Source organism: Glycine max, chromosome 2, assembly GCF_000004515.6.
Source record: "Glycine max cultivar Williams 82 chromosome 2, Glycine_max_v4.0, whole genome shotgun sequence".
NCBI classification, from domain to species: domain Eukaryota; kingdom Viridiplantae; phylum Streptophyta; class Magnoliopsida; order Fabales; family Fabaceae; genus Glycine; species Glycine max.
Window position 1 is genome coordinate 14,156,114 of NC_016089.4, and position 109,421 is coordinate 14,265,534.

The 109,421-nt window shown below is 31.7% G+C and overlaps 11 protein-coding genes, 1 long non-coding RNA gene and 3 other non-coding genes across 25 annotated transcripts in view; 8 read left to right on the forward strand and 7 right to left on the reverse strand.

The window, feature by feature from the left end:
• The window catches only part of LOC100803951 (LAG1 longevity assurance homolog 2), a 6,376-nt gene extending 4,848 nt beyond the window's left edge, over window positions 1–1,528 (forward strand). For all 4 annotated transcript variants that reach the window (XM_006574946.3, XM_006574945.4, XM_006574944.4 and 1 more), the window contains 3 exons: window positions 143–328; window positions 425–603; window positions 1,159–1,528. In XM_006574946.3, the coding sequence (XP_006575009.1) occupies window positions 143–328; window positions 425–603; window positions 1,159–1,175 (382 nt within the window). In that variant the 3' untranslated portion in view covers window positions 1,176–1,528. The remainder of the gene's footprint in view (window positions 1–142; window positions 329–424; window positions 604–1,158) is intronic.
• Window positions 1,529–9,730: 8,202 nt separating this feature from the next.
• On the forward strand, window positions 9,731–10,810 carry LOC100794381 (ethylene-responsive transcription factor ERF109; the record flags this gene model as incomplete). Its single annotated transcript, XM_003518791.5, has 1 exon — window positions 9,731–10,810. A coding segment is annotated over one exon (765 nt), but the record flags the coding sequence as incomplete, so codon positions are not given.
• Window positions 10,811–21,600: 10,790 nt separating this feature from the next.
• On the reverse strand, window positions 21,601–25,189 carry LOC100794907 (protein CYPRO4). Its single transcript, XM_003518792.4, has 2 exons — window positions 23,624–25,189; window positions 21,601–22,215 (listed from the first exon to the last, which is right to left on the reverse strand). The coding sequence occupies exons 1-2, from the start codon at window positions 25,145–25,147 to the stop codon at window positions 21,928–21,930; spliced, it is 1,812 nt and encodes a 603-aa protein (XP_003518840.1). The 5' UTR covers window positions 25,148–25,189; the 3' UTR covers window positions 21,601–21,927.
• Window positions 25,190–28,880: 3,691 nt separating this feature from the next.
• Window positions 28,881–32,523, forward strand: LOC100805010 (probable LRR receptor-like serine/threonine-protein kinase At1g51810). Its single transcript, XM_003520118.4, has 7 exons — window positions 28,881–28,992; window positions 29,656–30,202; window positions 30,675–31,138; window positions 31,487–31,622; window positions 31,812–31,883; window positions 31,986–32,054; window positions 32,448–32,523. The coding sequence occupies exons 1-7, from the start codon at window positions 28,881–28,883 to the stop codon at window positions 32,521–32,523; spliced, it is 1,476 nt and encodes a 491-aa protein (XP_003520166.2).
• A 6,921-nt stretch (window positions 32,524–39,444) lies between these two features.
• On the forward strand, window positions 39,445–40,225 carry LOC100499763 (uncharacterized). Its single transcript, NM_001248751.2, has one exon. The coding sequence runs from the start codon at window positions 39,465–39,467 to the stop codon at window positions 40,020–40,022; it is 558 nt and encodes a 185-aa protein (NP_001235680.1). The 5' UTR covers window positions 39,445–39,464; the 3' UTR covers window positions 40,023–40,225.
• Window positions 40,226–42,202: 1,977 nt separating this feature from the next.
• On the reverse strand, window positions 42,203–44,425 carry LOC100795965 (pentatricopeptide repeat-containing protein At2g15690, mitochondrial). Its single transcript, XM_003518794.5, has one exon. It carries the CDS (start codon window positions 44,161–44,163, stop codon window positions 42,388–42,390), a length of 1,776 nt encoding a protein of 591 aa, XP_003518842.1. The 5' UTR covers window positions 44,164–44,425; the 3' UTR covers window positions 42,203–42,387.
• Window positions 44,426–45,295: 870 nt separating this feature from the next.
• LOC100527585 (uncharacterized) lies at window positions 45,296–47,703 on the reverse strand. Of its 2 annotated transcripts, XM_041005910.1 has the most exons (5): window positions 47,593–47,703; window positions 46,993–47,199; window positions 46,654–46,725; window positions 46,334–46,546; window positions 45,296–45,591 (listed from the first exon to the last, which is right to left on the reverse strand). In XM_041005910.1, exons 1-5 carry the CDS (start codon window positions 47,609–47,611, stop codon window positions 45,515–45,517), a joined length of 588 nt encoding a protein of 195 aa, XP_040861844.1. In that variant the 5' UTR covers window positions 47,612–47,703; the 3' UTR covers window positions 45,296–45,514. The 2 variants fall into 2 exon arrangements, with proteins under 2 accessions (XP_040861844.1, NP_001238282.1); NM_001251353.2 differs by lacking the exon at window positions 47,593–47,703 and having other exon boundaries at window positions 45,392–45,591; window positions 46,993–47,287.
• Window positions 47,704–48,080: 377 nt separating this feature from the next.
• On the reverse strand, window positions 48,081–48,153 carry TRNAR-ACG (transfer RNA arginine (anticodon ACG)). Its single transcript has one exon. It is a non-coding gene; the product is annotated as a tRNA-Arg (tRNA).
• Window positions 48,089–51,358, forward strand: LOC106797825 (uncharacterized). Its single transcript, XR_001387109.3, has 3 exons — window positions 48,089–48,325; window positions 50,359–50,442; window positions 50,667–51,358. It is a non-coding gene; the product is annotated as an uncharacterized lncRNA (long non-coding RNA).
• On the reverse strand, window positions 48,166–48,246 carry TRNAL-AAG (transfer RNA leucine (anticodon AAG)). Its single transcript has one exon. It is a non-coding gene; the product is annotated as a tRNA-Leu (tRNA).
• Window positions 51,359–53,686: 2,328 nt separating the features above from the next.
• On the forward strand, window positions 53,687–55,010 carry LOC100796486 (uncharacterized). The gene is made up of 2 exons (XM_014771550.3): window positions 53,687–54,291; window positions 54,533–55,010. Exon 1 carries the CDS (start codon window positions 53,872–53,874, stop codon window positions 54,280–54,282), a length of 411 nt encoding a protein of 136 aa, XP_014627036.1. The 5' UTR covers window positions 53,687–53,871; the 3' UTR covers window positions 54,283–54,291; window positions 54,533–55,010.
• Window positions 55,011–58,615: 3,605 nt separating this feature from the next.
• Window positions 58,616–71,717, reverse strand: LOC100805552 (autophagy-related protein 2). 6 transcript variants are annotated; one of them, XM_006574952.4, is made up of 16 exons: window positions 71,272–71,717; window positions 69,142–70,217; window positions 68,413–68,561; window positions 67,999–68,171; window positions 64,661–67,837; window positions 64,446–64,558; window positions 63,813–64,029; window positions 63,365–63,478; window positions 62,192–62,299; window positions 61,979–62,111; window positions 60,495–60,694; window positions 60,023–60,219; window positions 59,826–59,901; window positions 59,647–59,749; window positions 59,223–59,329; window positions 58,616–58,891 (listed from the first exon to the last, which is right to left on the reverse strand). In XM_006574952.4, the coding sequence occupies exons 1-13, from the start codon at window positions 71,476–71,478 to the stop codon at window positions 59,832–59,834; spliced, it is 5,934 nt and encodes a 1,977-aa protein (XP_006575015.1). In that variant the 5' UTR covers window positions 71,479–71,717; the 3' UTR covers window positions 58,616–58,891; window positions 59,223–59,329; window positions 59,647–59,749; window positions 59,826–59,831. The 6 variants fall into 6 exon arrangements, with proteins under 6 accessions (XP_006575015.1, XP_006575013.1, XP_014622418.1 ...); XM_006574950.4 differs by having other exon boundaries at window positions 59,817–59,901; XM_014766932.3 differs by having other exon boundaries at window positions 59,647–59,779; window positions 59,817–59,901.
• A 13,174-nt stretch (window positions 71,718–84,891) lies between these two features.
• LOC100797559 (prostaglandin reductase-3) lies at window positions 84,892–96,274 on the forward strand. Its single transcript, XM_003518797.5, has 18 exons — window positions 84,892–85,082; window positions 85,795–85,968; window positions 86,326–86,507; window positions 86,698–86,803; window positions 88,032–88,108; window positions 88,507–88,594; window positions 89,889–90,075; window positions 90,252–90,378; window positions 91,638–91,718; window positions 91,820–91,921; window positions 92,106–92,201; window positions 92,369–92,443; window positions 93,118–93,237; window positions 94,299–94,427; window positions 94,895–94,972; window positions 95,499–95,585; window positions 95,730–95,816; window positions 95,895–96,274. The coding sequence occupies exons 1-18, from the start codon at window positions 85,028–85,030 to the stop codon at window positions 95,943–95,945; spliced, it is 1,902 nt and encodes a 633-aa protein (XP_003518845.1). The 5' UTR covers window positions 84,892–85,027; the 3' UTR covers window positions 95,946–96,274.
• A 3,257-nt stretch (window positions 96,275–99,531) lies between these two features.
• Window positions 99,532–99,603, forward strand: TRNAT-UGU (transfer RNA threonine (anticodon UGU)). Its single transcript has one exon. It is a non-coding gene; the product is annotated as a tRNA-Thr (tRNA).
• Window positions 99,604–101,873: 2,270 nt separating this feature from the next.
• LOC100798622 (uncharacterized) lies at window positions 101,874–106,180 on the reverse strand. Of its 2 annotated transcripts, none has more exons than NM_001255592.2 (7): window positions 105,829–106,180; window positions 104,062–104,119; window positions 103,810–103,890; window positions 103,660–103,695; window positions 103,273–103,512; window positions 103,050–103,191; window positions 101,874–102,963 (listed from the first exon to the last, which is right to left on the reverse strand). In NM_001255592.2, exons 1-7 carry the CDS (start codon window positions 106,017–106,019, stop codon window positions 102,473–102,475), a joined length of 1,239 nt encoding a protein of 412 aa, NP_001242521.2. In that variant the 5' UTR covers window positions 106,020–106,180; the 3' UTR covers window positions 101,874–102,472. The 2 variants fall into 2 exon arrangements, with proteins under 2 accessions (NP_001242521.2, XP_006574429.1); XM_006574366.4 differs by lacking the exon at window positions 105,829–106,180 and adding an exon at window positions 104,247–105,788 and having other exon boundaries at window positions 101,937–102,963.
• Window positions 106,181–109,421: the final 3,241 nt, after the last annotated feature.

The following is a 109,421-nucleotide window of genomic DNA, read 5'->3' on the forward strand; positions in this document are numbered from 1 at the left end:
TCTGCTTTCTTCTTTTGACTTCAACTTTTTTCAGGTTTTGCTATATCAGGTTGAGTGATTTAGATAATTGAAATTGCAAAACTGACAGTAACATCTTAGATAGAAATTATGAAGAGATAACTTACACATGCTGCATTTACAGTTTTTTTAGGGTTGGCTCCATAATTCTCGCCCTTCATGATGCAAGTGACGTATTCATGGAAGCTGCCAAGGTTTTCAAGTATTCTGGAAGGGAGTTTGGTGCAAGTGTGTGTTTTGGATTCTTTGCAGTTTCGTGGCTCATACTGCGGCTAATTTTCTTTCCTTTTTGGGTTATTAAAGCAACAAGGTTTGTCTTTTTTTAATTTTTATCATATTCATTTGACTTTGTTTTGAAAGGCACTTACTAATCATATTTTATTATAACTGTGTTTCCACTTTCCAGCATTGATCTTCAGCAGGTCTTAAACCTGTCAGAGGGCTTTCATATGTTTCTTTACTATGTTTTTAATACAATGCTCATAATGCTGCTCATCTTCCATATATACTGGTGGAAGCTCATTTGTGCGATGATCTTGAGGCAACTTAAAAATAGGGGAAAAGTTGGCGAGGATATAAGATCAGGTATGCAGATTTTATGAATACAGATTGAGTGTATTATTTGTATTCTATTATTCTTTTGTTTAGGAACCAGTCCACTGTTAGGACTTAGGATATGTTCCACTGAGTTTATTCATACTATATTGCACTGAATAGTACTCTATATTCTTTTTTCTGGAGAACACAATCTAAAAATGTTACTTTTATGTAGAATGTTGCAATTCCTGATCTTTACAGCTCTCTACCCAGAAGAAAATTTAACCTAGAGATATTATTGGCTTGTTTTAGATATTATAATGTGTGATCATGGATCAATAATGTTAGGGGTACAGGGTTGAATTTCTAGTTGCTGAATATTCCTATGTTATATCCCTCCTAGTTTATGCATGCTCATCACTCTTGTCTGAATCAACATATCGGATTAGTTAAATCATGATATTTTAATAGCGATGATTACTATGATACTATCACAACTGTATCTGGTTGTTGCACTCAATTTCCCGCATCTACAGATCTTTACTTTTGTCATCGTCTTGGGTAATACATGTACTTTATTTTAATCTGTGTATCTTTTTGCAGATTCTGACGATGATTGAATAGACGAAGAAGGGTTTTGTTGAGTTTTCTTTCTTCCTGCTGGTTGGTGGTAGCTCTGATAATACTGTTTTTGACTTGTCTATAGATTTCTAGGAGTGCAGTTGGTTAATACAACCAGTGGAGGAGATCTGAATTTTCGTTAGTTTCAAAATTTTCATTGATTACCGAGTAAAAAGAGAGTAGGAAACCGTCAAGCATATTTTGATTCTTGTATTTTTGCTGTATAAATGATAGGCATTCCTGTATAATTGTTTTTCTAAACAAACCCGTTTAGGTTAACTAGGGGTTGAATGAAAAGTGGCTTATAACAAATATGAAGGAGAAAGAAAAACTTACAGTCGTATTCTACTTTTGTAGTTGCGCTTTTGAGCAATAAGCCAGATTGGTGCATTGTACTGTTATTGACTGTGCATGTTTGGATTAACTTCGTTTTTTTTTTTTTTTTTGTCTTTTTTAGTTTTTGAAAACAAATGTTTTTTCTTTTAAGCTGAACCAAATATGCTATAAATTAACATGCCTTGCTTGTGGATGACAGTTTATGTGAATTGTGAAGATGCGGCTTTATTGGAAATTCCAGTTTATGAAACAAAAGTTCGGATTTTTTTTTCTTTTTTAAAAGCATTTTTTGGTACTAAATAAGATTTTACCAATCAAAGTGTTCTGCTAGCTAGAGAATCTTTTGTGTTGAATGCATATTTATTTACTTTAGTGTGGAATGTACCAAGAATGCACCAAATAAACAACCAATAACACTACAAAAAAAAAAAAGCAATTCTAAAAGCAACTAGGAATTTAATACCATGAATGAAAGCTCTTGTTACTTTCATTTCTTGATGTTTTATGTTCTCTTGTATTCATATTCATAATTGCTACTTCATTTATTTTAGAATTCTATTAAAACAGCTTCACTGTATTATACTATGCATGAAATTGATCTCCTTAGGATGCATTCCCTCGTCTATTCCTATTCCCTCGTGGGAATGATTTAGATTTTTAACCATCACTTGTTGCCACTAGTCGTATCCTCCCTGAAACGTCTCCACCGATTTTTTTTCGAGGGAAAAAGTTTGCACGGTTCTTTTAGTGTTAAAATATCACTCATTTTGAAATGGAGGCAGCATTTCTCCTTTCTAGTTTGCACTATACTAGACAATCTTTGTGGCATCTCTTTCTTCCATATAATTCTATATAGAAAAGAAAGTAATATAACAGGTTCAATTCCGGTGCTCATCTCATTTTTTTTCCAGTGGCACTCTACAGTCTCTACTTGACAATCTGGGCCTTTTTGGCAACTCCATAAGGGTGTTTGGCATGAATTTACTGGGTAATGTATTTGACGAGAGGATTTAAAAGGATCTTGTTTATGGAGTTGCTACTGGCCCCAATAAATTTTGTTATTGGCCTGTCATCAGTCAAATTTCAAAATTACATATCCCTATAATACACAATGAAATCACGATTTGGCTATACTAGAGGAGGTGCCAAAAGGTTGCACAACGGAATCACAATTAAAAGATAAGTTAAATTGTAACAAGTTTTGTCACTATCTGACATGAAATGCAAGACTATGTGAAGGGAGACTATGTGAAGGGATTAGAAGATGAGCTAACTTAAGAAAAGATAATTAATTTTGCCACTTACTGATATTATCTACCTACAAAACCTATTTTAATCTGATCTAAAGTATTGAACAACAATTGAGATTGAATTTTACATTGAATAATATTGAGGCAAACAATATTTTTTTATTAAACTTTCACTTGTTTTATTTTAACCAAATGTCTCATACTCAAGTTTTGAGCCCACATTTATATTAAATATTTAGAAAAAGAATTTTATCACTCGTAATAATTCTATCCGACTTAGATAAAATTGTTTCCAATGAAGAATAATTGTGGTTTAGACAAAAAAAAGGTTAAATTATTCATCTAGTCCCCATAATTTCACGATTCATACCTTTTTAGTCCCTATAGTTTAAAAGTGGATTTTTTAGTCCTTATAATTTACATTTTAATTCCCTTTTAGTCCTTATAATTTAAAAGTGGTCTTTTTAGTCCTTATAGTTTGTATTTTAATTCTCTTTTAGTCCCTATAGTTTGAAAGTGATCTTTTAGTTCCTGCAATTTGTATTTTAATTACCTTTTAATCCTTAATACAATATATATATATATATATATATATATATATATATATATATATATATATATATAATTAGTTATAAATTAGTTATAAATTATCAACTATCTCTTTATTACAAATTATCTTGTAATAAATTAGTTACAAATTACTTGTTAATATTTTTGTAGTTAATTGTAATTGATAATATTACTCATATTTTGATGGTAAGGACTAAAATGGAATTAAAATATAAAGTATAAGGAGTAAAAAAAACTATTTTCAAATTATAGGGACTAAAAGAGAATTAAAATATAAATTATAAGACTAAAAAAATCACTTTCAAACTATAAAGACTACAAGAGAATTAAAATGTAAACTACATAGACTAAAAAAATCACTTTCAAATTTAAAGACTAAGAAGATACGAATCGTGAAACTATAGGAACTAAATGAGTAATTAAAAAAAAAAAAAGAAATTTCACTCCACCGACCTCTTGAAAGCATCCAAATTTGGTGTCAAAGTGTGGATGAAACAAAATATGTGAATGTGACAATATGATTGAGATAAAATAGTCAATCTGGTCATTGAATGTGTATGACAATTTCAAGTTAATCTCTAAATGTTAATAAACTAAAAAAAATTCCCTAAAAAGCAGTTTTTTTTTCTTTCACATTTTCCTTCGTTTTATATAGGATCATGCATGTTATCATTGAAATGTAATTTAGTCCCTAAATACTAGGAGTGAACTGCATTTTAGTGACAACAAACGATGACTTATAAAAAATGAATGACTAATGTAAAAAATGAAAACTACTTTCAAAGATTTTATTTTAATTTATTTAAGTTTTGGGATTAACTTGAATCTGCTATACATTTATGTGGGACCAAATTTACCATTCAGCCGTTGATGATGGATGAATTACAGTGGTTTGGCATTGGAGATTTATTGCGACTTGGTCAGAGACTCAGAGTGATCCGGTTTGGCTTTGGTGCACAAAGCAGTGAAAACCTTGCAATTTCCTTAAATTGTTTTGCTAAAAGTGAGAGGTTTTATCGAGAAAAAATATAATATTTTTAATTACTTCATAAAAGTTTAAATAATCTAATTTAGTTAAAAATATTATAATTATCAATAAATTATATAGTTTTCTAAAAATATATTTAATTTTCCTGAAGTAATTTAAAATAATTATATAAAATACATTCTATTAATCTCTTTTTATGCAATTACTTCGTTTATCTCTAATTAAATAACATTTCTTGCATACTATAAAAATAAGTAAAGTGAACGAAAGGCAGTTTTGTTCTTTTGACTAATGGTTTTCTCTATTCTCGTGATAGAGTGTAATTTTTTTTTATACCACGTTTACTGTTTTTTTTTTTTTTTGAATAATTAAGAATAGCAATTTTGTGCTTCTTTCTGACTAGCAATTTTAATCTTATTTATTGTGAAAAAGAGAGTATAAAAAAAACAATTTATCACATTTATTGTTTATTGACTTCAAAATGTTGAATAACTAAGAATAATTTCTAAAAAAATAAAATAATACATAATTTGTAGAGAAATTTATAGAAAAAGTTTAAGATTATTTCCTCAACAAATTCTTATATAAGTTGCTAAAAAATATAAATTTACACAAGATTTTTTTCCCTTCTATTCTACTCAATTGCTTTTTTCTGTTTTTTTTCACAGATAATTATTGTCTTTTCTTTTTCATGCTAAAACTTTTTAAACTTATTTATGATTTTTCACTACTTTGTATCCAAATTTTCACCGAGCACTACGATGTACGATCAACCAAACACTTCACTATCCAAGGCTTGAGCCTTTAAAAAAAAAAAAAAAAGAAGAAGAAGAAGAAGAAAAGTTCAAGACTTGACCTAGCCCAAACTCTAGAAACATAACAAAGAAATCTGCGGAAAGCTGACAAAATTAAATAAAGGTTTGACCAAGTAAGAGAAATCCCATCTCAATGTCAATTAATTACATTTAGAAACGATTTTAACTATCGTCATATTTGATCTAAAATTAAATAAAAATTATATTTTACTTAAACGTTTCAAAAAATAAACATTAAGCCCCTAAAAATGAAGGAGAAGAGATGTAGTTGAGAGGAAATTAAAGAAAAAATAATGAGTAAAATATCGTCGTCCTTTCATTTGTTTTAAGTTTGTCTGATTTTTTTCTTGCCAAAAAGTACTCATTTTAATGAAAATATAAGTTTTTTTTAAAAATGTAAATACCTTTTCAAGTTTTTAAAAAATCTCAAACTTAAAAATAATTCTAAAAAATATCTAAAACAATTAAGTGTAGGAAAAATTAATATTTTTTTTATCAGCCAAGTTAATTTTAGTGTAGGGATAATAATGAGTAAGGATTAAGTAGGATATTAAAATTTACAATACTCATCCTTGTATCCACATTTAGAAAATAATATTCATACTCAGATTTATATTTGCATAAATAGTTATTTTTGTGTCCCTGAAAAATAAAAATATAAAATTTAGTTTTAAAAGTGTAAAAAGTACGACAAATATATTCTGTCATTAACTTCCATTTGTCACTGTTAATAAAGTCGCATACGTTGTACAGGAAGACAAATTTGTCATTAAAATGCTTGCCAACGTGAATTGTCAGCATAGGGACATATTTGTCATAATATTTTTTTTTTACTTTTCGTCTTCTGACTCTGCTGACAAATAAGTCCCTGAAAGATGAAAATACAAAATTTAATCCCTGAAAGTATAAAAAGTATGACAAATATATTCGGACGTTAATAATAGATTGTAACTTATTATTATTATGTGTTTATAATTTACTACTATTCGTTTAGTATTTATGCAATATATTTTTGAATTGTCTTTTAATATATATATATATTATTATTATTTTGATTTCTTCGTCAAATCTTAATTTTTACAATTAAAGAAACTTTATCTTATATTTTATAATTTTATCAAATTTCTACTAAATTTTTCACTTTTAATCTTTAAAATTATTCTATATCTCAATTCCAACTTAAATACTCTAATATTTAGATTGAAATTAATATGTCAAGTGTTTTGAATAAAAAAACACAACGAGCCGCATGACCAAATTTATTTATTTATTTATTTTTTTAAAAATTATATAATCAACTATTTTTTTATAAAAAAAGTCTCAAAATTTAAACTAGATAGAACTAAAGTGAAATTATAATAAGTCTTTTTCCTTAATCAATAAAATGTATATATATACCTTAGATATGAAAGAATACTGTGGATAAACCTTATGTGCTTTCACTCGAGACAACACTTATTATACATAATATGAATGAAATGAAAAACAATTACTAACAAATAAAGAACCCAAATAAATTTAAATAAAAAATACAATAATATTCAAACTAATACAGAGGTTAACTTAAAAAAAAAAAAAACTAGTTCAGAGGTTTATTACCCGCGGAGCGTAGAGTTGTATCTCTCGCTGATTTAGAAGCTGTAGTGACCTTGCATTCCATTTGACATATTATGAAATAGCACATAATAAAAATTAATAATTAATTGAAGAAACAAAAAATTCAAGAAATAAAAGACTTTTATTTTTTTAAATGATAACTCAATTGATTAAATTTTGTGAGACTTTTTATAAAAAAAATTCCACTTTAGTTTTATCTAGTTTAAATTTTGTGAGACTTTTTTTTAAAAAAAAAATAGTTGATTAAATTTTTTTTCAAAAATAAATAAATTTGATCTTGCAGTCAATTGTGTTTTTACTACTCAAAACTCTCGACATATTATTTTCAATCTAAATATAAGGTTACTTAAGTTGAAATTGGGATATGTAATCATTTTAAAGATTAAAAATGAGAAATTTAGTAGAAATTTGATAAAATTATAAGATATAAGATAAAGTCTTTTTTAATTGTAAAGATTAAGGTTTGACAAAGAAATCAAAATAATAAAAATATATATATTAAAAGGTAATTTAAAAAATATATTACATAAGTACTAAACAAATATGAACATTAAATTATAAATACATAATAATAATAATAATAATAATAATAATAATAATAATAATAATAATAATAGTAATAGTAATAATAATAATAATAATAATAATAATAATAATAATAATAATAATAATAATAATAATAATAATAATAATAATAATAATAATAATAATAATAATAATTTATTAACATTTGAATATATTTGTTGCATTTTTATATTTTCGGGGACTAAATTTTGTATTGTCATCTTTCAAGGATGCATCTGTAAAAAAAAAATATTATGACAGATATGCTCCTATGCTGACAATCCATGTTGGCCATCATTTCAATGATAAATTTGTCCTTCTGTGTCACGTAGGCAACTTTATTAACGGCGACAGACGAAAGTTAATGACAGGATATATTTGTCGCACTTTTTACATTTCAGAGACACATTTGTCAACGAATTACACATTGAGAAACAAAAGTAGTTATTCACTCTAAATAATATAATTGATATGTTTATCTTTATCCACTAAGTATTTGTATACATATCTAGACCTATTACCCGCATTAATTAAAGGACCTATGTTCAGAAGTTAGATATTGATTTTTAAAGGAGAAACTGGAAAGTGCAAATATTTTAATTTTAAGGAATTGTGTAATATTTATAAATATATTATGCAGTTATAAATAAGGTCGGAAAATATAATACTAATACTCACAAATTTTAAGTAATTACTCATATTAGAGCTTAACTCATTTGATTGGTATATATATCCTATATATTGTGAGGAGGATTTTTATAGGTATTCATTGAATATGGTTCTAAATTGTCATTCCTACTTTTTTTCTATCGGCAAATAAATAAATATTTCTAAAAATGGGATAGAAGAGTACTCTAACTCAGGTACAAAAAAGTTTTGGAGTAAATAAACTGAAATGGGCTCTATGACAAAAAAGTTTTGTCATCCTACTTTAGTCCTCTAAATTTTTTTTCTATTTTTTTCTTTTTTCTTTTTTAATTTTTGTTCCAATATTTTTCTCATTGACACTTCCAACTAAACAGAGTTGTCCTACGTAACATTGTTTTCTTGTTCTTCTTTGCACTTCTCTATTTTTCTTTTACCACACCCACTACAACAACAATTGGCTTGCTTCCTCAGCTCCAATGATGAACCATATATAACAATAACTGCATGACAAGGAAGCCCAGCACAAAGAAGCAACAAAAACAGTTTTTTGCTTGTGCACTTTAATTTTACCCAAAAATAAAAAATAATCGCACGTGAGAAGGAGAAGCCGAAACCCCTAGAAATTGCATGCATGGAGGAATTGTTTGCTCTCAAGATATGGTTTGAATTTGAAGAAGAAGCATTTCTTTAAAGATTAAGAGGTTTATTGAAAGACTTAAGTCCAATAATATACTTATTGTTTGAGGTTTATTATTTTATGATAAAGAAAATTATATATTTATCGGTGTAAAATAATTTTATATTATCATTCAATTAATTATATTTATTATTTTTTTTACTTTTACAGCAACTATCTTAATCTCAAAAATATAAAACTATCTCGATAATTTGTAGTTAAAAAAATTATTTTTATGATAAAGAAAATTATTTTTTTTACTTTTACAGCAACTATCTCGATAATTTGTAGTTAATAAAAATATAAAACTATTAAGTTAGATTGAAAATAGATTAAATTTAACTCAATCTGGACCAGTCCTAAAGAAAATACTTGAAATAATCTGGACCACTCCTGAAGAAAATAGTTGATGTCCCACCTGAAATGCTTTATACTTAATTTTATTTATATATATATATATATATATATATATATATATATATATATATATAAATAAAATTAAGTATATAAATGATTAGTCTGATAGAATGAATTAGATAGTAGAAATTTTAAGCGCACTGTCTTATAAAAAGGCCTTAAAGAAACTGCTTGAAATAATGTAATTTACTCTATTTTTATTGATTTTAAAATAATTCAAAATAAATTATTAAATAAAAAATATATATTATATTTAAAAAAAAATTAAACTAAACCACTATTTAATAATTTTCATTTTGAAAATACCAGAAATAGTTAAGAAATTGTAGAAGAAAAATTATAATTATTTATTGATTAGCAACTTATTTTTATTAATTAAAATATTTGTAATATAAATAACAATATTTACATGAAAATCCGCGTTGGTAGAAAGTGAATATTCAAAATTTGGAATAATAATAATAATAATAGGGATAGGAACAAAGTTTGACCTCCTTGATATTTTATCGAGCTGAGGAACAGGTCAAAGCCCTAAAGGCACTGAGAACTGCTTTGGTCTTTCTGAATCTCTCTATATATGTGACCGTCCAACAACATCTGTCACCCTTCTGTACTCATCTGAGCCACGTGATCAAATAACTCCAAACCCACTAAGCCCACCCCCCGTGTATGAACGGTGTGCACAGCTGGACCTTACTCTCCACGTCACCCCCAAACCCTATATAAACTAACTCCCACTCCCTCATCCTCAACTCATTTCCAAACTTTAACGCGCCAAATTACAATCACCATGTCCTCTTCCTCTTCCTCCTTCTTCCCCGCCCATATCACCACCGACCAAGAATTCTCCCTCATCGTTGCCGCCCTCACCAACGTCGTCTCCGGCTCTACCTCCAGCTCCTCCGTCCCTGAATTCCGCTTCCCGCACTCCTCCCCGCCTCTTTCTGCCGCCAGCCTTATGCCGCCACCCCTGCCTAGCATCCACACGTGTCGCGAGTGCAACATCGCAGGATGCCTGGGATGCAACTTTTTCCCCGAGGAACAAAGGAAGAAATACAGAGGAGTTAGGCAGAGGCCTTCGGGAAAGTGGGCCGCCGAGATTCGCGATCGTCATCGTTCGGCCCGGGTCTGGCTCGGTACATTCGAAACCGCCGAGGACGCCGCCCGGGCCTATGACAAGGCCTCGTTCGAGTTACGCGGCCCACGGGCCAAGCTCAATTTCCCCTTGGTCGACGAGTCGCTCACTCTCCAGCCGGAGATGGCTGCAACAGAAGAGCAGATTAACAACGAGGATAATCTCAATCAAGGCATGGGAATGGACTCGCACGAATTCTGGGACAGGATCAACGAAGCTGATTTTCATCCGTTCATGATGATGATGGATTTTACTGGAGATTCTTCAGACTCTGCTGCCACTGGGTACACTCTCAGTTCCTGAAATTGATATTCAATTAAACCAAATAATTAGTTTTGTTAATGTGCGTTTAACAATTGTACAACTCGGCTAAGCGTATTTGTTAAATTAGCATTTGCTAGCTCCACTGCAATACATTACACTACATGTATTTCTGTAATATCTTTCTTCCGCTAGGTTTTTTTCGTGAGGAAGTTGCTGCATAGTACAAATCAAGAGTTTTAATGTTTCATTTCACCACCCCAAGAGTATGCTATGTATAAAGATTAGCGTATTATTACTGTTATCAATAATAGCTAGTTTTAAGAGCAACTTATCACTAGTCACTTTCAATTTGTACATTTTTAGTATGATTTAGGATATTATGCTTGAATTGGTCATACTTGTCTTTATTATGTTTTTTGTTTAATAAAACTGCTCTAAAAGAGATTCTAATAACTTATGTTGGGTACATTGGAGCACAGTTAGTTAAGTGTTTGTTTTGGTGATGAGAAAATTTTGGGGGCAGAAGTTTGACGTGGACAGACCCCACAGTGTATCACCTGAGGATGTAGATGTCGTGTGTTGCGCATTGGGACAGTGATTCTCTTTACCAAGTCCTAAAGAAAAGTTACGATTAGTGTCCACGATGATTGTCACTTTTACAAGATGTAATTGAAGCACGTTTTCATTTTGTGATTTTGTCATGTGTTTAATTCTTCGCGTGCTGGTTTAGGAATGGGATTAATAAAATAAAAAGGGTATGAAGCCAAATAGAGAAAGATTAGAATAAAACGTTTGATTCCTTCCCATTACAAAAAGCTATTGACGTGTGAACATGAAAAAGGAGGGTAGTTAGCTGGTGGGGTGGGGTCTGGAACTTGTGTTAACTGATTTTTTTAATTCTTTGATCTTATACAATCTAATCGTTCAAATTCTTTCTTATAGTTTTTTTTTTAAAATTACGTTTGTGGTCAAATCGCACTGCTTAAATACTCGTTTCTAATACATAACGACATGACAGACTCGTGAAGTTTTGTGTTCTTTCTTACAGTGATGATAAAAATGTATTTTAATACATCATATACTTTATTTATACATATAATTTTTTTAAGATTTTTCTATCGCATATAAGAACATGAAGTTGTGTGCAATTTTTAAAAATATTCACAAAGAATGTAAATGTATATTTTTTCAATTATTTATTATATTTATAAAGAAAAAAACAAATAACAATAAGCTTTTTTTTATTTGATTGGAAAGAAAGTTAAATAGAAATGAGAAAAAATTTTATTTCTTAATTTCTTCTATTTTTTTTCTTCAATTCAAAAAATTTTAAACTTTTTCTTGTCTCTTATTTTAAATTCCTTCCAGCTAATTAAATGAAACCTAAGTAAGTGTTAATTGTGATTTGTTGTCCACCAAATTTTTTCCTTATTAAATATTTATGGTGAACTGATATGTAACTTTATTATGTATAAAAATGTAAGTAATTATAGTCATTTTTTCAAAGATGCAAATTAAAGAAGCAAATTATCCAAGATATTAAATGTATAAATAATATTTTACCTTCATGAAATATAGTTCCTTATTTATTAATTTTAGTTTAGTATTAAATAAAAAGTTATTTTTCATATAAATCATACTAAACATATGAGTCACGCTACGTATATCATATGATTTTTTATTGATAAAAGGGCCAAAAGGCCAAGAAGGGAAACAAAATTAACGTATGCAGTGGCTGCAGAATCAGCCGCCAAGGGTAGAGACAAAAATGTAGGAGGAAAATCAAATATTCTACATTCTGTTTTCTTGGTAGGGCCGTGAGTAGCTATCAGTAGAGGAATCATCTTCCTTGCAAATATACAGTGTTTATTAGCTCATTGCAAAGACTATTTTTTATTAATTAAGTAATTTCATACAGTGATTAATATATTAAAACTAAAATAAATTATTTGAATATTATGTGAGTTTAATTCTTGATAAAGATAATTATTAGTTAAACTCTACTTACTTTTAACTGAATTTTAAATTAGTTTGAATCTTTTTTTTCTAATAAATTAAAGGGTTTAAAAAAATTATTTATAGCTTAACTCTGTCTGTTCCTTTAGTCTCTTGAAATTTTATTTTAAGTATTTCAATTTAATTTTCGTTTTTAACATGTTAAAACCCAATATTAGGGCAAGGGGTAAAGAAAAACAAAAACGATAAAAAAAACTTTTTTTCAGCAAAGACGATAATTAAAGTTGCGAAAGAGTTATACTTCAAATGTCCTATTAATTTTTTCAAATGTTAAAGACATGAGATTAGGTATAACTGATATAGAGGGGAGGTAGTCATGAAATGAAATAGTTTTAAAAGGAATTTTAAAAAGCCTGCAAACATTAATTATCCTCCACCCTTTTTTATGAACAAAATCTTATTCATATAGTCATAATATTTATGTGAGACTAGATCATGTTAAATTATGCGAGATAATTAGTGGATTTCTCTCTCTCTCTCTAATAGGAGTATTACTAAATATGAACATGTGATAATGTTGTATTCCTGTCTAGTGCAAAGATCAGCACTACTAAAAAAAAGGCCTTCTACATCGATTCTAATGACCATTTTACATCGGTTATGACGCGTGGTAGTAGATCCTTGTCGTTGAATGACAACATCGGTTGAAGAACCGTCTTAGAATTGTGAACATTCTACATCGATTCTAAAGATACAAACGATGTAGAATTATCGGTTTTGCAGGTATAACCGATGTAGAATGTGGACATTCTACATCGTTTGCACTTTAGAACCGATGTAGAATGTGGACATTCTACATCGTTTATACCTTCAGAACCGATGTAGAATGTCCACATTCTACATCGTTTATACCTCCATAACCGATGTAGAATGTTGTTTTTTTATTTATTATTTTCCTGAAATTTTTGTGGCATCCTAGTTAGGTAATATCTCATATGAGACTTAATTTATAAACTCATGATAACAATAGCGTTTTTTAATAGTGTTTTTTAAATGTCCATAACATGATAACAATACCAATCAATCAGTACACAAACTAAGGATCTATTTATGTTAAATTTATTGATTTTTTAATTGTTTGTTTGAATAAACCACTATTTTGTACAACAATAATAAATCACTATTATTTAAAAACTGCCATAGATACAAAATAACTCCCATTTATTTAGTGATCCAATATAAAAATCTTCCCATTATTATCGAGAAAAAAACTTCCCATTAATAATTAATAATATATAAAAATTAAACTAAAAATACAATCTAGTTAAGAAGAATTTCTCAGTAAAGGGAAAAATTCAAAAAGCTAGAGTATATCTCGAGATATTCCTACACATGGCAAACAACTAGAGTATATCTAGAGTCCTAAAGGGAAATTCAAAAACTACAGCAAGTGATTTCACGTTTTGTTGTAATATTTTATATATATATATATATATATATATATATATATATATATTAAATATCAATTGAAAGAAGACTTTGTTTAGATAGGAATTGACAAAAACCAGCATTGTACAATCACTTAAGGCTAAGAGTGTCACCTGGAAAAAAACATACTAACATACTGCAGCAAAGTTTCTACAATCAGAAATTATAATGAAAGCTTTGTATGTGTATATATATATATATGAGCACAAGGATAATAAATAGATTGCAAAATGAGGATGAGAAAGCATATATGGCAGAACTTTGAGAGATCCAAGCAGGTATAATATGAACAAAGACCAAATAAAATAATAAATATAAAGAGTTGCAATATATGCTTGGCAACATTGTGTCATTATGACAATTGGCAATTAAATTAATTGATTATGTAAGACAAAAAAATAAGAAAAAGCAATTGATTCTTGGATTTACTAATGTGCCATGTGCGGGGGTATTCATATGTAAAGGCAAGTCTTGATTCTTCATGTAAGAAAGCCAAACCTCTAGCAATACCAAGGCAGATTTTGTGTCTTTTTGGCCAATCCAATTTTAATCGAGATTCTCCACTACCTTCGTAAAGTAAACAAAAATTAGCTAGATAACAATATCATTTAGTCATATATATGTTAAGATTGAAAACTAAGTCATATCAAAAGCAATCAAATTAATTGATTATGTAAGACAATTATTTACCAAATAAAGCTTGTGCAAGGCTATTGTTTTCCATATATTTGTATACTAACAACAATTGATCTCCTTCAACGCAACAACCATAGAGTTTAACAAGACAAGCGTGCTGCAAGGCTGAAATCAAGCCTATCTCATTTATAAACTCACGATTTCCTTGCTTTGACCTAGATGAAAGCATCTTGACATCTATTATCGTGCCATTTGATAAAATGCCCTGCATTTGCAAAATGTTATATAATTTTTATGAATTTCTAAATTATTTAATGATTCATCTACACAATTACCATAGATCATTCACAATAATTATAAGGTGTTATATGTAATATCTTGTAGGATACCTTATAAACAGGACCAAAGCCTCCTTCTCCAATCTTGTTGGAAATATCAAAGTTGTTAGTTGCAACTTTGATTTGGTGCATAGTAAATAAATTCGTTTGCAGATTTAAATCCTTTAACTCTGACAATAGAATAAAACCGAATGAGATGTCTTATGTATCTTGAGAAAATCTTTTGTCATTGATAGTCTTGAAAAAATATACATTATTTTAGTTACCAAAAAATATACTAAGTTGGAATAAAAAAATTATCCATTTTTTCTTTTATCTTTGATATCCTAAGTAGATGACACAGATAAAGATTTAAAAAAAAAACTGAATTATCAAAATTTAATAGAAAGCTAGAATTAAAGGAGAACTAACTAGTAAAATTAAACGTATTTTTATAGTTGGTTACTTTATTCTAGATCATCATCACCTTTTGCTAATGAATTTCTTTTCCTAATATAAATTCTCCAACTACAACCCCTGCAGACGTGCTGCCACCTGTAGAATCTGTTTCAGCATTGCACAAGAGCAATTAGTGTCATTTGGTACTTCAAATGTAAAATTAGAAGAATAAACTCAAAGAGACAAATCAACTAACCACGAGTGACAGATATAGCTAATATAAGAGGACCATATATTGATTTATATGGGATAGCATTTGTCCCTTTCCTAGCCCAATAAAAGCGAATCTCTAAAGAGTTATTATTCACATAAGCAGGAAATGGTATTTTAATTTCCTTTCCAACTCCTCCTGCTTCATATGCAATATTGAAATCCTTCCATACCAGTTTTATCTGCAATATTTCAAATCCAAACCCAAATGGCTTTTCACTTTTATAAATGGTAAAGAAAAGAAGACAAGCAAATATATTTCAAATCCAGTTTTCTCATTAGTCAGCACGCACAAGCATAAGAAATCCAGATAATTAAGTTAATAAAAAAATGGTAAAGAAAAGAAGACAAGCAAATATATATCTCAGCAAGAATAGTCTGGAAAGCATATATATTATTATATTGGTATGCTTACAAATACCACGAGAACCATACTTATGACTAGGCATAGGCAGAGGATAAGTAATTGTTATTGTTGTTGTGCACTGATGCATGTAATGCCATTGGTTACAATAATATGGCACCATTTGAAGAGGGTGTTTTCGAGAGGGACGAGGTTTCTGTTCTGCATGAAGACGTAGTAAGGGTAGAGGTTGAGCATTAAGGGGGAATTTGTTTGAGAGAGGAAATGGATAAGAGGGCGAATGAAGGTTTCTAGGGTTTGGTTGAAGAAGGCTTGGGAGGGAGGGAAGGGGTTGAGGATGACGGAGGCGGAGTGAGGGGTGGAAACAAAGACGTCGTTATGGATATTGGAATAGACGAGGGCGGCGTGGAGGGAGCGGAGGGCGGGGAGGAGGAGGGGAGGGTGGAGAGGACCTCGTCGCCGAGGGAGACGGCGGCGACGTTTCTGCGGATCCAGGAGGTGGCAGTGGTGTTGGAGGAGGCGATGGCGAGGAGCTGGTTGTTGGGGACGCTGATGGTGACGTGGATGTGGGTACCCGACAGGGCGCGGAGGATGTCGGGGTTGGGGTCGTAGAGGCGGATGTGGGTGATCTTCTGGTGCATGAGGAAGTTGACCAGGTGCGACATCGAAGCCATTGACCGCCATTGGCATGCTGTGGAGTTCTCTCGAAGCCAAGAGACTTTTGGTTTTTCCCTAAAACGAGAAGCGCAATAGATGGAGCTTAGAAGCAAGGACAAAATTGTGTAGGCCCGAAAAATAAAAATTTTATTTTATTATTTAATTTGAAATCAAAGACGGTCATGAGTAAAAAACGCCCTCGTAACTGTAAATACATTTATATCAACGACGTTTTTTATATAACCGTTTTTAAAAAATTCCATTTAATTTCAATAATGTCACCGCTTATTTTTCTACCTCAGTTTTTAAAAACCGCCTTAAATTTAATGACGTTGAAAGGTGTTTTTTCAGTAGTGCAGGCGTAAAAAAAAACTAATAAATTGTTAATATAAAAATTGAATCTCTTACAAATCTTATTGTTTATTAGATAAATATATTTTTATTTTTAAGTTTTCAAAATATTAGTTTTATTTTTTTAATTAGTATTTTTTATAAAATATATAACAGAATATAACATATATACTAAAAAGATAAATATATATAATGGCATGTGCTACTAACTACTAAGAAAAAAAAATCCAGTGAGAGTAGTTAAACAAATAAATCTATTCCATTTTAGATAGTTTCTTTTAGATTTTTTTTTTATCATTTACAAGAATTTTCCTTATAGAAGTACATTGTATAATGTGATTTTGAATAATAGGGTTAGTATAATATATACAAAGTGTCAACATAATATATTTCCAACAATTGAAGTTATAGTGCCTGGGGTATAAAATAAAAAAGAAGAATAAAGATATTGATTTTATTTTTATCAAATGCTAATAGTTATTTTTTTTTTAAAAAAAATCATGACTTTTTCTTCCTTTGATTCTCCCTTCTCCATGTGATATTTCTAAATAAAGATATTGGTATAATATTTTTAGAAAAATTTCAGACAATATCATAATAATATACTATTATTATTAAAATAAATTCTAATCACGTCAAATTTAGAAGTTTTTTTTAAATTGATTTAAATATCTTTTTCATACATGAAAAATACGTTATTTTTAAATTACTACTACAGATTCATTTTTGGTCAATTACGTACCTGAAATTTTTTTTATGTTTCAATGTAGGACCTATTGTTAGTCTCATTTTATTAAGTGATGATGTGACGGATGAAATATCACATCATCAATGCCACGTCATTTTTTATTATTTAAAAAAATTGAATTCTCCTTCTTCTCCTTCTCCAACCAAAAACAACCCCGCGCCACCAATGTCGTCCAACCCAGCGAAAGCCACGACACAATGCACTCCAAGTGTTACTACACGGCACCTCACGTGCGTTGTAGTTGATCTTGAAATTCTCCATGCAAACTGTGCCCATGAGAAACTTGGTTACTCCTTGCGATAAGGGGCAAAGAGTGCTTGGGCCGAAGGAACCTAAAACGATTTCATTGTAGTAGAGTTTGAAGTTTTGTGTTTCAAGCAATACAACATCGTTCATGTCACAGAGGACGATTACTAAGTTAAAGGGGGACCCGTCGCCATGCGTGATCAGTGCAAGTGAGGAGGGGTTTGGAGCTCTTCTAGGAAGCCAGAGTTACAATTTGGGCAGAGGAGAACGACATTGTTTTGTGGAACCCTAACAATGTGGTTGTAGCAATAGCACCAGAATGATGAAGGTGTGGATCTAGGGTTGGGTCAGTGTATATCCACTTTCTGATGTGCAATCAGCTACCCTAGTGTGAGGGTTGGATGACAAGGATGGTTTTTGCGAGAGAAGAGAAAAAAAGAGAATTAGATTTTTTAAATAATTTAAATAATAAAAATGATATATTATTAATATATTAGTGATTAAATTTAAAGATATGATATTTTATTTGACATGTCATCACTTAACAGAAAAAAATTAACGATAAATATTATATTAATATAATTTTTTTAAGTGCATAATTAACTAAAAGTGAAATTCAAATAATAATATAAAAATAACTTATTTTTTTGCAAATAAAAAACACATTTAAACCTAAAAAAATTGATAATAATAGTTGACAAACAAATGTCAAATTCGCTGAAACCGGTATGGTCTTATTGATTTAGTTACAGTTTTAACGCTACTTTGACGTCCACGGAAAGGACATCTTTATTATTACGCCACACTCATTACGTCATTGTTTATCCAAAAACAAAAGTATGATTACGTCATGCTCAATCAGTACTCAGCAGCGCTGTGATACGGATAGTTGACAAAATGGACAACGGAATATCGCCTCCATCTTCCTTCCTATGGATATGGTTTCTTTAGGAAATAAATCATTAAATCCAAAGGAAAAAAGCGAAACAAAAAGAAAAGGACAAATTTATTAAGTTCACTAAAAATAAAATAAAATAATTAAAAAAAATTTAAAACACAAATTATTTATATATTAATAATATAAAACAATTTTACACAAACATCTCATAACAATATACTAACATCCTGATAATTATTAATTTTTATAATAATTATTATTAGAAGATACATTAATAATAATTTTTAATTAAATGATAATATAAAAAAATTACAATAACAATACATACATATACATGACTATTAAACTTTATAAAATAACGTAAACAATACTAACAAAATAATGAGATATCCATTTCAAAAAAATCAAGAGATATGAAAAAACAAAAATAATTTATCTTTTTACGTACAAAAATTGCATTTTTTTTTTTATCAAAGTGGGTCCATTAAATAACGAACATTTAAAGGCTGTGGTCCAAAACAATGATATATCGAAGACAAAAATGATTCATGGTCAAATTTTTAATGGGGTTCATAGTATCGAGGAATGAATTGCATTGAAAATTCTCAAATTTTTATATGATATCAAGTCGACAAACTGCCTTCCATAAAAAATGATATTTGCGTCGCTGAATATGCCATGTCCTTGTGTATCAGAAAAGAGTATTCATGGACCCAAAAAAACGAATGGATTATTTGCTAATCCCTACGAATTAGTGTGTTTGGATAGAGAATTTTAACTGAGAAAAATAATTTATTAAAGAATTTGAGAATTTGAATTTCCGTAATCTAGAATTTATTGTTTGGATGTTTTTTTTGTAAAGAATTTAAATTTTTGGAATTTTAAACAACTAAAAATGTGGAATTTTAATTTTCTCCTAAAATGTGAGAATTTGAAATTATTTTCTTATAAAAGGATCTTCTAAAACATTCGCGTATTTCCTTACTAACTTCATCATCTCTTCTACCTAAAAATTCCCGAAATCCTTAAAATGTTAAAAATTCTCGAATTTAATTTTTTTTATCCAAACATAAAATTTTGAAAATAAAAAAATTTTAATTGAAGTATTTAAAATTTTTAGAATTTAAAATTTCTCGAAATTTTAAATTTTCTCATCCAAACACACTCAAAGGAAATTGTTATTCTCACTATCAAAACATTTGAAATCACTCAGTTACGCTTAGTTTTATTTCCCCACACTCCTCCCCTTCCCCTCTCTTATAGTCTGAACAATAGAAACCAAAGTGGATGGAAAAAAAATGAAATGAACAATTAAATTTTGTGAAACCCATAATTTTTTACTCTAATTTCACTTTTCCCCCTTTCTATCAATATAAAAATATGAGTTTCACATGATTTTATTATTTATTTCATTATTTTTCATCATCTTTCACCTCTACAAAAAGATGATTTGTTCAACTACTCTTCCCACCCCAACTTTTCATTTTCATTTTCTCACCCCAAAAAACTCCACCGCCCGCGTCACTTTATGCGTCGTCTAAGCATCACCACTTCGTGCCACCCCAAAAAGTATCCCATGGCAAAGTTGTTTTGTAATCATCCTCAATTGCTTTTTGTACTGTCCAGGACCCACAAAACTTACGTGAGATCCTATATGACACTTATAGACGCGTGCCAACCCTTCACATCAGTCCTGCTACAAAAACCTGAACGCTTGACCCTTAGCAGCTGGGCTTCTCAATAAACATGTTATCTCTAACCTAACTAATATTCAAATATATTTGAATATTTTATCTATTGACAGGTATTCAATGATTTATAACGTCACATTATTTACAAGGTACGATTATCTTTTACCTTTTATCTATAAGCAAATATTTATCTCTAAGCTCTCGACTATTATATTATCTATAAGCCGAGAATTATCTACAAGGCTACAACAGTCCCTATAAACAAAGATTAACACCCTCGCTCAGCTACTATAAATACAGGTTCCATTAAACTCATTTACATGATTTGCTCACACACTCAGCACATAGCAACAAGTCTATGCCTCTATCTCTTTCGCTCATACGAGCTCCATTATAACATATATTTGCTTTTTTTCTTAACTCATATTCTTACTTGAGCATCAGGCTCCTTTATTTTACAAGTCCCCTTCTTGTCAAAGACAACTCTCCAAGCCGACGTGTGAAGTTTGGGACCCCACTCAACCAAGTCAACCCTAATGTTTCATGATTTTGGATTTTGATAAGAATACTTTCAAAGGCTGGTTTTGGGTTTGTGTCAAACTTCATTTTCATATTTTCTTTTTTGATTAGTGGAATGGTTTCGCAATTATGTGTATGGGGTGTTTAATTTTGATGTTTTTAGATTGAGACTATTATAAATGTTAGTATATTTTAGTCTTAATACTTTAATATTTACTGTTTGATAATATTATAAATATTGATATATTTTAGTATAATAAATTTTAACTTAAAAAAGAATGAGAAAAATTTCAATTATATATATAAATATATATTATTTAGGCTCATGGATGAGTCTCTTTATCCTAAACAAAAGTAACTTTTTTTAATTTTAAACATTTATAACAAGAATTTATTAAAAAAATATCTTAATTCAATAGAATTATATTTTTTCTAACGGGCCCAAAATCTTATTAAAAAATAGAATAGAATTATATATAATTTATTTTAATAATCTAAAATAAACAAAAGAATATTAAAATAAGTTAAAAAATGTTACGAGAACTATAAATCATCATTTTTAAAAACTAAAATAAAGTCCTTATGTCCGTAATATGCACAATACTGAATCAACCATAATCCTTTTATTGCGATCAAAAGAGAAGGAAAAAAGTAAAAACTACAACGGTGGAATTGCCTGCCTCTTCTTCATAAGCAATTAATCCCTTTTTTATTATTATTTGTAATAAAAAAAGGACAATTCAGTCTGCAAACCCAAACTTGTAATCATAAAGAGAAAGAAAATACATCCAGGGCAACCTAAAACTCACTGTACAGAAAAATAACAGCACCTCAGACTTGAATACAAGCAAATACATTGTTCAAACTTCAAAGACACTCCTAACACTAGAAATAAATTTGAAACCTTTAAAGAAAAAATGTAAACAAAGGTTTAACCATGTCGCTTTCCAGACAGGCTGATGGAGCTGACTTTCATAGGAGTAGCCACCACCAACGGAGCTTCTGGAGAATCACTAACCGCAAATTTGTCGTGCATAAACCGTGATTCTACAATTGACTCATCCTTCAACACTATCTTATAACAGTAACAGCTCTTCAGCCCTTCTTGATTCCTGTAACATTCATGTGCACTGTTCTTCACCCGCTGAAAATCCCATATCACACTAAACTTGCCCACAGTCGCAACGAGGTGGCGTTCTTGTTTACCATTCTCAGTGACCTGAAAGACAAAAACACAGGTCAGATACTTGCAGGTTGCTGCAAGGTAATGGACTCGGTAAACTACTAATTATCATCAGTTTACATATATTTTCTAATTCGTATCACATGCAAGTATGTAACATTGAATAAACAAGGAATTCTATCTTGAGAAGCATACGCACTATCCATACATATAGTTCACCCACCAAATCCATAGCCCAATTAAAAAAAAGCTTGTAAGCATACCACCTGATGTAGCAAACTTTGAACCATAACTCATTTTTTCTACCTGCCTAAAGCTACATCTTACAATCTACCCCATGGTAATCCCATACTTGTTTGCACCCCTCACATTATTCTTGAATCCCTTTCGTGAAATTTTTTAAATATCCTCCCACTACTTAATGCTACCCATTATTGTTTATCAACCTATCATTTTTTCAATCTGCTACTTGAACGTTTTGCTCCACCAGATCAATTTCATAATAATGCCATCTATGCTCTGACATGGATCACACAACCTCTATACTATTATTATCTTCAACAAAATCTCTGCACTTTCACCCCCAGTTTCATACTTAGGATAGAAATACTCAAAACAGTAAATAATCAGTAATTTACTTTGATTAAAAACGAATGAGTTGTTTTCATCAGCATCTAAATACAGAGTATCCAACTTTATACATAAAAAAATAAAATAAAGATGAGTCCTAAAACCCAAAAGTAGGTGCCCCAAAACAATGGAAATATTCAAAAAAGACATGCTAGTTTATGCAATAATTGTAAACTATGTAGTTGATTTAAACTATTTGTTAATAATTTCCATAGATCAAACATTATAGAAAAAGTTTGTTTCAATATATTTGCGGAAGCGTTATTACTTTACACCACCAACAACTAAGGTTTTCCCATGAGTTTGTCTACAAGAATCATATAATGCCATAATATTCTATTGTAAATCATATGATATCTATAAACAAATTATTAACCTCTATAAATCCTTTTTAATGGTTTATACTATAGTTTTTCTCAATCTTCCTCTACCTCTCTAGAGATTTGACTACCCTCTCTGTCTCTTCTCTAATCTAATCTCCTTACCAAGTCTTCTCCACACATGTCCAACCACCTAATGCAAGATTCTACCATTTTTCCCATAATAAATGTTCTCCTTATTACTTTTTCTCCAATCATTCATCCCTAATCATACCTCGGGACGTGTAAATATTCTTCCATTTTTTTTGTAAAGGGATATGCCAAAAAATCTAGGTTCACCAAGATCATCAATCAAAGACAATTAAAAGCACAGTAGTGTGAAGAGATTAACAAAATTGACATATACAAGTAGCTGCATGGATAAGTATCAAGAATTAAAATCATAATGGACATACAACAAGTCAACAACAACAACAATGGCGAATCAAACTTACCCACGAAAAATGGCCACTGTGAAACTTATTGTTCGCACCAGCCAAATGCGAATCCAGAGGAGTCAGCTTCAAGAGCCTCGGAGCAGGTATCCTGTTCCCCATTCTCCCACTAAACCCGGTCTTCGTCATCCCATCTTTATCCGTAAACAAGGTGCAAATGAGCACCAAGTAAGTATCCGTGGTACCAAGCACCCACTTGCCATCATAGGTAACATCAACACTAGTAATCGGCGAACAGAGACCGGGAAACGCCGTCTTCGCCATCCTCATCGAGGTCTTCGAGTACAACCTTATCTTCCCATCAAGAGACCCCACGACAATGGACCCATCACCGGTGGTCGCAAAGGACTGAAAGTTAGACCCTGCGGAAAACTGATGTCCCTGGCTCCAATGCAAAACAGGCGAAGAACTCGCCGTGGCAATGTTCTGAACAATTCCCTTTCTATCCCTCATGTCCCATTGACACAACCGGTTATCATCCAGCCCCAAAAACGTTGACTCCGAAGGGTCCAACTGCGACCCTTTGGTGTCATTGGTGATATCCCTCATTGTTAAGTCAACTCCGTCTTTTCCAAACTTCCACTCCGTAACAATCTTCCCCGTTTCAATGTCGAGCTGGTGAAGCTTCGAAGCGTGGGGCTTTCCGTCTTTTAAGGGACTCATCAGCATCATGTTCGTTTCCGCACGCATCAACAAAGCCTTGTTCGGCGTGGCGTCACCGCCGGCGAACTTCACGGCGACGCCCTTGCCGTGGATCCCGCGGTTGAAGTTGCGGTACACGTGGACGCCGGCGTCGTTCACCATGAAACTATTATCCAACGCGCCTAGGGTTAGGGTTTGGACCCCACCGTTCGCGGCCTCTTCGAATTCCTCCATTAGGTCGTCTCTCCGCCGCGAAGGCGACGGATCTGCGGCGAAGGCGTCCTCCCAGACGGAATCGTCGGCGGCTTCCGGCTTCACCCAGCCGATGAACTCTTTACCGAAGATTTTGACCTTGTTTTCTTCCGTGCATTCGATTCCATACACGTTCTCGAAGACGCAGTTTTGAAATTCAGTGACGAATCGGCGGTAGGTGTCGTCGGAGGGGAATTTGAGGGCCCAGACGCCGTCGGCTACGAAATCAACGCGGCGCTGGTCGCCGAACATCTTCAATTGCATTTCGGAGGAAACCCTAGCGCGGACCTTGGAACCTACAGTGAGGAACCAAACGGCGTCGTTTTCGTCGTCTGAGTCTTTGAGAAAGGCGTAGGAGGTGCGTTTGTCGGAGAGGATCCACTTAGCGTTGGGAGTGGTGGCGCCGATGTGGAGGTAGAGCTTAACAGCGTTTTGGGGAAGTGATTTTGAGGAGGAGGAAGAGGGCGTTTGGTATTTGAGTTTTAAGGCTTTGAGTTTCGCATCCAAGTCATCGAGCTCGGTGGAGTGGGTTTTGGCGTGTTCGTAGTGCTCTGTTTCTTCTTCTTCGTGTTCGTAGTCGGAATCTGAGTCGGTGACTTCGAGGCCCTCGCGGCTCGGAGAAGTGCCCATGGAAAATGGAATTTTTGAATTGAATTTGGTGGGGATTGGGTTTGAGATTAACGGTTTTATATCGGAGCTAAGAGGAGCTTTTGGTGTTGAGGTTGAGTGCCTTGCTTGGGAGCTAAGCAAGGAGCCAAGAGTTTATTTAAAAAAGTAATGAATTTTATTTGCATGGATGGCTTTTCAGTATTGGGTTTGCGTTTGATACCCGCCGCCAGGGTGTAGCATTGGTGTTTGCTTACTGGCCTGAGTCGCAATTGAACGGACACCAACGTGAAAGGACATTCAGCATGGAAAATGTTGGATGATGGTAAGACATGATTGAAGTGATGGGTGGAGTGTATAGATTCTTCTATTTCTTAAATGCAATGAAGACTGTATTTCGACTGTGATACCACCAACTTTCTTTGCGTCAGCCTCTCTTTTTTTCAAGAAACATTATCTTTCTTGCTTTTATGTTTATGTTGTCTCATACTTTGTGTTGTAGTGAAATCGCCGGAGCTCCAAACATACATGAAATTGTTTTTATATGCATGTTCATGTAGGGCTTGTTAGATGGGTTGAGATTATTTTTGGACATCTCAAAATTGATCTGTAGTATGGTTCAAGATGTATTAATTAATTTAACCGTTTGCTCATTTGAGTGAAAAAGAGTAAATAAATTAATACTAAAATAATATGGAGCTCACACTTTTATCATTTATTTTAATTTAAATTTTTTTATCTCAATTCATTTTTATTTTTATTCTTTTTGTTCTATCGAATATATCCTAAGATGTAACTTTTTTTTTTGTAAAATACACTAATTTAAGGTGTAGTTCGAAATGTATAATCTTATTATATTTATTTAAAATATTGGAGGTTTTCAATAAATGTAAGTAAGATTGTAATATCCCCATGATTTGAGCTTTGTGGGAGTCATTCCAAAACATGTTGCTACCCAATTTGGAAAAAAAAAAACTACATGAAATCTAAATCACAATAAACATTAAACATAATTTAAGAAATTTAAATGGTAGAAGCATAACTATATTATCTAGCTCATCAATAATTGTAACTTTTTGAGACATCTAGCAAAGGTTCAATAGCATTCATAGGTCAATTGAAATCCAACACATTATGCCAGTAGGACACGTGTATCAAAATTTGTTCTATAAAATGTGTGTTGTGTGATTGATGAGTTAAAGAAGTTTCTCTTTCTCATGACTTTTTGGAGTATTTAGAAGAGACACAATGAAAAGTTATGGGAGGTTAAGGGGGAACCATGTTCAAAGGTGCTTATGAAAAGTTATGCGTGGTTAGCCACTAAAGGTCACATGCCTTATATCAATAACAAAGATCAAGGTATAATGTATATTGTCTTGGCAGCCTCACCAGTAAAGTACAACAAGTGCAATAATATAGATGTTGCATTCTTCATCTCACATCATAAAACAAGATTTGAAATGTGTTTAACAAAAGAAAAAAGGTGGGTGGGGTGGAATTCTCATTTTCTAAATCAGTTTGGACAATTTCAATTTTGCTGGTCCATCTCAAGGGAGTGATTGCTTTACTTTAAGGCCAATACTCCGGTGGACCACTAAAACATGTGGTCTAAAAGGGATTTTTCTTGCCATCAAGGGTTGTTTTTCGGATTATTTTATTTCTTATATAAACAGACAATGACTTTATTATCCTTTATTAAAAATTGAAAACCTAAATCAAGGTTGTCACCAACACTGTTGGAAAGGGCGGCACTCTGTTGCCAGATTCTGACCACCGCACACGGCGGCGATCCCTTTTCCCCTCCTCTCTCATATCTAAAGTTCTCCAGAATTCCCTTAAAGCTTCCTGCTTGTCTTTTATCGTCAGTGGTGGCTACCACCCATGGCTGAACAACGGTGGTGTGCCACTCCTCATCACATCGTCATGGTGATATGCTACAACGGCTATGCCACTGCATGCATGTTTCCCTTTCACCATTGGGTAACTCTCTCTGCTTCCCTTATCCACCCAATCTCCAAGTCTTCTTCCTTTGTTGAGTAACCTTTCTTTCCTCTTTTATAGGCAGGCTCAACAAAATGCCCTTTCACTTCCCTTAAGCAGATATGATCTTGCATTAACACCCTCACAAATTACTCCACAATCAACGGATGCCGGCCACTATTCGGCGACATCATTTACGAGAAATTGTATATAAACATATTTTTACGTAATGTAATGTACTTAATTAATTAATTGATACATAATAATTAAAAATATTTTAATTGCTAAAATTACTAAAGGGAAAATGAGTAAATTAATCTATGCCAATAAAAGTTTAGTTATTTAATAATATTGAAAAAAACTGGTATAAAATGTTACGGGTCACACATCTTAACCGTCTAATATTATACTAATATATCCAGTGGATAGTAATACGCGGTGTAAAATGAACTAGATTTTTCACTGGTCCACTATAGAATCTTCCTTACTTTAAAGTAAACTTTGAGTTAGACTACAAGGTTATGGTTAAGAGATCTCGTCGTTATTCTCGATGAATGCAAGGATTTGCTTTCTTTAAATACAAACTTTAAGCTTCACTATGTATAAAAAAAACTTTAAACTTCAGTTTATTAAGATATAAGTCAATATAGTTACTCACTCTTTAGCAAGAACATTTTGCTATGGAAACTTCTACTGCTTGAATAATTTTAATAAATTATTTGTTTTTGTTTATTTTTTATATTTATTACAATGTTTATCTTTAAAATATGTAATATGATCCTTTTATGTTAATTTTTTTTACTCAAGTTAATTTTCTTAAAATTTTATGGTAATTTATTACTTAGTGTGTAGTATAAAAATATAGAATTAATTAATGGGTATCAGTTTAATCATAGCTCAATTACATTTGAACCTATAAATCATAAATTAATATTTTTATTGGTTCAATATGATTAATATGATTTTAAAAACATGATTTTTACCAAAGTAATATTTTTTCACGCGTCTTAATATTTCTTAATGTCACAATATATAATTTCATGCGTGTCTTAATATTTGTCTCTCAAGTCTCAACTTGTAACTTAATTTATTTGCTTAAATAAATATTTTTATGTCATTTTACCCATTGTACAATCCAAAATATTTATGTTAATTATTAATTAGAAGAGGGTACTCTACAAAGTTTATCTCAAATAACAAAAACAGAATGAGATTTTGAATTTTTAAGGGTGATTTAGTTGGTCTCCTGTATAAATGAAAACAAGACACGTTTTTTGTTCTTTTTTCATGTTTACGTTTGGCAGGATGTCCCGAGAGGATTGCTGAAAAAGACACAATCTCTAAGGATTTAATCACCAAAAAAATTATAACAAATATTTCGATCTTGAACTTTCATTGTCTGAACAGAAATACAAGAGAAGCATGTCAAGGACGACTCACTTATATATTAACAGAGAATGTTTTGTTTGTACAATTACGAACATAGATAGTATAAATTAGCAAAATAATATTATAAAAATATTGTATTCCAAGAATATTTAATACTATAACTCTATTCAACCAAAGAAACTATTTTCCTGTTAATACCAACTAACGCCAATGTCGCTTAATAAATTACAGAGTGGATGGACATATGACCAACTCAAGCCATGACTATTACTATCTTTCAGGAGAGCCTCGGAGGTGTCAACCCTTGTGAATGTGGAACCAGGCCATGCCATGATCTCTTTCTCTTCTGTTTTCAACAAAAACCACCAAAAAAAGCTTCCCAAATCGCATGCTCTCAGGTGGGGCAGTGGCTTTTGACAGTATGAGCCCCTCCGTCTTCCTCCTGTGGATTATCACTATTTCTCTCCTCGCCCACTCTGCCCTAGCTTCAATCCCTCTAGGTACAAATTATATTGATACTCAAATTAAGCACCCCTATAAGATAATGAATTTGCATTCACTATGTACATATATTAATTTGCTAAGGTTTTTTCTTTCTTTCTTTCTTTCGATGCTTGCATCTAATATGTACACATGCAATTTAATACCTCTTTCCAGTTTATTTTATTGCACACATAAATGTATGAGGAAAATAACCATAGACATTAAATCCTATTTAACATTTATTAGTGAGGGAGAGTGAGAGGAGAAAAAAGTTTAGACACGACAAATGATATGATATGATAATCAGAAGAAAAAAAATGTTAATGAAATATTGACGTCTGGATATCATTACTCAATGCATGTTATTATATAAATCATTCAAGGCTTCAAAATTACAGCATAGTCATGGTTTTGTTGTGATTTTTAATATTGACAAAATTTAAAGGCGGATGCAATTACGATTGTGATTGTGTTACAGCCGCATAAACTCCATAAACCTTTGACATTACAACCGAAATCGGCCGTGAACTATTTTTTAAGTCCTTATCTATAAATGCATAAAAATTTTGTAACATGAAGATTATATATATTATGTATAATGGTGACAATGAAAGTTGGAAGCGATGTCCTCATGCATGCTCTACCCTAACCATGGAGAATTTACGAATGCATGCATGCAGGGTATTTTTTAGACTGTGGGGGCACCAAAGAGGTAACAATAGACAATAATCTCACATACATTCCTGATGGAAGCTACATCAAGGTGGGCAAAACCACCACCATCAGCAAGCCAGACTTGTTGCCAATACTCTCCACATTGCGTTACTTTCCCGACATGTGGGCTAAAAAATATTGCTATTCATTGCCCGTCATCAAAGGAAGCAAATACCTTGTGAAGACAATGTACTACTATGGAGGTTTTGATGGAAGGAATAAGCAGCCTCCGGTGTTTGATCAAATCGTTGAAGGGACAAGATGGAGCGTTGTGAACACCACAGAGGACTATGCTAAAGGTCTTAGTTCTTACTATGATATTGTTGTGGTGCCACCGGGGAAGACTTTGAGCGTGTGCTTGGCAAGGAATGCACACACGGGTGGTGCAAGCCCCTTCATTTCGGCCTTGGAGGTGAAGATGTTGGATGCTTCTTTCTATAATCCTATTGACTTTAACAAATATGCCCTTCTAACCGTTGCCAGGAATACCTTCGGAGGTGAAGATATCATTAGGTAATTGAATGTTTCAGCTTTTTATTTTCTCTTTTAGAGTATTAATTGGTTTTAATTAATTTTAGAGCATGTGGTAAAATAATTTATTTTTATATATATATGGAGTATAGGGAATGTAACTCTTATTAGCATAAGAAGTAATAACAACAAATATAAATTAGTATACGATATTTAACCAGTCAAGGACGAAAAACAGGTTGTTTGAATAATAAGAAAAAATGTTTTGAATTATGAAAAAATATTATTTAAAACGTTTTAAGGATGAAAAATAAAATAAATATATTTTAAAATAATTAAAACAAAAAAGAATTATAGAGACAAAAAAAAAATTAAGCTATAAAAATATTTTATCCTGTAAATTTATATTCTATTTATTCTCTATGTGTGTTTACATAAATGGTATAGGAAATGCAGAATTAAATAGGTATGGTGAGAGTTCTGATCATTATAAGATGTTTATTTGTGGACCTAGTTTTCCAGATGACAAATTCAACAGGATGTGGCAACCATACAAGGACCAGAATCCTGTTGTGGAAAGCAATTCAAATGTGACTTCTTCAGACTTTTGGAATCAACCTCCAGTGAAAGCATTCAGTTCTGCAGTTACAACAAGTAGGGGGAAGACTCTTGAGATTCAGTGGCCTTCTATGTCCCTTCCCAGCACCTACTACTACATTTCCCTCTATTTTCAGGACAACAGACATCCAAGCCCTTACAGCTGGAGAGTTTTTAACGTTTCTATCAATGGCCACACCTTCTATTCCAGCCTCAATGCCACAACTAATGGTGTCACTGTTTATGCTACAAAATGGCCGCTCTCAGGGAAGACCAAAATTACGTTGACCCCTGGTAGTGGAATACCTGTTGGACCACTGATCAATGCCGGGGAAATTTATCAAGTTCTACCTCTTGGTGGTCGAACTCATACTAGAGATGGTAACTCACTAATCTCACTATTTTTGCAATGTCTTTGACTAAGATCATGTTTTAAAAAAGTTTGTTATAAGCATTTTGAGAAGAAAATAAAAAGATAAAATGAATTGAATACAATTTTGCCTAAGTTAAAATCAATTTAGGTACTTAATTTTTATAGAAATTCTTTTGTTTAATTTCTCTAAACTCTATAACGCATAAATTGATTTTCATTTATAAGAGAAGTTCAATTTTTTTTTTTAATTTCTTTTCCTATAAATACTTAATTATGGAGAAATTTATGCCAACATAACCTATATTACAATCATGAAGCTAGTTGTCGAATAATTTAGTTGTTATGGTTATCCTCAGTAATTGCAATGGAAGATTTGGCAAGAAGCATTCAGAATCCACCTGTTGATTGGCATGGCGATCCTTGCCTACCTAAGGGAAATTCTTGGACTGGGGTTACATGCTCTAATGGTTTCCATGCACGAGTCACAATAGTGTAAGTTCACTAATAGGTTACAAAAATAATAATTAAATTCCACTGAAATCTTCTTAATTTATACTGTTCATTGGACTTTCATAAGTAAATGAGAGTGGAAAAATGCATCTAGTAACAGTTGTCATCTTCTTGTACCTTTCATATGTTTAATGGTGGATTCACATGTTTTTTTTTTTTGTAAATGTGAAGGAATTTGACAAATGCCGGGGTGTCAGGGTCACTTCCTCCAACTCTTGGCCATCTAAGTGCATTAGAGCATCTGTATGGAATGTTGCCCTTTTACTTCAAATATTCCAATCCAAGTGATTTTTTTTCTTCTAACAACTGAATCATGTCACTTTTTGAATATTTGCTTATATATAGGTGGCTTGGGGAAAATAAACTCTCAGGCAACATCCCTGATTTGAGTGGACTGAAGGAGTTAGAAACTTTGTATGTGACCCAAAAAGATGCATTATTCTTAAGACTTGTTTGGGTTTTAATTTTTCTAGAAATATTTATATGAGAAGAAAAATAAAATAAAAAAAATATGAAATGAGTTTTATTTTAGAATAAATTGGTTAAAATTAATTCTTTATTAGTTAATATGTCAAAATTGTCTTATATAATTTCTTTAAAAGATAAGAAAACATATACAAATAAGTTAATGAAGACTTAATTTTAACTTATAAAAAAAATTATTTAATTTTTTTCTTTTTATTTTCTTCTCTTCTAGAAGTGTTTTTACATAAACTTATCTAAACATACCCTTGATTTCTAAGGTTTCTTAAATTGTCCAATCTAATTAACTTGATCGAACTCCCTTTTTTCTTTGTTAAATTTAAGGCATTTGGAGAAGAACAACTTTGAAGGACCACTTCCTCCGTCAATAAAGAAACTCCCAAAATTACGTGATATGTAAGATTTTACTATTTCAGAAAATCACTAAAATGTTTTTCTTTTTTCTCTCTATGATGCCTTAGCTAACTTGTGTGTGCACTGTGACAAATGGTGACTGTAAAACCAGTGATTCAGATTTTGAGAATAAGCCTCCAAACACTAATCAAAATGAATAGAAGTGAAAGTAGTACAAGTAAGCGCAACACTATACTTTTGTACCTATGCTAATTATAACTAACATTAATAGAGCTCCTTTGAAAATTCAGAAATTACTAACTATAATTGTGTGTTTTCGATTTCAAGGTGGTTCTAGAGATTCATCAGTGATAAAGAGCACAAGGCCATTACAAATTTGGTAGGTTTTGTATGTGACTGGAGAGACTTTAATACAATTATAGTGTATGATAGGATGAGAGGTAATTAAGTGTAGGGGTGGGTAAACAGACTTAGGTCCTTGAACTAGCCCGTGGGGCTCGCAGTCCGCGCGGGTAACAGATCAATTTTTTTAAATGATCTATGGTTATGTCATATTTTTTGGTCCATCCGGCTTAATCCATAGACTATGCGGGTTTGGCCCATGGGGTCTGCGGGTTGCCCGCATTAGAATTTTATTGCTTCAAATATGAAATTTTGTTGTTGGAAATGTTTAAGTTTCATATTTTAGATTTATTGTTTGGATTTTCTTTTGTTAAGACATTATTTATTTTATTAATGCAATTGACTAATTGTTAAGATTTTATTTACATTTGTATTGAACTTAATTTGATTGCGTTGTATTTTTATTGAAATTGAAATTCTTTTAAAACTAAGTCCGTGGACCAGTCCATTCCACGGGGCGAAGACGAACCAATTTATTTGGTCCGTGTAAGAATGTGGGGCGAGCTGACCCGATCCGTTGTCAATGTGAGCTTATGTTCGGACGGGCCAGTTTGCTTACCCACCCCTATTTTAGTGACACCTAATATCAATCCCATTATTTCTTTATCGCCTTGGAATTATGACTGTATGCTTTTGCTGCAAATATTAGACGCATATGTGTATTTACACCATGATATATTGAGTAAATATGTGATAGAATATGATTGAAAGAATTAATCTATGGTTAATGAAGTGGACCCTTACACTTTAGCCATGGCTGCTTATATAGCTCTTAACTTCATTTTGCACTCCCCTATTCAGCAAATAACTTTTGAAATCCTAGGACGTTGTTTCTTATGTTTACTCTATCTTCCACGATCTTCTTCTTGTGTTGTTTTACCTAGGTGATGAGGTAGCAATCACGAGTTTTACATTCTAGTAGTTACCACAAGTTCACAATGAAACACTGCGAGGGTCGTTGTTTTGTTTTTCTCACCTGGTAAAAGGCTCTGAAATGTAAGTACTTGATTTTATTTTTTTTATCCTAAACTTATGTTATTATTATCATCAATTAAGTCTCCAGACTAGGAATCAAAATAAAAAAAGAAATTATTTTAAAAAATTTATTTGAATTTTTCTTAATTTTGAGAACAACGAGAGTACATGTTATTATACTTTAGATAAATCAGATATTTCTAATTATATAATTTTATACCACTAATTAATTTGAATATATTTATAAAATATAATAAAAAAATTATAAATTTATAAAAATAACACATTATAATTTTATGAAAATATAAAAAAAGAGAAATATATTTTAATATTTTTCTTTATTATCCAGCCACCGGCCACATTATCTTGATATCTCTGATATTTTGTTTTCTCATTATAAATGTGGTTGTATCTTGGCCTTGTTTTCCATGTTGACGTTTAACTCAAGGGCATGATAATAGCAGAGACTAGAAAATTGACGTAGCCATAAAATCTGTTTATATGTAAATAGAATACTCTGCTTCGGTGCTTCACTCTTCTGCAAACCATTACCACCACTACCAAACTCCAATCTATATTACGCACAGTGCACACACATTAAATATTTAATAATAATTCCCCTCACATTTTCCCAGAAAAATAAGAATTCCAATCTTGTCCTTTGGGTTCATTTTTTTATGCGAATGTTCGCTACCAATGCCACGAGCAACCTCTTCTTCCCCTGCAGCCCTTCGTCCTTCCGGTGCCGCGCCGCCGCCGGAGACCTCTCCGCGGGCCCCTCCTTCATCCAGTCCGTCGCCGGCGGTCTAAGAATTGGCCAGTTCCCCGACGGCGCAGGACTCGCCGTGGAAGGACGGCGCGGCGGCGGCGGAAACGAACCAATAAGGGTGAAGAAATGGTCTCGGAAGAATGAGAGTTACTTGGATAACGACGCCGAGCCTCTTCCCCTTCCAATGACGTATCCCGATTCCTCGCCCGTTTCGCAAGAAGAGATTGATAAGCGCCTCCAATGCGATCCCCAAATTCAGGTTTTAGCCTCTACTGATTACTTGTTTGCATAGTGAGGTAGTTGTATTTGAGTAATTTAATTAGTTCACATGCTACGTTTTTTTCCCTCTTTCTATTTTTGAAATGTGTGGCTTGAATTGTAGGATTGTAAAGAGGTGGTGTATGAATGGACTGGGAAGTGCCGTAGTTGCCAAGGATCGGGATATGTGAGCTACTATGGCAAGAGAGGGAAACCGGTTACCTGCAAATGCATTCCTTGCATGGGAATTGGTAATGCATTTTGTGATAACTTGTGTTCATATTCATTGGGCTAAAACTTGTGTTGGATGAGGGGGTAGGGGGGGTTTAATCATGAGATTGTGAATCTTTTTTATTTTTATTTTTATGAACATGTGTTGAGTGTCATGTTATGACCTTTAAATATCGTAGCTACATAAATGTGTTTGCCCTTACGCTTGCGAACATATGTATTATATATGTGACACTAACTTATTTAGAGGATGAGTGTTCTCCTGTAGGTTCATTTTGTCATGACAACGACCTATTTTGAGAATTTTCCCGTTATTCTTTTGTTTGTTTTTTAGAAATTGGATCCATCTGACTCTCCCAACTACACACAATGGCTGGAACTTTGTGCAGTGGGCCACTCTTTTAGTGAGACAAGGTTTGGTTGTTGTTGTTTAGTATTTAGCTGAAAATGTGTGTGTCTGCAGAGGAGCAGGGGGAGGATTGTAGTGAAATTTGGCTTTGCTTTATGTGCTATTTGGGTTCAATTTTTTTTTATGAAATGTTTAGGTTAGACATATCTAATTTACCCCCTTCTAGAGGGCTAACTGCTATTCTTTTAGCAAGACACCAGATAAAAAAAAAAACTGTTTCTGAACTGTTAGGCATTCTTGATGTTTTTAAAGTAAAACCCTTTATCTCCTTGTAATTGTTGAAGATTTGACATCAACTAATGATATGATCAAATTAACGTATATAGGTGGGGGGCAACCTCCCCCCCCCCCCAAAAAAAAGGTTTTGTGTAAGTTAGGCCAAACCCAAATTTTAGGATAGCTTTAGAGCCTATCGCTTGCTGTTGGGCCTATTTGGGCACTTGTTATTCGGCTGTTATCTGATCACTTGTAGATGTTCAGTCCTACAAATTTTACACTCGAGATGTCCAGTCCTCGGCGTGAGGGGTGTGTGTTGGAGATTCCACATCGACTAGTCATATGGTCAAATTAAAGTTGTATATAAGTAGGGAGCAACCCTTATCTTAAAAGCCCATTTTGTGGGGTTGATTTAGGTCCAAACCCAAATTATAAAAGTAATAATCTCTGTGTCTCCTATTTTTCGTTAGCACCTTTACTATATTCTTGAATTCTGAATAAGCCAACTTTTTGGCTCCTAAGTTTGCTCAATTAGCTTCCTTAGTTCATGAATAATTTTAATTTTTATGCATCAACTTTGATTCTTGTAATCAAAATTACTTTCTTCCTTTGTCTGCAATATATCATCTCTTTTTCCCTTTGGCCTTTGGTAAAAGATAGCAGCACTATTGCACTTGCACACATATGGAAGTTTACTTTTAATGTTGAAACTGTCAATGCATTGTTTATACTTTATGTGTGTAATATATATTTAGCGATTCAACAAATATACAATTAGATGATTTTGTCTTATAATGTATATATCATTTTATTTTCAGGCATATTTGTTTGTATATAAAATCTTGAGTTGTGATCAAAAGCTATTTAGGCGTAATTATGTGATGTTATAATCATCCTATTAGAGCAAATATGATTGATAATTGTAGCTATCATATGGTCACTAATCTATTTGCTTGATTATCATTCAGTCACGATTCATGAACTTCAATTTTTTTCTATCTGTAAAGGTCTTGTTTTTGCATTACTAATTGTTGAGTGGCATGACTTTTTGGTAAATTTAGTTTTCTACCATCTTAACTGTTTCAGCATAGAAGAGGGTAGAAGAGTGATAGCTAAAACTTGAGAAAACTACTGGCTGATTGGGTTTTCCCCAAGGATCTCTAGCAGTTCTTGTGTGTTAATTTAGAAGATTTGGCACCAGCAGAGATGCTACAAGGCTTTGACACTGCTCAATTGGCAATTACCTGACGTATCTAGTTGGAAAGAAATGCTAGAACCTCTATTGGGTGTTAGTTACCTCAAGTTTATTTGGGATCCAATCAGTTCACCTTGTTTCTTTTTAGTGTTCTGCTACTGGTCTTCTTTGGGGGGCAGGGTTGTCTTTTTAGAATAGAGAGATTGACTTGTTGTATTACATGTTTCTTGTTCTTAGTTCTTTTTCTAACCTCTAATTTTTGTTATAATTGTTGAGGATTTCTTGTCCTTTCGCTTTTGTACCTCTCTTTTCTCTTTTAATAAATTCTTTTATATAATTTTTTTTTACATGATATAATTTTATCTCTCAAATATGTATCTGAAATATAATTCCAGTGAACTGTGTACATGCTAAATTAGCGCACATCTATAGACTAACAGTTTTCCTGCTTCTGATTTTTTTAATTTTTTTTTCATTCAAGGCACCTTTATTTAATATATTGCGTGGCTATAGCCATGCTCCATTCATCTCATCTGATTTGTGACTTCGGGCAAAGTTATTCTGTCCATAGTTATCAATAGATCCCTGATAACAGTGCAGAGCTGCTGACCCCAAAAGTACTGTATCAGAATGAGTGTTATACTGAAAATAATGAAAAAGTATGCAATTTATACTTTACACATATAAGTGCTAAAAAATCAAAGGTCACCCAAAATTAAGAACATATTATCATTAATAATCAAAACTCGTGGCCTGACACAATCACTGTCAATCGAAGGCATAATTAACAAGCCAATAACAACAAGGAGAGAATGAGGCTGAGGTGCTGTGTTTGGTTGTTGTAATTGAGATGATGGCTTGTTAACCACAGCAACCATAATGGTGGCAACTTGTTTGCTACTTGCCCACTATTCAGGCTGCTATCGTCTCTTGATAATAATGGAATGCGATGTCACTTTTAAATTGCTATGGTGCACCATTAACTATAATTTTTCCATTTTATAGATTTGAAGTCTTAGATTATATTAGAAAGTTTGCTATTCCTCAAAGTTAGCCATTCTAATGTAGAACGTTTCCACTTAATTTCCATTGAGCTTTTTCCCAACTTCTCTGTATGGTGAAAAAAATATTGCTTGATAATTGGGAGGATGTTTCTCTGTTACTTTTAGTTGTTATGCAATATGAATTAGGATTCCTGTCTCATTGTCATGAATTACAGCATCTAATTTTATTACTTCCAACACAAGAGTTTCATAGATTTTGTTCCACCCATCATCACAAAGAAAGATTTCAAGGGATACCTAAAAATAGTGCCCTTGCTTTTCTAGTTTCCTTTTGCCTGTAGTTAGCTTGAATCATAAATTCCTTTATCATATACTGTTAATTTCAGTCTTGTATTTTTTTTAATGCATCAGAAGTGTTTGTATATCCTACATGGCGTAGTTACTGAATTATACCAAGTGAACACTTATGTACGGTCTTCTGCTGTTTAGGATGTTCCCTGTTCCCTTTTGGTTTATACTATGGTGAAACGTGTGATTTGTGTAGTTGATGATAGAGATTTTGTTGCAATTTGAAGTTGTATTTTAGCTAGGAATTTAATGTGTGCGTTGTATCCCTCCCTTCCCTGTAGTGGGTATACCTTTCTTGAATGGATACGTTCTTAGGTTCCTTGTACTATTGAATATATACCACATTAGCTATTATAACAATACAAAGCAATAGATTTGTCTTGCTTCGGGGCCATCTTAGAATTTCTTTTATATAAGTGGGTTATCCCTTGTTTTAAGTGTTTTTTTCCTTAGATGTATACTTTCTGCTTTAGTACTAAACCTTTTCCTAATAGTGACACACGGACTTAATGGATATGCATGACGTTTCTATCAAAAACATTCCTGAGTGACCTTAATTCCATGTCCACTTTCTGAAATTCCATACGTTCTTTTTATCTTCACTTTTGTCCACTGTTATTTTCAATAGTGTCAAGTTGGAGTAATTTGCCTAGTGTCTGTTTTGCAGGTTACGTGCAGAAGATAACAGCTCGCAAGGATATTGATGTAATGGAGGATTTGGAGAATGGAAAACCACCATGATGGTTGATGGTTCTCTCAGACCCCCTCAGTCTTAGATTCTTGTTTTATTTCATTTCAACACCTCGAGAATTTGGACTTTATTTATCTTGATGAGTTAAATATATATTCTACCATAAATAGTTCCTCAAAATATTACGTAAAGGAACATTGTTACGATTAGATTTGGTAAACAATGTACCCACTAGAATACTGACTTGATTAAAAAAAATCCCCCCAAAGGAAGATAGGAAAACACACTTGTATCTTTTGGAAAGAATATATTCTTTTCCATAAACTATGCTTATCTTTTGGTACACACCATTCTTTTCATACCTTGCATTTTTGTTTAGCATCTTAAGTTTCGTACTGATGAGGGGCATGTCACCACCTCTTCAATTTCTCGCTAATATAAAAGGCCATATCATGTTTTCATGTCAAATGAAATCCATCGCAGCATAAAATGTCAAATACAAGTTTGCTTGATTTCCAATACAGCCTCTCAAGGAAAAAATACTTGAGGAAGCCATCACGTCTGTTCTCATGGGACCGGCAGAACTCGGGGCCGAAGAATGTATTTCCTCAGCCTAAGGCTGATGAGATGAAGCAGGTGTTTGACAAGTTTGATTCCAATAAAGATGGGAAAATTTCTCAACAGGAGTACAAAGCCACCATGAAGGCTCTAGGCATGGGGGACTCGGTTCATGAAGTGCCGAATATTTTCAGGGTGGTTGATTTGAATGGAGATGGATTCATCAACTTCAAGGAATTTATGGAAGCTCAGAGCAAGGGTGGCGGGGTTAGGATGATGGATATACAGAGTGCATTTCGGACATTTGATAAGAATGGCGACGGTAGAATAAGTGCTGAAGAAGTTAAAGAAATGCTGGGAAAGCTGGGAGAAAGGTGCAGCATTGAGGACAGTCGGCGAATGGTGAGAGCTGTAGACACTGATGGAGACGGCATGGTTGACATGGACGAGTTCACAACCATGATGACACAGTCCCTGAGGCATGTTTGAATGTTTATGGCTATCATGTTTATTGAGGTTGTATTTAGGGTCATCTCAATGAAAGCTATCTCTGTTGTATTTAGATTTGTGCATGTGTTTAATAAACTGGATTTTAAAATCAGTGGAACAATACAACTGTACTGTTAAAACGGACAACTCTATTGCTTGTAATGAATAATAATACTAATAATATAAAAACTTTATTGTGCTTCAATTTTTGTCTCATTACTTAAAATTTGTCGAGAATCACGTCTGAGGAGCCAAGCCTTAGCATCTGCTTGGTAAGTGTGATTTAAGATGATGGGCGCAGACGAAAATAGGTTTTCATGTTTGCTGAATGTGAATTAGAGCGGAGTTAAAGTTGAAATCAGTGGGACTCATGTTTTTTCACCTTTTATTTCAACTTTATTTCTCTTTTTTCAAAGTATTTATCTTTTATTTTCATATACCTTGTTTATTTTTCTCCTCACTACCAAACAAAGCATTAATCCTTTGCTAGAAAAGATGAATTTGAGATTATCAATGTAAAGAAGTAAACACATCTTTTTTGGACTAATTACTTGAGTAAATTAGGATAAGGTTTGCCAATCAAAGAAAAAGATTACTTAGGACATGTTTGTATCTACGTTTAGTCCAACTGAACGCCAATTCAAGGCCCCTCCTTCCTTCTTTGTTTTTATATAGGAAAGTGAGAAACTTCAGTTTAACGTGATTGAAACGGTTTTTCAAACACACTCTTAGGTGCTAGATATTTATAGAAGTTTATTTTTCCTTCTTTGTTCTTACATAGGTAAGTGGGAAAGTTTTGTTCAGCGCGTGGTTGAAACAGTTTTTCAAACACATTCTTAGGTGTTGGAGATTTATAGAAGTTTTTTTATTCTTAGGAATTAAATTTAAGTATAAAAAATTTACATTAACTTATACATACTGTTTAACTAACTAAATAAGACATCCTTCACAGAAGTTCAATTTGACCCTCCTAGTGAAATGGAAATGGAGAATGCTAGTTGAGATAGTCCCTTTGGAACCTGATCTTGATAGCAAAATATGGGAAATAGAATCTAGGGAAAGGGGGAGATATTTTCAGAAAGGGCCTACATGATAGAGAGGTCTAAGGAAGCTAGAAGAGAGTGATGCAAGCAAATTGGTTATAAAAGACAGTTGGTATAAAATTAGGAAATGGGAGCGGTATAGCTTTCTAGCATAAAAATTCGGTAGAAATGGGAGCTTTAAATAAATCTTTCAGTAGACTATTCCAAATTTCAGCATGTAAGGAGGAAATAGTAGATGGTATGGGAACATGGACAAATAGAGTTTGGGAGTGACTATTTCATTGGAGAAGAGGATTATTTCAATGGGAAAAGGATTTAGAAAATAAGTTTTTTAACATCATCGGTAGTGTTGGAGAACATTCAAATGAATCAATTGCTTACGAAGGCATATTCATCAAGAAAATACATTGTCTAGTCATCATACAATCTGCTCCAACAAATTAGAGTACAAGTCGGCAAGAAGCTTTTTAACAGTTTATAAACCTCCTTTGCACCTCAGAAAATTGCAGCTTTCGGTTGGGGGGTAATACTTAAAATTCCCAAAAAACGCAATTTACAAAGAAGCGGAATAGTGTTTAAAAGTGATCTACTACTGGGACACAAAAAAAGTGATATTCCTATTAAACAAGTTTAAAATGAAGTCAAGGTAATAATTAACAATAAAAACGGGAAAATTATAAAATACTTGAAAATCATGACTTGATATTGAATTCGTTGATTCTCCGCATACATCATGACTTAGATTCTAGTAAGTTTATATTTCATCCTCTCCACCACGTGGAAAAATCTGACTTGCCATTTATTTTTTGCCCAAATAAAATAAGTTCAGTAGCGCTATTACGTAATGCAACCAGCAACCAGTGGCAGCTGTTTTAATAGCATACCAGTTGCTGTAGAGTACAATTCCAAATCAGTGGTCACTGCTCAGAATCACATACTCATGTGCCTAAAAGAATTCCCCCCCCCCCCCAATTACACCGTCTTCAAGTATGAAGATTGAAGATATCCTTGTAAACATCTTTTCAAACTTCAAACAATCTAAAGTGTTATGTTGCTGGAACCAAAAAACCAATATACAAAGACCATGTAAGAGAAAATTTTAATGGGATCACAAGTAATAACCCTGAGTCGTAGAGAGAGAGAAAAAATAAGTGAATATCTGAACAAGAAGCAAATACATTCTAAATATTGCATACTACATATTTCATCTCCTGTCGTAGTAGTATTAAAGCTTCTACGCACATTTGTTTTCCCGGTACAAGGGGATGCCGGGTAGAAAATGATATGTCCATGCTACTGTATGATTTCAAGTAATGATTCTTTCACCAGTAATCCCCACAAGAGCATTTTCCATCCTTGAAATGATGAAACCTTTTGTTATCTCTGACAATCAATTCCCTCCCTACAATCCTGGACATGATCTTGATGGCATTGTGACAGTCACCACAGACACGAAGGTTCTTGATGATTCTAAGAGGTGTTCTTGGTGGAGTACTAATAAGACCATAGGCAATTGCTAGACGTTCACTGTGGTAAAGCAAGGCTTGCTCTTTTGCTTCCTGATCAATGTCATGAAGAACATATCTTGTGTCAGGAACATACCCTGTTTCTTTCATCCCACTCAAGGCCTTCAACTTTTCATCATCCTTGTAAAGAGTAGGATTCTTATATTCAATAATTCTGTTCCTGCCATCAAGCATGTTTATTGCAGTATACTTCTTCGGAGGCGGCGTGGGGATCTTATTGGCAACAGCTTTTGATGGGTCAAGACTAACAATCAACTCTTCAGTATAGTCTTCAAGATCAACATCTCCATGAACGCGAGCATAATGCTTCAGTTTCTCCCATACTGCTACCGTGGGCTCGAATGGCAACTGGTCAATAAACTCCTCAGCTTCCTTGAGGTATGCAGATTGTCCAAGAACATCCAAAAGCCCCATGTAGTGCTCCACCCCAGGCTCAATTCCATACTTGCTTTTCATAGACTCAAAATGAAGGAAAGCATCCTCCACATCCTCTGCACTGGCACAAGCCGACAACACCGCAAGCAAAGTCTCTGAAGTGATCTCCAAACCAAGCTCATTCATCTGCTCAAACAACTGCAAGGCATCATCCCCATTGGTGTTATAAGCGTAGCCCCGCAACATCAAATGCCAAGAGCCCATATCCCTGTTGGGCATATGATCGAACACCCTGCGTGCATCAGTCATGCTTTTGCAATTCCCATACATTTCAATCACCTTGTTGTTCAGAGTGAGATCACTCCTAAAAGTGGATTGTAGAAAGTGGTCATGGGCCTTCTTAGCATCCTCAAGGGACTTAGATTGCCCACACAAGTCAAACAGAAGGTCAAAGCAACCAGCATCAGCTTTGACCCCTTTGTCCATCAATTCAATTGCCTCTTTAACTTTCCCCTCTTTGCACAAACGTGTCAAATCAGTAATTGAAGGAGGTAGTGGATGAGGAGGAGGAGGAGGAGCAGGGTGGGTTTGCGCTTGAATAGAAGCTTGATTGTTGTTCAACTGATTATTAGGGTTTTGGAACTGGTTAGAGTTTGGGAACCCCTGAGACCTAGGGTTCCATTGGTTGGGGGCAGCAGGGTTTTGATTGTTCCATCGATTTGGGGTAGTGGGTGGGCGAAAGTTTGGATTTTGAGAAGTGGGTGTTTGAAAATTGTGATTTTGAGGTGGTGGGGGTTGAGGGTTCCACTGATTATTATGGTTTCCGCCATGTTCTAGAAATGGACGAGGAACATTGTGTTGACGAGGTTGATGGTTATGGTGATGAGGAAATTGATTGGAAGGGGGAGGAGGGTTGGGGGGGTGATGGGTCTGTGGGTTGAAATGTTGAGGTTGTTGATGTTGATGTTGTTGCTGCCATTGTTGTTGAGCTTGAAAGTGTGAGGGATCAGAGGGTGGTTGGTGTTGGTTTTGTTGGGAAGGGAATCTTTGATACTCGTGTGGGAGTGCAGAGGTGGATAGAGAATTCGTAGTGAGGGTTTGGGTGAAGTGGTTGCCATGGAGAAGGTGTGTTCGAAGCTTGAAGGAGGAAGAGAGCATAGTGGTTCGCGCACGCTGAATCGATGTGAACGTCGCCATTTCTGAGTGAAACAGTGGCAGAAGGAAGCAACTAGGGTCTAGGGAGGACACTTCTGTATTTTTATTCGAAGGAGGACGACAAGTGATTGATTGGGTTCCTCGTTTTGTTTTTGGGCCATGGGCTCTTATTTTGGGTCAAGATCATGGATCATTACATGTTTTATGTATTTGTTTTCTTTTAGGATAAAAAAAACAGATAAAAAACATTTCTATTATTTTTTTGTTTAATTTAGGACATCCTTGACCCAAAGCCCCCAATTTTATGCATAAATTTGGTAGAATATGAGTCATTCAATTCCACTCAGTTGAGCTAATCAACAGTCTCTAGACATCAGGAGTTTCTTTTGATAGGACTACCCACCAAGTCAACAAGAAAACGATATCTAAGATTTCAACCACTTGTATTAATTCACATTGGCTTTTGGATTAAACTTATATATGATTAAATACATCTTTTTTTTTACATAAAAATAAAAATCCTAAGATATATTCGTGTAAACAAAATTATTTATCACTTCTTAAGCGTACAAAATTTAAACTTAGTTCTTGTATATAGTCCAATCTAGAATTAAACCTACATTTATTTATTTAATAAGCCAAATAAACATTAATTAAATTTAAATAAATTACAAATAATCAACTTATTTATATAGTTAAGCTTGTGTATAATCAAAGTTTGTATATATTAATATTATATTTGAGTACGACACTATCTAGTCTCAATGGAGTTGACCAATGCAAGTTGATCCAAATGATAAAGTTTAGTTCCTCTATAGAAGAGTGTTGAGTTAGAGTTCAGTGAACCGAAAAATAGATGGTGAGAGAGCTTTACTCTTCACATGATAGGCTATAAACCGATAAGAATGACACACACAAAAGATAACAATAAGAATTTGTTGGTTTTGTTATAAATGTTAGTTGAGGGATTTAAATTTGTGACATCTTCTCCCTCCATTCTTCCTTCAGCCTTCCTCAACCAGCATACTAACTTTATATCTTCTTAGCAATTCAACTTAACATCGTCCTATTGAGTATGCCCAATTCTTTGACCTTTGAGGGTAAAATAATTTCTGGATTACGAACAGACTTATAAGACTGAAATTTGAGATTGGAACTTGAATGGATGTCCAAGTAAAAGATAAGGCCTGATAACTGCGGATTCGATAATTTTAGACAAATGTGCATTTCTCTTGAATAATAAAAACACTCAAACCAAATCCTGATAAAAAAAACTCAAACCAAGCATCAAACAGATTATATACACCACAAGGAGTTGAAATTAACAGCACCAATTAACCAACAGCTCCATCTCAAGGTAGTGACCAAAAGGATCCTAAAGAGGTTTCACTTTTCATCTTGTCATAGATTGTGACATTACTGGTGATACTATAGCTCCTTGTCTTTGTCTTTCCATGTTGGCTTCCCACCCTATATTTCAATTTATTACCCAACAAGTCAGTTTCATATACATTTAAAAGAGAAAGGAAATGAGTGCTCATAAATAATCTGCAATCATCAAAGTAAAACCACAAGGTGAAATTTTATATGCTCCATTTGTCAACCCTTTATATCTGTAGTTTGATGCAGCTAGTGCTTCTTTTTAAAATTATCATAATCTCTTATAGTAGGTGTAACCGCAAAATGCCAAGTTACTGAGTCTTTTTTGGTTAAAATATTGATGGTCCTTAATATATTCCGGTTACAAGAGGCTTAATAAAAGCAATAAATTACTCTAGTCAAAGTAAGAAAACTCGAAAGATTAATTCTAATCAGGGGAAAAAAAAGTCAATGACAGAAAAAAGAACATTAATTTTGCATCCCTCCAATCAGATTTAATGAAAGTATAGTACCTTAAGTGTTTTTCATTTTGTTCTCGAATTAAAATTGGAGGTGAAATTTTGTCCCAATGAAAATTCATATAATAGATCAAGCTCATTATAGTAGTAATTTTAAACAGCACTTAATTATAAGACAAAGATTCAAAGGCATTATTTAGCCAGCAAACCCATATGATGTCTGACAATTCACTAGATTCTCATCCTCAATACTTCAAAAACAAAGTTTTGGAAAGATATATGGAAATCAGATAGAGGTCCTGAAATTGATGTATATGTGTGTGTGGTGTGTGTGTGTTTCAATCATAATTCACAAGTTAAAAAGGTGTTATTACCTATGCTCAAGTCAAATCCACGGTTTTTAAGCTCTCTATACTCCTGACATAGAGCACATGTTTCACAGCAGAAATGAACTAAACAATCCATACATGGAGCCTCTGGTAAGTCATATTGTGCCCTCAGTTTGGACCTATAATAGCAAGAATACAAGCATGAAAGCCCGCTAAGAGCCAGTAGCGTCCCATAAATAGCCCCAGCATAAGTGCAAGCTGCATAAATGAAACAAAAAGAAAAGAAAAATTAGCAATAGATATAACCTTAGTCATAAATATATTGTATTCATATATGCAATGTTTAATAAAAATTAAAAACTTACTTGTATTGCCTTTATCTACTATCTCTGCTATCAATCCAAATGTAACACAGGGGCAGAAGCAAGTGACCAAACCTTAGAAAATAAACAACCGTAGTATGTCAATTGCTTGATGTTTATACTATTGAGAAACGATAAAGGATAAAGCATAAATACAATTCTATAGGTGTTTTTAGTGTTTTTTCTCTAATCAGAATTGGAGTTGCATCTCGGTAATCTGCAAAATAAATGTTTGTACTATTTGAGATGTAATTCCAATTCTGATTGGAGAACAGGACCAAAGCACTTGTAGAACTGTAAGTTTTATCTGAAGATGAATTCACATAATTCATGGGTTCTTACAGTTTCCAGGATCCTCAGTACAATGGCACAAATTGGTTGACCATCGATTTGTCCTGATCACAGGGCCCCTTACACTAACACTGGTGCTGATGTATGGAGGAGCATAGGATGGAATTTGTGGAGTGCCATAATTTGGAGGCACCACAACTGGTAGAACATAACCTGGATGTCTATGATGAGCTGCGTATACCTCTTCATGTTCATCTACTGCAGGATACATTTTGCTGGTACTTTAGCAAATTAGCTCGAATTAAATTACTGTTACTGTAATGAGTAATGACCCTTTAACCATGCCAAAGTTTTCTGCCTATCTTAGTGTATATATATATATATATATATATATATATATATATATATATATATATATATATATATATATATAGATGGAACTTAATTTAAAGAGGGCACCCCACATTTTAATTACTAGCTAGTTGGTTAGGCCATAGTTTTTCAGTCTGATTATTTTAATAATCAGAAGTTGCAAAGAAAAGTACTAGTTAGTAATAAGTATTTGAATATCAGCATAAATAATTGGAATATGTCCAACGACCATTGATTTAAGAGAAACAAGTGTAGATTAAGATAAGATCATTACATTACCATGTTCCTTCTTTAGCATTTAGGAAGGTTGGTGTTTCCTCGAAAATCTTACTGCAAAAGGATAGGAAGAGAAGGCAATTTGTGAAAACATTACATTATACATGTGTTGACTTGGACACGGTCAAGGAACATCCCAATTTCCCATCATATTAATTTAAATTCAAATGTGACTCCAGAATAATTTATTATTTGCAATGATGCAAGCTGAAAAATCATGAACCAATAATTACTTGGCCAGACAAGGATAGCCGTGGTAAAATAAATAACAAGTCAATGTGAATCAGTTTCAAGTAGGAACTTTCTCACAAGGATTGGATATTATATGTAAATACAAACAAGTTATTTAACAACCTAAATCTTATAATATCTTCAACAACTGAAGGTTGTAAATATATAATGTTTTCTGTTCAACGCAATAAAAATTATAATATTTTGAACGTGTAGAAGCAATCTTCTGTATAAAAAAATAATATTAAAATAAAGGGAAGCGACTCCACTGGGGATCGAACCCAGAATCTCTGGTTCCGTAGACCAGCGCCTTATCCATTGGGCCATGGAGTCACAAAGTTTTGGTGTTGAGAGTGGGATTTGAACCCACGCCCTTTCGGACCAGAACCTTAATCTGGCGCCTTAGACCAACTCGGCCATCTCAACTTGATGCTGTATTTTGCACCCAAATTTTACAAGTAATTATCTGTGACTAAATAATAACTTTGGCGAGGCAGTGTCAGAGGTACTATTATATTTATTGAATAATCTTTTGGTTATGCATGATTTTTTATTTCTACCCTCTGAAATCTTAGCTTTCAATTTCATTTGCAGTTTCTTGAGATACCATTATATAACGCTTTTACGTTCATAGGTTTCTACATCTTCTGCCATTCTTGCATCCGGTGTCCCTATCCTTAAGAAATATACAGTTCGGTAGTATTAAGCTTGGAATATTTTATATATTAAATGCAGTTGTAGTCATACAGTTAGAAAAACATTTTTTCGTTATAGAAAAAATAATTTTCCTTCCTAGGATAACATTTTCCTGTCATTTACTCTTCTTTTTTTTGTAGAAACTCTAAGACATGATTTTCCTCCAAAAGTTGATAAAGTTTAGAAATAAAAGTTTCTTTAAGAGATGTTGAACCTATCCAAGTGTCTTCCAAGAATTTTTTAAGTTCCTCATTTTTCATTTGCCTAGCCATATTTTTTGAAAACCATCGAGGAGCAAATCTTGATTCGCCTTCCACTTTGCATAAATATTGCCACTACACTAAAGAAAAATTATCATCCCCCTATCACTTGTAACCACCCTTTTTAATTCACCATCCACCATATGTGAATTTGACAATTTTATATCAAATTGCCTAATTACCATGAAGACAATGTCATTCATTTCCACTTTGCAAGGTTAAACAAAAATTGAGTTTGAAAAGACTGAGCTCCATTTTTCTTACCTACTCCTTCAGTTTTTAGACCATAACTATCAAAGAAATATTATTACCATTCATCTTATACTTTGGCTAGTGCATGTTTCAGTGTTATGCTTCAACTTTTTCCTTTTGTTTTCTTGCCTTCTTGAGTGAGATTGAGAAATTGCTTCTTATTTTTGTCTGTTATTTAATTAATGAGTTGGGGTGATTAAGGTGGTCTATACCCATCAATTTGATCTTGTTTTCGGCCATTGTTAAGCTCACTTTGGCCCATATAAGTAAATAAAGTAAACATCTGCTGATAAAAAAATAAAAAATAAAGTAAACATCTTGGTTCAATTAATGTTACCGTCGAGTATCCACTATCCAAAGTTCCAAACCCAACCCAATGACTTTTATGACTCAAGAACCTTTTTAACAGTACTCCAAAGTTTGTATAGACACAAAGTACTGCATCATGACAAAAATTCACTAATAACAAATACTGTGAATCAAGGGATTTAACAACTTAGAGACATCTCCCACACATCAACATCGTCACTCGCACAGGAACACCATCTTGGCTCAATAAGAACTTTGTAAGAACTTATTAATTAAGCCTAAAAAACTTCATCATCTTTTGCATATACTAACTTAAACGTCAAACTTCTTGGAAGTGATCACATCAGAACTTAACCCGTGGAGATGATTCTAGATTCTACCATGAATATTTCTAAGCTTGGGCTGGTGATGAATAGAGCATATCTTTTCTTTTCACTTTGTTGCTTAGTTATAGCGTAATTTAATAACGCATACTTAGTCATGGGCATTGATGTGATTATCTTAAGCAAAGACGTGAGGAAATTTCCCTAACCATCCACTTTAAAGTCATTGTTGGTAACCGAGGTTGATTATTCATTGATAATTAAGTTGGCAAAAAGTCATAAAGATGAGTTAACTAGGTTGTTCATTTTCTCGCCAACCTAGTGGAGGCTAGCTATAAAGTATTTATCTTTTAAATGTTGAGATTCTCGAATGTCTCGAGAAAATGGGACTGGATTCTCTTCTTATTAAGAGTGACCTTCATTATGAAGCCATGATCACTTGTGCTAGCTAGGGTTGCAACAACTTCAAACATATATCAGTTCATCACACGACAATAATATTAACCCAAAGAAAAGAAAAGAATTGAAAAAAGCTTCCTCAGTGATCAAGAAAATGAGGTAGATATAAATTTGAGAAATGATAGTCAATTAGATGAATTGAACCTGAAGTACAATTTTTTCATATAATTTTCTATCACTAGTAACGTTGTTCAATCGAGTTCTAGCTAATTAACGGCACTGTTTATCATTGGTTACAGTTTTTGTCATGTTATGTGTGATGATAGATTCAACACCAGTGCTATCGAGGTGTGTTTGTGTTCACATTATGTTCATAAAAAAAGGTATGTCGTGCTATGATATGCTGGTATCACTTTCTTTTATGTTTATCAAACATGATCTGAGTTGGATATGTTCTGTTCTTGTCAGGTAAATCATTTTTATATTTCCATTGCCTAAGTTGTTATAGACTAAATCACTAAACTCATAAATTAAGAAACGGAAAGCAATTAATCACATTTCACAGAATTAAACAAAGTAAATAAAAGCTTACAACTCCCTTTTGCAGGACAATCCAAAGAGAATACTGTGTTACGTTTTGAGCAAGATTCATGCATGCCATGCTGCCACACAAAAAATAAAATAGAGGGTTTCTGGATCTGACATAGTAAAATGAGCCTCGAGCATTGAGTGTTTGTATATGATATTGGATATTACATTATAATAATATGAACTAAAGCATCATTGATTGGATGATACTAGAATAGAAAAAATAAGTACTAAAAGCATCATTTATTGGATTACAAGAGACAAGTTTTGTTAACAAAATAGGAGACCAAAAGGGGGACAAGCTCTTAGGCCTATCTTTTCTTCCAGCAACCTAGCTATATGTGGTGAATTTCATTAATCTTGTGCTAAGTACTAACAACAATATACGGTGTGGGATGAGACCATTTGTCCTAAGTTGAATTGCCAAGTAATTAATATATTAAACTCTATTAGTCTCCACAATGAGGGTGGGGATAAGAAACACGTGAAGGTCAATAGTTCAACTGAAAGATTCTTGGCCGTATGAATGAATTATTAGTCTTGGCATTACTTAATTTGTATGTATACTTTGTTTCCTTCTTGTGCTTACAACTACCTTTTTCCAATATTTGACAAAAGAAGAGAAGAATATAATACAGACATGCTAATTTTGTGCTAAGTAATCTGACTTGACTCACATGCATGGATTTCAAAGACTGATCATCTACTATTTGTTTACTTGTTTTACTCCAATCGAAGATAAAGAAAAAGAGATTTAACACTCACACATCTTCCTCAATTAATTGAACTATATCTCATTCATAGTAATACTTTACGTATGTAAACATTGTCTTGTTGTGGTCTTTCTATATATAAATATCTAAATGTTTTGTTTTGTATGTATAGTAAAGATTGTTAATTTTTTAAATAATTATTTTTAAAATTATGTTTAAATTAATATAAAATAAATTATACTAACAATATATGATTGGTGAAAAATTCTTGAACGAAATTTTGACATGCTTTGCATAGCACTTGTTACAGGGATTCATCAGCTTGATCGATAAGTACTCGTTCATTCTCCATCAAGTGCATAAATTAAGTCATAATGGTACGTTCCATTTTGGAGTACTGGATGTGTAAGTAGAAGAAAGAGGGAGATATAAAGGAAAAAGATAAGAAAGTAGCCGTTAAAGTCATGTGATAGGAAAGGAAAAGTTTAAGAGATAGAAAAATATGATATGTGAAGAAAATGAAAAAAAAAAAAAGTGAGTCTGCAAATATAATTATTAGCAAATAAGTTTTGAAGATAATAATTAAATCAGGGCTCTCTTCTGGTTACAATAGTCAAAATCATCCGCAAATAATGTCGTTATCCTTTTTGCCATTTGTGTATGTTGCTGGATAAAATTAAATTTAAAATAATATAAAATGTATATGTTAAATTATACTTTTAAAATTTGATTAGAGAAATATTGTCATAAAAAATAAAATATAACATAAAATGAAAAACATGCTTAAAATGAGAAAATGGTTTATTTATAAGTAGATACGAATTGTCAAAGGCAAAGTGTAAGAAATTATTTAAAACATATAGTAAAAAAATATTTAAAGCATAAATCTTTTATTTGAAAAAAAATATTTATTATATTTAAAAAAATATTATTCAATATTTATCTTTTTCAGTAATTAAAACTATTTAAATTATGTATTTCATTTTCTTTAATTTAATCACTAAATACAAAAGATAAATTTTTTTATTAAATTAAGTTATTTAGCTAATATTCTGTCAAAAAATTAAAATAAATTAATTAATTTATACAAATGTTTTTTCTCTTTTTACATTTTCAATAATTAAACTTAAAATTGCATATCTATTTGTTGTCAAAATTATTTTTTTAGTTTCACCTAATTATTTTTTATAATATAATACTGGAACACAATTAATTTTCAATTTGAACAACAATGTAGTACTATTTGTTATCAAAATTATATATCTATTTGTAGTAATAAGTATGTTTTTTTTTTTTGCAATCCATTTGATTTGTTTATACTTCTATGTAATATTTATAAATATATAGTTTATTTAAATTTCATTTTTTTACTTGTTTCATTTAAAAAATCCATTCAATAAAATAATTCAACCTCAATTAAATATTTTAAGATTTAAAAATTATATCATCATATATATACTATATAGAACTTATTTTCAACATATATATATATATATATATATATATATATATATATATATATATATAAATTTTGACACATAAAATTAAAATTCACTATTAATTGAACTTTCAAATTTTCAATATTGTAATAAAATGTATATAAATTATTTTAGGAATTCTCTTGCATTTTTTTAAGGCTCATAATAATGTATTGCATATACTTTTTTGTTATTTTATTATTTTATTTATGAATATTTTTGTAAAATTATTTCTAAAAATAAGGATTGGAAGTATAAGTGAAATGGATAATGTGGTGAAAATAAATAGATAATATATTTAAGAGATAAAAAATAAAATATAATAAATAATGATATTGTAAATCTAAGAAGTATGAACCATATAATTAAAAAAATGTCATAATTCTTATTTGATGGCAAAGTTAAAATTCACATTAATCATAAGATTTATGTAATGGTGTAAGACACTATTGTGTTTATATGTGGGTAAATATTTATTTAATGAGAAAATTCTTATTGATTTTCACCATGTACAAAAGAAAATTTGAATTAGCGCTATAATCAAACACATAACCACAATAAATCTTTGAGCCAATAAATTAAAAGACGCATAGTCTCTGAGTCAGAAAAAAAAAAATCACATTACAAAAGGCTAAACAAATTCAATTACTACCACTAAAATGTTATACAGATAAAGGCAAACATTTTATAAACATATTTTGCTGCAATTGGTCAATATAGTATATATGATTTGGCAAAAGTGTACACTCATATTCACGGTGCGGAATTGCCTTAGGCCACAGCTAAACACTTAAAGGTGAAGACCCGCATTCCTAGCATAACAAGACAACTCTAAACAACATGTTATGTCCACTAAGCACACACATAGTAGAATCCCCATCATTATATATAAAAGGGCAAACATCTGCATGTGGAAACTAACCCTTCAGACTGAACGAAACACAGAAGATATAATATAAAGTTAATTTACTCACATGAACACTGTCCATGCTCTATAATCACCAACTTCACTAGTAGTGCATGAGCTTCAACCATGGACCCTAGAATCTCCTTCTCCTATGATTTCGTGGTTTCCCAACAAGCAATCAAGCATGAAAACATATACAGAGAAGATCCTGTCTCTTCGGATTTCGAATTCTCTGTCAAGAACAATTCTATGATATCAGCAGATGAAGTCTTCTTTCAGGGTATGTTGTTGCCTCTCAAGAGTGATTGCTCCAATAAGAAGGTGACTTTGAGGGATGAGTTGCTTGTGAATGATGATCACTATGAAGAGGAGTTACCAAGATTGCCAAAGAGTTCAAGCCGGTGGAAGGAGCGATTAGGCCTCAGGAAAGGTTCATCTAAGAAAGATAAGAATAAGAACAATGAGGGGTTTCAGCAGACTAGAGTTGCTGGTGAAAAAGGGTTTAGCTCAGGACAAGGAGACAAGACTGTTAGCTAAGACAACATGGTAAGATATCAATTACTATCCACATCTCTTCTCATTTTTTATTTATTTATTTTATTTTTATCTGTTACTTAGTAGCAACTTCCCATTTATACATTCAACCTTATTTGTTGGAAAGTCTTACATTGTTAACTTTAATTTTTGAGATGCAACTTATATATCTGTTGATTAATATTACTTGATGTCAATTGATTGATTTTAAGATGAAATCTAACATTATTAAATCATTTTCTTATCATCACAGGGAACTGTTTCATGAAGGTGTGGTGTAATTGTAGGAGCAAGTGAACTCTATAGAAGCAGGATTCATTTCTCAAGGAGAGGGGATGGCATATTCTACTAATATCTATATAAAGACATTAATTGTTAGGATTTTGGGCGCCGACTTCCTTTTCAACTGTTAAGTTAAATTTAACCTAAGTTATGTTCCCCACCTTTGTATTCTAAAGACATTACGTAGTAGCAGTAGTAGTAGTCCCTTCAGCATTTTGATCTTTGTACAAAAATTTGCAGTTGAAGAACTTCCATGAGTCTTGAGTATTTTTCTTTGTGTAGTACATCAGGTAGTCGTGGCTCTTATTGTTTGATATATAGTGAGTTGGTAGTTGTTATTAGTCCTTGTAGGTTGTCAAGCATCTTCTTCCCTTGTACTACTCTCTAAGCATTTTCAATTCTCAAATATATTATTGGCTTTAATTTGATATTATCTAAGCAAGTTTCTTCCTGTGTACGTTACATTTTCTCTTTGGGGGTAGCGGGGATAAAGATAAATGATGTACTTAAGAGAAAAAGTAAAGTCTGAAATATTCACTCGGAATAAAAAGCCTAACCATGGAAAGCTTGTAGTAATTGTGTTTAAAAATAAACAAATAAAAAATACCTTGTACTAATATTTGCTGCGGATGGAAAAAAAACAGAAACTAAAGGATTCCCCATAAATTTTTAATGTCCCATTTCTCCTTCAGTTCGTAACTTTTGTTCGCACAAACAAAGAATAAGAAATTTGATTATAGTAATTTGAACACAATTATATATACAAGGTTTCTTTTTTTGTTTTCTAGTATAATTAGATAAATACCAACATATTGCATATATATATATAGAAAAATGAATAACAAGTATTGATCTAGATTGATTTCATTGGGTTAAGTTGACAATAATCTCCTTGATATATTTATAGACCAAGTGTTCTTTGACCCAGATAAACATCTCATATTATCTCAGACCGACATAATTAATAACATGATTCAAGACTTCTAAACCTCCTATGGGGTTCAATATTATCTTACTCATCGGAGCAAAAGCTAAATATCACCCGATCTTAGATTCTCTGTCCCTATAAAATTTTGAAGTTTGAACCACTATAAGTAGCTGAGATATGATAAAGACATTTGGGCGAGATAGACATCGCTCGAAGGATCTTGGCGAATTGCTGAGAATAAACAAGTATGTTTAAGATATTTAATTTATTATGTAATCAATTTTATTTTATTTTTTTTTCATATTTATTGTTTGATTAAATAATTAATTTAACAAGATGTTTAATTAAAATTGAAAACTTGTTATCATCATAAAAATTATGATAATGAAAAATAAGTCTTTTATATTTTTAATATAAGATTATCTTCAACAAGATATTTTAACTAGTTTTTAATTTTTTTACTACCTGAAAAACTTATTTAACTACTCGGTAAATAATTTTTTTAGTAGTTTCTTGTGTCTTAAAAAAAGCTAATTTATAACTTTTAACTTTTTATATTTTCTTTTACTTTTATCCTCGATATATTTATTTATTTTCTTTGTTACTTTTTTAAAAATAAATCATATTATTTGTCATTTTACACTTTTTAGTTACTTCAATAACTAGTTTTACCTAACACTTCTAATTTAATAAATTAATTTTTCAGCTACTAGATTCTAACTATTAACTAATTTTGTCAAACATAACCTAAATTATTTTTTATCAAGATTATTATGAATATAGGACATCATTAATTTACTAATGTAGATTATGCCCATGTAGATTGATTTGACTCAATTGAGAAATCTTAATGTTAACATTTATCTTAAACTAAGAAATTTTCTAAAAGAAATATAGTAGTTTGATTCTTTGACATGATATTATCATAGTAATTAATGAGTTATTTATTATATTTTAATTTTGTGACACCTAATACCTTAAAGCACTAGTTGAATGGACATCAAATATAGTTAAATATTTGTAAAATTAATGATTAATCAAGAAGAAATACATTAATTCTTGGTAATAAATTTCTTTTAAAAAAACCTTGATAATGAATTTAATTTCTATGATAAAATTAAGACTTTGGCTAAAGAAATTAAATTAATGAAGAAATGAATTTTTGATATGATCCTAATCAATTCATGTTATTTTTACAGATAGTCATTTAGTTGATTATCTTGAAATTAAAATTACAAAAATAGGAAGAAAAAAGAGGGATAAAAGAAGACGAGAAAGCAACACAAAGCTTTAAATTAACAATAGTACAATATTATATTAATGGTGCAAAACATAATTACAAGAGAATTAAAACAACAAAACAATATAAATTAGCAAATAAATGAAAAGGGAAAAAAATAGGTTAAACAAAAGTTCAAAATGAAAATAGTAAGATGAAAGAGTGGCATGGGCACCACACTCATTGAAAAATGATAAGTAAGTAAAGAATCACCGCAAAAGTAGGCATGTCAAGTATACCTGTTCCCACAGGAATTAACCCAAACTTGTCCTGACTTTGATGGGAAAAAATCGAGTTGATCGGAGTTACAATCAGATTTGGGTTTGTCCCGATAGAGAAAGTCAGGTTTAGGGATGGGATCGAGTATGTTGATCCCCACTCCTGTCCTCGCCGCACTGTTATTTTAATATAATAAATATTTTAAATTACTATTATAACCTTACAATTTTAATGGATTAATGCTTGTTTTATATATGAAATTATTGTTTTTCTTATAATTGTATGCAATTTTTACTTAATTTCACATTGAGCTCAAAAACTAAATGAGAGCAAGCAATTTTTACTTGATTTGTTGTTAAGCACTTGAAACTTCAACATTGATAAACAAAATGTCATGAACACTATTTCTTTAAGCTATCCAAAAATAAATGAAATCAAACAATTTTTACTTGAAATTTTAATTTAGCATATTGTTATAGATTTAGTCCAATTACAAAAAATAAATTGTACTATTTTTTCCCCATTTTTATGAATAAAAAATAAGATAGGATCAAGGACGAGACAGGGCGAGAATGGGTCTAATTTTTGGACTTTGATGGGGATCGAGGGCGGGGACTGGGAGGACTTGGGGATTCGAGGATGGAGGTGGGGAGACTAAACCCGCCTTCATCCCTCTCCATTGCTATACCTATGTAAAAACATGAAAATCTTTGATAAAATTAAGAGGTTCTAGTTGGATAATCTCCAAAGAGGATTCAATGCTTTACTCGCACTCTAACAAGAGTAATTTCTCAATATTATTCAACTTGTCAAATGAGAGAGATTGTATATCTATTTATAGTGTTTATTCCAAGGTATTACTCACACAAGGAGACTAACCCTAATTATAAAGCAAAGAGCTAATCCTAATTTAAAGAAAAATTAGCAAAGGACCAAATTACAATGTAAACTAAAAAGAAATTTAATAGATGATTAAAACTTGGACACCTAATTAGCATCTTTTATAGGTCAAATATGTCAAGCAACTCATTTACTACAATTAAATTATAGATCAAAAAATACTTTAATAAAATAAAAGAAAATTGATATTTGCAACCTTTTTATCATTAAATACATGTTTTCTCCTTTTTTTTTCAATGAGTTTTCCTAAATACCATTCAAATTTTATTCCTCTTTCTCAAATTTCTCTATCTCATTTTTTCCTTAAAAAGTTATTCTCCGCTATCCTTCCTCTTCCACTTCCTCTATCACCCACTCTATACGTTAGGCCTTTTTCATGTGCACCATCTTTAGCTCTTCTTCTCCCACTTTAGGTCTAGAGCTTGTCTGTGATCAAGTGAAGACGCTCCTTAAGTCTCTTTACTCTTCTTATCGTAGCTTCTCCTTGCTTAATTCACAGGTTCATCCCCTTATTTTTTACCTTCTTAGGTCTTATCAATCCAATTCAGGGATACTAATGTCTTCCTTTTTTTATTGATCGGTGACAATGTTTTATTTTTAAATAAAATGATATAATATTTATAAAAATAAATTAAGAATAAAACGTTTTTTTTTTCTAATTTATCAGTTTACTTCTTTTATTTTAGAAATCAACTAGAGAATACTTATTAAAAATGAAAAACTTATCATCCTCCCCCAATTTTCCTTTATAACTTGACTTTCAAACATATGCTTCAGAAGCCAAATCCGCACTTACACACCATATAAATAAATCAGTATCCTGTCTTACTAATATCACACTTCCAAACAAAGAATAAGTTCACCAAAGGACTCCTTCAGTACACGCCTCTCTAGCAAAAACATGATTTTCGTTGTAAGGAATTTGAAACCAAAGTTCAATTGAGGCCTTCTAGTATCGTCAGGAGCCAACAAGAAATAATAGAAATCTGATACTCATAGTGTACCTATCCAGCATAAAATATTCACGGTAAAAAAATCAATTAATTTACATTAATCAGAAATTATCAATAAATAAGTATTTATTTACTGTTATTACATGGGAAAAACATTCCCAGCAATCATTGGCAACATATAGTTACCACATCATTGAGAGAACTATATTATCAACAGTTCTGGTACTGAACACAGTAAAATTAAAAGATTGGACATTGCTGAGTATTAAGCACGATACACTATTTACAACAAATAAAGACAATATACAAGAATATCAAGGTTTTCAAAGAATGATATTATATTATGTACATCTAACTACACCAATGGGGTCATCATACTTACAATGACATCCGTTTGAATAAGAATATGATTAACAAGCACCACCCATATTTACAGTTACTCTGAATCTGGTAGAAAAGAATCAGCTGACTGGTTCTGTTGCTGTACATCTGCAGCCAAAGCACATATTCAGAAGTGGGAAACGAGACACAGATAACACTATTATGCATAAGACAGAGAAGTCACAGATGCTCAGACGATTCTATTACCTAAAAGTACTATTTCCAAAAACAAAGTTCAGGAATCAATTGTTATTGTCAAAAGGTATCTCATCCATTTTAATGAGAAAAGCATAAATGTTAGTTTGATAGCACCTATCAAATCATTACGAGATGACATTCAAAATTAATAAGCCAAAGATTCTTTTATATGCAATTAACTTCAATATTTTTTCTTATCTTCTATTAACAAAGGAGGCCTAACTCACATGATACGCGGGAGACTGCCCAGCAAATTAAAAAAAAAAGCTCTTCTGAATCTGCTTGGTCAGGGAAGCAAGAGAATCAACTATTCAATCCTCACATAATAATCTGCAGAGTTAAAAACAAAATCTTAAAATTCTAATGTCATTTTAGTACAAACACAGTAATATCTCACCAATGGCACCATTAATCAGTCTTCTTCCCAGGGTTGTGTTGGACAATATTTCTCCATAGACTCCTTTTTACGTTCGGGATCAAGGCTGAAAAGGGGGAGGGAGAAAAACACTGGTTATATCTAGTTTTGGAAAGAAGAAGTTGGTGAGCAAGAAATTGCTGACTGAGAAAAGAATCATTTAAAATCAAGTGAGCTTTATCACAGACCTATTTCTGAATCCAAGAAGAGCATAGTGTACAGCACTTGCACAAGCCGAAGCAGGGGCTATGGCAGCAGCAGGAACTGCTCGAACAGCAGCAGCCAAGGCAGGTCCTGCACCTGAACCTCGCTGGAATTTTTTCAAGGGGTTCTGAACTAACACGGCAGCAGATTTTCCCAAGCCATCACTAAGACTCTCATAAGCCTGTAAAATCAAGAAAAATAACCTTAACATAGTCAAGGAAAAAATTACAGAACAAAATGAACTTCTGTTATCGTCCAAGCATCCATGTTCCTTATTTACAAGGGAATGAGTAATTAATCTAAGCATACATTATGTGATGCAAGCAATTTATCCAGATTAGATTGTGTTTATTTACAGAGGGCATGCTTTTTTTCTGTCCTTTCATGTAACAGTAACACATGTTTAAGAAGTTGACATAAAGCAACATATCATTCTCAATATCTTTGACATTTCACCTGTTGAATTCCTTCTTGAGCATCTTTAGGTTGATTAGATCGAACATCTGTTTTCGATTTGTCTTTTACAGGCAGAGGAACTGGAGAGGGTATGCTTGCAAGAATTTCTGCTTGGAGCAGAATGTCATGGGCTCCAGCAGCTAGATGAACTCCAAGTCCAACAGCTTCAAGAGAAATGCTTCGAAGAAATGCCATCGTACCTATTTTTAAACATTAGAATATAAACCAATCCAGAGTAGAGCAAATTAACATTAGAATTTAGTGGTCCAGAAAATAACGCAAACAATTCTATAATCATTCAAAAGGATTTAAAAAACTGAATTTAGTAATGGAAGCTTCAGAAGTGCCAACAAAAGGAACCACAAAAATGAATTTGTATGAGTTGTCGCAACTAGAAACTACTAATTTACGAATGAAAAGCTTCTGTACCAGTCAATATAGGGCCTAACATGCCCTGCAACCCCAAAGCAGACATTTAGAGGGTATTTTGCGGAATATTATTTAAGAATAGAAGGGATTCTTAAGTAAAAATATTTATAGTTTAGCAACAACCAATCAACTAGTTAACAATGTGTAAAGAGTGGTTTGGTAACCACTTATTATCTTAATAATAAAAAAAAAAACTCAAACTTTAAACTTCTTAAAATGTAAATCAAAACCTGTTTTTGATATAACCTAAGCAATTAGGAAATCCTTCTGCAATTTAAAAATGTCCACCACAATTTTATAAATAAATAACAAATATGTAAATTAGCCATAGTTAAACAACAAACTCGAAAGAATCAATTAATCCCTAAGAATATCAAATTAGATTCAGTGATAACAGAAGTCTGTCGTACACAAATGAAGATAACAGTTTCATCAGGAAGTAAGTGATCTGCTAAGACTATCAAATTAGGATATTGTCAATCAGACTTAAGTGTTGTTAGGATCCAATTGCAAGGTATAGGCCTTGAGTCCCACATTAAATGTATGGTTTCTAGTATGGGATTCATAAGGCCTTGGGCCCTCCAACTACAATGGTTAGCTTGTGGTATGGTTCTCCCAAGTTTATTATCAATTGGTACCAGAGTTCACCATGTCTCTCAATTGCAATCGAGCAGCACAGGTGGTGACACCAGGCATTGCTGTGTTCACTTGGGATTATAGTCAAATGGCCAGTACACAACCAGACCACATGGGCTTTGGGGCTGCAAAGTGTGATGGGATGTTAGGATCCGATTGCAAGATGTGAGATTGGAGTCCCACATTGGAACTATGGATTTTAGTGTGGGGTTTTTTAAAACTTTGGGCTCTCCAACTACAGCAGCTAGCTTTTATGGTGTGGTTCTTGGGACTGAATTTCGAAAATGTTACATTACCAACAGATATCTCACATAAATATTTTGATAAAGTTCTACTGCTGTAGCTTACTTTTTATTAGCTGGTACATAGCCAAATTATACAGGTAAAACAGCAGAGAAATATCTATCAATCTAACCTACCTCTCTGCACACCCTTGAGCACTCTCCGCTCCTTTTTGTAGCTCTGTACTGGTGATGAAACCAGCTTAGCAGCACCAGCCCCAACTGCAATCAATGACCGTACTGTAGGAAGCCCCCGCAGTATTTTATGAATCTACAAATTGAAAATTATATATGAAGAGAGCTAAAAAGTAATCCTGACATCTCCAAGGAATATAAACCAAGTTAGCAGACCTGATTTTGAGATATATCTTCCAACCACTCCCCTACAGTAGTTTCACAAACACTGGCCCAACCATAGATGCCAGAAGCATGAACATGTTTCAGGTTAAGCTCAACCCCCTGGGACAACATACAAACATATTATCATAGAATTCAATTAACATGTTCCAACTCCCAAGAACCAATTTTTATATTTATGCTTCACCTTTAATAGAGTTTGAGAAACTCTGGTTTCTCATTGATCAGAAAAATGAAAAAGCAAGTTACAAAGAATAGAGTCATCTCTATATATAGAGAGACTTGAAGTCTAACTGTAAACTAGCCCTGTTTGTTACAAACTTTTTTTTTTTGAAATGCAAAGATAATTTATATTAATAATAAGAAGTACCAGAGGTACTACAAGATATAAAGGGAAGGGATCCTATACGAGCAGGAACAAAAACAAACAACAAACAACATGCCCCAACCCTGCCCTACAGTGAAAACATTAATTAAATAAAGACTAGAGGCATTGCTGAAGACCAACACTGGAAAGGAACCTTGAAGTCCCTTTCCCATCCCCTCAACCAAGTCCACATGAGGAAAAGAGATGAATCAGCCAGCTTACAAACTAACTCTAGTTAGAGCTATAACTAACTATCAGTTAACTGACAGCTCAAAGATAATAGAAAACAAAATACACAAAGTAAAAACACTTGGTGGAGTAAGTATACTCTAATAACCTTTAGCAACAAATGATTTATTTTCACATTATTGGAAATAAAAAGGGTCAGCAATGCTAGTTATATGATTTTCAGAGTACACAACCAGGAGTGCCGATGCGACAGCATATAAAATCCTTATATCTGAGTAGACATGCACAACAAGATCAGTTTAAAAGAGAATGGTTTATTTAAACAATGTTTTGATATGGACAAATATAAGGAAACAGAGTTGTCCTGTAAATTACTTGTAAAAAACAATACCTATCTGCCACTTATACTCACCCCAATAAAATAGCAAAAATTGATGTTATACTCTTTACAACACTGAGCCATCAGGTGATAATATGGGTAATTTAGAAAACAAAAGTAAGAAAGCAAAGTACAACCCGGGCCTATAAAGCTGGGATGGACTCATTTTTTTATCTAAACTTAATCAACAATAAGAAAGAAATTAAATCGAAAGTTGAAGAGAAAATTTTACCTTCCAAGGGACAAGATTTACAAGTTCTACATACTTTCCATGACTTAATGCTGCTAGATCTACACGATTGGGACTGTAATCCACCCGAACATTAATAGGCCATATATCTAGCTTCTGAAACCAAAGTTAAAATATGAATATATTAATATGACCAGCTAGATGAAAAGCTTATCAAATTAACATGCCTTAAATAGAGTTTAAGGTGAGTATTAGATCGCAAGTGTTTCTTCAACTTAATTCTCACCAAAACACAATTACGATATAGATGGGAGCAACATTTCAATTGAATATAACACTTCTTCAGCTAAGTGTAGAAACTGGATTGATTGGTATAATAATTGGGTTTTCCATATTTCTTTACATCATGTTGCAGTACAGAACACTGTACAGTCCAAAAATATAACAAAACAAGAAATTATAAAGTTAATCATTATAGAACACAACTTACCTGGAAATAGGGAAGCAGTGCCTCTGGTGCAATTGAATGAAATGCAAGATCTTTATTTTTCTGAGTCGTCTCAGGCAATGATTTTGAACCCTCCAAATCTTGACAACTATTAGGAAACTGATCCTTCAATGTGTTTTTTCTCCCAAAGAAATTAACAAGAAAATCAAGCTGGCTTTGATGTAGGTGTAACAGCATAGGTAAAATAGCAACATTTAACCTGAAAAGAAGAAAGAAAAGCATGTAATGTATGAGGAACGTCATACTTCATTTTTCCTATATATTATTTTAAAAGTTTTAGGGAATGCTGTCATCAACTGAACTTTAGTTCTGAAGAAAGACCAGGATATCTAATATCTCCATGTATATAACAACATAAATAAATAGATAGCCACGAAAATTGTAATTAACAATGTAACTGCCATGTAAAACTATGAGGAACCTGGCAATCACAAGTCATCACCATGATACTATATTTTAGCCAAAAAGACTTAGTTGCCTAGCTATAAGGACTACAACTACTTGAAGAAAGTTGAAGCAATTCCCAAACCAGTCTGCCTATTTTCAGTCACAACTAATGATAAGGTTTGCAAAGGGATAGATTATACCATCACCAATGGTATTATATCGCTTTACCTGTACTCCTCAAGGGGAGTAAGAGGATCTGGTCTCACTGCCTCCAAGTCCAATTTAAATGCTCTCGAATAAGATTCCCTAGGATGGCCTTTTGAGTGATAATATCCTAATACCTTTCAATTCAAAAACAGAAATATCAAAATCTAGAACTTGTAAGTTTAAAGATGTTTGATGTAAAGCCGTGTAATTTAAAGCAACTAAACTTTCAAAATTACCAGTTTCCAAGGTGCATCTTGGCTTCTGTCATACAGAAAAAAATCTTGAACAGAGACAGACATCTTAGATACACGTAGCCCACCAACTGGAAATACATCATACTGAAATTTCATCCCAGACAATGCAAGTTCCAAGCAAACGGATGTGTCTCTCCCAGAATGCGGTCCACTTTTCTCTGAGTCAAGCCAGTCAGAACCCCCATACATTCTCCATCTTATATCAATTTTCTTAAGAATTACACGTCCACAAGTCTCACCATATGATGAACTACCATCAGATGAAAGCATGCCATGATGATCTACAACCTTTAATGGTCCAGCTTGTTTGCTTTCCTCTGAAATGTGGTTTTCTAATACTTTTAGAGAGGTGCCTCCATACCATCCACCACTTCCTCTTTCAATCTCTCTATGTTCCACATTCCTCAGTTTGTGTCTAGAAAGCTCATCAGAATGTATACCTAAAGATAGCTCCGACAGAGGGCGTAAGTCAGACAAACAATAGCTTTCTATAATCTCTGGAAAGCAACCTTCTTGCAGATATGAAGTGTGACTACCTTCTGGTCCTATCACAGACACTGACTCAGTCAAAGTCAATTCATGAGAGAGAACTTCAGGCTCATCCAAATTCATCTGACCAACCTCAATTAAGCTTCCATCAAGTGGCATGCAAAACCCTGATTCAAAAGGATAAGATTGGTGCGCATTATTGTTATTTACCTGAAATGCATCTTCACATATTTCATCCATCAAGCCAGCTATACTAGATCCATCGGTTGAAAATGTTTGAGCGGAGTACTGTTTAGAAGTTGCAGACATCGAATCAAATCTGAGATTCTTATTTTCATTTTTAAATTCATTCCTTTGCTGTGCCTGTTGAACATTATCCCACCTATTCTGCAAATGCACAATAGATTCCTCCACATCAGGTGCAAATAATTGCTGAAGTTGAGCAGCCAAACGAATCAGAGTAGCAGTTGTATCGTAGCAAGTTTCCACAGAAAGGTGAGATTTAGATAATTCCAGTTCCCAAAGAAGACCACTAGCACAGTTTGTTTTCAAAATAGCCTCCATAAAAGCCTCCTGAGCAACTTTAAAGTAACCAGTCTTTTGAAGATGTTCAACACTATAAATGCCAGACAAAGAATTCAGTTCTGACATTAAATGAAGAAGAAGCCCCAGGTCATGCACTCTGATTTGGAAAACACTTCCAACTGTATCTTTCGAAGATGAATTTGAAAGAGTTAAGCTGGATGCAGCCAACAAACATGAAACGCATTGTTCACTCGTATCTTTTTTGATAGAAGAACAGCCAGACTCTGAATTAAGTTCACTCTGAACTACAAGATTCTTCATATAAGGCTCATAGCTCAAAGCAATATCAATCAAGCAGAGAACAAAATAAGTCGTGTAAGAGATATTCTGTTCCTTCTTTGGCATACTAGTATCACCTGCATCTTTGGTATTAGAAGCAGACAAGCTGAAAAAGGATAATATTGCATCAAACCAATCCAAACGACCACCTACAGCTAAAACCGTACCACAACTGACAGTTACAGATGTAATACTATGGGAAATCTCTGGGTCAGAGAGACAAATGACATCGGAACCAGCACATTTAGAAGATAATGCATTAGAACCTCCTCCATCACCTCGCTTCACAGAGGAGTTGCTACAAGTAATCAGAAGAAACTCATGATCAGGAACTCCGGTGACAAACCCCCACAACTTGCCTTCACCATGAGTTAATCGGAAAAAACTCACAGCCTTAACACCACCAGTATTAGTGACAGACAGCAACTCAAACTTTTGAACCTTCAGCCTGAATTGATTCCACATTCCAGGAATTTCACTCTTGATTGAACTTTTGATACTCGCAGATGTATCCCTACTAATAAGAATTTCTAGAGAATCACATTCCAAAAATACTGATGATTGTGAGACAGAAGATTCCTTCTCAATATTGGCTTCCTTAGAAGTCACACATGCCAATGCATTCAGCATCTGATGTAGAATGTGATGTATGCCTTTATATTTTGAATCATTCACATTAATCACAACTTGAGATAGATGGACATGCATGAGAAATGATGAGCTTAGAATCATCTCTTGTTGAGTTTGAGATTTCCAATCTTCCATATCTTTCACTGTTGATGCAGATGCAAACTCATACCCCCTTCCTCCAATATCATCTTTGCCCCTTGTTTGCTCTGAATTGGCAAATAATCTGGCTTTCTTAGCAATCCAAGGACCAGTCACTTGACCCCCCTGCCAAACAACACGAACAACAGAGAAACATCCACTTCTATGAAAAATAGAAAAGAAGCAGCTAGCAGAAAATTTCTCATTCTGCACATCATAGGAAGTGATTCTACCATTCTCATTACTTGATGTGATCAAGTAGATGTCAAGATCATAGAAACTCAATTGAAAAGATTGAGCAGCTACTGAAGGAAACCTTTTCTTCGAACTTGCATTTGAAGTTTGACTATAATCTGGAGTGCAACCCTTGTTCAAAGGTGACAATGAAGTAAAATCAAGAGCAATGAACTGTTCCCAGGAAAATGAATTTTTATGATCCCTATCCCTTCCAAAAGGAAAACACAGTATCACTCTTGCATTAGAAATTGATATATCACCATGCAAGCATTCTGTTGTGGAGAAAGATGTCACACAGGGACCAGAACCTTCCTTCATATCACTCTGAGATGATCCACACTTATAATCTGAGACTTCAGACAGAATTTCCTTTACTTTATTATGCATTTCAAGTGATTTTTCAACTTCCTTTATGAGATTCAAGAGAACATTTATTACTGAAAAGATTACCCAGAAAATAAATGGGGGCAAGTTCAGTGAGAATGATGTCATCCCTTTCTGACAACCATCTGATGAACTTGATTGCGTTGAACATTTGCAATTTGTGACACCAAAAGTTCTGAACAATGTAACTTTCAACAAGCAATCATTATTTCCAAATGGAAAATCTGTTGCAACTGGCCCAATTAATGAATGTGAATCTACATTGTAAGAGGTAGATGAAGGGAGAGCATCAAGGACCTTAGCTTGTAGGTGTTGAACCAAAGCACTTTGATTTTTAGCATCAATTCCAATGTTCAAGAAATTAGCAACTTCTACATGCTTCACCTTTCCATTAAGAGTCATACCTTGAGGGCATACCTAATGGGTTTACAATGCATTTAGAGTTAGAGTGGAGGAATTTATTCAAAAACAAGTATGAGAAAGTAGATATAGGTAGATAGGCATCACAATGCAAGCATGAAGCCATGGGTAAAGAGAATGCAAGGGGGTTTGGGAGAAAGCATAGAAGCAAAATTTACCTGCAAAGCAATAACAATGTCATTGCACTCTGCACCAAGATAATCAATTTGTAATCCAACCTTGTGACCGATTTCAGGGTCAGAAAAATTATTCTGTTCATCAACGCAGAAGGACAAAACAACAGATATTCCAGCAAAAGTAGCCCTGAGATTGGTTTCCATATGTTGCTGTTCTGTTTATTAATATCATAAACAACATTAGTAACAGACAAACAATCAAAAGGAAACAGTATATATTTTGTATGCTTATTTGTTCAGCACAAACATTAGAAAAAGTAGTCTCCCTGTATACAGACATGAAAAGATGCACTATGCAAGAGTGAACAGTACATATAAAGTTTGAACTAAACACAAGATATAAAGTTTCCATAACAAATTAACAACTAAAAATAATAGCTTTGAGAAGTCAAGTACCAGATGGAATATGCAAAGATCCAGAAGCAAGGCTGGATGCAGCAGTAATAGCACTATAAACTGAATATGTCCAATTCCACATTCCACTGCTCCCTAAAGCTGATTGAGAATTTCTCATTCCATCAAAACATTCAAAAAACTGGTCCACACTGCAGGAATTTCCATAACATATCAACAGATTCAGAGTCAATAAATGTAGGGAAGACCTATAAACTGCTAATAATACATAGTTGATTTAGCTATAATGTACATAATAGCTATCCTAAGGAAATGATATGTGTTAACATTGCGTACATTAAGTAAAATTGCACAACATACACAAATTATAAAGTTTACCTGAGAGTAATCATAAAGTTTCATTGATAATACAGTGAACACAAATTAATTTATACTACCATGTTAAAGTTTTTAGACTCATCTGTAACACATACATCCAGTAAACTAGAAAATTTTCAAAGTTTTCAAATTGAGTGTTTCTTTTTCTCTTTGGGAGGGGAAGATCAATTTTAATCAGAAAGTAGCATAGGAAATTTTACTATTCAACAACATGGAGCAAAAGGGAAAATTTTAATTATTAGATTGTCAGGTGAAGTGAATTGGCCAAACTCAATAAGATTTTCAGAATTGTGATCTGTCAAGGTCTCCAGAGAGACTGCCAATAGCAATTTATTTCAATTAAATGCTTCTCTAACAATGATAACATTTAAAAGGAGAAAAAGAAGGACCTACCTTGCCCCAAAATCAGGTTCTTGAATACCATCTTTAGGATTTATATGAGTAGACAATGGCACCCAATTGGATATAAGATGAGCCGCAGGAAGTAAATCTTCAGCAAGGGTTTCAGGTTGGGTTAAAGAAGTGTAATCAGCTGTCAAACTACCATTAGCAGTCATCATCTCACTGGGAGCATTGGTAATAGAAACTGAAGTTGATGAATGACAGAACAATGTAGAATTCAATTGGGCAGATCCTCTTGAGTTGTGATTTGTGCAACCTTTTCCACCCTTATTCAGATTCTTAAGAGTTTCCCATGACTGCAATAGCCATCTAATAGTGCTAGGTTGAAACTTTAACACTATGGGATCAACACAAACATCAGCATCCACCTTGCAAACGTCCAAAGAACCATTTTTCCAAGGAATACTTAATTTAATATTTCCACTAAATCCACCTTGGTTCCCAGTCATGATTGGACATGTTGCTATATTTGACCCCAAAACAGGTTCACCACATCCTGCTCCTGATTCATGTTGAAAGTATACATCTTCATTATCTATTTTGAGAAGCTCAATAACTGCTCCACGAAATTTTACAAAGTTTGTTAGCCGGCTTATACCAAGGACATCAACATTTGAATTGGCATCTTCAGACAGACTAGTTCCACATTGTATTTCAGAAATCTGAAGAACTAAGGAATGACGACAATGTGTTTTATTTTCTTCATTATCTAAGGATGGATCAAATGCAACAATTATATTTGTTATTGTAACATGGAAGCTTGTGAGCAACCACTTTATCATCTTTGCAATAGTTTTAACACCTTCATGAACATCCATTGAAGTTGACTTCTGAGCATCATCTAATACTTCATGCTCAGTCCTCATTGAGCTTTTGAGGTGTTGATTGTCACTATCATCCAAGCCACAAGTTTCACCTTCACTAGTTGACATTTTATCTGTGCATGGAGAAACTACTATTTCAAGTCCATTCACTTCAACCTCACAACCTTTACCACTCCAAGGCATTTTAATCAACAGGTAGCCAATTGAACCTTCTTTAACCATTAAGGATGATGTCTTGCCAAACTGTTAAACATTAGCAGAGGAAAGCAATAAGCTAATGAAAAAAATAAAACAATTACTCTGAGAACACCTTCCAATTCTATAAAAATAATCTTAAGTTTTCATTGTGATAAAACTTCCAACCCTACATAAAAAATAAAACAATTACTCTTGATGGTTTTCAGCTGAGAAAACCTTCCAATTCTATAAAATAATCTTAGAGTTTACATTGTGATGAAACTTCCGACCCTACATGAAGAATTCACACTATTCCTACAACTAGCACTATTTGATGTACTTAGGCTCTATTTGGAAGAGCTTATGCACAACTTATTTTGACTTAACATATAAAACAAGCACCTGTGTATGTGTTTGGGAAAACTTATGACAATAGCTTATGATATGTCCATAAGCTATTTTCAACTTATTTCAATAAGTTCTCTAGGATAGCTAAAGCAGCTTATAGATTGTATAAAAACAATTTAACCCTATTTCCCCTTCAAATATAAAAACAAACTCATACATAAGTACTTTTATATAAGTAACTATTAATAAGACCTTAATTAAGTTATTTATCCAAACGGGTTCTTAGTCCTTATGACATGCGTGAGGAGCATATCAAGTGACAGCACTATCAGGAAACCACTCTTTGATCCACGAAGCCTGCCTTGACCCTGGCGAGCCCCCCTAAGACCCAACTCACCAAATCTTATATTTATCAACAAAAAGAACCAAACTTGAAAATTCAATCTCTCACCTAGCTGACCAAAATTTGAAGTTACACAAGCCCACATGACTTTACATCCTAACCTTAACCATACATACACGCATACACGATCAACGATAAGAATTTTATCAACTAACTTAAGTTTAGTCGTGGACCGCCTCCTTGGGCATTGATAACACAATATTGCCTACTTTAATTCCATCATTCACATCCCAACACCTTTTTTCTTTCATTACTATCAACCTATGCATGCATACATACCTCACTCAAATCATCAATATTAACACCACCAATGCCTAGTCCTAGGAATTTTCCCAAAATTGAGGAACAGAAAGAAAAAAAAAATAGAACCTTTGAGTTGACGAAGTCGACGTTGAGCGCGAGATCGGAGAGCTGAATAGTGCCCTGCGAGAGTTGAACGTCGAGCTGGTCGAGGTCGATTTCGCCTAGGATGAACTGGCCCAGTTTCTTCTTGAGGAAGAACTTGCAAACCCTCTTGAGGGCCCACCGCGAGAACGTGGCCTCCGCTGATTTCGCAAAGTTCCGCCATTGAAACATGGTTTGGTTGAATGAATGAATAATTGAATTGGGCGCGAAATTAGGGTTTGCGGTGAGAATCAGGCAGAGAAAACAGAGGAGATGTTTTGGGGTGGTGGCGGCGACGGCGACGGCGACGACGACGAACCATAAAAAAGCTCCATACGATAGGCACGCAACCACGAAACTGTAGGATGAATAGGAACGATGGTTTTAAATTGGAAAAAACAAAACAAAGGAGAATATATTTCTACCTTCTACTTTTTCGTCTTTTCCTACCCTTTTCCCCTCGTCTTCTTTCTGTTTTTCCCCCCTCTTCAATGCAATCTTTACTTTATCCTTTTTCAAATTTAGTGCCAAATATTAAAATCAGTTCAAGAATTTAATTTTTACTCTATCCTTTTCGAACTTAGTGTCAAATACTACTAGTAGTATTAATTAAAGGATTTAATAAATAAATCTAGCAAAAAAAATTAAATTAGACGCGGCAACAAGGGTCTCAAATGATAATTGAAGCATTAATAAAATAAACAAATATATCCAAAAATTAATTACTTTAATAAAACAACCAAAATAATTAATTCAAATATCATGATGATTTTTTATCATTGCTATGCTAAAATTAATTATTTTAAAATTTAAAATACTAATTATGTTTGTGACAAACTAGCTGAAGGATAAATTGAGTTAGGTTGCAAAAATAAAAGATAAAAATGAAATTTTTAAAAGATAGAAAAATCAAAACAAATTTTACCAAAAAGATAAATGACCAAACATATATTTTAGGCAATAATAAATAAGCCAAAAGTTAATAAATAATTATAAATCAAAACTACATTAACAATATTAATTGTTGTAATTTTTTATAAAAAAAAAATTGTTTATATTTTCATTCAATTATAATAATATAAGTTTGTTGATTTTTATTCTGTCAAAAGAAATTATTGATTTTTATAATAATTATTTTAAAAATTATTTTAAATTGATTTACAATTTAGATTTTTTTTCACGTTGATTTATTCTTGATATTAGAAGCATATTTAAATTTTGAAGATAAAAGTGATTTACGGTATTCAGTTACGAATTGTTAAACAATTCAAATGATATTAATCTAAATTGTTCAGATGATAAGTTATGTTAAACAATTCAAACTATTCGGTGTCTAAATCAACGTAAAAAAAATCTATAATTCAAACAATTGGGTTTTTTCAAAGAGACTCACCTCAATAGAAGAAATTCTTGCCAAGGCTCAATTCCCAAGTACATCCAGAAGCAGACCAATGTTCATCACACAACACCAGATGGGTTCATAATATTTAACTTCAATGCTTCCCCACAAATTTGAATTCTTAATTATCAATCTAGGCTCTAAATTATTTTTAAAATTTTGATTAATTTGATTTCTAATTTATTTTAAAAATTAAATTAAATTATTTAAAATAATTTAAGAAACAAATCTATAATTAAGTCAAGTTTTGATCCTCCTATTACTGTTGCAGCAGAGTTGTCCCTTCCACAACCAGTGTCTGTATGAACCATATTGTCAAAGGCTATTCAAGATAAGTCATATTAGGCAGAGCTAGTAGTGAGGGATTGTGCTTCATTCACATCAATGTGGAGGCAATACTCCACTCAGTTTCACCAAATGCACTTGGTTACTAATAGATTAATTTGTGTTTTTTTAATTCAGTTTTAAATTCAATGCATTTATTTAAGATATTATAAAAATAATTTAATTAATTAAAATATAAAAAAATGTATACAAAATTTAAGATTGAATCAAAATTATAAATTTCTTAAAATAAGAAAATCAAAATTACGAGAGAAAAGAAAAAAGAATTCAAGATTACAGATTAAAAATCATAGGAAAATCAAAATTAGAACTTCTGTATTAATCAAACAACAAATAATAATTATCTAATAAATTTTAAAATATTAAATAATATTTAAAATTATTAATTAATAAGTAATTAAAATATTTAATCTATGAACTAACACTATTAACCCATTGATTTAACTTGTTTATGCCATACGTTGTATTTGTTTCAAGAAATTAAAAAGATTTCCAAAAAAAAGTAAACATAAGAATATCGCATTTCTTGTTTAGTACAATATTTGAATAAAGTATTCATATTTTTTCGTGTTTCTTGTTCTCATAGTGAAAGGTGGATATCTTCTTATGTTTCTATAAGAATGGAAATTAAATACTTAGTTATTTCCACTTATTTCTTTCACTTTTTTATTTTTCAATCATTTAATTAATAAATTTTTATTTTTCTCTAAAATTACAAAAAACAAACAAACATATTTATGAAAATAATATTCCTAAATGTAATTATTTATGAAAATATAATTCTTAAAAATACATATTATTCTTTAAAACAAACACAAGTTAGAGAATCTCCGATGTTATCAAAAATTTAAATAACCACACCAACAAAATCCACCACAATTGGTAGATGTTTTGATTTTTAAGTATGCTAATAGGGATTCATTTTTCTATTTGTGTGTTTGGAGAAAACTTATTTTTTTATAACATGAAAAAAAAAATGCTAAAAGAAATAAAATTCACTTTCTTGATTTGTATATTCCAAGAGTTGGTTTTATAACTTCCAGTTATTGAAATATTGTGCTTTTAGCAAAAAAAGAAAGAAAAAATAAATATCAACATTTTATCTTATATTAAAACAATTTAAGTGGTCACCATAATATAACAATATTTTTATGCATAATATAACAATATTTTTTTTTGTTGGCATATAACATAATATTTGAGCACGAATAAATTTGTTTTAATTTTAAAAAAGTTAAAAAAAAACTCATACTTTTATAATTTTTTATTTGTATTTAATTTTTGTTTCAAATTAAAATATTAATTGAACAAAATATAAATATTACTGATTCTGTTTGATATAATAATAATAAAAATATATATATTTGTAAGTAACTGTATCTTATAAGTATTTGTAGTATAAAGTTTACTTTTGGGAAATCCTCCATACTATATAAACTTGTTCCAAGTCCGAATGATTCAGAATTTCATAAATGATGGAGATCATATTTACAACATAGAGAAACTAATCAAGTAGCTTATTGTTCAATTAATTTTGTTCGGACCCTTGGTATCAGTTTAGAGCTTTTTCTCTAAATGAAACTGTTATCACTTTTTCGCCGGATTTCTAGTGTTTTGTGGGTTTTTTTTCCTCAGTCAATCACAAAATAAAATATAAACTTATTCCAATAACAAAAATTAATATATTATTATATTGTTAAACTTAAACATGCTTTTATAATTAATTTTTGTTAGAATCAATTTGCTTAGGCACAGTTATGTAAAGTGAAAAGAAAAAAATAAAATAAAATATAAAAAATATAAGTGTCATGTTATTTTATTGTTTATTTTTATTTTTTACGTGTGTCTTTCTCTCTGGAAGGAACATAGTCTTGGTTGGTTGATTAAGTAGACAATTGGCCATATAGTCACATCAGGTGATAAGATACAACTCTATACAATCTGTATAACACGAAAAACACACCGTTGAAAATAATAGTTTGTTCTTTTTTTCCGAAACATGCTAGGAACGCGTGAGGATTGTTATCTCAAAAATTTCGTCAGTTTCCTCCCTCGTATGTTTGGAATGGATCTGCTGCAGTTTGAAAAGAGAACTGCAGTCAGCAAGCAGATTATACAATTTTCTCTCTTCTTTAAAATTAATTATTTGGATGATGAAAGTTTTTAAGAAGAAAAAAATAACGAGTAAAAATTGGATAAGTTTTAAGTTGTTTGAATTGAGAGTAATAGAAAAAGAATAAAAGAAAAATGAGTGGATTTTTTTTCCTAGGTTCTATCCTAAAAAAAAAGTTAATATTAGATTAAAGTGCAATTTTATTTTTTCTAATTTTTTAAATTCATGATTTTGGTCTCTTTAGATTTTAATTGTAACATTTATTTACTCTAATCTTATAAATTGGTGATTTTGTTTCTCATAATAGATTATTAACAAATAATTTTAATTAATTGAATTAGTAAGTTTATTATAAATTAATCAAAATCATTAATTATTAAAAAATTGAATAAAGAAATTATTAATTATAATTTTTCACAACACTATATTCTTTCTCTTTTTCGTAAATACATCTTCTACCTTCATTGTCGCACCTAAAGACAGTAACATTACATTAAAATTAATACTCTTTTATTAAAAAAATTTAATGATTAATAATTTTTATTTAATTTATAATTAATTTAAAACTCTAATAATCATAATTATTAATTAATAATCTATCGGGGGACCAAATGTTATAATTAAAAATTAAAAAAACTAAAATCATGAATTTAAAAACGTAAGGGATCAAAATTATAATTAAGCCTTAATATTAAACATGTTTATCTTTAATAACATATTACATATTTATACTATAGAAAACAAAAATGTAAATATGTTATTTATGTAAACGTATTTTCATTTAAATTTTAAATGAATTTATTATATTTTTTCATAAATTCTCTTCATTTTAGGAGTGTTTTTGTTAGACGTGTTTTTCAATTTTACTAATATGATACCCGTGTGTACAGTAATATCGTTGCCTATGCGTTAGAGAGAACATGTGAGAGATGAAAAAAAGGATATAATGAATATTTAAGGTTTAAAAAGAAAAAGTAGGGTGTACTTATAAAAAAAATTGGGTGCAATTAGCAAGTTTCTGTAATCCATCTATTGTTATTGTTAGTAATTAGTAATTTAGTATTATTAGTAATAAAAGAACAATCACTTGCCACATGTAGTTTTCTCGCTTTTTTTTGGCAATATTTTATTCTTCGGCTGGGTTCCTTGCTATGCTTGCATTGTTCTTCAACTTCAAATTCAAATTCATAGATAACAACTTTATTTTCAAATTCAAATTTCAAAATTTTCAATTTGAACTTCTCCTCTATGTTTCTCTCTTTCTTTCTTTTTTTCCCTTTTTAACAGTTTTATTTTTCTGACATGTTTGATGTAATGTTTTGCGCCATGTATTGTTTTGCCTCTGTTTTTGAATTCTACGATTTAGGGATTGTTTGTATAATTTTGAATTTATTTTGGTTTCAATGAGGTATTTTATGAGAAAATTGAAAAAGGTGAAGAAGAGCAACAAACCAAATGCTTGCTATCAACGAGGTACGATATCATCTTTTGAAGTATATTTCCTGTTTATTAATGTCGAGGTTGCTTTATGATTTCCTTATTTAGTGTTTTTTTATGTCTGCCAAATGACGACTATAATGCCTAGAAAGTTGTTTTAGTTTTTTTGAGAAGTGAAGCTCATGACCTTTTAGAATTTGTCATCTGGTTATGGCTATCATGATGATGCATTTTTATTCTATTAATCCTTACAATAACTGGTTTCAATTTTTTGTATTAGGAAACAAGCATAGTGACCTTCTGTAATAAGGTTGGAAATGTTTTGAGGCAGAGTGTGCAGCACAAAAACACATGTTTCATCCATGCTTAATTACATTCGTTGCATGTCTTCAAACAAGCTTTTCATTGGAGGTATTCACTTTTGTTGGAAAAATAGGTGTGGATACAAACCACACACTTGGTCACCAGTTTTCTTATGGTTTTATTATTTTGGACTTTGCTATTCCAGGCCTTCCATATGGAGTTGATGATCAATCTCTTAAGGATGTATTTTCTGGCTTTGGAGATGTGGTTGATGATAAATTTGGCTTACTTTCATTGTTGTCACATGGTGTCCAATTTTAGCCACCTGTCAACCTCACTTTACCATATGTTCTTCAGTTTCCTTTGATGTCATTATAATTTTGCCATGACATTATAATCATAGCAAGCATAGCATTTGTATTTCATTGCTAAATAACTATAATTGTTTTTTGTGTTGGTGTATTCAATGGAAAATTTATTGGTTTCATATTGACAAAATTGGAATAAACATAAACATGTGGCCGATGAGATTTCATGCCTGCATTAAAATAGTGAATTGTTAAAACAATGAATTGCATCAAGCAATCACAAGTTTGAGTAAAGCTAATTTAACATACCACAATCTCCTCTATGTTAAAATAGTTGCAAGGTGGTTGAGAGATGTGTTTTTTTAATCGCAGGATGTGTAGTTGTGTACAAAAGAAATGATAATTTGATAGGGTCTTGATTCTTGACGATGCAACTAACAGTGAATTGTTTGAATATTTGTTTTGTGGTTTGTTAAATTAGCTTTTTGTTAATTGCATGATGTTCGTGATAGGGCCTTATTTTATTATAGGCTTCTGCAATACAACGTATTAGTGGCAAAGAGTGTGGTTAACTCTCCAAAGCAAACATTTTCAGTATTTGCTAATACTCAGAGCAATGAAATCAAATCTTGCATATTTGATGAATTTAACAGTTTGTCTGGTGTATACCAAAAGGTAACTAATCTACTCGCTTCCTTCCCAATGGCTTTAATGAAACAAATTATTTTTGAGTTTGGACTAATTTCAAGTATTTTGCACCATTTCTAATTTGAAGTACAAAGCAAATACGTGAGTAACAGTGAATTGTTTGAATATTTGCTTTGTGGTATGTTAAATTAGTTTTTTGTTAATTGCAAGGATGTTTGTGATAGGGCCTTAGTTTATTACAGGCTTCTCCAATACAACGTATTGGTGGCAAAGAGTGTGGTTAACCCTCAAAAGCAAGCAATTTTAGTATTTACTGATACTCATAGCAATGAAATCAAATATCACATATTTGATGAATTTAACAGTTTGTCTATCGTATACCAAAAGGTAACTAATCTTCTCACTTCCTTCCCAGTGGCTTTAATGAAACAAATTATTCATTGAGTTTGGACTAATTTGAAGTACTTTGCACCATTTCTAATTTGAAGTACAAAGCAAATACGCGATAACTAACAATGAAATGTTGTTCTTAGTATATTGTAATTTTGTTTTTCAGAAGAATTTTTTTTTGCTTATATTGTTCTCTATTTCATTCTTCTTTTGCATCTAAAACTTGTGTTCACAAAGTTAATCCAACCACACACATGGTAGTAATTCAATAATGTCGATACTCATTTATGAGGTGGTTTTTTTGTTTAAAAAATGAGTAAAGCTTGAGAGCAATTTCTAATACTCTTCTAATTTTTTATACTCTTCTATGCCTTTAGGCAATCAAATTACTACTTTGGTTGTATTAATAATCTTTTATCATTTGAAGAGAATTATATTTTATCATTTGAAAAGGTTACTTTGAAGTTTATTAGTGTTGGTGAAGAGATACTCCTCATTGTATTTGAATCTATTCATGTAAGTTGAGTTTTCCATGTATCAGCTTTTGAGCAAGGATTTGAAACTAATCATGCTTATCTAAATTTTCAAATCAGACAAGGTACGAAAGTTGCTTGTTGAAGCATTATTGGGAGGATTGCAGGGAAATAGGTATTTTGCTTATTTCAAAGTCTCTATATAAAATTTAGTTCCTTTAAAATTGTGGAATATGAAATATTTTTAATTTATGAATTTCAGGCTTGTTACACAAATAAAACATATTTTTAATCTATCTATGAACTCCTGGTCTATTTTATATTTACATTAATGGATTTTCAAAGACTTTTTAACAACTCATGGTCTATTTTAAAACCTGTTACTTTCTATCCTTTTTGTAATGTAGTGGTTCTATTTATATTAACTGTCATTTGTGTATTTGTGTAGTATTGTCCAATGCTCTATTTTATCTAGATAATGATATACGAGTCTTTCTGCATTTTGTTTGAATGATAGGAGGAGTTTTTATTTGTTTTGGACTGATTTATGGGTTACAAGTTATGTGTTTGATATAATGCCCAAATGAACTTTGAAATGTTTTAGCTGATATAATGCCTAAGTTTATTATAAAACATGAACTTTGAAAAAGAAAATTGCACATGGTTAGCTCAATCAAATAATTTTTTTTCTCAACCTTTCAGATGATTGACTTTCATTTACAATGCATCATTGCATGCTTGCTGATTAAGGGGAAAATTGCAGACCTAGGCCCCTAGGACTGAACCCTTCAATATGATATTGTTGAAGTAAGGAGATATCCATGTTTTAAGCAAGAAGATGGTGAAATTTAATATGCCTTTTATATTATTTATATTATATGTTTTACTGTGTGTCTGTTGCTATTGAGCCTAAAAAATCATCATGGATTGTGTTATGAGTGCTCAAGCAATTCTAAGATACATGTGTGTCTAAGTTAAGATGATTTGATGGTAGTTATTATTTATTATATTTCAGTTTTATAGTTTAAAAACTAACATTTGACTATTTAAAATTAATTGTGTTGTCCCTTGTGATTTTGGTTGATGTATATTTAGTGGTGGGTTAGACTTTCATGCCTATAAACTTTTAACACTACCAAATCATGGTCCAATTATACTGAAATTGCCCAAATCATAATGTATAGATATCACTATACATATTTTCCCAATGAATCTTCTTCAAACATGGAGATTCATATGTAAAACTATCACGACTTTTTCATTTAAGAAACGTACTCTCTGAAGATAGTCCAATGAATATTTTAGATGAAGTGTACATTGTTGAAAACTATGCAGTTTTCTCATGGACATGGTTAAAGATTGAAAATGGGATTGTCATGGACATGGTTATGTGTAGGCTGAGGTTGAAGGGTGTTTCCTCATGTTTTCTTCTTTAATGTCTTTTTGTCTACAAATGAGTTTTATATTCCTATGACCATTTCACTAATGTTAGTTAATGCTTGTGCATTCCAGCTTTTCATAACTATCACTGTTAATGAACCTGCTCCTGGTCTGGAGGCTATCTTTAGTTTCAAGTTCCTGACCAAAGGTCTGGAAAGGTAAGATAGTCAACCATTTTGCATAACAAGCTTGGAAGTAATTTGTATTGTTTGTTTTATGTAACAGGTGGAAGTTCACTACTTGCATGACTATGCTGGAATAGTGATGGTTGACTGCAAACCCAATTGTCAACTTCTATGGTGTTATAGGAACTAATGTTCTTGCTCTTGGTGTTGATCTTTCTAAAGTTATCGGAGCCATTAAACAGTTGCAAATAAATTTGCTATAGGTAGGATAAAAGAATGTTGTTAAGATTATTCTTTTGTGTTTGAATGAAATAGGGATTCACTGTGTTTATTATTAGTGTTTTTATCTCTTGTAACATTGAAATTTTCTTTTGAACTATGTTTAAGAATACCCTATATAGTAGTTATAAAAAAAAAAGAATACCTTTATAGTGATCGGGATTGCAATTGTTCTAAAATTAAGTACTATTCTAAATTGATACTTCTGTTGTTAAGTATTAATTACAAAAATATAAAATATTTAAGAATTATATATTATTGTTTTATAATATTTTTAGGAGATTAAAATAATATTTAAATAAAATTCAATGTCAAATTTTCAAAATATATAAATAACTAATAATCTAAGGAATGAAACCATCAAATGCAGAGGACCCCGACTATGAAAATCCAAACAAAGAAATCATGAGAGTGTTAATGAAAGAGAGAGATATATTACGAAAATAATCCTTGGTATAAGATTTTCTCAAACTATAGAGTTGTGTGGGAAAATTGAGTGTCAAATTCTACTCAATTTTTTTTATAATTTTTTTGTTTGAATTCAATCAAACCATAAATTAAATCGTACAATTACAATTGAGATTTAGAGACTAAAATTGTACAATTAAGTCATTAATTTAACAAAAATAAAATATTTTCAAATTATCAAAAGTAAGTTTTAATGTTAGGAATTTTTTCACGGAGGACAATGAGTTGACAAAGGTAGAAAAAGTGGTGAAGTGATGAAAAGATTTGGAATCTAAAAAGAAGAGAGTACATGGAGTTATAAAACTCATTTGTAGCGTCGCTGCCAAGTAGCAAAAAAATACTTTCTTTTATTTTTTATAATAATAATAATATTCGAAATATTTTATTTGTTATTCATAAAAAACACATGGACATGGAGTTAAAAAATAGAACAGAAGATTACCAGAGTTATAGCGCGCTGTTCTAGGAAAAAAATTGAACAATCAATTTTTTTCTATATTATTTTGATGTTTAATATATAAAAGTCATTCTAAAACATGCATAAAGATGAATGCAATCCATTCTTATGCGATGATTCATTGTACTTTTATAAAATTCATATTTTATTTATTCTAAAAATTTATATTGTCTACTAAAGTTTAGAGTAACAGTTAATTATAATATAGATGATCTAAGATTATAATTTTATGACATTCAATTTGATTACATTTAAAATTAGACAAAAAATATGTAAAAATATGTTGTTACAAAACAATAATCATTTTTAGTTGGCTAGATGGAGATTAGACAAGTACATACAAAGTTGTGGATGGATACAAAAAAATTATTGTGGTCGAGTATAAGAGACGGAGGATGAATACGATATTGGGAAGCAAGAATGACAACTAACCTACAATCTGGTAGTGTTTCTTTGTCATGCTTATTATAATCACCATTTATATAGTTAAAAACATTATATATAAATATAAAATTAAATACTTTTTTAAAATTCTTTGGGTTTAATTTTTTTTTTCTAAATTAAAAAAAAATACTTTGATTTGTTCTATGTTTTTATTAAATCATTGCCAAGTTGAAGCTCCAAATGAGTATTGTAATTGTTCTTCAATATATTTGTCATGAATCTATTTCAATATATTAACAGTTTTAGATTTTTATTTCATATTTTAGTCTTTTGTAAATAATATACAAACAATATATCTAATGACAATAACCTCAATAAAATTAAATATGTATTTCTTATTTATAAAATTTTAAAACATGAATAACCATGAATCGAAACTAAATAAACAGTGTTGTTTTATAAAATATATTATATATTCCAATCATATTAGTTTTGGTTCTCATTAGATAAGTTGTACACGGTTATAGTTATATTATGCAAGTATCTATGGTAACTATTATTGTTATTAATTTTCATTTTCTCTCTTCTATATTTATTTATTATCGATGTCAGAAAATTAGGGATAGGATGGAGACCATGTTAGGGAACAAGTACAAGGAATATCATACAATCTCGGGATGGGTTCTCCATTGTCATGCTTATCTTAACCATCATTTATATATTTTTTTTAAAATTAATTATATATAAACATAAGATTAAATACTTTTTAATTTTTTTGGTTTAATTTTGTTTTCTAAAATTTAAAAAATACTTTGATTTGTTCTCATGTTTTTATTAAAACATTTATCATATGACATTGCCAAGCTGATACTCCAAATTAGTCTTGTAATTGTTCTTCAATATATTTATCATGCATGCATTTCAATATATTAGTAATTTTAGATTTTTACTTCATAATTTACTTTTTTATAAATAATATACTAACAACATATTTAAGAACAATAACCTCAATAAAATTAAATATGTATTTTATTATTTATAAAATTTTAAAATATAAATAACTACGAATATCATCGAAGCTAAATAGATAGTGTTATTTTATAAAATATATTATATATTTCAATCATATTAATTTTAGTTTTCATTAAATAGTTTTTCGACGGATCTATAATAACTATTATTGTTATTAATATTTATTTTTTCTCTTTTATGTCTGTTTATTATCGTTGTCTAGAAGGAAATGGAGGGAGACAATGTTAGGAAACAACAACAAAAAATAACATACAATCTCGTGATATCCTATTGTCATGTTTATCTTTACCCTCACTTATACATTTTTTCAAAAATAATTATATATAAACATAAAATTAAATATTTTTTTTTTATTTTTTCTTCTATTTTTTGGGGTTTAATTGTGTTTTCTAAACTTTTTAAAAAATACTTTATTTTGTTCTCATGTTTTTATTAAATTATTTATTATATGACATTGCGAAACTAAAGCATCAAATTAGTCTTACAATTATTCTTCAATATATTTATCATGAATGCATTTCAACATCTTAACAATTTTAGATTTTTTTTCATAGTTTAGTCTTTTATAAATAATATACTAACAACATATTTAATAACATTAATCTCAACAAAATTAAATATGTGTTTTATTGTTTATTAAATTTTAAAGCAAGAATAATCATGTATATCATCGAAATTAATTAGACAATGTTATTGTATAAAATATAATATATATTTTAATCATATTAGTTTTAGTTATCATTTAATAAGTTTTACACGGTTACCATTTAATATATATATCTACATTATACGTTTAATTTTACCGCTTACTTATTTAGTAACAATGACGATTCAAGGAAGACAAAAAATATAATTTTAAGAAATTCAAATAAATGAAATTTTAGAAAAAGGTATAAGTGTATCCTAATTAAATGTGAACTAAAAAAGAAAATTAGAATATTACATAATATTATAACTATATAGTCTACTTATATATTATAAATTGTATTTTTTAACTTATCCGTGCGAATCCACGGGTCACTTGCTAGTAAGAATACTAAATAACATTGTGTTAGACAAATGTCGGTAAATAAAAGAGGCTATTAAAATAATTTGTAGTGTACATTGTTTTATTAAATAGAAGAAAGATAATTTGTAGTGTACATTGTTTTATTAAATAGAAGAAGAAGATTATAAATAGAAGATTATATAGTACAGGAGTAGATACGCTCGTTCCCCACCTCCCACGTGCAACACAACTGTGAGTTGTGAGTTTTGACCTCGTGGTTTTGTTTGTTCACATTGTCAAGAAAATACTGCCAAACTGCAGCGAACATATCGAAGAAAATTTAAAAAATTATCCTAAGACCGACAAACACAGTTCCATTTATTTATGTTTTGTGCTGAAGAATATCCAATTTAATTAAATTAGTAAAATAATACCTAAATATTTTTTTTGTTAATAGTATGTTTGAATAGAAAATTTTGAGTTAATAAAAATTATTTTTAAATATTGTACGCCAAAATAATTTTTGTGGGTATTAAATTCAAAGAAATATGATAAAAATTAAATTACTTTGCCCTAAACAAAAAATTGAAATACACAAATTTGAATTACTTTCTCTAAGCAAAATTATAATGAAATATATTAAAATTCGGGTAAGATACGAAGATATATTAGTAACATTTTTCATAAAAAAATACTAGTATGTTTTAATGTTTAGTTTCTCTACACTATCAGGAGGAATAGTTCTAGAGTAGTAACTAATCAGAAATGTGGAGGTAAGAATAAAGCAATTGATATAAAAAATAATAATAATAAAGTATTATTACAGTAAAAAGGTAAGAGAGAAATTTATATACAACTATTTTTTTTAATTATATAAGACAATCTTTTTTAAATCAAATAATATTATTATAAAAGTATAATTATTTAACCCAATTATATATTTAAAAATTAAATTCAAAACAACTAATTAAAGTAAAATATCTTCGGCTTCATATCAATTTATCCATATGCTTGATGTTTACTGTATTTTTTTATTACTTAATCTTGGGGATATATATCACGTTTTGCATCACCAATCTTGTTCTTATCATTTTGGGACGGCACCTGCACAGAAGAAGAAGAAGAAGAAGAAGAAGAAGAAGAACGATAGTAATGGAAATCAAGCCCGGTTTGTCAGCACTCGTTACCGGTGGTGCCTCTGGAATCGGTAACTCCCTCTTTTCCTTAACGCCATTCATATTCGTATCTAAAAATATCATACTCTTCCGTTTGACTTTGCAATTATCCGATTTCAAATATTCAAAAACAAGTTTCAGTTGACTTTAGGAACCGATTCAACTAAACTAGCTATGCTATGCAGATTTTTGCCACTGAAATTAATTAACATAAGAGCAATGTTGTGTTGTTTGTTTACACGCTCTTTCGAATTGAAGATCCGATTCCTTCACTCTTTGAGATTTTGTCGTGGAAGCGCTTTGTTCATTTGTGCCGTTTCGAAATGAATCCGTAGTTTAATTGGGAAGAAAAGAGATAGCAAACTACAGAGCACGTGTTCAAACTACTGTTAGTAATTGAATTAACACTATTTGCATAAGCTTTTCTGTAAGTACTTATGAGAGAAGCAAATAAGAAAAAAAAATGAAACAAACTCCTCCTATATAAGCTAAAATTAGCTTATGCATAAGCATAAGTTAAAATCAACTTTTGGAGAAGTTAAAATCATTTAGTTCTGACATCTGAGGCTTTAACTATGATAAGCTTTGGTCACAGGCAAGTGAAAGAATGATAACATGCCATGTGATTTGATACATCTGCTTCCAAAATATATGCTTGATGAAACTTGGTTTAGATCGCGTGATTCACTTGTTTATACTATTATTGCGTGTGATGTGACTCTTTTTTTTTTTTTTTTTTTACAGGCAAAGGTCTTGCACTAGCTCTTGCAGAGAAGGGTGTATTTATCACGATCGTGGATTTCTCTGAAGAAAAGGGAAGACAAGCTGCAATCCTCGTCGAGAAAATTAACTCCAATTTTCATTCTAAGTTAGGATTTCCGTCTGCCATATTTGTGAAATGTGATGTGAGTAATGCAAGTAAGTGAGCTATTGTCTAGTAGCAAGACTTTCATCAGGCTTCCCCGTGCTAGATGTTGGAATTGCCTCCTTATGGGCTCTATTTAATGTCCTTACCAAACCTTCTTGTGTTCTTCTTCAATGCAAATATATTAATATAGTGAAGTAACACCACTTAACACGAAAATACATAGTTATAGAGATTCACATGGTAGAAGGCATGTGATAAAGTTTCATAATCTGTAAAATGAATGTGTGTTCCAAGTTCCAACTATCATGAAGTAGCATAATGTATACATGTAAATGTCATAACGAATGCACTTGCTGTTTTGGTTGTCTTTAGTTTCCACAAATATATTAATTCTTGGTCACTGACAGGGGATCTAGCTGCTGCATTTGAAAAGCATTTTTTGACATATGGAGGACTAGACATTTGTATTAACAGTGCGGGGATTAGTAGTTCTGTACCATTCCGTGATGATCAAACGGATGGCACCCGAACATGGAGATACACTGTTAATGTGAATTTCACTGCTGTTATTGATTCCACTCGCCTTGCGGTAAGCTCAAAACATGACCTAGTTTATTGAATATCATTTAACTAAATATTTACTTAATGCTGCCATAAGAAAGTTGCTGCATAATCACATTATTGATCACATACATAATTTCCCCACATGCTGTTTATATGAAAAAAAAGAGGTTAAAACCATTGGTTATTGTTGACATTCATTATCTTCATTTTAATAGATTAAAATCATGGAAGCTTCCAAAAGGCCTGGTGTGATTATCAACTTGGGTTCTGCTTCTGGTCTTTATCCAATGGTGGCTGACCCAATTTACAGTGGCTCTAAAGGTTTGTCATATACCAGCTTTTATTAGGGTATACTCCTTGAAACTTTTTTCTGAATTAAAAAAATTAAATTTGCCACACAAAAGAGCATAAAGACCTATTCAATTCAACTTAAGTGAAGCTGTTAAAATGAGCATACGTGTGGATGACCATTGGGCTTGAAGTGTGGATCAAGCAACAGCCTCACTGTTACCTTGCTCTAAAATTTAAAACTGCTATTCACAGAGCTGATTTACAGAAACCCTGTTTTTGTGACATAATAATGCTAAACAAAGCTTTTATGTACACTGTCTATTTATTGCGATTTTCCAAAATTTCTGTATTTCTGGCAAGATTAAAAATTTATTTGCGAGAATGGGGTTTGCTATCATCAAAATCAGAAATCTTGTGATTATCTTATGATCCTCCGAGTTGCACCTCCTCTTTCTTTTTTTCCCCCCTAATAAAACTTCTTGTGGATCCAAAAAAACAAAAAAGAAAAAAGATTCACTAAAATTGGCATCTCTTTCTTGTGGATTAACATATATTTTAAAAACTTTTAATCAACAACAACAATAGCCTTATTCCACTACGTGAGGTCGACTACATGGATCACATGATGATATTCGACTTAGTTAAAGATAAAATCTTCAAAGATATTATTTCCCATGATATCCATCTTAACAACTTCCTCCAAATGTCCTTCTTTGTCTCCTCTCTCCCTTTTCCTAGGACTAAAAACGGTGCAATCTACTCTCCTTGTTGGTGCTTCGTTGGCCTTTTTTTTATATACGAGTCCAAACCACCTTAACTGATTTTATGTCATCTTTTCTTCATTCCATACCATTATCTCTTTGTATTCATTCATTTTGAATCCCATCCTTTCTTGTGTGGCCACACATTCATCTTAGCATTCTCATTTATGATGCTTTCACATTTTTCTCTTCTTGTCCCTTTAAAGCCCAACATTCACTACCATAGTGTATAAAATTTTGTGATCATAAATAACTCCCGAACCCCGACACCTTTCTCCATTTTAACCATTTGACTTTGAAAAACTTTTAATAATAATCAAATTACTGAGAAGAAAGCTTTTAACTGAAAAGTTGTTTCCAAGGACAAAAAAAGATAAAACAAATAATTTTAGCTTTTCAGTGAGAGTTATATGATAGTATTCATATCTCCCTCTCTAGAATTTGCTTAAGTTACTATTCTGCTTCCTAAATGTTATCATGTTACTATACTTATGCAGGTGGTGTTGTTATGTTTTCTAGATCACTTCGTCTATACAAACGTCAAGGAATTCGAGTCAATGTGCTTTGCCCTGAGGTAAGATCTGTATTCGAAGCATGAGTATTCTTGGTTATATTATTAATCTTCAATCTGTGGAACTATTAAATACTCTGTTGAAATTGACCAGAACTTCTTAGACAAATTTCCCTTATGCGCTGAAATTGATTGCTACTTCTATGTTTTCTTTGTTAAATCATGAATGTGTTTTTTCTTTTTTTTTTGTTTGAGACCCTGGTATTCAAAAGCTACTTTGGGTCCCAACTAATGTTAGTCGAGTTGAGTGGATTCACTTTCCCAATGCTTTTTTTTTCCGGTTATTGGAACCTAGCTCCTTGTTTCTGGAACCTACATGCATTGAATGTTTTTTGATTTCAAATCAACATTTCTTGTAATGGTTTGTTACAAAGTACTATAATGCCAAAAGTTTGGTGCAGTTTGTTGAAACTGAGATGGGAAATAAGATTGATCCCAAGATCATCAATTTGAGTGGGGGCTTTGTACCTATGGAAATGGTGGTGAAAGGTAAGTCTATAAATTTTTTTGTTCTCTCATTTAGCTTGGCCAAAAAGTGGTTGGTAGGCATGCCTGTAATTTGTAGATTACTAAATCATAAATTTGTAAAGGTTTGCTTTATATTCTAAATATTGCTAAAGTTTTGGGGGCTGGTTGATTAGTTTTCCGTTACCCCCTATTGCATTGCATGGACATCTCCTAAAATAATTTAACATGCTTAAGTGTATCATTTCTATTAAAAATAGCTGGAAAGCATTTCCATTACCCCATATTCTAGCTTCATCCTAGTGTCAAACTCTATGAAAAAGATAAGGCTAGTATAAGTTGTAGCCAATATAAGCCACCAATATTGTCAAAATGATCATTGTCAAGTCAAGAAGAAAAGTCACCACTGATATATGATTTTCAGCAACAAAGGATGGATTTCGTCATTTTCACTCTCCCTTCCAATGCCATAATGGCACTGGAAAAGCAATAATATCTCAATGGGTAGATTGAAAAGAAGAAGATTTATCAAGAACCTAAAAATGCTAGAAGCACAAACAACACAATAAGATGAGCCAAAGACTCAAACATAGAAACAAAGCATGTCAAATAGATCAAGAGATGACTATATGCAAAGCAGCTAAACACTTGTTAGGAGTTGTGCAAATGGAGGCTGGGCATCATCGAATTGGCCATGGTGAGGTGAGTGTTGGAGAGAGGACTTTGTGGGCTTTTGCTTGCATGGAAAAGCTAAATTGCTGAATGGAGCATCAGAGCATGGTAGTGCATTGAAACTTATGTTGTGGTGCAGCTTCAGAATCTATTTGGCAATTCACTGATGATCATATAGTGGTGATTTCTCTTCCCATCAATGATCATTACTGATTATGATTAGTTGAGATGTAGTTTCACTAGTTTGGCCCCGTCTCTAGTCCCAAATGTAGTCTATCACCTGTCTTTGCTTTAAGCTTACTAGGATTTAACTTGGGGGAGAACAATATCTCATATCATCATTATTTTATATTAAAATGTTTTACGCGGATGATTTCTTAAGAGTGATTTCCATATTTCGTTATAATTCATTATCAATTTCCTTGTTTGATTAGGATTAGAGACTTGTAAAAATATTAACAGGGTTTGATGCTATATATTTTGTATCTATTTACATCCTAGTTTCTTGGTTGATTTGTGCTGTTAATAACATTATGTTTGTAATTCATACACGTTATGAGAAAATCGATTGAGTTAGTAATAGTGATTGGTCAATGTTTCTAATGTACACATGAAGTTTGATATGAAAGTATTTCAACCTCTCAAGGTGCTTTTGAGCTCATTATGGATGAAAGTAAAGCTGGTCATTGTCTGTGGATTACAAATCGTCAGGGCATGGAGTACTGGCCCTCTCCATCTGAAGAAGCAAAGTACTTGATACGTTCCTCTCGTTTCAGGAGAAGATCCGATTTCAAAGCTCCATTAATTAAAATTCCTGAGAGTTTTGAGAAAATGTGTGTATTCGAACTCTATCTCTCTTGTTATAATATATACATGCCTTTCGAAGATATTTATTTTCTATTTCCATAGTGTTAGAAAGCGCACATTTATACCTTCAGATTGGCATATCTATCGACTATTTCTTCTCACAATTTTATTAATTTAAAGATACGTTATTTACTGTTTGCAGAGTTGTTCACACCTTGACTCACAACTTTCGGAATGCTACCAGCATAGTGAGAACACCTCTGAGATTACCTGTCAAACCAAAACATGTTCTTGTTAAGATAATTTTTGCTGGTGTCAATGCTAGTGATGTAAGTTATATCTTTCTGAATTCTGAGAGGACTTGTGCATGCATATTGTTGAGTTTTTTGTCATTTCTCTCTCAAACATGTCCAATCCTTAGCTTCATGACAGATAGCCTCAATTGTGGCAAAAAGATACAGCCTTCATTGTTGAACTAATTGCCTAGAAGAATTATGCATTAGCTCAACAAGTGCATGTTCAAATCAGAAACTGCATGGCTTATTGTAAAATACATACTAATGTAATAGCTTGTGGCTTTTCTGTATATCTAGAATAAGACACTACACTAATTTGGAATTACATCCTTAAAACAAGGCACTATGTGTTTATTGTTCAAGTATGTTACAACTCTTGAACTTAGATTTATGCTAGTAGGTGTTGTATGAGTAGCAAAATAAAAAGTTTTTTTCATCTCCTTCAACCTAAGATCCTAGGCTTACCATACCTTAGCCTTCTAGAGAATTTAATATTTTCTAGTAATGTATTTTCAATTTGATTCTTCAAAGTCTAGTATCCTAGTTGAGGCACTAACTTTTTATTTATCTCGGTTTGGTCCGATTGTGCACATCCATGGTGTAAATAAACTTTATGAATACTGAACTGAATTCTCATGGAAGGATCTAGAGAAACTCTAAAACACACAAGGATTCAGTTGATAAACGTATCTTTTGGGAACCATAATATTATTTTTATAGAATATATGATAAAATGTTAATAAATGGTAAAAATCTGATAAGCCAAATTTTTTTTACTGTTCTATTTTTCACATTTATAACTTCCTGCAAGAGCATGTCTGTTCAAAAGTTGTTTTATGAAAAAAAAGAGGGCAGAGTTAAACCAAATAGATGTATTCTGAGAGAGACACAGATTTGTTTGGTCCAGGGGACCCTATGATTGATAAGTTCTCTTAGGCTTTGATAATTTTGATTTGTAACTTAAGCATGACAGGAGAAATGGGGTAAAAAAAGGTGGTATGTGTCTCTGTGATGAACATTATTGATTTATCATGTCTGATGAGTGTGATCCTGGATAAAACATGTGGAGTCTCATAATATCAGATCCTCTTGTTTTAATCTATACAACTATACATGTCTGATTTCAATGACTTTGAAAAACCCAAAGTATCTATGTTGTGTAATATTACATCTTTTTGTGCAATACAAAGCTTCTCTCCACTCACAGTCTTTCAAGTGCTATATCCTTTCATCATCTAGAACATGTGTTTTCATCTATAATCAATAATTCTAACAAGAATGAATAATGATAGGTAAATTTTAGCTCAGGCCGCTATTTTGGTGGCAACAACAATGATGTTGTTTCTCGTCTTCCATTTGATGCAGGATTTGAGGTATAGATATATCCCATGTGTAGATATCTTGATATGAAGCCCACCACTTTATGCAATAGACCCTTACTTACATGTACATTTTTTTAATGTTTATATTTTAGGCTGTAGGGATAATTGCAGCAGTTGGGGATTCTGTCACTGACTTGAAAGTTGGTATGCCTTGTGCATTCATGACTTTTGGAGGCTACGCTGAATTCTTAATGGTGGGCAGTGCTTAAGATAATGTTTTATATTTTTCCTTTCATATTAATGACTTAATTATTGGAGTTTCCATGTACCACTTATTTAGAAAACCATGTGTTTGGTTATTAAGTTGATCTGATAATGATACTGTGATGATATTTATTATGATGTAAGTTATTGAAGCTGTCTTGTTACTTGGGATAGATTCCTTCAAAACATGCTCTTCCGGTGCCTAGACCAGATCCTGAAGTTGTTGCCATGCTTACATCGGGATTGACTGCCTCAATTGCTCTAGAAAAGGTTGACTAATATAATGTTGTCTCCTTGCTTCAGATGTATCCTTATTTCTTAGTATTTATTATACTCATCTTTGATATCAATGTAAATCAAGCCTTTTTTTTATTATCTTCTGTGAATCTTCCACTGGCTTGTCTTGATCAAAGTTTCCTTTTTTGTACACTCAAAAGGCAGGACAGATGGAATCTGGAAAAGTGGTCCTTGTTACTGCTGCGGCAGGAGGAACGGGGCAATTTGCTGTTCAGGTACTTCATAAATCCCATGCCACTTTTCTCAACCATATGAGCTTGTGTATATGTTTCCAGGAACTATTTGTTGTAACAAATTGATTGTTTCTTGATATTCTGTAGTTGTAGGCTGAACCTGGGAAAACTAACCAATATTTTACAAAAAAATAAAAAATCAGCAGAATTTGTATCTTTTACTATTTTTTTCACACTTTCTTTATTGATGGACATTTATCATCATACTATTTTATTCTCTCCTTTTTTCCAAGCATTAGTTGTTCTTGAGATCACACAAAGAACTCTTGTATATATTTCCTTGATTCCTTAAGACCAAAGATAACTGGCCACTATTTTAAGACAAAGATTGCTTGTTCTTTTTCCATTTCTTATTAAATGCTTGGAGATGAGGTCCTATTCTATGAAACAAAGAAAGACAAAAGAAAGTAGTCAAGATAGACTATCTCTTGACTTAAAACAGTGGACTTCACAGGTGGAGTGTAGTAGGAAAGTATTACTTTGTGTAAAAGAAGCGGTTGAAAAATAAATAAACACAAAAATTTAGAAAGCTTGCTCAAATCTATTAATAGATAACTTGGTGGGTACTTCAATCTTGATTTTGTAGTGTAAAATTTATGCAATTTCTCTGCAAAAAAGTTTCTTTGCCCGGCCTATTAATTTGGATTATTGCGCAGCTAGCAAAATTAGCAGGAAATACAGTGGTTGCAACTTGTGGAGGTGGGGCAAAAGCCAAGCTTCTGAAAGATTTGGGAGTTAACAGAGTCATAGACTATCATAGTGAAGATGTAAAAACTGTATGTTTTTTAAATCCTGATTCTTTTTAGAGTTCTTTCAACCATAACTGCTTTTATTGAAACAGTTAGGTTAAAAAAATCATTATAACCTAATTAACCATTCAGATGGTTGACGTGTCCTTTGATGTAAATATTTCTTTCACTGACAGTTGGCTCCTTCGTATTAATTCTCTTTTTTATTGTGTGTTAAGATATTCAATATTTTTAGCATATTAGGATATACATATATGTATAAGGTTAGACCCTAAAAATGCGCATTCAATGAAATCAACACAATTACATTATGCCATTCGTGTGTTTTCAGGTCCTTTATATATTTAGCTAATTGAAATGCCCAGCAAGTTGCTGTTTAGTTTCTAACAAACGATCCTAATTCTATTCAAACTGCTTATATTATCTCTTCTATTTTGTTGAATGAATTTTCAGACTTAGTTTCCAGAATGTCCCTGATATTATTGACTATTGAGTTGAGTATTGATACCCCTCAATTTCTGTTCCTTTTATAGTCCTTTTTTATCATACACTAGCAACAACCCAGTGAGCCTAAAATATAAAAAGAAAATCCTTGAATTCCAGAAAAAAAAATATTTACCTTTTGTTGAATAATAGGAAAGTAGAAATTCATCTTTAACCCGTGTTGGAAGAAATGTCACAAGTCACAACACCTCTGTTGAGCAATTTGCATGATGGAATACCTATAAACTCTCTTTAAACAAATGTGCTCTATCAAACAGGCACAAGTTACAGTATCATCATATTACATTTGCTGACAAAAGCTGTGAAACTCACTTGACATAGACTTACTGGTTCTAATTGCCAAAAAACAATAATTCATAACTGAAAGGATAGAATATTAGTGGAGAAGTCCTTTACATACCAAAGACCAATAAAACACCACATCTTAAATCTTTAATGAATATCAAATGTTCAAATCATGGCTCCAATTTTAGTGAAAATTGGCATCTTACTTTGTTGATTCTGTTTGGGTTCTTGTCTTTATTGGAACAAATTATGTAAATTGATTCGTACCAACATGATAATTTTTGTACTTAATTCTTCAGGTTCTAAGGGAAGAGTTCCCCAAAGGTATTGACATCATCTATGAGTCTGTTGGCGGTGACATGTTAAACTTGTGCTTGAATGCTTTGGCTGTTCATGGACGACTCATTGTTATTGGCATGATTTCTCAGGTTTTTCTTTTTTTCTTCTCATGCTACATTTTTCCTCCACAGCACTTGTGAAAGTTTCATTGCATCTATAACATACTGTGCTATACTCCTTTTATCTGAGGTAGTACCGACTCATCTAGGGATTCTAAATTCATGTTATACCTTGGATTTTATCCTCATTTAAGTGTAGTGAAAATTAGATTTTAATTATTGTGGTATTCACTATCAAATCCACTAAGTTATATGGAACGTGGGATTCTGTAGCCCGTCTCTGATGTCTGGAATGAAATTTGGATTTTAACTAGTTATATTACCATAATATAGAATTATTTTTGTTGTTAGATTCCCTTTCCCATTTATTTGTGAAGTCTGTTAGAAGAGTGTATGACACTGGATTAGAAATTGCAGTAAGCTGTTTCTGACCTCTTAAGGAATCTATTGTTAATGAACAATATTGATATCGTATTTTTTATTTTCATTCATTCCAGTATCAAGGAGAGAAGGGTTGGACGCCATCAAAATACCCTGGACTATTGGAGAAGCTCTTAGCAAAGAGCCAAACAGTGGTATGTAGCAATATGATGAAGTTATGCACTAGTGGGCAGCCACTACTTTTTTATTTTTTCAGATTTCTTGATTCTTATTTCATTGTCATTTAATCTTGTGATTTGGGGAGCTTAAAATATCCATCTCATTCTGGAGTGAAACATTTTCAGGGTAGGAAAGTTTAACTTTTAAACCTCAATCCTGTCATATCATGCAGTGATGAAATGTTGGAAGGACAAATACTAGTTCTTTTTAAATTATCTATCTACTGTCTGGCCCATTATTTGTATTTGATTTCTGTATTAACCTACAGTAAAGACACCATAAACGAAGTGCAGAAATTTTGGACATAAAAACCTGTAGTTTACTAATTTCTAACCAAAATATTTATAATTTTGGACAAGTGGGTATGGTCAACTTATAAACCACTTGTTAAATTGTTTCTAAGTGAACTCTTTTCATTCCAAGCATTGCAATCTCCCGTGAAAATTTCCGTTTTATTTTTCTATGATTTACTTATGTTCGTTCATAATTCCAAAATTTCAGTCTGGCTTTTTCCTGGTGCAATATGGTCACTTGTGGCAAGAACATCTTGACAGACTATTTAATCTTTACTCTTCGGGAAAGCTAAAGGTAAGTTATACACATTCCATTCATATCTATGGATCAATAAAGCTATCTTCATTAACAGTATATTTATTTGATTTTTGCTAGTTGCTATACTTAGCAGTTGCTATGCTAGTTTGTGATCCTTAACTTTCTCGTTTCTTCATACAGGTTGCTATTGATCCAAAGAAATTTATAGGCCTGCATTCTGCTGCAGACGCTGTTGAATATCTCCATTCAGGCAAAAGTGTTGGGAAGGTATTTACATAACAAATACACTTCTATTTTGATTTTGTGACTATTTTGTAACAATCTAATGAGATATAATTTCTCTAGGTTGTCGTCTCCGTGGACCCAAGCTTCCTTCCTCAAGTGGCCAAATTGTGAATCAACCCATGTCAAATGACCTCACAGATTATATTATAGCTCTTTCAAATTAAAAAGGATAAGTTAAACGTGCAGCTCTTGTGCAAGTAATTTTGTCGAATGTTTCTGAAATTTGCTGCATCAGCTCAATGCCAAAGCTGAAACGTTCTCAATGCTTTTTCATTTTTTAGGTTACTTATGCAATTGTGAGTTTAAAAAATAAAAATCTGTAAGAAAATGGAGCAAGGTATACCACCTTTACGTTCATAGTTTATACTATAGAACACCTTTCATATCATGAACAATTGTATATTTTGACTCTCGGTGAAAACTGGCCACTCTTTCCTTTATTTGCATTGTTACTTAAAAAGTTGAAACTGTTGTTCAATCGAATAACTGCTAATTTGGCTCTATAGTTTAAACTTGCCTTAAAACTGCTCTCAAGTTCTTCCCATGACTTAATTTGGCTCTCAAAATCTTCTACAAAGACAACAAATGTAGAGTTATAAGGTTAATATGATAGTCGAAGAGAGACGTAAGTGCATTCGACTCTCTCACTAACATCTAACATTGACCGATAAAAAACAAATACAACAAATTTTAGAGAGAGAAAGAGAGATGCTAATGGTTAAGGAGATTTAGCTTTGGGACATTTCCAGTTGATATGGACTGGAAGTTGGACGCATGTTGTGTTGTAGGTGAACTTGGTCGGTTGAAAGGTATTATAGAAATTAAGTGGACTCTTCAAAAAGTTGTGAATCTTGTTTTGACCCCCAAAGTTTAAAAGCGTATTGTAAATGACCCAACATATAAAAATTTAAAAACTGATCGCCCTAATTATGCTACAAATTTCAAATTAACAAAGGTAAAGTTAAAAACATAGAAGAAGCCAATCAAAATTGAAACTGCAGATTACATATTGTCAATTTTGCAAAAAGGTATTTTGTTATGTGTTTTTATCATTGCCTTGGGTTACAATATATACATATGTATAACTGTAAGTTAATTACTACAAATATTCTTAAGTATATACTGACAGAATTGTTGATATTACCAATCAGTAATACACGTAAACTACCTTAACATTCAATCCTAAAATCATGAAAAAATTATGTGCAACCGGTTATTAGCCAAATTATAGTAAATCAAATATTTGAGCTAATCTTAATATATCTCCGTTCAGCACTGCGTCATTTTTTCATTAGCTTCTTTCGTACCACCTTATCACACCATCACTATTGTCTTCCCAAGGGTCCCTTCAAACCACGGCTTGAAACACCATCTATTAAAAAAAAATAATACTAGTTCACCGTAACCTTTCACCATTTATAGTACAAGGTTACAGATTGCACATCTTCAAAGGGGGCATGGACCAATGCGAAGAACTAATTGCCATGCAATGTTGGTAATATACCTAGACTTTAGGATGACAAAATAGAAGGTGATTTTTTTTTTTTTGGGTGAATAGACACCAAGAATGGTACATCCATGAGTTAAGTCTTGCCAAATTAGTGCATCTCATTCAAAATTATCGTGCACCAATAGATGAAGACAAAGCATAAGACAATAGCATGCCCTAAGATAGATGATGGTGATGTATTTGATGATCTTAGGCGAGTTGTTTGTATGTATGAATCTAGTGACGTTTGTGTTAATGGATGAATCGGTTCTTTTCACTGTTTAACACAATATATGAGCAAAACAAGCGGTTAATTAAAGAGCTCAAATATGAGCTTCAACTCAGGTTACTCAGGTTAAGAAACAGTTTATCAAACTAACTAATGAGTTAAATTTCTCGAGTTGATTTCGATTAATAGCCAACCTTACTAATGGAGATAATGGTATTGATACATAATGTGATGGAGAAGGAGGTTTTGAGAAAGTAATTTTATATTTGAGTTTAACTTGCAACCTTAATATAGTTTTAACTCGATTGGGTTGTTAATATGAAATTCAAACTTAAGGTTTAAACATGATTGAGGTAAGGACAGTTTGTAATCTACAGTTTATTTGTCGAGTATATGGAGGGTAATTAGATTTGCACAACATTTTTAGAGTGTCAACTTCTAAAACACACGCAATAGCCCTTACCAAAAAAAAAAAAAAAAAAAGTCAATAACATCACATGACATCTTATAATTTTAATCAACAAGTAACAAATTTCATTTTTGAAGGAAAATTGGTTTCTATTTATCTTTTATTTTAAAATCACATTAATTACTATATTTTGAATTATATCCTTATAGAATAAAAATAAAAATATTGTATAAAATGTTAAAGTGAAAAATAAGAGAGATATAGTATTTATTAAGAAATTTTTGGTGTGCCCTAAGGCATCCTTCAGCCTAAAGCCAATGATTAATTATGTGAGATTCATTCAATGATCAAACTCATGATCACATATTTAAGGTACAAAATTATTTATCAATCATGTCAGAGAATATTGGTATATATTAGGATATTAAAAATATTTGGTTAAAATACAATTTTTGTTCTCCTATTTTTTCAAATATGTAGTTTTAGTTTTTCTATTTTTTTAATTGAGATATTTTGTCTCTCACTTTTAAAAAACTATGATTTTAATCCCCTTTGTCAATTTTAGACTTATCTATGTATTTTTTTAATAAATTAAGCTTGTTACCAATGAAATAATTAAAAAAATATTTATCATATGAAAAATAAATAAAAATGTGTCGGTCAATGTTTAAAATTGTGAATTTTTTAAAAACAAGAAACAAAATGTCTTAATTAAAAATAAGAGGACTAAAATTATAAATTTGAGAAAATAGGAAAATAAAAATTACATTTTAGCCTAAATATTTTAGTAAAAATGATATTTTTGGCTAAAATGCAATTTTTGTCCCCTATTTTTCTAAATTCATGATTTTAGTCCCTCTATTTTTTAATTGAGACAATTAGTCCCTTGCTTTTTAAAAATCTATAACTTTAGTCTTTTTATTTTTTAATTGAGACATTTTGTCTTCCACTTTTTAAAAATATGCTATTTTAGTTCTCCTTTTCAATTTCAGACTTGACTATTTATTTTTTAATTTTTTTAATAGATTAAACTTGTTAATAATTAAATAATTCTTAAAAGAAATATTTTTGATGTGGAAAGTAAATGCACACCTGTCTTGACAACTTTTACAAATTATATAAATCTAACATTTGAAATTGGACACAAGGATTAAATTGTAATTTTTTTAAAAGTAAAGGATGAAATGTCTTAATTAAAAATAGAGGACTAAAATCTTAAACTTTATAAAAATAGGAGATAAAATGTCTCACTTAAAAAATAGAAAGACTAAATAAAAAATTTGAGAAACAGGAGAATGAAAAAAAAATACATTTTACCCTTTATTTTTTTTCTTAATTTGTGTATTATAATCTTAATGTCGAATAAAAGAAATGGATGGAATAATGGAGAAAGGTGATCATTATGGAAAATCGTTGAGCATAATTGCACATTAAAGTTGATATTGAATTTTTTTTTTTTTAAAAAAAAAAACTATATCCATTCAAAAAACTCTTCCTATATCCGTATTTATTTTCCTGAAAGGAAACTATTTTAACGTAATTTATAACGGGCTCCTAAAATGTCAAGCAAGCCCCTATAGCTCAGTGGTAGAGCGTCAGTCTTGTAAACTGAAGGTCTGTAGTTCGATCCTGCATGGGGGCAATCATACTTTTTCAAATATTGAATAGCTTTCCTCCTATTAAGTGATTAAGTCCATTACCAACCAATGAAAAAAACATGCCAGGAAATAAAAGAAGTTGGTGCTTTTTTCTTTTTTATTTTTTATGAGAAGACTCCTCCTCGTTTAAGGACTAATTTATCGCATATTTGTAATTTGTGTACTAAATTAACAATTAAATAGACTATTTATACGCATCTTTTAGTTGTTTTTGCTGCATTTTAACATGAAAAAACAGTAAGACATGGATCGCAAATGCTATTTCAAACACACACTAACTCAGTAATTATCCCTTATTATAGATTATTTATAAATAAATGAAATAAAAAAGCTATTCGAAAGTCATAATCCCATACCTTCCAATTAGTCAAACTTCGTATTAGCTCATTTTGCTGGGTAGGGGCAAACTTTTACACGATACATATTAAATAACATAAATATTTAAATTAGTCATTGAAGATAAACTGGACATCATCACGTATAAGCAAGGTTACATATACTCACATTCCTCTAAGCATTCAAGTGTAAATTGCACAGTGGTTCTAACATGCATTTGGTGTCTTTGCACGAAAGACATTGATTTTTTTGGTAGCCTATAATTAGACATTGATTTCTTAAATACATGTGAGAATGCTACAGAAAAAAAAAAAAAGGAAACTAGGAGACTGAAACTGAAAAATTAAAAAATAATGTCGTGAGGAAACCTTTAGTGTCGTGGCAGAAGATCTTGCCTTTGGTTTTTGAATGTTGTCTCTCTCTCGACCTACGTCTGTGTGATTTGTTATACTTTGATCATGGAAATGACTGTAAAGCAAAAAGCAATAGGCAAAAAGCAAAAGAACAAAAACATTATTTAGAAAAGAAAAAAAAATACTATATTGAGTGTAAGTGGCGTGTAAGTTACAATAACGTACGACAAATCATGCATTATTTGTCCATGGGCCATCGGTATTACCTTATTATTCATTCAAAAGATACAGTTGAGTAGTCATTCTAATTGAAATTATATATTTTTAAAATTTTGTTGCAATGTTTCTTATAAAAAAATATAAAATCGATAGGTAACATATCAGACTTCGATATTTTCAACACTCTTTAGCCTCTTTTCAAGGTTTCTTTTTCTCTTTAAATTTTCTTTATTTCCTCATTATTTACCTTCATTTCTCCATTTTCTCTCTTTTTACTTTTATTTTCGTTTGCAGGAGGGCAGGAGAGAATCTAATTTTGTGACATATCATTGAAAAGTCTTGAATGAGTAGAGAAATATCATGTATGATTGCATTTGATCTATGGTTGTGCTAAGAGAGCTAAGGTTGCCCAACTCTTAGTAATTTTGGGAAGATAATTGTACACAAAGTTTTCGTTCCATACTTGGGTGAGGGGATGGAGTCTTGTATTTGTAGTTAACTTTGAGATATGTGACAGTTACTAACTTTGGTGAGTTAGTGGCTATCCGTACCTAAATCTTGACATGAAATATAGGAAATTATTGGATGTTTGTAGTTTTTTTTAGGATAAATGATTTGGAGTTCTCTGATTATCTTTTCAACGAACTTGGAATGATAAGACACAATTGACATGATAAGAGAAAATGTAGGTATTTTTTGAAAGAATATTACCTCATGAATGCAATTAGTATTATTCTCAAAGTGTATCCAGGCATCCTATTTTCTTTATCCGTACTTCCTAGGTTAATAAACCATATGTTTAATGTAAAAAATACACTTCATATTTTCCCACCTCACCATCATATCACTATATATCAACTAATCTCACTAGTCCCATAAAGGGGCCATTACATAATACTAGGGGCTTTCCCCTTTAGGCAGGTCATCTTTCTGAATATATACACACTTTCATTTGAACTATAACTTATTTGAGTGTTGGAGTACTTGAAGGTCATCACCCGCCATTTATTAGACAACCATGGAGCTCTAAATCACCAAGAAGCATACACCCAATTGGAATATTTAAGTCTCTAACCTGGAATATTCATCTTGAACATCCTTTTCTAGTAATACATGTCCAATTGGAATATATAAGTGAATTGAAAGACACCTATGGTCTCTAATCTATGACAAAAAAATGTAAAATGATATTTTAGCATTTTACAAATGAGTGAATGTTGATCATACACACATAAGAAACGCATGCTCAGTTAGTTACAAATATTCAGGTAGTTTAATCGGCTTAACAATATCAATTGTGAAAGTTGTGCACGCACTTTGGAGCAACCACCATACTTCCACCGAAATACTTAACTCCTGCCAAACATTATTTAGAAGATGCAAAAATCCTGCTAACAAACAAAAACAAATAAAACAACAAAAGAGGGATGATATCCTTCTTTTTCCTCTTTTGTACATTGCTAGACATGTCTAATTTACAAGTTTCTTCCATCCTTAAACAAGAGACGTTTTATTCCCTCAAAAATATATTATGTACATCTATTTACTTTTGCTCTAACTACAAATAAGTGTCAGTACAGTTTATCCCATTTCATGCAAATGCAATTACCAAATGAGTAATTACCATAGCCAAGCATCAACCTGTTTGAACTATCAGAAGCTCTTTTTTCTGATACAACAGTCATGGTTTTTTTTTTCTTTTTCTGAGGGCCATTAGAAGGAATGGAACTCAAGTAACCTTTATCCACATCACCCCATCACTTTCTCAAAAGTGCCAAGGAATTAATTGTTGAACCATTGCAGCCATTACATGTCCCCTGCCAGACATAACAGCCAATCATTGCACCAAAATCTATCATACCTTCCTGTATTGTCTAGGGAAACTGCTGATGTTTCAAACAGGTTTATCATAAAGTATCTCCTCAAGTCAGATATGGGAACAACTTCATAATTTGGACCGACCGATGCGTTTAGTACCCCTGAATAGTGAATGCCTTGGAGCTGAAGCACATGACCTCCCATTTAGATTCCCAGAAGATTTCACATCCCAACCCTCAACATTCTTTGGAACACAAACGTCGAAAAGAAATTGGCCAAGGACACTATGAGCGCTGATGCTTGGGAAGCTAGGTACAAAAACAGGTTTTTCTTTTTGTTCGTCTTGCGGAGCACCAGATTCTCTATCACTGTAATGTCCTGCTGAACTAGGCAAAAAGAAGTGGTCGGTTGGCCCAACTGCAACTCTTCTAAGGCTCTTATTTGAATTGATTGCCACCTTCTGCAGGTCACAGATTAACTCAGATATCTCATCCTGTGTACCATCCATACCAGTTCTTTCTCGTTCAAGCAACATTTTTTGTGAATATATTGAAGAAGCCTTCTCTAATAAATGGCTCACAGCAGCTCTATATTCAATTGGATGGTGTTTGTAATGACCTGGAACAAATTAATAATAATAACAATATCAGGTTAAACTGGTTCAAGGTTGTCACAATGTAGTTGAAATATAGTCTCAGACGAACCAAGGTGAGAGGAGCTACTGAAATTTACAAGGTTGACATCACCACTGAGATTGCGTAGTTGTTGAGCAAATTCATAGATACTTTGGTATCGCACAAGGTCATCATTCTCAGAACATAAAATGAGAAATGGAGCTCCAAAATTCTAAAGAAAAAAATGAAATTAGAGTTTAAAATAACAAAAGTAAAAATTACTAAAGATTCAAGGTCGTAAGATAGAACTTACAACAGAAGAATATAAAGCCTGCCAATGCTCAGCAGCTTGGGATTCAAATCTAGTTAGGTACAAAGCATCCAAACCAGAGGTAACAGATTTTGCTACCCAAGAAACAAGTTTTGATGGTCCAGGCACTTTTACAATGGAGGGGTGTAGTGTGAAGCGGAAGCCAAAATCACTTGTAACATCTATTGGACCAGAATCATATATGTGTCCAGAAAGACAGTTCCTAAGTAATTGATAGTTAGGCTACAAAAAATAAATCAATAATAAATAAATTTCATGATCACAAAGCACAAGATATCATCAATCAATGAAGAGACAAAGGATCAAATAAAGATGAAATTCTTTTTTTTTTTATAAAAAAAAAAACTACAGAAGGAAAAAGTGAATTACCAAGTTGAGCGGAGTTTCACATCTTCCATCAATAAGCTGCATTTATATGGAAAGCTATTACAATGGGCATTTCTACTTTAAAAGGACACACAAAAACTTCAAATTCTAATATTCTCCATATCAAACACGAAAATGGATGCCTAGAATTACCTGAAATACCCTGAACAGACATGCTTTTGACCCAGCAGAAAAAGCAGCAAATACAACAGGACATGACCTAGTTCTTAGCTCCTGCATAATCCAAACGAATTTTTTTGCTTAGCACCTATGCTATGACTATGACACAAAACTAAGAATAGATACCTAGAGATCTGTAGCATAGTATTATTAAGATATTTTGTAAATTGACATTTAAGAGCGTCAATATAAATCTTAGCATGCTATTCAATTTCTAAAACTAACCTCAATAAGTTCATCAAGAACGCAAAATGCCAATGGCATGGCACTTTCATCATGGAAACTGCACGAGAGGAAATATATGATATAAAAATTCCATCAATACTATGCACCAACCAATTAGTTGAAGAGTACAAATTAAATATGGTGGTAATCTGTGACCAACAAAATGCAAATACAAAATAGTATACCTCAACAGATATTTAGTTGGTTACAACTTGAGCATGTCACTTAAGTGTTTGGCAGAAAAGGATTTAGGCCATGTTAAGATAAACTTTTTCTTATAGGAGAAGAAAATAAAAAGCTAAAATGAATTGAACTTTTCCGATAAGCTAAAATCAACTTATGCACTTAAGTTTTTGGAAAGTTAAATGAGAGAACTTCTATAGAAGTTAAGTGCATAAGCTGATTTTAGCTTATGGAAGAAGCTCAATCCTTTTACCTTCTTATTTTCTACTCCTATAAGTACTTACAGAGAAGTTGATCCAAATAGGGTCTTAGGATAATAGTATAATGCCAAACCACATACAAATGCATTTCATATATTGTCACTGGATAATTTCATTAACCTAACAGGAAGTACAACTTCCTTTTTCCTTTTTCAATGCTTGAAAATCTATTTGAAATTCGTTGCAGTACACTACAACCAGAATTAAACGCTTCCCAACAAGTGTAGTAGTGAAATATATATTCCCCAAAAGTATCCAATATTTCCCTATGCATCAAAAAGGGAGCACAAACCTTCCTAAAGAATTGCAGATAAATCCATAGCTATCTCACAAGATTCAACATTAAATTATGGTGTTAATCAAGTAAGTAAACCATAATTAAACCTCTCCAACCAAACAATTTTCTTAATTTAAAAGCTAGATATACATTACCTCCTACCAGTATTGAGAATAACTCTTTTATTCTATTCTTAGCACATGGTCCCCTCTAATTCCAGTTGACAAAGCAAGCTATTATATAGCTTCCACCAACTACATATGAACTTCATAAATATTCTCTCTCATTCTCTCTTACTTCTTCACCAACTGGAGACAAATAACTAATGGATGGTGCAAACCTAATTCTAATCTATGGATCTGTGCCAACATACAATTAAACGCGACATTAAATAGCATTCTCCGACTTTCACGTGTAAAGCATCTTTCCAAGCCAAACAAACTTCTGCTTCTATTCTAATTCCACATGGTTAGGCAAAAGTGACATGCAATTCAAAAAGCTCTCCTCTCTCTTGTTGGTGCATCCCTATCAGCTTCCTCAAAGAAAAATGGAAAACAAATAAATAAAAACCCCAAGAATTTTTATTTTTTTAAAAAGATAACTATTCTGTCCCAGAAGCACAACAATTTGAAACACAAACCTTAAAATCATCCACAACAAAGTGACACCAACATTAAGAAATAGTGTAACAAAGCTCTGGTTTTTAGAACTATTCATCCTCATCTATTACAAAGCCCATCAATTTGGAGATATAAGGTTAGTCAGATGGTTAAGAAAGAAAGAATGGAAGGAGAGAAAAATCCCGGGTTCCACCTTCTACTAAAAAAAAAACTAACAAATTAACAATTAACATTTGCCTATTTTTTTTAAAAAAAAGGCCGTCAATTTTATTAAATTGTTGATCCACTAATTTCATCTGATAACCGGTGAAAGCAGTTCACAAGTCACACAAAAACAACTACACCAAATAGAGATAAGTGAAACCACGACGTTGAAAGCCAAAAAAAAACAAAAACAAAAACCAGAACAAGAAAAAAAAAAACTTACGCTGAGAGATAATGGGCAAAACAAACAAGGGAATTCCACCTCAAAGAAGAACACAGATCAACGAATTCTTGTAACAGGTTCTGCGGAACAGAAACCCAGGCGAAGATTACAACGATTCCTCTGAAATCAGTTTCCTCTTTTCTCCCCCAGTAGATGTTACCGCCTCTGACGGCGAAGCCACCACCACGCATAGCTCGGAGACCGACCCAGTAACCGAAACGAGCGAATTTCAGCTGGGAAATTGCAAAGTTGGAAGCTTTTCTATGTGGGAGCAGTGAAGGGTGGTGCTTTCTGTTGAGTCTTAATTCGATTGGTTAATGGGTGGGTAATGATGGATGATGCTGGATTTCGTGGTAGGTCTTTGAGTTGTGGGTAAAATATGGAGCACGAATTCACGGTCACGAATGGCTCATCCCTTCGTTGTATTATTCAGTAAGAAATGCCAAATCAATATGAGCAATGAGAGACCCACATGAGATGATGATGACAGAGATTTGCTTTCCGCGCCAGCGTTTTAACGTGGAGTTGTATTCTTGCGTTTTTTAACCTTTCAGGCGTCTCAATTTGAACATGACCTTCCCACGGTAATTTTTTGTACTTGTGTAATGGGAAAAAGACCTAAAATGTTGCTTGTAGAAAGAAATAAAAGGAGTGTTGTTACACAACAGGAGTTTATACTAAATTAATTATTGGTTTTAGGTTAATTTTGGTAAAACTAATTAAAAAATTAACTGAAATGTGAAAAGTTAGAAGATGAAAGTTAGTAGAAAGAAATTTAAAAAATAATTTATTAAATTATAAATATTTGATAAAATTAGTTGTTAGAATAGATTAAAAATATAAAATGACAAATAAATAATAAAATTATAATTTATTTAAAAGGATAATAATTTTTTTTGATAAATATGTTAAAAATAAAAAATCTATAAACAAATTAAAAATTAAAAGTTAACATGGTATTTTTATGTAATATTTCTAAAAATATTAGAAATTAAATCTTTTACTTTAAGCAAAATCTTCAACTAGTAAAAAAATAATAATTCAAATGTCTTGTTATCGTGAACTTAATCACTAACGACTTTTTATATTTCATGGAGATGAAAAAAAAAGATTGTGAAGGAGGCCACAGTTTATTTCATGAAGATGAAGAAAAAAAGATTGTGGGACGAGCACCATGAATTTTTGTTGCAATAAAAAGACACAAAAAGTTGAAGGAATCTTGCTTTACATGATAAGATTAAATTAAATAAAGGCTAATAATATAAAATATGTCAGATTATAATGAGAGAGAAAAAAATGAACAATATAGGCTGCTTTTGATTAAGGAAAAGAAGAAAGAAACAGAGAAGACATTTTGTAGGTTCACTTAAAAAAAATAAGATTTAATTTTTATAAATATCGATCTCTAAATTTGTTTTATATTTTTATGTTTTAATTTCATAAATTTTAAAAATCTGCAAAACAATTTCTCTCATTATTTATTAATAATTTGACATGTATTCAAACATATAATGTTGCATGTTATATCAAAATAACCATATTACATGTCACATCAAAATAAACACTTGCATTATATCGCTAAATATATATGATATCATTATTAAATGATGATAAGAAATATTTTTAAATATATATATATATATATATATATATATATATATATATATCTCAAAACTAAAGTAAACAATTTAAAAAATAAATAAATCAAAATTTACCACTAAAACATGTTTAAGGGGGGACAAATAAAGCATGCAAGAGGAATCAAACGTTGTTTGATGACATAAAATTATGTAAATGTGAATAAGAAAGATATAAAGCTCGGCGGAACATTTCTCTTCAAACAAGAGGAATATCTGAAGAATCTACCAGAGATGTGTCATGGCCCCTCGAAATCCTTATAGGTGATAACATCTTTCAAATACTTTACCTTCTATCTCAAATATAAATAATAATAATTTTTTATTTTTTAATCATAAATATAAGTAAATTTTAACTATACCTTCTATCTTTTAAATACCATTTATTTAATAAATTTAAAGATATTTTTTTAGTGTGATATCAAATTTCAGTAAATGATAGTTTAAAAAAATATTTATTTTTTAATTAGAAATAATAATTCAATAAAATTAACTCATTTTTTAATAAGTGTAAAATATTTTTTTTTTCTTATTATAACCCAGACGAGAGGGAGTATACTTCAAGAGGAAAAGAAAGAAAAAAAAATGAATAAAAGCAAAGAAGAAACAGAGGAGAGAAACAGATTTTTTTAATTTATTATTTAAATTTAATTTGATTTTTTAATTTTTAAAATTAATTGAATTTGATTTTTTATTTTTTTAATTTGATTCTTTAATTTTTAAAATTACTTAATGACAATTTTGAACGATCATAAAATATAATTTCTTATAATTTAGATTGAAAAATTAAATTGAATTAATTTAAAAAATTAGAAAAAAAAAATAAAGAATCAAATTCAACATAAATAATAAATTAGGTGACCAAAATACTCATTTTACCTATTTTTTTGGCATTGTTATTCTCATCCTAGTTTATGCTCTTTCCATCTCTACTTTGTTTGGTTTTTGCGATATTTAAAATTATTTCTTAAGAAAACAAGATTTTGTTTATCAAAATATATAACATAAATGTGTTTCTTTGTATAGGAGGGATGCAAAACAGTTTCACAATAATGAAAAAATGTTTTTATTGGATATTTCAATCAAAGGAATTGTGTTTTACTTGTGTATTACATTTGTAATTTCTAACACAACAGACAGAAATGTGTTTCTGTTTATCAAAATACATAACAAAATATGCTTTTATTGTGTACTTTTGAAACATACCCAACCATAACACCCTTCCATAAGTTACCATGCTTAAAAAAGAAGTGAGGACCTAGGTGTGTCGATGGTGAGAGGAAAGTTGTTGTGGTATAAATATGGGGTAAAAGAGTGGGTGAAAGAATCATTCGAACAACGTCAACGAATGAGTACTTCGTCATAGTGATATTCGTCACTGAGATAGCTATTAAGCTTATAAAATAAAAAAAAATTATTTTAATTTTAAAAAAATTGTTTTGATTTTAATCCTTAAAAGATTCTTTTTGTTTAGTTTTTGTTGTGAAGTAATAATATTAAATGATAATAAAACACTTATATTCATACTCATTAACTTATCATATCATCAAGGAATTTGAAAATATAATTACGTATAATTTTTTTGATTTTGTAAATTATATTTTTTAAATTCTAATATGTTTAAAATAATTACTAATTAATGAGAATTTTAAAAATACAGTTTATAAATATATATATATATATGATTGTCCTTCAAACTCTTTAATGATATATCAAATTAATGAGTTGTTAACATTCATATTACATGATGAGTTCATTCATGTGTTACTTGATAACAAAGATTAAAATAAAATAAAAATCTTAAGGAAAATAAAGGACTACAATAAGAAACACCCTATTATATTGGGATTAAAAGTTTATTTAAGTCAAGGAAAAATTAAAAACATTGATAGTAATTAATTTGATTTTCTTTCCTTTGTTGTGTAGGAATGAAATTATTTTTGAGAATTTTTACTG

Excerpts from the sequence above, each read along its gene's own strand:
- LOC100794907 (XM_003518792.4), bottom strand. The coding sequence starts at position 25,147 with ATGGGCACTTCTCCGAGCCGCGAGGGCCTCGAAGTCACCGACTCAGAT. Across the intron at positions 22,216-23,623 it reads ACAGTGGCCATTTTTCGTGG|GTCACTGAGAATGGTAAACA; the intron begins GTAAGTTTGATT and ends TTTGTCTTTCAG.
- LOC100805010 (XM_003520118.4), top strand. The coding sequence starts at position 28,881 with ATGCTCTCAGGTGGGGCAGTGGCTTTTGACAGTATGAGCCCCTCCGTC. Across the intron at positions 28,993-29,655 it reads CCTAGCTTCAATCCCTCTAG|GGTATTTTTTAGACTGTGGG; the intron begins GTACAAATTATA and ends GCATGCATGCAG. Across the intron at positions 31,884-31,985 it reads CTAAGTGCATTAGAGCATCT|GTGGCTTGGGGAAAATAAAC; the intron begins GTATGGAATGTT and ends GCTTATATATAG.
- LOC100499763 (NM_001248751.2), top strand. The coding sequence starts at position 39,465 with ATGTCAAATACAAGTTTGCTTGATTTCCAATACAGCCTCTCAAGGAAA.
- LOC100795965 (XM_003518794.5), bottom strand. The coding sequence starts at position 44,163 with ATGGCGACGTTCACATCGATTCAGCGTGCGCGAACCACTATGCTCTCT.
- LOC100527585 (XM_041005910.1), bottom strand. Across the intron at positions 46,726-46,992 it reads TACTGAGGATCCTGGAAACT|GTTTGGTCACTTGCTTCTGC; the intron begins GTAAGAACCCAT and ends TTATTTTCTAAG. Across the intron at positions 46,547-46,653 it reads AGTAGATAAAGGCAATACAA|CTTGCACTTATGCTGGGGCT; the intron begins GTAAGTTTTTAA and ends TCATTTATGCAG.
- LOC100796486 (XM_014771550.3), top strand. The coding sequence starts at position 53,872 with ATGGACCCTAGAATCTCCTTCTCCTATGATTTCGTGGTTTCCCAACAA.
- LOC100805552 (XM_006574952.4), bottom strand. The coding sequence starts at position 71,478 with ATGTTTCAATGGCGGAACTTTGCGAAATCAGCGGAGGCCACGTTCTCG. Across the intron at positions 62,112-62,191 it reads AAGATATATCTCAAAATCAG|ATTCATAAAATACTGCGGGG; the intron begins GTCTGCTAACTT and ends TTCAATTTGTAG. Across the intron at positions 60,220-60,494 it reads CTCAAGAAGGAATTCAACAG|GCTTATGAGAGTCTTAGTGA; the intron begins GTGAAATGTCAA and ends TTGATTTTACAG.
- LOC100797559 (XM_003518797.5), top strand. The coding sequence starts at position 85,028 with ATGGAAATCAAGCCCGGTTTGTCAGCACTCGTTACCGGTGGTGCCTCT. Across the intron at positions 88,595-89,888 it reads TATGGAAATGGTGGTGAAAG|GTGCTTTTGAGCTCATTATG; the intron begins GTAAGTCTATAA and ends CAACCTCTCAAG. Across the intron at positions 95,586-95,729 it reads ACTCTTCGGGAAAGCTAAAG|GTTGCTATTGATCCAAAGAA; the intron begins GTAAGTTATACA and ends TTCTTCATACAG.
- LOC100798622 (NM_001255592.2), bottom strand. The coding sequence starts at position 106,019 with ATGCGTGGTGGTGGCTTCGCCGTCAGAGGCGGTAACATCTACTGGGGG. Across the intron at positions 103,891-104,061 it reads TTCTTGATGAACTTATTGAG|GAGCTAAGAACTAGGTCATG; the intron begins GTTAGTTTTAGA and ends TGGATTATGCAG. Across the intron at positions 102,964-103,049 it reads CAGTAGCTCCTCTCACCTTG|GTCATTACAAACACCATCCA; the intron begins GTTCGTCTGAGA and ends AATTTGTTCCAG.